This window comes from Homo sapiens, chromosome 4 (assembly GCF_000001405.40).
Source record: "Homo sapiens chromosome 4, GRCh38.p14 Primary Assembly".
Taxonomy (NCBI): Eukaryota; Metazoa; Chordata; class Mammalia; order Primates; family Hominidae; genus Homo; species Homo sapiens.
In genome coordinates, this window is record NC_000004.12 from 124,615,878 (window position 1) to 124,760,056 (window position 144,179).

At 35.9% G+C, this 144,179-nt stretch overlaps 1 protein-coding gene across 4 annotated transcripts, besides 6 other annotated features; it reads right to left on the reverse strand.

Annotated features, from left to right (window-relative positions):
- Window positions 16,057-16,136: a silencer, noted in NCBI's record as "silent region_15668". NCBI's record gives its function as "represses an Ori minimal core promoter by ATAC-STARR-seq in GM12878 lymphoblastoid cells {active_cell/tissue: GM12878}" and the evidence as "EXISTENCE:reporter gene assay evidence [ECO:0000049][PMID:35858748]".
- On the reverse strand, window positions 48,171-96,855 carry ANKRD50 (ankyrin repeat domain containing 50). Of its 4 annotated transcripts, none has more exons than NM_020337.3 (5): window positions 96,581-96,855; window positions 94,123-95,397; window positions 62,799-63,028; window positions 53,107-56,657; window positions 48,171-51,637 (listed from the first exon to the last, which is right to left on the reverse strand). In NM_020337.3, exons 2-4 carry the CDS (start codon window positions 94,632-94,634, stop codon window positions 53,110-53,112), a joined length of 4,290 nt encoding a protein of 1,429 aa, NP_065070.1. In that variant the 5' UTR covers window positions 94,635-95,397; window positions 96,581-96,855; the 3' UTR covers window positions 48,171-51,637; window positions 53,107-53,109. The 4 variants fall into 4 exon arrangements, with proteins under 4 accessions (NP_065070.1, XP_047271948.1, NP_001161354.1 ...); XM_047415992.1 differs by having other exon boundaries at window positions 95,773-96,855; NM_001167882.2 differs by lacking the exon at window positions 94,123-95,397.
- Window positions 96,263-96,828: an enhancer, noted in NCBI's record as "NANOG-H3K27ac-H3K4me1 hESC enhancer chr4:125633295-125633860 (GRCh37/hg19 assembly coordinates)". NCBI's record gives its function as "activates a minimal SCP1, AML or CMV promoter by ChIP-STARR-seq in primed H9 embryonic stem cells {active_cell/tissue: H9 hESC(primed)}" and the evidence as "EXISTENCE:reporter gene assay evidence [ECO:0000049][PMID:30033119]".
- Window positions 96,263-97,394: a biological region, named in NCBI's record as "NANOG-H3K27ac-H3K4me1 hESC enhancers GRCh37_chr4:125633295-125633860 and GRCh37_chr4:125633861-125634426".
- Window positions 96,342-96,581: a silencer, noted in NCBI's record as "silent region_15669". NCBI's record gives its function as "represses an Ori minimal core promoter by ATAC-STARR-seq in GM12878 lymphoblastoid cells {active_cell/tissue: GM12878}" and the evidence as "EXISTENCE:reporter gene assay evidence [ECO:0000049][PMID:35858748]".
- Window positions 96,732-97,111: a silencer, noted in NCBI's record as "silent region_15670". NCBI's record gives its function as "represses an Ori minimal core promoter by ATAC-STARR-seq in GM12878 lymphoblastoid cells {active_cell/tissue: GM12878}" and the evidence as "EXISTENCE:reporter gene assay evidence [ECO:0000049][PMID:35858748]".
- Window positions 96,829-97,394: an enhancer, noted in NCBI's record as "NANOG-H3K27ac-H3K4me1 hESC enhancer chr4:125633861-125634426 (GRCh37/hg19 assembly coordinates)". NCBI's record gives its function as "activates a minimal SCP1, AML or CMV promoter by ChIP-STARR-seq in primed H9 embryonic stem cells {active_cell/tissue: H9 hESC(primed)}" and the evidence as "EXISTENCE:reporter gene assay evidence [ECO:0000049][PMID:30033119]".

The following is a 144,179-nucleotide window of genomic DNA, read 5'->3' on the forward strand; positions in this document are numbered from 1 at the left end:
ACTCTTTATCCAATTTGCCAGTCTGTGCCTTTTAATTGGAGCATTTAGCCCATTTACATTTAAGGTTAGTATTGTTATGTGTGAATCTGATCCTGTCATTATGATGTTAGCTGGTTATTTTGCTTATTAGTTGATGCAGTTTCTTCCTAGCCTTGATGTTCTTTACAATTTGGCGTGTTTTTGCAGTGGCTGGTACCGGTTGTTCCTTTCCATGTTTAGTGTTTCCTTCAGGAGCTCTTTTAGGGCAGGTCTGGTGGTGACAAAATCTCTCAGCATTTGCTTGTCTGTAAAGTATTTTATTTCTCCTTCACTTGTGAAGCTTAGTTTGGCTGGATATGAAATTCTGGGTTGAAAATTATTTTCTTTAAGAATATTGAATATTGGCCCCCACTCTCTTCTGGCTTGTAGAGTTTCTGCCAAGAGATCAGCTGTTAGTCTGATGGACTTCCCTTTGTGGGTAACCCGACCTTTCTCTCTGGCTGCCCTTAACATTTTTTCCTTCATTTCAACTTTGGTGAATCTGACAATTATGTGTCTTGGAGTTGCTCTTCTCAAGGAGTTTCTTTGTGGCATTCTCTGTATTTCCTGTATTTGAATGTTGACCCGCCTTGCTAGATTGGGGAAGTTCTCCTGGTTAATATCCTGCAGAGCGTTTTCCAACTTGGTTCCATTCTCCCCGTCACTTTCAGGTACACCAATTTGATGTAGATTTGGTCTTTTCATATAGTCCCATATTTCTTGGAGGCTTTGTTCATTTCTTTTTATTCTTTTTTCTCTAAACTTCTCTTCTCACTTCATTTCATTCATTTCATCTTCCGTGACTGATACCCTTTCTTCCAGTTGATCGCATCAGTTACTGAGGCTTGTGCATTCGTCACGTAGTTCTCGTGCCGTGGTTTTCAGCTCCATCAGGTCCTTTAAGGACTTCTCTGCATTGATCATTCTAGTTATCCATTCAGCTGGTTTTTTTTCTAAGTTTTTAACTTCTTTGCCATTGGTTTGAACTTCCTCCTTTAGCTCAGAATAGTTTAATCTTCTGAAGCCTTCCTCTCTCAACTTGTCAAAGTCATTCTCCAGCCAGCTTTGTTCCATTGCTGGTGAGGAGCTGTGTTCCTTTGGAGGAGGAGAGGTGCTCTTATTTTTAGAGTTTCTGGTTTTTCTGCTCTGTTTTTTCCCCGTCTTTGTGGTTTTATCTACCTTTGGTCTTTTATGATGGTGACGTACAGATGGGTTTTTGGTGTGGATGTCCTTTCTGTTTGTTAGTTTTCCTTCTAACAGTCAGGACCCTCAGCTGCAGGTCTATTGGAGTTTACTGGAGGTCCACTCCAGACCCTGTTTACCTGGGTGTCAGCAGCGGTGGCTGCAGAACAGCGGATATTGGTGAACCGCAAATGCTGCTGCCTGATTGTTCCTCTGGAAGTTTTGTCTCAGAGGAGTACCCAGCCATGTGAGGTGTCAGTCTGCCCCTACTGGGGGGTGCCTCCCAGTTAGGCTACTCAGGGGTCAGGGACCCACTTGAGGAGGCAGTCTGCCCGTTCTCAGATCTCAAGCTGCGTGCTGGGAGAACCACTACTCTCTCCAAAGCTGTCAGACAGGGACATTTAAGTCTGCAGAGGTTATGCTGTCTTTTGTTTGTCTGTGCCCTGCCCCCAGAGGTGGAGCCTACAGAGGCAGGCAGGTCTCCTTAAGCTGTGGTGGGCTCCACCCAGTTTGAGCTTCCCGCTGCTTTGTTTACCTACTCAAGCCTGAGCAATGGTGCGCACCCATCCCCCAGCCTCGCTGCCACTTGCAGTTTGATCTCAGACTGCTGTGCTAGCAATAAGTGAGGCTCTGTGGGTGTAGGACCCTCCAAGCAAGGTGTGGGATATAATCTTCTGGTGTGCCATTTGTGAAGCCCATTGGAAAAGTGCAGTATTAAGTATTAGAGTGGGAGTGACCCGATTTTCCAGGTGCTTTCTGTCACCCCTTTCTTTGACTAGGAAAGGGAATTCCCTGACACCTTGCACTTCCTGGGTGAGGCGATGCCTCGCCCTGCTTCAGCTCACACACGGTGCACTGCACCAAGTCCTGCACCCACTGTCCAGCACTCCCCTGTGAGATGAACCTGGTACCTCAGTTGGAAATGCAGAAATCACCTGTCTTCTGTGTCACTCATGCTGGGAGCTGTAGACTGGAGCTGTTCCTATTTGGCCATCTTGGCTCCATCCCTGAAAACGAAATTTAAATGGTGTTTCACATCAGTCTATTATATGGTTTGACTGTGTCCACACCCAAATATCAACTTGAATTGTAATTCTCATAATCCCCATGTGTCATGGGAGGGACCCAGTGGGAGGTAATTGAATCATACCCCCATGGCAGTGGTTACCCCCATGCCATTTTTATGATAGTGAGTGAGTTCTCATGAGATCTTATGGTTTTATAAGGGACGTTTCCCCCTTCACTCGGCACTTATCCTTCCTGCTGCCATGTGAAGAAGGACATGTTTGCTTCCCCTTCTGCCATGATTGTAAGTTTCCTGAGGCCTCCACAGCCCTGTGGAACTGTGAGTCAGTTAAATCTCTTTCCTTTAAAAATTACCCAGTCTTTGGCAGTTCTTAATAGCAGCTTGAGAACAGACTAATGCAGTCAAAAAGTGATGCTATTTGACTCTTCTCAACAAATAAGAAGGTAAAAAGAATTAAAAACAATAATGCTTCCTTCTAACCATACTCCACCCATTTCAGTTATATCACCCTTGATCCACACTGCTTCAGTTTGAGGCCCTTGAAGATTGATGGCTGATGAAGCACCTCTTGGCAAATTTACATTCTTTGTGTTCCCTGAAGAGATGGCAGAGAGGATCCCTAGCATGATCCCAGATTTCTCACTTTCTCTGGAGCCTTCACAAGTTATGCCTTGTGTTTCTCTTATTTTTACTGCACATAAGCCCTTCCTTGCAGGATGAGGCTCATATAAGCCCACCTCCAAAAAACACTTCTTAGGAATCTTAAGAAAAAATTAGTATAAGGTGGCTTTGAAGTATTTTCATTCATCTTCTTCACTTTTCCCAGATTCCAAAGGTACATATTATTCCACATTAGATATTGCCATCATCTCTAATTGCTCCACTCCCCAAATCCCTCACTCAAACAGCCCAATCCCAATTCACATCTTCCTCTTCTACTTGCTTGTCCAACCATGTCTACTATGAGCATGAACGTAAATTGAGTCCTCCAGCTTTTTGATCTCACAACCAAATCTTCCATTTCTTGAATCCTACCTCCCTTACCAGGCTTAGCTTTCTGCAATCCCAGCCACAGCCATCCCCTAAACATTTTCTGTGTGTATTGTAATACATTCAATCTTGGCTTAATATATTCTTTCTTCCTAAAATTACATCCTCTCCATCATTTGTATCTGTTGAAATCTACTCTACTTTTTCAACTCTATAACTTGATTTTACGCAATGCTTTTTATTAAAAAAAGTCTTTTCTTCTTATTAGTCTTTCCCTTCCTCAAACTCTAACATCACTTAATTTGAATTTCTTGCTCACCATATTCTATCTTAAATATAATTGCTGTTTTGACGAAATGGTTTGTGAGCTCTTGCAGAACATGGGAAGAATCTTTCTTCTATGTCTTCAACATAGCTAGCTCAGGGTTTCAAAAGTAGCAGTTGCTCTATAAGTTGCAATTAAATTATTTCAGGTTTTTTATTGATAATGCAGAAATCCTTGTCTTATGTATATAAATGACAAATGCAAGGTCATTTAGAACAAAGTTATTTTGTTTATACTTCTCTGTGACCTACCTAAAAGCTGTGTGAATCATCATTATTAGAAACAGAAAGGAGAGAGCTGTATTATTTAACATTATTTTAGTAGCTCACAGCATAAGCTATGTTTAAAATTCTGTTAGTTTCCCATCCTCTGTCAGTTAATATAACCATTGGTACATCACTGTGTAGTAGGCACCATGAAAACAACAGATTTATTTCCTAGTATGTTTATAACATAAATGCGGGTATATTAAATGATTCAATAAAATACCTGGTCTGAGAAGTCACTATATCATAAAGATAAATATTATAGACATCACTGAAATCACAACCTCTTACATGAAGTAGTAATTTTTGTAATATGTGTATGCACCCATCAGTAGAGAGATACCACTGAATGTGACCCAAGGCAATTTCTGGGAACATTTCTTCACTTTCTTATCTAATTTGTTCATTTTCTTTTAATCATCCTTCCTTCTATTTATTTTCTTATTCTTGCACCCCTTATTTCTTTTCCATCCTAAAGCTTGGATTGAGCAGGAATACATATGGGTGACTTCAATTTCCCCTCAGGGTGTTTGGAGAGAGAGGTCACTGGCTCCAGTTTAGAAGGTGCCATTTTCAGAGTCATCATTCATTCTTCTTCTTGGTACCTTCCTGTGAGTTTTCAATAAGTTGTCTCAGCTATTAAACTTTAAACTTAATCAATCAAAAAGTTCAATAAATTGATTGTTCTAGATTACTTCAGCATTCTGATTAACTGCAAAGAAAAGAATTCTTGGCGTTCTCTATGTGTTTCTATTTTTACAATGAAGAACGCATTGGCCTACTTTGTTGCCTTAGGAAGTAGAATATATTGAAAATAACAGATTCTTTTTAATGAGGATTTAACATAGCCTAGGATCAATAATTAGAGGATAGATATAAGCATCATATAATAAAGAGAATAGTGGAATGGAAACATTGTTTTTGAGGCTTGTTTTATTCTTTTCCTATTGAATAGGTACTGACACCAAACTGTGCTTCTAGAAATTTTGGTAGAATTTTGTAAAATAAAATCTTGACATAAGCCTATTTTTTTGTGTGCTCCTTCATTTTTTCAGCTTTTTGAGGAAAAACATAGTTAATTCAATGTTCCAGTCGTATGGATTAAATTTAATCAGAATTTCACCATGCTGAAACAAAAACTCTTGAAACGGTACACATAAACTCAGTCATCTTCTTTCTTTTGAGGCCACAGACTTTAAAGTCAGTGGTTAAATAACCAATCCACGAAAAAAATGACAATTTTCTTTTGCCAACATTATTTTAATTGTAAGTTCCAGTTTCTTCAGCATTTTGTTTGCTGATACATGGCTAGCTTACACAGCACCTTGGTTTGCTGTTCCAAGTAATGTATTGGTTTTTCTTCTTTCCTATAATTAAATTCAAGTAAATTTTTTCCCCAATGTACAACTCATAATTAGCAGTTAAGTGCATGAAATTTTTCATTAGCTTTGTTTCTATATTATTAAAATTTTAATATAAAAAGTTGGGTTAGCATACCCACTTTGTAAAAGTCTAATTTATCAGATGACACTTAATAAAAACTCAAATATTTTTATAAGTAGTTATGTATATCTTTCTCTTTGTCCCTATAAAATAATTTCAGCTTTAGGAACAGGAATTCCAATCCTAGTATTATTTTACATAATTACAACTTACATTTTCCATTTTTTTGCCTTTATTTGCTAAATGTAGACACATTTCTATTTATTTATACAAACAGTGATTACAGCTTTGAGTTTCTCTTTACTTGATCCCACTGTGTATTTCTTCAGTGTAAATATCCCTTACTAAGGAGGAATACTTCCCCCGCTTTGCAAGTAAAACAAATCACTCATCACAAAATGATGTAAAAATATAGTTTAAGTTTTTGTTAGCATATGTGATAAAGTGTCATAAGCCCGCAGTGGCTGAGGCTAATGAGAGAGAATGATGACTTTCTGAATAAAATATATTTTCTCATTTGCTGCTGATTCAGATTGATTATTCATTACCATCATTGAAAGATAGAAAACACACAAGCATAGGCTGATATATATAACCAATCATCTGATATGCTGAATAATTAATCATCTGATATGCTGGTTATCAAATCAAATTGATGCACCTCACCTCTAGAGTTACTGGTTAAAAAGTTTGGAAAATGGTTGAAATTAGTGCCAATTTTGTAACCTTGTTATTCTCCTTATCCCCCACAACTACACCTGTCATATGTAATTCTGAAGCACAGTTACTTGGACCACATCATGTGAAAAAGTGCATTAGAAACCACACTTCTGTATTGAAATCTTCTTCTGCTCTTCTAGTGAAAAATGGTCAACTATCAGCAATTTCCTATGACCCAACCTAGTATTTTCCCCTCTTGTCATATTAACATAAAGCTGGCTTTCCATTGGGTTGCAGAATTCAGTGTTGTTGTGAAATAATATTTTGAAGTTTAGCTAACTGGTCATTTTCTATATTTTATGTTACCCTGCGACCCTTTGACATTAGGGCAATGTCTGAGGACGTTTCTGCCACTATAACAGAATACCACAGACTGGGTAATTTATAAAGAAAAGAAATTTATTTCTCACACTTCTGGAGGCTGGGAAGTCCAAGAGTAGGGGTCTGACGTTTGGCAAGAGTCATCCCATGATAGAAGGGCAGATGGCAAAAGCCAGCACATGAGACAGGGAGAGGAAATCAGGCTGAACTTATCCTTTTATCAAGAGTCCACTCCCATGATAATTAACCATTTCCCACAATAATGCATTAATATATTCACAAAGGCAGATCCCTCATTATCTAATCATTAAAGGTCCCACCTCTAACACTGTTACAATGGCAATTAAATTTCAATATGTACTTTGGAGGAGACATTTAAACCATAGCATTATGCCCCTGACTCCCTCAAATTTATGCCTTCTCATTTACAGAATACTTTTTATCTATACCAATAGCCTCCAAAATCTTAATTAATTTAAGCATCAACTCTAAAGTCCATATTCTTATGTAATTCAAATATGGATGAGACTCAAGGCATAATTCATCTTGAGGCAAATTCCTCCAGCTGTGAGCCTGTGAAATTAAAACAAGTAATTTACTTCCAAACACAATGGTGGAACAGGTATAGGAAAGACATTCTCATTCCAAAATGGAAAAACAGATAAGAATAAAGGGGTAACTGTTCCCAAGAAAGTCTAAAACCCAACAGGAAAAACAGCATTAGGTATTAAAGCTGAAGAATAATCTTTTTTACTTCATCTCTCACATCCTGGGCACAGTGGGGCTAGGGTTGGGTCCCCAAGGTCTCGGGCAGCCCTACCCCTATGGCTTTGCTGGGTTTAGTCCACCCAGCACCTCTCATTGGTTGGAGTCCCCTGCCAGCAACTTCTCCAGGCTAGCATTGTAAGCTGGTATCTTCTATAGTTCTGGGTTCTTACGGGTAGCCCAGCTTCCATGGCCCTACCAGGCACTGCCCTAGTGGTAGCTCTCTGCAGTGGCTCCATCCCTGTGGCAAGTTTCTGCTCAGACCCCCAGGCAATTCCTAACATCCTTTGAAATCTAGATGGAGATAGCCATGTCCCCACAGCTCTTGCATTCTGTATGCCTGCAGAATTAGCACCACACAGATGCTGGCAAGGCTCATCACTTATACCTTCCAGAGCAGTGGATCAAGCCACACCTGAGTCCACTTGAGCCATGGATGGCATAGCCAAAAGACACTGAGTGGAAATGTGGGGAACAGAGACTTAAGGCAGCACTGGGAAGTGAGCCTGTGTAGGGTACCCTGGCCTATCTCCCCAAATCATTGTGCCTTTCTAGTGCTCTGAGCTGCGATGGGAGGGGCAGTCTTGAAGACCTCTGAGATGCCTTTAAGGGTATTTCTCTCATTGTTCTGATGAAGAGGATCTGGCTGTCTTCTATCCATATTAATATCTTTAGCAATGGGGCACTTTGCTGCACCCTTGGTATTCTCTCCCTAATGTACCTTTTTACTGCTTATGTGGCCAGGCTGTGAATTTTCCAAATCTTTTTATTCTACTTCCCTTCTAATGATAAATTCTTCCTTTAAGTCATTCCTTTTATCTCCATATCACTGAATACAGTTGAAGGTATCCAGAAATCAGCCTGAATGCTTTGTTGCTTAGATATTACTTCTGCCATATATCCTAATTCATTGCTCTTGAGTTCTGTATTCCTTAAAGCCCTCAGGCATTGAAGCAGTTCTACTAAGGTCTTTGCCACTTTATAACAAGAATGACCTTTACTCTAGTTTCCAAAACCTTATTCCTCATTTCTGTCTAAGACTTCATCAGCATGACCTTTTCTGTTCATATTTCTACTAACATTCTGGTCACAATCATTTAAGCAATCTCTAAGAAGATTCAGATTTTTTATACAGCTCTCTTCTGAGCCCTCATCAGAATCACCCTTAATGTTCCATTCACAGCAATCTGGCTTTTTTTTTTTTTAGCCTGCTCCTCTAAATTCTTCCAGCTTCTAGCCATTACCCAGTTCCAAAGCCATTCCACATTTTTAGATATTTGTTATAGAAACAAATACCTCCCAATATCAATTTTCTATCTTAGTTTGTTTTCTGCTGCTGTATCAGAATACTACAGACTTGATAATTTACAAAGCAAAGAAATTATCTCTCACAGTTCGTGAGGCTGAGAAGTCCAAGAGCATTATACCAGCATCTGACAAGGACCATCACATGGGGGAAGGGCAGAAAGCAGAAACAAGCATATGAGACAGAAAGAGGAAATCAGGCCATAATCATCTTTTTATTATGAGCCCACTTCCATGATAACTAACCTACTTCTATAATAAGGACATTAATCTATACATGAAGGTGGAACTCTCATAATCTAATCACCTTGTAAAGGTCCCATCACTCAACACTGTTACAATGGCAATTAAATTTCTATACAAATTTTGAAGGGAACATTCAAACCATAGCAGGCAGCTAAATCATGCAGCATCCATTGACTCCTAGAAAAAAAATGTACTCACAGAAACAGAAAACAATCTTTTGAGGATCAAAAGCCCCTATTTCTTATTAGGAAAATGTAGCCCACAAAGAAACTCAAGGCACAGATATTTTATGACTCAAGTGAAATTTTTCTGCTTCTGTCCCCTCCTCCCTTCTCTTCTCTCATCCCAAGATAAAAAGCAACCCCAAAAGATGGGAGAAGACAGTGGGAAGAAAATCTATGAGTAAATAGATATTGTAAGCTATTGGGATGGGGCATCCACACTCTGCTGAGAGAAGTCTTGAAGGAAGATGACAGAAGGACTCTCGATCTGTTGTGGAAAACAAGAATAGAGAGAACACTTGCCTCATTTTTCCTAATAGAGATGAAGAAAGGGAAAGCTCCTCAAGGTAGCAATGGCTTCAAAATAGAACTTTCTTATACCAGGAATAGATAATTCCCCCTTTCCTGAGTAAATAGGAAGAGGTAAAGAGCTGAGCTACATGAAGCTTGCTGTGGTTTGGATGTTTGCCCCTGCGAAATTTCATGCTAAAATTTATTCTCCAGTGTGGCATTGTTGGGATCAGAGGCCTAGTGGGAAGTGTATGGGTCATGAGGGTGAAATCTTCCTGAATAGATTAGTGTCTTCCTTTGGGGTCAAGTGAATTCTCACTCTATCAGTTCTCATAAAAGGTGATTGTTAAAAAAGAGCCTGACACCTCCCCACTTTCTCTCTTGCTTCTTCTCTTGCCTCCTCTCTTGCCATGTGACCTCTGCTTATGCTGACTCTCCTTTGCTTTCCACCATGAGAGGATGCAGTTGAGGCCCTCACCAGAAGCTGAGCAGATGCCACCTCCATGCTTCTTGTACAGCCTGTAGAACCATGAGTAGAATAAACCTCTGTTCTTTATAAATTACTCAGCATCAAGTATTCTTTTACAGCAAAACAAAATAGACTAAGACAAGGCCCCATTGGGTTTCTGTAGTCTCAGGATGGACAAGAATAATAAAGTGATACTTGTGCATGGAAGAAAGGCCCAGGCATTAACTGGGTCATAACATGACCCATGGAGCCTTGCAGTCAAGATTTTAAAATGTCATAACAGCAATCAGCATGGGTCAAAACACAAAGGCCAGAAAAGGCTGCAACACAGAAGGCTGCTGCAGGAGATGAAGAGTGGCCACCCAAGACAGAAGCCATTCTTAACTACTTGGCACTCTGTAAGCTCCTTGAAACAGAGACAATCCCAGAGAAAGGGGAGCGAGTATTTTTGGGGTGGGTAGAGGGACAGTCACCAAGTGAAATTAGAGTTCATGTTAGAAATACCAGTTGGAGAGAAATAAAGAAAAATCTATTTGTTGGACCTTAGAGTTTTGAGGCTAAACTGGAAGAGTTATGACAAAAATAAAAACTATATGCAGCAGAAATACATTTCGAACTGAGAGAGGATTAAATCATTTGACCATCCCTTTCCAAATGCTGCATTAAAAACAATAAGCCATTCTAGGTCTTTCTTTGAGTAAAAAATTTTATTTTACAGCCCATCTTCCAGTTTTAGCCACATTAGAAGCTAGTGAAATAGGTTCCGTCTTTGGCTTTTAAGTACATTTCATCCTTCACTACTTTAGTAAGTACCATAAAGTACTGTCGCTCAAGATTCCTGATTTTTACCCTCCTTTCCTATTCTTATTTTCTGACTTTTCTCAGAGTATTTCGATTAGCCTGTAACTCATTCTTGACTCTCTTTGTCCTGATTTCCTCTTGTGTTATAACCAATAGATAAAATCCATTTCTGCTCACATTTTTACCAGAGCTCTTCTCAAACTTTCATCAACCCCTTTTCCCCCAAACAGCATGCTTATGTATGTTAGAATTGAATCTCATATTTACCTGTTAACATTTTTACTTTAAATTTGTGTCACATTATATTTCCTAAACCATAATTTCCATCCTACACATTTTTCTGTAATGCAACTTTTCCACATACTTATCAAGTGGTAGAGTGTATGTCTGTGTACTTCTTAAATCCTGAACTTATTTTAACTAATAGAATATCATAGAAGTGACACAATTCCAGTTTTGGGGGCAGTCCTTTACTGACATGGTAGCTTCTGATTCTTGCTCTTTAGAAGCTAGCTGCCACAAGAAGTGAGACTATCATTCTGTGATAGTCCTAGCTACATGGGGAAGACATGGAGGACAAAACATCATGAAGACTGACCAAGAGGCCAAGGAGGACTGAGGCTCCAGACATGTGAGCAAAACATTCATCTTGAGCATCTTCCTATGAAATTGTTAGATGGTATGAGAGGCCCTAAGAGAGAACTGCCCCACTGAGTCCAGGCAAACTATAGAACCATAAGAGATGATATGTTATTGTTTTGTAGTCATGTATTTTTACTTAATTACAGAATACAGTATATGTGTGTGTATATCACATTAAATTATAAACCATAAATCATATTTTCTTATATAGCAAATGGTACATATAACAACATGTGTAATGGTGTTGTGGGTATGTTAGATGCTCAATAAATATATGTCAGATGAATTATATTTATATCTTATAGATATCAATTAAATGAGATATGTTTTCCAAATATAAAGTATATTACTTGTCCTTCAAGGGCTAAATCTCTTTGCACTATAGCAAAGCTATTCAAAACTCTCCTCATTTATGAACTTTCTACTACGTTTCTAGTTAGCAGGGTGCCTAAGTGAACTGACCCAGATATTCACTTGGCAGCTTTAATAAATTGTGGTGAATTAGTAAGTAAGCCTTTAAATCATCCTGGTTCTGCCACGATGTGAAGACTCACTCTTTGTAATTTCTCAGAATATTGTAACCAACTTTTATTGAACATATGTCTACTTTGATGACATTTTTAAAATAAAACTATTAATTGGGCATAGGGAACATCAGATCTTCCTCAGTTCTAGGGAGTAAGGTGGTGGGGGATGAAGAATGAAGCATTGGTTACAATAAGCCAGTCACCAGGAAGTGAAATAATTAACACAAAAGTATTTATCTTTCGGTTCTTCCTCTGTGACTAGACTCTTGTGTCCTTTACTACACCTTGCTCTTTATTTCTCATCCTGCTGTCATAGATAATAACTTATAGCAGAACTGGACCCATGATGACCAGTGAAGAGTTTGGGTTCCATTGTTCCTCTTATCTTCTCCATATACCTAGCAAGACACTTCAGAGGTAAAGAAAATAGAACTGGGTTCATCAGAATCAATTTAAAGAGAGGAAAAATAAAAAAAATAAATAAATAAAATAAAAGATTGTCCACACGGTTTTTAACAAGAAATCCATAAACATCCAAGTAAGTGACATTTCTGTCACCAACACACTTGGGTCTGAAAATTTACTTTCCATATACAAACCTACATAATTAAAAAAGAACTAGTTTTACAAATAATCGAATTGCTAGTATATGCTAACAAAAGATCATTCCAGCCTTCCCAGTATTGAGAGGAGAAATAATCAATGAATGTGAGTAAATCAATGAAATTGTAACTGAGCATTTTCAGTTGTATTAGAAGACTAAATAATGAATGGTTTATCTAACATTTATAATATAATATATTGACATATTTTCAATATCTATATCTTTTGATCAAATTGGTTATAATTCCAAAGAAATTTTAAAATACAGATTATTTTATTGACCTAATATTTGTTTTTTTTTTCTTTTTTTCTGAGATGGAGTCTCACTCTGTTGTCCAGGCTGGAGTGCAGTGGTGGGATCTCAACTCAGTGCAACCTCCGCCTCCCAAGTTCAAGCAATTCTCCTGCCTCAGCCTCCCAAGTAGCTGGGATTACAGATGCCCACCACCACACCCAGCTATTTTTAGCATTTTTAGTACAAACAGAGTTTCACCCTGCTGGCCAGGCTAGTCTTGAACTCCTGACCCTGAGTGATCTGCCCACCTCGGCCTCCCAAACTGCTGGGATTACAGGAATGAGACACCATGCCTGGCCATATTTGTATTTTTCTAAAGTATGACATTCAAGATTATCTGCCTGTTTCAAATTAATAATTCCATAATAGAACATGCCAGAAGTAGAAGACATTTGAGCACCAAAAGTTATAATGCTTTGATATATGAAACATTTATTACAGAAATTCAATTATTGTTTGATTCTATGGTTTTATATTTAATAAAAAGACGACTCTGATCTTAACTTCATCTCTAATCTCTTTAGAGATTATATGCACACACATTTTGTTTTTATCATATTTCTTCATACTGCTTTACTTCATGTAAGCCCACTTTTATTAAAGATGTTTAAATACAATCATGAGAGGTTTTGATTTTCAGAAACCAAAGTACAAAAATTCAGTTTAACCAAGTGTGATAAAGTGTTATTTCTGTCTGGAACTTTTTAACAGCCTGGATCTTACAGAAATACACCATAAAAGAAACAATTTCTTCCACTGCATTGAAAGTGCTGCTTCTGTATAGTAGATCACTACCTTAGTGCTAATGTTTTTTAAAAAAGAAATCCTAAATGAATTTCTTTTAAACATTCTGAAATAACTTCTTTTTCTTCTAAGGAGAGACACAGAAGGGTTTTGTTTCTTTTGTTATTGTATTGTTTTATTGTATTAACTAAGTGTCCTAGGAGGAGCATAAAAAGCAGGTGTTGGCTCTACTAAATAAATGCTTGAAAGAACTGGAATTCGAAAAAGTTAAAGGACTTCTCTGATATGTTATCACAGAATAAAAATTAGAGACATGAAGCCAGCTCCCGGTTGTTCTGTACCACACCCAGTATTAAACTTCACCTCTCTAGAAGGATTAGTAGTTGACCACCTCTTAAGATACTAATATTCTGCCATACTATGTTAATAATTCTAACAGAATGTCTTAACTTATCAACCTACAAAATGACACCTACTTAGCTGACATCTCTCATGCCTCGATATAGAGAAATTTGTGCCTCAGTATACATTAAAGGTTGACTGTAACCTCAGTTTTTGAAAACCCAGGATCTTTTGCAGTCTATATTTGTGGCAAGGGCTATATTGCCTGGTTGTACTAAAAACACATAAAAATCAAGAAAATATTCAAAACGTTAAGCAGATAATATTTTTTCTCACATAAAACTATTTTTGCATGTCTTCATAGGTATATAATTGTTCATGCATATACTTATTTTTATCAGGTGTTGCCTAGCAGCAAATAAACCCCTGGGTATCTAAATTAGAGCACAGAAGTAACTGAGCAAGCCTGGGGGATAGTGGAATTTCATTTTCAACATAATTAGCTCTGTAATTGTAAGGCCCAGCTTAGTAGATGTATTTGGAAATGTAATTAATTATGATTGATTTAAACACTGTTTAAAATGCATATTTTTTATGTTCTAAAAGCTGAATTATGTAGGGAAAGATTCAATTTTGAAATTAGTAGTGTTTATAAACACTATAGTTTTTTAAAAGTTAATGTAATAAAGTTAGCTACAATTGCCTAAATGTAATTTTTAGATGAAAACATTATACAGCATAAATTAGTATAAATTACAAGAAATTTAAAAATCTGTTTTATGTCAAATCAACTAATAATAGAAACATTACTACTTAAATAATCAAAATATTTTTAGAACAACACATTCTAATAATATTTATAGTCCAAGGAATATGAAAAAACTATAAATCTATCTCTAGAGCTATTTTTAAAAATTATTTTTATGGTAGTTAAAAACACAGAACATAAAATTTACCATATTAAGGATTTCTAAATATACAGTCCAGTAGTGTTAAGTATATGCACATTGTTGTGCAACTAATCTCAGGAAGCTTTTATCCTGTAGAACCTAAACTCTGTACCCACTAAACAAAAACTCCCCATTCTCTTCTCCCAGTCCCTGTCAAACACCAATTTTACTTTCTATTTCTATGAATCTAACTATTCTAGATACCGCATATAAATGAAATTGTAAAGTTTTTGTCTTTTTGTGACTAGCTTATTTCACTTAGCGTATTGCCCTCAAGGTTCATCCATGTTGTAGCGTGTATCAGAATTTTCTTCTTTTTTAAGTCTGAATAATATTCTCTTGTTTGTATTCACCACATTTTATGTATCCATTCATCCATCAATAGACACTTGATTGATTCCACTTTTAGCTATTGTAAATAGTCCTGATATGAATTTGGGTGTGCAAATATCTCTTTGAGATCCTGCTTTCAATTCTTTTGGATATATATCCAGAAGTAAAATTGTTAATCATATGGTAATTCTAGTTTTAATCTTCTGAGAAACTGCCATACTGTTTTCCATAGCAGCTGTACCGTCTTACATTCCTACCAAAAATGCACAAGGGTTCCAATTTCTCCATATCCTTGCCAACATTTATTTTCTGTTTTTTTCTGATTGTCTTGTTTTGTTTTCTTTTGTTTGGTGGTAGCCGTTCTAATAGGTGTGAGGTGATACTTCATTGTGGTTTTGATTTGCATTTCCCTAATGATTAGCAATGTTGAGCATCTTTTTATGTATTTGTTGGCCAGTTGTATATAATCTTTGGAGAACTGTCGACTCAGATTCTTTGTCTAGAGACAGGTATTTTGACAAAAGGAATGCTAAAAAGGAATCCTAAATGAATTTCTTTTAAAAATCCTGAAATAACTTATTTTTCTTCTAAGGAGATACACAGAAGGGTTTTGTTCGTTTTTTTATGGTATTGTTTTATTGTATTACCTAAGTGTCCTAAGAAGAGCATAAAGAGCAGGTGTTGGCTCTACTAAATGCTTGAAAGAACTGGAGTTCAAAAAAATTAAAAGACTTCTTTGATATATTGTCACAGAATAAAAATTAGAGACATGAAGACAGAATGATAATTAGAGACAAAATATCTGTCTCTAGACAAAGGACCTGAATAGACATTTAGGTCTAAATATATTCACTGAATTTTCTAAACAAAAGACAGAATAAATTCTTTAAAAAAAAAAAGTCAGGGTTCATAAAGTTCCATATCAGAATAGAAGTAATTTGCAAAATAGTACTCAAAAAATTTTGTTTTGCTTTGCCTTTTGTTTGTCTTAAGGCCTAATGGGTTAAAAAGAGAAAAGAAAAAGAATAGTGCATTTTTCTTTCAATTAAATTTGCTGAGAGTAAAGCCTGTCCTAGAGTTGAGGAAATGAGGGAATTCTGACTTCCTCAGCCGGGAATGGCTTACAGAGGTGAGTAGGCAGAAAGTAGTGATACTATAGTCTGGAATACTTTTGAAACTTGGCAGAGGGCCCCACTAACCCTGAGGCTGTGTTTCTTTGAAGACCAGCAGAAGCTGAAGGAAGTCATGAGTCATCACAGTCTCAAGGCTTGAATGGCTCATTGGCCTTAACTCTTTCTGCAGAGTAATCTCTATGTTGCTCTTTATCTCATCAGCCTGATAATTTCCTAGGCTTTTGTCACAGTCACTTGAACAAGATACTGCCTTATCCTTCTCCATTTACCAGAAAAATTAGTCCAAATCCTCCTCTGCCCTCAGTTTCCCTTGCCAAGGTTTCTCAATTCAAGCACAACTAATCATTTATCTCTCCCATTCTAAGGTGTATTGACTTCCTCCAGTTTTGTTTTACCCTTTTCCTGGGAACTGCACCCCTTTTGCATTAGGATGCTGTTCTCCTCTTCCCCTAAGACCTTGAAGTTCTAACAGGAACTGACAATAACACTTTACCTGCCTTGATAGAGTTGACTTATTCAAGGGTGGGCCAATCTAGATACTCCCCTTTGAAGACTGAAAAGACTGAAAATCCCTCTGTAGTGGTAATATTATGAGATTTGAAGACCCTAACCTATGAAAGAAGCTGCTCTTCAATAAAACAATAACCTTACATCTAGAGAGAACAAAAGAGAGACAGTCAGGAGGATGTCCAGTTCCCGGCCTCAGCTGCCCCTCAGGCTAAGCTGCATTCTGTTGTTCTATGGTTAGGCAATCCAGCCTTTCCATAAAGTCCCCTGTCTTGGGAATAATTTGAATGGATTTCTGTCATGTGCAAACGGAAGACTCATTATTAATATATTTATTTCCTTCGGCCATTGAATAACCCTCCTTTTATGCGATCTTAGATCTGGCCTGGTGGGGCCTTTGCTTCTCTTTGGCTGGTTAGCATGACCTTTTGATGAGGCTTTACTGAAACCATCTGAAGCAAATACATTACTGTTGTCCTACAGAAATGCTTCGTAGGAGGCAGGGTTTCAAAGTTATTTCAAGACTGAATAACATTTTTTTCCAGAGATATTTTTAACTAAACTGGACCTGTATCATCCAGCTTAAAATGTTTAATACCTATATGTACTCACATATTCTGATGAAGGATCTACCATATCAACCTGTTCTCTCAGCCAAAAAGCAAGTTTATTTTAGATTCTGTATAAATGGGCCTGTCTCTCCTCTTCTTCCAGGCCCTGCAGAGTTGATTTGAATTTAGAGTCTCCAACAAAAAGAACTTATATTCAGATTAGCTTGGGGCATTAAGGATAAAGATAAGAGAGCAGTCTTAATGTGGTGCTTTCAGCACTATAGGATTGCAGTGGGTTTGGGCACAAGAGCCATTTTGGCTTCATTATTAATTTTAGGGTGAACACATATCTATGAGTGGCAGAACAGAGTACAGCAGAGTTCTGTAAATAAGTAATATACAAAAGTAAACTAGAATGTGGAGTTTGTAATAAATCTACAATCAGGTACTTTCAGGAGCTCATTTTACAGACCATAACCTGACTGCCCAGCCCATGACCTGATTCTGATGTAAGGAGATACTCAAATATTCCGTGAGAAATACAGCTCTGTACATGTTAGAAAACCCTTTGTGTTCTTTGCTCCCATTAAGGATAATCCAAAACAGACTGAGAAAAAAACCAGGGAAACACCTCTAGTCATGAACTAATCATTACTTTACACCTCAGTGTGGTCATACCTGCTTTAGGCAAATATCCATGAGAATTCTAAATGTTTTGATTGCTCAATAACCATTGGCAAAAGCAAGGGGGTCTCTTGAGCCGCCATAGCAGGCCCTCCCAAGTGTGAATTACCAAAACCTGCTTGTTTGCCAGCAGCTGCTATCTTCTGATCTCCAAAGCTACATTTGCTTGGAGCTCAGCCTTTGTTTAGATGAATTAAATTGCTCTAGGCGAAATGCATGTTTCTCCCTTTACTGTACTTTTCTCTCTTACTTCTCTGCAATGTATTTACTTTAAAGAGAAACATATGGACATGAAAAAGCATGTTTGGGGGATTAGAAACAAAGCTTTATGGTTCTAGAAATTAAACTTTCATGTCACTCTTCTATTCATGAATGAGAAATGATACTGGAACCTTCTTTTGGGGGAATACATGTTCTCGAAACACATGTGTCAGTTACCAATGAAAACATATACTGTCCCATAGTAAAGGAGATGCATGGCTATTTTGGAAAAAAAGAGTAGGTTTAAAGATCTTGACTGTTACTATTCCGACTTATTTTCTTCAGGGAACATTGGCCTTTTTCAGGCACATTAAAATTAGGGTTTTGAAAATGTTTGTGGTGCATTGTGTCGTATGAAGAGTGGGCTTGGACCTCAAGCTTAACCTGGAAGAAAATATAGCGGTGACAGGTAAACTGTAGGAATCCAAATGATGAATTGTAGTTCTCCAAAAGGCCAATAAAATACTGAATTATAGAACAAAAATAGAACTCTGGAAACACAAAACCATATTGCCATAGTCCAGTGTCATAGGGAGGCAAATCTGAACAAGATACAGATTATCAAATACCATCATTAATCAATTATATTCACTTTTAATATTTGAATATAATTTTTAAGTTTTCTCTCCTCATTGTAGCCTTCTTGTTTTCTTCTTTGTAAATGTTTGAGATTTCATGTCTCCTGGGTATTGAGAAGATGCTGGAATTTATGACTATTCAAATTTACTTTTGAACATTTTTATTTTATTAAAATCTAGAAATAATTTTCAATCAATTTTCCAGTATTAACAATCACCAGTATTTAAAATCTAGATATAGCATCTCTCATTTTACGCTTGGGAAGATATTTCACATAATCATATGAACGGCTGGAAGAATAGGAATCATTATTTCTCTTTTACAGATGAATAGAACAGTAGCCAGGAAGGAATGTGGAACGAAGAACAGCAAAGTGTAGATTACTTTCTAGGTCTCCTGGGTGCTAACTCAGTGATCTTTCTAATACATCACATGCTATTTTTTAAAAAATGTCTCCAAAGTTTAATTACGAAAGAATGGCCCCTACAGAAACCTATGAAATTAAATTTTTCTTTGTTTTGCTCTTGTACATGTACTGCAAAAATTAACAATGATGCAAAGATAATTTGCCAGGAATAAACCACACATGTAGGTGTGGGAGATTTTCCAGCTTAGCATTTGAATTCTTAGTGAATGGAATTTATGTTTCATACTAATAGAAAGCACAGCACCATTAATCCTCAAGATTCACTGAAAGACAGCTAACTAAACCTTATTTATCTTTGCTAATTGATGGATCCCTGTGAAAAGGTATGAACACAGTTTATTGTTGTGGTTTTAATGAATGAAAACGCCTTCAGTTGTGGATTGGTTTGGTAGTCAGCGTTTTGTTTAGATTGCTTTTTTTTCTGTAAGGATATTGAATTTGTATCAAAGCCTTACTCCAAAATCTGTTTATACATAATAGCTTATCATATTTTCATCTTATATCTTTCCTGATATTCTGATATGATTTGGATTTCTGTCCTTGCCCAAATCTCTTGTTGAATTGTAATCTGCAGTGTTGGAGAAGGGGCCTGGTGGGAGGTGATTAGATCATGGGGGTGGATTTCCCTCTTGCTGTTCTCCTGATAGTGAGTGAGTTCTCATGAGATCTGGTTATCTAAAAGCGTGTAGTACCATGTGAAGACAGCCTGCTTCCCCTTCGCCTTCCGTCATATAATTGTAAGTTTCCTGAGGCCTCCCCAGCTATGCTTCCTGCACAGCCTGCCAAATGATAAGCCAATTAAACCCCTTTTCTTTATAAATTACTCAGACTCAGGTATTTCTTTATAGCCGTGTGAGAACAGACTAATACATTTTCAAAGATAACCAAACCCCGTGGCAACTCTTCCACTCCCCACACATTCAAAACCCTATCAACAACATGCCAGAATCTCATTTTCTGAAACTGTTGAAAAATCCTCCTGGAGGTTTATCTGACTATTTAAGCTCTCTGCCTAAAATGCTCAGAAAACAAGAAGAAACTCAGGTCACCCTGATCATCTGGTCCTTTTTTTTTTTTTTTTTTTTTTACATCCACTGATGTATCTTCAGTTTTGATAACTTTTCCCTATCTCGTAATTAAAAGGCAACAATTAAGACATAAGAATTAAGAGGTCATTTCATTCTAAATCCTCCCTATGGGTAGACCTTTTTCATCAAAATCACATATATTTTAATTTTTTTAATTTTCTGAGGATTGTCACCCTTAAATTTTTCCTATCACAAATCATTCATTATAACTAAATAATTATAAATTTAAGTTGTGCCTATTCTTTTTTATATGTAAGGTACAAAACAACTGTGTAACAGTTTCCTTATTGATTGTATGAATTCACAGGCAATATTGTCACCCTTTATATTTTATTATTTTGTTCCCTACATTTTGCAATCTCAGTTTACTGGACTCATCCATAGATGCCTAAATTGTCACCTGATTCTTCAGCTTTTCCTTCAACTTAGCATTCAATAATGACAAATAAAAAAATCTTGGCTCTGTCTTTTTACTTACTTTGTTGACAATGACTAAGTTATTTAACCTCTCTAAAATTATTTTCTTAATTCATAAAATATAGGTAATAAAACTTATTTTATAAAATGTACATTTTAAATGCAAAATAATTGTATATACTGATCTTAGGACAATGTCTGGAATCTAAACTTCTGGTAAACTGTATCCTCTTCACAGATCCCTAGGCTGAAGAGGACGAGGGCAGAGAGGAGGATCTATAATTTACAAGCTATTTCTCCTTCAAAAAAAAAAAGAAAAAAATAAAATCTCTAAATTGCCTTTACCAAAATTCATAGATTCTCCAGGAAAGGCATTTCTTGCACTCTGGTCAGTTCACAGTGCTGCCTGTCTTTTGACCATCCACTGTGGCTGTGTTTGCAGGGGCTGGCTCTGTTTCTGGCTTTGCCTATTGGCTTCATCCTAAACAGGCTATTTCTTTACAAACACATCCCTTGATTGCTTTACGCCCATGTGTTCTGCCTGCTGTTCTCATTTCCCCAACTCCTGAGCTGATGTTACTATTCTTCAAATTGAGGGCACCCTGAGGATGGAAACCTGCAGGGCAGCAGAATGAATTTAATCCCACTGTTAGATTCCATTCTAAACTACTCAGCAGGCAAAGAGCAACTCCTCACAGAATGTGTTGCTCCTGAGAGTGAAAGGGTAATGAACTGTAAAACCAGATGGCTCAATCCCCCAAAGCTATTACAGGGTTAACTTTCCTCTTGCCTGGGATCAGCAAGGGTACCAACTCCTGCTGATTGTCTCTCCAAATCCCCAGGATAACTAACTCTGTGTCCTAAAAGATGTTTCCTTTTTGGGGAAAAAATATTAAAATGTGTTAAGATGATCAAGAAAAAGTGAAATTCTCAATTTCTTGTTGTAGAAAACTGATAGACACTGTTTAATTTTCCTCCCAGTAATTCTAAGAGTTGATACTTTAAACTGGGAAGGTAGATGAATGTTTTTGCCTGTGGCTTGAAAAGAATACACCCAATTAAAATGGATTTTATTCAAGAGAGAGGCAAAAAAGAATGCTGGTAAGGATGTGGAGAAAAAGGAACTCTCATTCACTCTTGGTGGGAATGTAAATTAGTACAATCATTATGGAGAACAGTATGGAGATCCTCAAACTAAAATTAGAACTACCATATGATACAGCAATCTCATTGCTATGTATATACCCAAAAGAAAGGAAACCAGTATATCAGCACTCCTGCGTTGTTGTAGCACTTTTACAATAGCCAACATTTGGAAGCAACCTAAGTGTCCGCATACAGATGAAAAGATACAGAACATGTGGTACATACACACAATGGAGTACTATTCAGCCATAAAAAAAGCATGAGATCCTGTCATTTGCAACATGGATGGAACTGGAGATCATTATACTAAGTGAAATAAGCCAGGCACAGAAAGACAAACTTTGTGTGTTCTCACTCATTTTGGGGAACTAAAAATTAAAACAATTGAACTCATGCAGATAGACAGCAGAAGAATGGTTATCAGAGGCTGGGAAGGATAGTGAGCGAGGAAGAGAATGAGGATGGTTAATGGGAACAAAAAGTATCATTAGAATGAATAAGATCTGTTATTTGATAGCACAACAGTGACTGCTGTCAACAATAATTTATTGTACATTTTATAATAACTAAGATTATTAAAAAGTAGAATGTTCATAACATAAACAAAGGATAAATGCTTGAGGTGATGGATTTGGTTACATTTTCAACAACATGCTCTGTAAGAAGCTTCATACCAATGTTTCTCTCTTTCTTATGACCTTTCTACCTATAACTTGATTGAAAGAATTCACCATCGGTGCAGGCATATGTCCCACATAAAGGCTAATAGAAACTGCATCTTCATGCACATCAAGGAAAGGCTTTTCCCATTAAAACAAAACAAAACAAAACAAAACAAAAACACTAAAGCTTTGGTCCTTTTTTTTTCTATGCATTCTATTTTTTAAAAAAATACTGTTTAGAGACAATTACAGGGGCCATTTGTGATGTTATTGGTCAACATGGTTCTAAGGACATATTTTTTTTTCTCAGAACTTGGTGAAAAGTGCTTTCATCCAATAAAGGCAAGAGATGATGATGAGAAAGCTGGCTTTGTTCATTTCGTCAATATGCAATTTTTGTCGTCCTTTGGCTCTTTTTCATATTGTAATGCTGTGATGAATCAAACACAGCTACAAATCTTGCAATATTATTTCCATTATAGATTGTCCTCAAGGATAACCATTTCACTTATAACATTAAATTTCAGGATAATTTTTCAGAAATGAATTTGGGGGCCAAATGCCAGCCCTTTGAAGAAGTGTGTAAACGTGTCTCATTTTTTAGTCTTGACTTTCAGCTATAAGTTTCTGACAAAGACTCTCTTTGACCAAACTGTAGTCAGGCTCCTCTGAGCCCTCTTCTCAGCTAGGCTTCAACCTCAGGTTTCCCTGTTTTCCTGGGGTCCAGTTATAGCAAGAATCCTGCTAAGTTAATTCAGAGAGAATCTCTCAACCCTTGATATTTGATCACTCTTAGTATCTATTAATAATCAGATTCCTCATGCCCTACCATCAATACCTGACCATTCTGGCCTGCCTTCAGCAAGAGTCTTGTTAGGTCAGTTTCACCAGAACCCCTGCTGCCCTTCATGTCTCCTTTTAGTAATTTTTTGTCTACCAACGACTCTCCAAACTGCTCTTTTGTTATAAATCTCCCACTAGTTTTTGCTGTATTCAGAATTGAGCCTGATTTCTTTCCAGTATTTTGATAGCTTTTATACCTATTGCAATGGTTCTGTAATAAAGTCTTCCTTACCATCTTGTCAGAACTGTCAGAACAAGGTTTTTTTTTTTTTTTTTTTTTGACAGTTCATTAGTTTTAATAAGTCTCAGTAATTGTACGCTTGGGAATTCTCAAATAAATCACAGATACCTACTGGATGAGCTAACTTGTAGCTTCATTTTTCTAAGGAGAATATTTCAGAATATTTACTAATCTTTGAAGATAAAGTTTATTGCAGATGTTAATCTGACTTTTAATCTGCTTTCATCTTTTTCTTATTTATCTCTGCCTCACCTCTATTACTAACATGATATTATTCAGGAATAAATGTTCTACTTCTAGCCTCTAAATCAAAGCATATAGTTTCATACAATAAAATCAATTCTGACTACTCAGGGAAAAAGATAAGCTTGTCTGTATCAAAAATCTATTTAGAGTTTTGATGAAATAAACTTTTTCCAAAAAATCCATAAGCCACCAATTAGCATCTTATGAAGGAATATGCTATGCATTAAGACTATTTAACTAGTTTGAACATTTAGATGGCCAATTATAGTCTTAGTCACAATATCAGAAAAAAGCAGAATTTGTATGAGTAGAGTTAAATCAGAACTACTCGTAATCATAATAATCAACTCCTCAAATAACTATAAAAGTTATTAATGAATAAATAAGAGACACATTTGACTCAAGTCAGTTAATTTAAAATAGTTTGCCTAATTTAGCAAGCCATGTGGAAATCAAAGAGAAAAAGAAAAGGGCAACTAACATTTATTTAGTGCTTCAACAGGTGTTTCATAATGTTAACTCCTTTAATCTTCACAACCTTGTAGTGAGTATATTATCTTAATTTTAAATAAAGGAAACAAGATGTGAGAGGTTACGTAATTTGCCTAAGGTCAAAGTGCTAGGAAATGGTAAATACCAGATTTGAAATTAAGCCTGACTAAAAAAGTTCACGCCTTCACTAAGTCCTGCAGTTCAGGCAGGAAATAAGTTTTGCATCCTTAGCTAGTCCATGGGATTGCAACCATGGCATGCTAAGGTGACACTGTAATGAGTCACCATGGCATGACTCCAGCCAATGTAAAAATTGGCAGATGGGACCTACTTGCATTCAGAAAAAAATGACTAAAAGGGCCCCTAACGAATAAATAATATTTCAAAATTTGAGCTGAAAAAGAAGTTCAAAGAAACAAATTTGTCAGTTTCATTGACTTATTTTAAATTGAGAATACATTCACTTGGTAAATAAATAGAAGTATCCAGTGAAAAGTCTACCTCCATCTTTGCCATGTGAGCTGAGAGTTTCTATTCCCCTCTTTCCATACATAAACCATGTGATCAGCTTTTTATGTGCCCTTCCAGTGGTTGTTTCATGAAGACATTTTGTCACCTTTCTTATGAAAAAGGAAGCATAAGATACATACTGTTCTACACCAAGTTTTTTTCTCACATAATAGAATATCTTGGAGAGTTTTACTAATCTTTACTAAAGATTGGTACATAAATAGCTACCTCATTCTTTTTTTTTTTTTTACAGTTGCAGAACGTTTCATTAAATAGACAATAATTTATTTAATCAGTCTCTACTAATGGGCATGGTTTTCAAATTTCTTGCCATTATCATTTTTATTTTTGTGCTATACTTTCATTATTGTTGGTCAATTATCTTTTAATTATTCAAATAATGCTTCAATGAATAAAGTTGTATATACATAATTTCAAACAGGTATAGGCATATCTGTAGGTAAACTACCAAAATGGGATTGCTGGGTCAAAGAGTAAATGAATTTATAATTTTCTAATATCATAAGTAAATTGCTTTTCGTAGGGATTGTGGCAGTTTCTACTCCTATCTGCAATGTGTGAGCATGCCTATTTCTCATAGAGTTTATTAAAAAGAGATTTTTTTAAATCAAGTTTTGAGATTTTTGCCATACTAATAGATTAAAAAATGCTATTTTAGTATATTTGTTACACTACATGTTGTACTCAGTTATTGTTTGTATATGTAAGAATGATTGAAAATACGTATTTTTTACTTTACTGCATTATTGAAACCTCTCATTACTTATCAGGTAGTTTTTCAGGTTATTCACTTGGGCTCTTCTAAGTATACAATGACATTGTCTGCACTCAGTAATAACTTAAACTTCTTCATTGCAAACTCCACTGTTTTTTTTGTTGTTGTTGTTTCTAATTACATCAACTACTAATTCAGAATCTATGTAATAAAATTTCATATAACTGTAAAAAAAAAGAGAAAGAGTACATATAAAAACTTGTGAAACACTAGTCTATGATTTTGTTACAGTATTGCTCCAATGTCAGTTTCCAAGTTTTAGTAAATGTATTGCAGTAATGTAACATGTTATCATTGGAAGAATCCGGGTAAAGAATGTACATAGGAACTCTGAACCATTTACGCAAGTAAAATAAAAGGTTTCCTTGCATTTGATAGACTTCTTGCTCTAATTCTGACACGTATTTCTTTATAGAAATTTAGGCTTTTTAGATATTTAGATATGCTTATAGAGGGTAATGGTAGAAAACCCCATAATATTGTTTAGTCTACACACATTCAAATTTATAACATGTCTTATGTGTTGTGGTTATATTTCATACAGCATGGTGATCTTTCTCAACTTGAAAAATTAGATAAAAAATTACTCACAAGTGGAAAATATGCTGCCGTTTCCTGTACTCATCCCTGATGGGAAAACAGAGGCGCCTCTCTTCTCTGTGTGACAGGTTGAAGAAGGAATATTGATCCAGTCTCCTCTGAAATAATGCATCTTCACTGTGGATTCCCTTATAGGGAAGAAAGAATGTTAGTAAAATCGATGTGAAAGTAGAAACATAAAATCTTAGGGGTTGAGGTGGGGATGGAAAATCATTCAACATGGATTAAGAAGATCTGTCATATGAATGAGACTAAGTTTTCTGAGTCATTCTCTTAAAGGAGGAAGTTGAACTAGATGACCCAATGCAGCACTTGTAAGCATCGCTGATTTTCAGAAATGCTGGGAAGCTGCCAAGGTGATTCAGATGACAAGCCAGGTTTGAAAACCCACTGATTCAAGACAAATTTTATGTCTAAGTTATTATTTGAAATAGGATCAGAATATCATCCATTGCAGGGATAACTGTTATTCCCAACAAATAACCAATTGACTGAAAAAGTGAGAGTTCTTAAACCAACCCAAATATGCATTTCAGACCTTAGAAAAATAGTTATTCTTGTTTAAAAATTACTTTTCACCTTGAAGGAAATTTTGTATAACCTTCAAGTCTTCATTATTAAGCACTCCATTGAGAATATATTTGACTTAAGTACATCCTAAATAACAGCTTTAAGTGAAATGAGTCAAACTTTTCTTTCATATGTTATGAGCTACTGTATTTATTTAACATTTGAATAGGATCACCATAAAAAAAGGGGAAATACTTCAGAAAAACGCTGTATCAGACTTTATAAATGATTATACAATTCTTACATAGTTGAGGTTTTATTTTAATTCTCTCTAGCTCTTCATTGCTTAAATTTCAAAAATGACTTAGCAGGTTTTCTTTCTCTTAAAAAATATTTTTACAATTGCTTAGGTAGAATCTTTCGCCTATATGGGGCTAACTGCTGTTAAGTCCCGACTCTCACTTCAACCACTATAACTTCGTGCTTTACCTTCAGACTTTTTATCTTTAATACTAATGTTTACCCTTAACAGACTGATGTATTTTTAAAACAGAAACCAAGAACTGCTTCTTCAACTCTTCCTAAAAGGCACCTTTCATTAAAAATAGGTGTAGGCAGGGCGAATAAGGGACCTTGCCCATACTTGCCTATCTTCTCTCATTAAGGTTCTAGGGTGTCACTCTTGGGTCAGGTCCCACATTTGTACTCTCATCACTGCCCTGTGGGGAGGGCTGAGACAAACAATGACAGAATTTGGCTTCTGTTCTCCAAGGAAGTACCTGTGAGCATAGGCAGAGAAGTTATCTATATCATACATAGTAAGTCTTGATGGGGAAAATATTTTAAAGCCTGATGACCACAGTGTTCGTCCCTCTTAGAAGTCTATGAAAGGCCCTGCTGCTATGCTAGTAATTAACACCAAAGAAGAGCTCGCTCCTTGAAGGCAGCATCATAGATAAATGCTCTCTCACTAAGGCAATGTCAGAGGTTAAGTCCTTAATAACGAGGCAATGGAGTAAAGTTGAACTCTTGGTTGAATCCTAAACTGAGCTCTGCCTGATCTCTACATGCTCCCACACCTTCTTCACAAATAAATGTATGTAATTTTTCAAGTTCCACCACACAGATGGAGGCAAAAAATGTACATGCTGTTCTTGATGTTATAAGCCAGCCTGACCCACACCAGCAACAAATAACAATCAGGGTTTTAGGATAACTCCATTGCTGCACCTGGCTTTCTCTGAGTCTGCAAAAGCCAAATTTCTTAGCTCTGTGACCCTAATATTATCTTTATCCTCTAGTTCTTTTGACCTTTAGTTCTAATGTTTTGGACATTGGCTTTCTCTTCTACTTTTGACTTAAATCAGACATTCATCTGTCAGTATTCCTTTACTCATCTTAACCCACACTCTTACTTTGTTGGGAGACAATTCTCCAGGGGTCTCATGTTTTTGACCATCCTGTGACAACTTCCATTCTCTACTACATTTTCAAAGATATTTGTGTAAGAAGGAAACAACAGACACTGGAGTCTACTTGAGGGTGGAGGGTGGGAGGAGGGAGAGGAACAGAAAAGATAACTATTGGGTACTGGGCCTAATACCTGGGTGATGAAATAATCTGTACAACAAACCCCCGTGACATGTGTTTACCTATGTAACAAACCTTCATATGGACCACCAAACCTAAAAGTAAAAAAAAAAGTAAATATAAAAATATAGGCAGGGCGCGGTGGCTCACGCCTGTAATCCCAGTACTTTGGGAGGTCAAGGCTGGCGGATCACAAGGTCAGGAGATCGAGACCATCCTGGCTAACATGGTGAAACCCTGTCTCTACTAAAAATGCAAAAAAAAAAAAAAATTTAGCCAGGCGTGGTGGCAGGTGTTTGTAGTCCCAGCTACTCGGGAGGTTGAGGCAGGAGAATGGCGTGAACCTGGGAGGCAGAGCTTGCAGTGAGCTGAGATTGCGCCACTGCACTCCAGCCTGGGCAACAGAGTGAGACTCCATCTTAAAAAAAAAAAAAAAAATATATATATATATATATTTATATTATATATATATTTATATATAATATGTATTTATATGTTTATATATATTTATATATTATATGTTTATATATATAAAATAAAAATTAATATATAATATAAACATATAATACTTAAAACCCCAAAGATATTGTGTAGTAAATAGCCTTGCAGGTATAATACCTACTTCCAGCGCAGAGGACAATTTCTTTATTGTCTAAGTTAATAAAGACAATAGCTCTCTCCGGGGCAAAATTTGAGCTAGTCTGTTAGCAGCCCTTTTAGAAGATTGAGGGTTTCTTAGTCTCTGGGTTCCTCAGCGCAGCCTCTGTGGATGCAGCATTCTCCTGTGCCTGCCTCTAAATCATCCGAGTGGGGCTTAGGGTGAAACAAAAACCAATGCAAAGATGGAGCTCATGCTGCCTGCTGTGCTATGAGTAATAAAGTCCTTTGTCTCTAATTCAGAAGTCTTATGTCTTCTGCTGGCATCTATGAGATAGTAGCTGGCTAACTTGTGAGCTTCTAAGTAGAGTAAAATCCCACACCATTTGCAGCACTTGACATGCCTCAGTTCATATAACTAGTATAGCTGGCATTGTTTCTTTGGAGTTTTCCTAGAATTTATTTCCCTTTCCTAATGGTACTCTGGTTCCCTCTCGAGAATTACATGTTCCCCATTGGATACTATCTTCAGGAATTTAATTAGGTGTTCTGCCCTCTCCTAGCTAAGACATGGAGGCATGATGCAGGCTGAACTCATTGGAACTTAAACAAAGACAATGAAAACAATTGACATTGATTCATCCCCAGCAGTGACTCCCTAAACAAGTATTATCTGCTATTTCTGTACATCCTTTTCCTAGAATCTATAGATAACTTGAACTCTGTCTATGTCCAGGTCAGGTTCCTCACATTTCCCATGAATTGTGTGAGATTCAAATATCCCCAAAATACATTTCTTTTGGTTGAAGTTGGCTTTTGTTTCTTTCTGCCAAAGAACTCTAACATAATCAGCCAGCATTCTGGGCAGTCTGCGTCTCACTCCCCACAAGGTCATGTGTGTTTTTGTGTTGTGGCCACCTGCATTTTCATAAAGCATGGTTATGTCCCTCTACTTATGGGGATTAGAAACAAGATACTACTGAACACATAAATAAAAACAGTAAAACACCCTACATTTCTAGATTTTGTCTATCTCTGGTTAGAAACCTATTTCAAAGGATTCATTCATTCATTAAAGACTTACTTCCTGAGCATCTCCTTTATGCCAAGAACTGCAAGATGTTAACAAAAGAGAAATGGCCTCTGCTGTCATTGAGCACACATTCTAATTCTATTCTGTATCACATTTCTACTCTCTGTTTAAAAAAAGAGACTGTTAGAATATAAATTCCTTGTGGGCAGAAATTGGGCTTTTTAAAGTCACTTTCTAACATGGAAATTAGTGGATATTAAGTATTCAATAAGCATTTATTGACTAAATAAATAAATGACATTTCCATTGGAAAGTTGAAATGCATTATTGGTCACAAACAGAATTGTCCAAGACAAACATTAAATGCATTGAACCTAAGATGATGAAACAATAAATAGGTTTCTTCTTGTATTTAAGTGAGGCCAGTCTAATAGTTTTCACAATTAGTATGCATTTGGCAAATAAATTCTCAATGTTCCAGGAACACTAAAAATCATTCTGGATTAATTAAGAATTTAACTGGAAAATAAGCATGACTACAATTAAATAGAAAAAATTAAGTGTGAGAAATGTAAATAAAAAGCATATAAGAAATGTGTGAATAAAGTTTATTTTACAGTTTAATGAATAATAATGTTTTTTTTGCACAAATCAAGAGATATAGTCCAGAACCTTAGAGTAAAATCATAGACTTTATTGATTGTTTATCTGGTTTTTTGTTTGTTTGTTTATTTGTATTTGTAGAAACAGAGTCTCACTATGTTGCCCTTCTGGTCTCAAACTCCTGGCCTCCGGAGATCCCCCAGTCTTGGTCTCCCAAAGTACTGGGGTTACAAGTGTAAGCCACCACATCTGGCTTCACTGATTATTTTTTGTCACTTTATCTTGCTTTCCTTTGTAGGGCCTCTATTTTTGTTCTAAGATTATGCTTTATTTTTCATCCTTGTATAGCTCTTCTTTTGTTTTCCCAATTTTATTTTATATATTTATTTTTGAGACGGAGTCTCGCTCTGTCGCCCAGGCTAGAGTGCATTGGCACAATCTCGGCTCACTGCAATTGTAAGCTCCACCTCCCGGGTTCACGCCATTCTCCCGCCTCAGCCTCCCGAGTAGCTGGGACCACAGGTGCCCACCACCACCCCCGGCTAATTTTTTGTATTTTTTGTACAGACGGGGTTTCACCGTGTTAGCCAGGATGGTCTTGATCTCCTGACCTCATGATCCGCCCGCTTTGGCCTCCCAAAGTGCTGGGATTACAGGTGTAAGCCACCACACCCGGCCTATTTTATTTTTAATGAGCTAGTTTTCCCACTCATCTGTTTTTAATTCAGCTTCTATCATAATTTACATCGAAGGAGTCATTACCAGGTCGCAAATCAAATACCTATTATTATTATTATTGCACCAGTAGCATGTATGGTTAATGCTCAGAGGAAGGGTTGTGATATGAAGTGTGGCTGACAGCCCACACTTGTTCTTTTTGCATACGTGAAACCTCCTTTTTCTCCATGCTTGTTGGATAATTAGAGGACAAACGGACAGGTCTTTTTGACCTCAGTGTCAGCTACTAAGTTCTTCTTAAAAGAATCAACTGAATTCAACTTAATTATCTCCAATAAAAAGAGGTCAGGGCAGAGTATCAGCTAAAAGCAATTAAGTAGTCAACCCACAAATGTTCAAACAAATAAGTGATGAATAATTGGTTGGTTTCCTATTATATTCAATACAAACTGACTGAGTAGAACAGATGGGAAAGCAGGAATAAGAAAATATAAACTATTTTGTACTAAGAGTTGGGATCCTGTTTGAGAATGATTAAGTGAAGAGTATGTTTTAACAAGTGGCCTAAAATAGCAGGATTTAAATGTTTCTCACTACCACACAGCTGTTTCTGAATGAAAAGAAATTGGAATTCAAAGATTAGTAATTGAACACATACTATGTACAAGACAATCCAAAAGATATCAAGATAAGTAACACTCATTTTCTATCTAAATGAAGATTACAGTGGGAGAAAAATGATACAATCTGTTTAGCATAAAACAGAAAAAAAACCATGAAATATAAAAATAAATTACAAGAGTCATTAAAAATAAATAATCTCTGTCTGGGAGAATAGAACAAAGGTCAATGTGGGCAGAGAAATATAGCTGTGAACGAGCATAGAGTGTTCCAGCAATAGTAAACACTTCGATGGGGATGTGAGCAGAGGGTTTGGTGCCTGTGCAGTGGTGGTGAAGTGGCAGAGAAAATGGAGGAAGAAGCAACTAACTGGAAAGGTAGGTGAAAGATAGCCTGTAAGAAGCTCTGTGCCATGCATGAACTGGCATTCTGTTAGAAATGAGAGATCCTAAAAGTTTAGAGGTAGGATTATGCTGTAATAGAGTGATGTTTTGAAAAGATAACTGGTGGCCACATGAAGGAAAAACTGCAGAGCAGATGCGCTAGACTGAAGAGCACAGAAGAGGCTGTGACATGGTCAGAGCTCTGCTGGAATATAGTTTAGCTGCCATCAGCTTGAAGAGTTGGAGAAGGCAGAGCACTAGAGAGGAGTACGGGTTAAGGGGGAGTCCCAGGAGACCAGGAGAGGCTCTAAACAAGGATGGAGGAAATGGGCAGAAGTACAGAATAGGAAGGTGAGAAATGGGGTAGAGTTAGAGCCCATAGGCTCCTAGGCTACAAACCTGTACAGCATGTTGCTGTAAAGAATACCATAGGCAATTGTGACACAATGGCAAGTATTTGTCTATCTAAACATAGAAAATGTACAGTAAAAATACAGTATAAAAGATCAAAAAGCAGACCCCCAATCCCTATATAGGTCATGAATAGATTTTGCAGCAGTGGAAGTTGTTCTGGGTGAGTCAGTGAGTGAGTGGTGAGTGAATGGGAAGGTCTAGGACATTACTGTATACGACTGTAGACTTTATAAACACTGTACACGGAGGCTACACTAAATTTATTTTAAAAATTGGTATTTCTTCAATCATAAATTAACATTACCATACTGTAACTTTTTTTAAAGTTTATTTTTAAATTTTTAAGGGTTTTGACTCTTTTGTAATAACAGCTTAAAACACAAATGTAGAGCTGTAAAAATATTTTCTTTATATCCTTATACTATAAGCTTTTTTCTATTTTTAAATTTTTTTAACTTTTTAGACTTTTTCTGTTACAAACTAAGTCACAAACACACATAACTAACCAAGCCCTACACTGGGTCAGGATCACCAATATCACTACCTTCCACTCCAACATCTTGCCCCACTGTAAGGTCTGTCATCGCCTATGATAATGATGTCTTCTAGAATACCTCCTTTAGGACCTGCTTGAGGCTGTTTTACAGCTAATTTAAAAAAATTAAGTGTAAGGTATATATTAGAAAATAATGATAAAAAGTACAGTGTAGTAAATAACCAGTAATATAGTCATTTACTATCAAATATTATTCACTGTATATAATTGTATGTATTTACTTTTGTATGACTGGCAGTGCAGTAGGTTTATTTACCACAAAGCATCACACAAACATGTGAGCAAATGCTTTGCTCTTAACATTACAATGCCACTAGGTGACAGAAAATTTTCAGCTCCATTAAATGATTTGGGACCACAGTCGTGTATGAAATCCGTAGTTGACTGAAGCGTCATGATGCGGAGTGTGACTGTACCTAGATGTGAGAGGTGAGAGAAGCAAAGCAATTCTGGAATGCATTCCTTACCTAGTTTTGAACAGCATAAATTTGTAAAAGAATGTGGAGGCAGGCATTTTATTGTCAAAAATTGTTTGAAAGAAACACTAGTTTTTGTAAGGTTAAATAGTTAATATTTTTCCTGAAGGACCTCTCAGAGTCTTTAATATGACAACATGCATTATAATTTTCTAAGAGAGAGGAATAACTTGCGGCAATTACTAAGCCTAGTGTAACATAAACGTTTATTTTAGATTTATTGACACAATTTGGAAACAAAGTTCAGTAAATGTTACTTTGGAGTTTTAAGCCTAAGTGCCTGGGAGAGTAAAGTGTACAGTGGAAGCTCTTTTATTGATTCAACTAGGATGTATATTTAGTTTTCTAATCAAAATATTTGGTTGGTTAATTATTTAAAATTTTAGTCACAAAACAAAAATGTGCATCTTTTCACCAATTTCATGAGGAAGAACAAAGCTTTTCTACTAAGAAGAGTTCCCAGATGCAGTTCCTTGTCCTCTTTCATGCTTATGCCTCCCTCATACAGCATCATCTACAATATTAAATTTCAGTTTCTTTAAAGTAGAATGAAACACTGTTAATTCTCAGAGGAGTCCAGGAGATAACTCACGGTTGGATGGGGAAATTGATGGTTTTCAGTTTGGATATACTGAATTTTAGGATTTTTAGAATTGCACGTAGAGATTTTTAGCTGGTATTTGGAAATGCGTAAATTGCCTTTCCCTATGAGAATTAATGGCAATTATAATACTTAGTTTAACTGTATGTATGTGTGTGTATAAGAGTGCCTGTTTTTTCTTTATCTCCCTACAGAAGTATGTTAATAAAGTTAGTCACCAAATCTAATAAAATTACATGGTTTAATTTATTGTAACCACTATCGTCACAATAAACATTACTTTCTTCAGATATAAAGTTTAGATTTAGATAAAAAAATTACACAGATGCGTTGGTTCTTGTCTCCAAGAATCACAGGGAAACCCGAACAAGTACTGCACTAATGCCAACACATACTTCTTGTTGAAAACCACAGTTATGAGGAGTTAGACATGTAGATGTGTCCATAATATTCACAGATTTTAAAATTTTGGCAGTGAGCAGTGGCTCAAACCTAAAATCCCAGCACTTTGGGAGGCTGAAGCAGGAGAATCACTTGAGGTTAGGAGTTCAAGGCCAGCCTGGGCAACAAAGCAGACCCCATCTCTACTAAAAATAAAATAAAATAAAATAAGCCAGGCATTGAGAGGTGATAACGTGCTGGCGGCCGTCGCTCGCTCTGGGCGCCTCCTTGGCCTCCGCGTCCGCTCTGGCTGCGCTTGAGGAGCCCTTCAGCCCGTCACTGCGCTGTGGGGGCCCCTCTCTGGGGCCGGCCGAGGCTGGAGCCAGCTCCCTCTGTTCGCGGAGAGGTGTGGAGGGAGAGACGCGGGCAGGAGCTGGGGCTGCGCCCAGCACTCGTGGGCCGGCATGGGTTCTGGGTGGGCGGAGGCTTCTTGGCCCCGCACAGCCGGCGGGGGCCTGCGGGGCTTGATGGGGGGGGCGACGAGCTCCCTCTGGGCTGCCGGAGTGCCTGGGCTAGGTGCCACAAAGTCCCGCGGCAAGTGCTGGTGAGAGGTGAAGCCGGCGGGGCTTCTGGTGAGAGGTGAAGCCGGCGGGGCTTCTGGTGAGAGGTGAAGCCGGCTGGGCTTCTGGGAGGGGTGGGGACTTGGAGAACTTTTCTGTCTAGCTAAAGGATTGTAAACTGCAGTAATCAGCACTCTGTGTCTAGCTAAAGGTTTGTAAACGCACCAATCAGCACTCTGTTAAAACGGACCAATCAACTCTCTGTAAAATGGACCAATCAGCAGGATGTGGGTGGGACCAGATAAGGGAATAAAAGCAGTCCACCTAGCCAGGAGTGGCAACCCGCTGGGGTCCCCTTCCATGCTGTATTCTTTTGCTCTTCCCAATAAATTTTGCTGCTGCTCACTCTTTGGGTCTGTGCTGCTGTAACACTCACTGCGAAGGTTTGCAGCTTCACTCCTGAAGCCACCGAGACCACAAACCCACCGGGAGGGACGGGAGGAACGGACAACTCTGGCCGCGCCACCTTTATGAACTGTAACACTCACTGCGAAGGTCTGCGGTTTCACTCTTGAGGCCAGTGAGACCACGAGCCCACCAGAAGGAACGAACAATTCCAGACACGCAGCCTTTAAGAGCTGTAACACTCACCGCAAAGGTCTGCAGTTTCACTCCTGAAGTCAGCGAGACCACGAACCCACCAGAAGGAAGAAACTCCGGACACATCTGAACATCTGAAGGAACAAACTCCGGACACACCATCTTTAAGAACTGTAACACTCACCGCGAGGGTCGGCGGCTTCAGTCTTGAAGTCAGCGGGACCAAGAACCCGCCAATCCCGGACGCGCTTACACCACTGCATTCCAGCCTGGGCAACAGAGAGACAACTTGTCTCTAAAAAAATAAATAATAGGAAAAAAAAAGAACATTGTATTCATTAACACACTTCCCTTGGATTATTTTTTAAAATATAATTAAGGTAGGCCACAGCCAGACATAATAAGAATTACAACATGGAAGTAAGTGGCATAGCATGAAATTCCTAATAACAGGGGAGACCCCTAAGTGTGGAGGTGGTTTTGCCCCAGACTAATGTAAGGAAAGAGCTCTGAGCTCTTCTAATAATGCAACGCCCTGCTCCCTGTGTACCCCACAAACCACCCTGTACATGCCTCTTATGAAGAGAAGGATATGCTGGGGTGCTGTGTCCCATTCATGACCTTGATCTTGGGTACATTCGTGTGCTGCTTATTGGCTGATTTAATAACAAAGCTAAGTGAAAGTAATCCTTGTCAGTCTTTTAGCCACAGTTAGACTTTGTGACCTAGTCTAGCTCAGTAGCTTAGGACTTGGAGCATTTTATCTATTTGCACATTAAGTATTTTGGGTAAGCTCACCAATTATCCTTGAAGTTTTTTCTTCCTAAAAAGATAGATGGAATTCCTTAATAACTTGTTTGCTGTTTTACACATGGTACATTGTTAAAAAGCACATTTAAATATGAGCATTTTTATAGTGGTTACAACAATTAAGTTCGTAGTGGTGAGTAAAGATAACTGAATGGGATCTTTAGGAAATTTTTAATTAGGTTGCAGCAAACAAGTTATTAAGGAATTAAGAATTTTAACCTAATACAACAAGAAAGCCTAACACAATATTCCATTTGCCAAAATGGTGTATTCACCAAGCATAAAGCATTTTTGTAGTTAGTAGAATCCTTGGTCTAGAGAATTCTTTGACCTAGCATTTGGGAATTTTATGATACATAAGGACAGAACTACTTTTCTTTTATAGCAAGATAGTATAACATAGGGATTTGTGACATAGGTTCTAAAGCTAGACTGCTGGTTCAATCTTGGCTTTTGGGCTCACTCACTATGTGCACTTGGGCAAATCACTGAAACCTCAGTACAGACCTGGGGTGTCTCATCTGTAAAATGATGAGGATAATAATATTTACCCTATGGGGCTACTATGAAGCTTAAATGAGTAGATAAACTTTCAGACCAAGTTATGAGTAAAAAAAAAATAACTTTAATATGTAAAACATACGAAATTCTCCCAGAAGCAGAAACAAAGGCAATTAAATCCTTTTCTGCTCATTAGAAGTAGTTTATAAGCAGGAGAAAACAGAACCAGGAAAGCAGAAATTCAAGACAGTGTAATCCCACCTGGGGGGGGAGTATGGCCAGGCAATGACACCCTAGCTGTCAGTTAACAAGGCCTCATACCGATGGACAACGCTGTGAATCAGTGAGACAGAAGCAATCAGGCAAGTTATCAAGGAAGATTAGACATTTAGATAAGTAATAGATTCAAAATCAGATGAAAATTACGATGCTTTTGGTGAAAAAATAATTGTAAGATTCATGGGACCCCAAGAGTCAGGTCAGAGTAACCAGGAGAAAAAGTGAAAGAAAAAAGTTCATAAGGTAAATTACTGTCATTCAAGATGCAGTGTGAAACTTATTTCTCAGGGAGATTTTTTTCCTAACCACCAATCTAAAGCAGTAAGATATCATGACAGGTCAGATTATCAAATTAGACACCTAAATCAGAGATCTCACCCAGTATCAAGTTAAAAAAATTCCAAAGATGAAAATAATCAAGAAGGATCAGGAAGCAGCAAGCTAAGAGAGGATCTTAAAACAATTCCCCAGGCCCTTTCTTTCTGCATTGTACACACTCTGGTCCAGGATAACAGGTGAGTTTTTTAAGTGAGGGATGTGGTCATCTAAGTTGCAACTGTATTTTATTGTATACTAATACAAAGTTAGTACTTATTTGACATTTTTCAGGGAGCTATGCACCTTAAATCCAGTAATATCAAGTTTGCTTATCTCAAGCACTCCTCGCTCAGGGACATCCTGCTGAAAGTATTCTATAGAAGACTCTCTAGCTAGAAAATACTACTAGTTTATTTATCTGGTGGTCTATCATTAGCATATGTCCAAGATTAGACTGATCCCCTGTGCCTTCTTTCTTTCCTGCAATGATTCTGCTGCCTAACTCCTTCCTTTCCAAGAAGTTACCATGTGATATAGTTTGGCTCTGTGTCCCCACCCAAATCTCATCTCAAATTGTAATCCCCGTGTGTCAAGGGAGGGAGCTGGTGGGAAATGTTTGAATCATGCACAAGGTTTCTCCCATGCTGTTCTCATAATAGTAAATTCTCACGAGATCTGATGGTTTTATAAAGGGCTCTTTCCCCTTCGCTGTCTTTTGTTCTCTCCTGCTGCCATGTAAAGGTCCTTGCTTCCCCTTTGCCTTCCACCATGATTGTAAGTTTGCTAGGGTTTCCCCAGCCATATGGAACTGTGAGTCAATTAAACCTCTTCCCTTTATAAATTACCCAGTCTCAGGTAGTTCTTTATAGCAATGTGAAAATGGACGAATACACCATGTTTTAGTTTTCTACTTGGCCCACTGCATTTGTGCATTTGTTCATTTTCTATCCCTACTCCCTGCCTACCATCATCACTAAAAGGTAAGTTCTATATAAGTATTGCTGTTTTCTCAGCCCATAACAAAAAATAGGGGCTCAATAATTACTTATCATCTTCATAGAACAGTGGTTAGTTATTTTTGGGGGGGGGGGGGGACAGAGTCTCGCTCTGTAGCCCAGGCTGGGGTGCAGTGGCGCAATCTCGGCTCACTGCAAGCTCTGCCTCTCGGGTTCATGCCATTCTCCTGCCTACCCACCACCATGCCCGGCTAATTTTTTGTATTTTTAGTAGAGACGGCGTTTCACCATGTTAGCCAGGATGGTCTCGATCTCCTGACCTCGTGATCCACCTGCCTCGGCCTCCCAAAGTGCTGGGATTACAGGTGTGAGCCACCGTGCCCAGCAAACAGTGGTTAGTTTTTAAGGATGAATTGAATTTTGGCATGTTAAGAAGGTGAAGATGGCATTCTAAGTCACAATAAACTGTGTACAAAAGATTAAAAGAATAAAAGCATTTGAGTGGACACAATCTGCTGGAATAGCTAAAATTTTACTTTCTCTTAATCATGGTCTTTTGAGATTTGAAGACTCATCCCAAATAGCTATGAGTACCAAGTTTGTTCTTCTGTACCACAATAACTATCCTTTAAAATGTTGATGTTAAACTGAACTTTTGACTATACAATCTTAAGTCCATTTAAGATATTTAACACATTCTTAATTACAACAGTTTTAAAAGTTTAATGGAGCTATATATTATGTATATAGAGACTTTCTACATAGATGATTTGTCATATGTTTATGTAACACACTATTATTTAACAGATGAAAGACCAAATGCCAATTACTGTATGGAAGGTGAAGTTGAATGGATATTGCCTCCCAGATACAATATTAAAGCTAGGGTAATTTTGAAATAAAAAATGTTTACTCCATCCAAATTATCTCTAAATTAAAATATACAACACCATCTTGAAAGGCAATAGAGAATAGAATTTAAGAGCACAGATTCTGGTGATCCTTTTGGCAGTAGATACACTACAAGAGAGTGCAGGTTCTAGAATCAGACTGATTTAATTCAATCTCCACTTCACCATTTGCCTTTTAAAGTTGAATTAGTTCGCTCAACTCTCTATGCCCATTCAACATTCATTCAGGATGAAAAATTCTTCACAAACTAGAAATAGAAATACACTCTACATAATTAAGGGTATCTATAAAAGATCTACAACTAATGATGAAAGACTACTTTCCCCCTAAGTTTGGAAATAAGACAAAAATATCCATTCCCAAAACATATTCACCGTTATACTCAGGGCTCTAGACAATGTAGTAAGGCTATGAAAAGGAGTAAAAGGCATGTAGATTGGAAAAGAAAACATACAAGTGCTTTTATTCACAGATTACATAATCACTTATGCAGAAAATCTCTAAGAAATTACTGCATATCTATACACATATACACAAATTGTATTTCTGTATAATAGCAACAAAAATTGGAAAATAAAGTTAAAAATACCATTTGAAAAAGCATCAGATAAAAACTTGAAATACTTAAGGATAAATTTAAAAAATATGTTCAAGAACTATACACTGAAAACTATAAAACATTGCTGAGAAATAGAGATATATTGTTTTCATGGATCAGAAGACACAACATTCTTAAGAAGTCAAGTCTCCGCAGTTTATCTGTAGATTCAGTGAAATCTCAATCAAGATCCAAGGAGGCTATTTTTTTGTGTGGATATTAACAAAGTGCCTTGACAATTTACATAGAAGTGTAATGAATAGGAAAACCAAAACTGCTTTGAAAAAAAATGTTGAAGGCTCATCTACTTGATATAAAAACTTACTGTAAAAGTAATCAAGATAGTGTGGTATGGACATAAGGATAGATATATAGACCAATGAAACAGAATATTGTCCATAAACAGATTTACATGTATGTGTTCAACTGATTTCCAACAAAAATGCCAAAGTAATTCAATGGGAAAAGGATAGTCTTTTTAATCAAATGATCATTATATCTAAAATATATAATGATATTGTCATATTTCCTAATAAGAAAATAGAATTTTGACCTAATTGAAAAATGGAAAAATGTTCAAACAGACTCTTTATCAAGTGTATAGATGGCAAATAAGCATGTGAAAAGAGGCTCAGCATTATTACAAAGTAGGAAGAAAAACAATTAAAAGTCACAATAAGATTCAATTACATATTCACTAGAATGGTTAAAATTAAAAAAAGACTGAGAAGGAACTTTTGAACCAAACACAGTGGTGTAGACTCATTTCTCCAGCCTCCTCTCCACTAAGAATGACTGTAAACTATTTACATCGGGTAAGATGCAGCCAAAGTAGAACTTTGAGATATGGTAAGAGGAAGGCAAACTAGTTTAGCAGCCTATGACTACAGAAACAACACAGAAGCAGGATGTCTTATGACCCCCACCCAACTGATAGAGGTGACCCATGTCTCGCTTTTACCAACCCCAAACTAGTAAGAGACAGCAGGTGGGCACCACTAGCAAGGGAGATTCATCCCCAGCTCCACTAACAAGAAGCAATCTGAAGAAGAGCTCTCCAAAAACAAAGCAAAGCAAGCAGAAGGAAGAAAATAATGAAAATAATAAATAGTAAAGATAAAAACAGAAATCAATAAAGTTGAAAGTAACAAATGAGGAAGTCAATAAAATAATGCTGTATCAGATATTCTGAAGAGTACTATTATAATCATTAAAAATTTGAATTCACGATTAAAAATCTCCTAAAGAAAATATTGTCAAGCCCAGATGGTTTAGCTGAAGAATGCTACCAATCATTCAAAGAAGAATTAACATCAATTTTATATGATCTCCTGAAGAAAATAGGAGAGGAGGGAACACAGCTCAACTCATTTCATAAGGATGTTAGTATCTTGATACCAAAACCAAAGATAGTACAAACAAAGAAAACTACATAACAATATATCTCATGAACTTAGATGAAATTCCTCAACAAAAGATTAGCAAACCAAGTCTAACAATGTATTAAAAAATGTACATCATGACAAAGTGGGATTCATTCTAGATATACAAAGCACTGGAAAAAACCCAACACCCATTCATAAAAAAACTCTTCAGTAAATTAGAAGGAGAGGGATATTACCTCAACCTGATGAAGAACATCTACGGAAAACCTACAGTCAACATCATACTTAATGGTGAAAGACAAAATATTTTTCCCTTAAAATTGGGCATTTTTAGACAAGAATATCCATCCCCATTGCTCTTATTTAATGTGGCACTGCAACAATTAGCCACTGCAGTGAGGTAAGAAAAAAAGATGAAAGGCATACAGAGAGAAAAGGAATAAATAATATGACTCCTATTTTCAGATGGAATGATTGTCTACACAGAAAATCCCCAAAAATCTAGCAAAAAATAAAATGGAAACATTTAATGTTTAAAATTACAACAAAAATACTAAAAATGACTATGTGAAAATTTAATTAAAACAAATTTAAAATTGCTACAACAAAAGTTAAATATTTAGGTATACATATAACATTACAGGATCCATATATAAAAAATTATAAAATGGTAATAAAAGGAATCAAAGACCTATGGAGATACATATTATATTCCTGGGTTGAGAACACCAACAAAATCTTTACTATGTTAGTTCTCTTTAAGTTGATCTACATGTTTATGCAATTTCTATCGGAATCTCAAAAAAGTTTTGAATAAACTTAGAAAAGCCTATTTTAAAGGCACATGACCTAGAATAGCTGAAACAATCTTGGAAACAAAATGGAAAGGTTCACCCCTGATCCACATTAAAGCTTACTGCATAGCTACTCTATCAAGACAGGGTGGTACTGATAGAGGGATAGACACACAGATCAATGAAACAAAATAGAGAACTCAGAAATAGACCCACAAAAATACGCTCAACTGATTTTTGACAAAGGTGCAAAAACAAATTAGTGAAGGATTGACTTTTCACCAAATTGTGCTAGAGCAATTGAACACCCATCATATTTCACATTTTAGCAAAAATATGAACGCAACCTGAACCTCATACCTTATACAAAAAGTAATTCAAAATGGATCATGGACTTAAATGTAATGTGTAAAAACTGTAAAACATTTGGAAAAAAAAGGGTAAAAATCTTTGGGGTCCTGGACTAGGCAAAGAGTTCTTATATATGACACAAAAAACATAAGCCATTATAGAAAAAATGATAAAATTGAACCACATATTTTTGCTCTGTGAAAGACTAGGTGAAGAAAATAAAAAGACAAGAGACAAAATAAAAAGACGAGAGACAAAATAAAAAGACAAAACAGAAAATATTTGCAAACTATGTATTTGATGAACTAGTATCTATAATATATAAAGAACTTTCAAAACTTAACAGTATAAACAAACCAACAAAACAACCCAATTGCAAAGTGAAAAAGATACAAACATTTCACTGAGGAGCATACATAGATGGCAAATAGACTCATGAAGAAGTGTTCAACACCATTAATCATTAGGAAAATATAAATTAAAACTATAACAAGATATCACTGTACACTTATGAGAATGGCAGAAATAGAATATTATGACAGCACTAAATGCTGGCAAGGATATGAAGAAATTGGAGCACTTATAGATTGCCAGTGAAAATATAAAGTGGTACAGCCACTCATGAAAAGTTCATTTCTTATTTTCTTTTCTTTCTCCCTTCCCTTCCCTTCCCTTCCCTTCCCTTCCCTTCCCTTCCCTTCCCTTCCCTTTCTCCCTCCCCTCCCCTTCCCTTCCTTTCCTTTCCTTCTCTTTCTTTATTTTTTTTTTTGAGACAGAGTCTTCTTCTGTCGCCCAAGCTGGAGTGCAATGATGCAATCTCGGCTTGCTGCAACCTCTGCCTCCCGGGTTCAAGTAATTGTCCTGCCTCAGCCTCCTGAGTAGCTGGGATTACAGGCATGTGCCACCAAGCCTGGCTAATTTTTGTATTTATATTTTTGCCATGTTGGCCAGCGCAGGAGGTGTCAAACTCTTGACCTCAAGTGATCCACCCGCCTTGGCCTCCCAAAGTGCTGGGATTACAGGCGTGAGCCACCGTGCCCAGCCACATTTCTTGTTTTCTTAAATAGTCAGTATCCTGTTCCATTAAAGTAGCTCAATAGGCCAGGTGTAGTGGCTCATGTCTGTAATCCTAGCACTTTGGGAGGCCAAGGAAGATCACTTGAGTGCAAGAGTTCAAGAGCAGCCCAGGCAACATAGCGAGCCCTATCTCTCTTAAAAAAAAAAAGTTCAAAAAAGGAAAAACAGTAAAAGCACAATTGAAAAGTTCATTTCTTATAAAACTAAACATGCAATTATCATGTGACCCAATATTTACACTCTTGAACGTTTGTCCCAGAAAAGTAACTTACATTCACATAAAAACCTACATGCAAATGTTGATAGCAGCTTTATTCATAATAGCTCAAAACTGGAAACAGATCACATGTCCATCAATGGTGACAACCATTGGTTTCATTTAATAGATTTATCTTTTAAGAGATGTCATATAAGTGAAATGATATAATAAATAGGCGATTGTTCCTGGCTTATTTTACTTAGTGTAATGCTTTTGGGATGCATCCATGTTGTAGCATGTATGAGTAGCATGGCTTTTTAATCCTGAGTAGTATTCTGCATTCCCCTGTAAGCTTATACCACAATTTGTTCATCCATTCACAAGTTCATAGCTGTGATACATACATACTGTGGAATACTACTCAGCAACATAAAAATACACCACCATTGATACACAAAACTTGGGTAAATCTCAAGGGAGTTCAGGGTAAAAAAGTCAATCTCAAAAGGTTACATACTCTGTTATTCCACTTATGTAACTTTTTTAAATGATAAAATTATAAAAATAGAGACTAGACTAGTGGTTGCCAGGAGAAAGGAATGAAGGGGTTGGGTAGGAAGGTGGGTGAGGTTATAAAAAGGGCAACAAGAAGGCTCCTTGTAGTTAAGGAAGTGTTTTTATTTCGACTATTGTGTAGAGACAGGAACCTATATATGTGATAACATTTAATAGAACTATGTATTAGTTATACAAACACACACACACTTCAGAAATGAGTACAAGTAAAAATGGGGAAATCTAAATAAGATGAGTGGATATTGTCAATGTTAACATACTGGCTATGATGTTCTGTAGTTTTGCAAGTTGTCACCATGGGAGAAAACTAGATAAAGGGTATATAGGATCTATGGGATCTCTTTGTATTATTTCTTATGATTGCATGTGAATCTATGATCATCTAAATTAAAATTTCAACTAAAAAGACTGACAATATCAAGTGTGTGTGAAAATGTGGAGAAACAAAAAATCTCATCCATTCCTGGTGAGAATGCAAAATGGTACACCCATTTTTGCAAAGGTTTTGTTAGTTTCTTATAAATTTTAACTATACACCTAGCAACCCAGGAATCCCACTCCTAGATATTACTCAAGACAAATGAAATCACATATTGATATAAATATCTAAACGCAAATGCTTACAGAAGCTTCTTTCATATTAGCCAACAACTGGAAACAACTCAAATGCTATGAACTTGTGAATGGATAAACAAATTGTGGTATAAGCTTACAGTGGAATACAGAATACTACTCAGGATTAAAAAGCTATGCTACTCATACATACTAAAAGATGGATGCATTCCAAAAGCATTATGCTAAGTAAAATAAGCCAGGCATAATCAACTATTTATTATATCATTTCACTTATATGACATCTCTAAAAAGATAAAACTATTAAGAAATGAAACCAATGGTTGTCAGAGGCTGGGGATAAGAGGAGAAAATTGATTAGGTTGGCACAAAAAGTAACTGCGGTTTTTTTTACTTTTAATGGAAAGAACTGCAATTACTTTTGCACCAACCTAATAAGAACCGTTACTTAAGGTAAAGAGGATCTAAATCAATGAAGGATATAACAACTTCATTGACTGGCAGAGTAAAGATATTAATAGAAACAAATCAATTCACCCAACACCACATTTATCTGTAGATTCAGTGCAATCCTAATCAAAATTTCAGATTAAAAAATAATTAAGAAGACTATTATAAAGTTTTATGGAAAGCAGAAGGCCAAAAGAAAAAAAAAAGCCAAGGCAATCTTGAGGGAAAAAGTGGGAGAATTTATACTATCAGATATTAAACTTATAAAGGTACAGTGATTAAGTGGATATAATATTGGCTCAAGGAAGGACAAAAAGACCAACGTATATAAGAGTACCTGATTTATAACAAAGTTACCACTAAAATGCAGTGACAGATAACTGCTCAATAAATAATGCTGGATTAACTTGATAATTAAGAAAAGTAAAACTATTTGAACATAAAAGAGTATCATCATGACCTTGGGATAGGCAATTTTTAAACAATAGGACACAAAAAGCATAACTACTAAAAAATACCAGATTAAATAAGAATCTTTGTTTATAAAAATATGTCATTATGAGAGTGAAATGGCAAAGCACAGAATCTAAGAAGACATTTGCATTGCATACGCTATAAAATGACTTAAATCCAAAATATAAAATAATTTCTACAAGCCAAGAAACTCAAGGGGAAAAAATGTGCAAATTTCTCGACAAGATAGGATATCCAAATGGACAGAAATCATATGTAACAGTGGCTGATTCATTAGTCATCTGGGAAATGCAAATTCAAACCTCAATGTAATGCTAGTATAGAACCAAACAGAATTAAGAAAAGAAAGAGGAAAATGAAATACCAAATGTTGGTAAAGATGTAGAGCAATAGAGAGTAAAAATTAATAAAACCACTTGAGAAAACTGCTGGGCACTAGCTATTAAAGCTCATCATACACATACCCTAAAATCCAGTAATTTTGTTCATATTATTAAAAAGAAATGTATGCACACGGATACCAAATATATGTACAAAACTATTAATTGCAGTATTCTTAAGACCCCCAAACTGGAAAGAATCCAAATGTCCATTAGTAGTAAAATGTATTTTAAAAAGTATGGTATATCCACCCAGTGGAATACTGTGCAACAATTCAAAAAGGACAAACAAAACAGTGTAAATGAATTTCACAAACATAATGTTAAGGGAAAGAAACCAGCACAGAAAGGACATATTGTTTGATTCAATTTATGTAAAGTTAAAAAAAAAACAGTTAATACTAATGGTAATGGAAGTCAGAAGAGTGGTTTTCTTTCTTGGGGGTAATGTCTGGAAATGGCAAGGTAGGTTTCTGAGATTAAAGTTACAGCCAACATCTTGATCCAGGTAATAAACAGGTTTGTTCAATTTGTAAAAAATTATACCATAGCAACTTAGGATTTGTGTATTTTCCTAAATATCCATGTTAGAGTTCAATGTAAGTGTACAAATGAAATGGGGGTAACAGATATACCCGTTAAAATGTAACATCAATTCTATCAGGATATACCATTATCAGTGTTCACACATATAGAACAATAATGAGTAAAAAATATAGGCACACAGGGGTCTTCTAAACATTACAAATATATTCTTCTAAGAATACAGCCCTCAGAACTTAGCTAAATTTTGCCAGTGTGGTAATAATGGTGTGAATTTAAGAGTAGAAATGTAAACATGCAGTAAATTTCAAATAATTTTATTTTAAAATTGGCTAATTATAATTTTACTATAACAGCAAGACTGGTAAGCAGAGGCTATATCTTGAAAATAAGATTAGCACAAATATTTGCACAATAAATGAATTTTTCACAGAAATTCTACAACATAATCCTCAGGGTGTATCTCATCACTGCTACATTCAGCCCTTCCTATCTGTGGATTCTGCATCTACAGATTCTCCCAATCACAGATGGAAAATACAATATTGGAGAGATGCAGAATCTGTAAATACAGGAGGCCAACTGTGGGACTTGAGCATACAAAGATTTTAGTACCCACCTGGGTTCCTGGAACCAATCCACCCAGGATACAGTGGGACGACTGTAGTTGTAATCCTTCCAACTGCTAGGGCAAAGGAGTGAAAACATTAATTATCACCAAGTTCTCACAGTGTATTTCCTTGGACCATTAGCTAGAAAACTCCATGTAAGTTTATTTAGCTACCGGTCTGTTTTTAAATTCTTCTATGTATACCATACATTTGTGTTTAAACACATTGTTATATTATTAATTTTTTAGAATAAGATTTATATTAATTCAACAAATTTATAAAAAATATAACTGCAGAACACTACAATTTTCATGAAATTACAGAACAGAAGATACCTTGTTGGCCTTTTTAGAAACCTCTCTTTGGAGTAATAGGATAGTTATTCATTAGTAAACATAGGGAGATTGTTTCCAGGACTCCTCTTGGATACCAAAATCCTCAGACACTCCTGTCCCTTATATGAAATGGCACAACATTTATATATAACCTACGCATATGCTCTGTATACTTTAAATCATCTCTAGATTACTTACAATACCTAATACAATGCCTACACATCACTTCATTCAGGTGGACTCAGGTAGTACTTGGCACATAGCAAATTTGTTTTTCAGAACTTTAGAATTTTCTTTCCGAATATTTTATCTGAGATTGGTTGCATCCAGGGATGTGGAACCCACAAATTCAAAAAGCCATTTGTGTGTATGTATACATACAGCATGTGTATGCTGTGTTCTGGTGGGGAAAGAGGTCATGAAGAAGTGACGCAAGTTTACTGAGTGAAGAAACACACAAATTTTATTTAGAAAATGAATGACCATGTTTGCAATAAACTCCCAAAATATCCGCCATAAGATGGCCATAATATTCTGATGATCAAGGAGCACACATATACAAAAGTTATTGGATTACTGCAATTCTCAGAGGCACAAAACCTGACATGGTGTGATATAGTATATAATCAGTCACGGGGGGGAAAAGAACATTAAGTCTTTAAAAAGGCTTAGGAAGACATAAACAGTAAATCTTTGTTTTTCTACCTTCCTTTGGACAGTGTTATATTTCACTTTCTTCTTTGCAAAATGTTTCCAAATTCATTTGCTCAGGATTTATTTAAGATAATAACTTAAAACAACTAACAGTTGTTTATGCTATATGCATATCATGCATGTTCTACTGGTTCAAGGACAAAATTAAAACAAGATCTTCTCTGTAAAGCAAATATATTTATTATGCACTTTCATATACACAGGGATTTTTTGAGTAATATCATACAAGGGATAAAATAAAACTTTTACAATGTGAAATTCAATGTACATTTTTGGCTATTTACATACCTCAAACCAAGGGAAAAATAAAAAGAAAGCATTTGTTTGCAACTACATTTGCTGAGAAGTGTAAATGGAGGACATTAAGCAAAACAAATATTTGCATAGCCAAAACAATATTGAGAAAAGTATTTACTTCTGTTTTTTAAGTATCAAACTATTTTTGGTGAGAATTCCAGTGAGGGTGGGGGTGAAAACAAAGAACAAAAATTATTGGCTGTACTTTGCAGTACGCACTGATTTCAGGTCATTTTTCCTTCCAAAACCTTTCTTAGAAACATTCAGATTTTTATTTCATTACTGTATTTTTATCACTTTCCTTATTATAAACTCATGATATTTAGGGAATAGACACAGACGGAATGTTATAAAAATGTTATAAGCACATGCCATCATAGTTGTGTAGTGGCAACAGCTGATTTATAAAATTTAAAGATTTTAATTTCAAAAATATCTATTAAGGAGTTTTATATTTGGAGGACAATTTTTACTTTTTAATGGAGCAGAAGCCATTTTCATTTATAGTATTAAATCCCCCACAGAAACAAATAAGCAAGGCAGGGCATCTCCAGCACCCATCCTATCATCCTTATCCTAACTCAAAGTCATTTATGTTCTATTCCAAAACATAATTTATATAAAAACATCCCGAGGAATACTTACTTTTGAAAATCGTATTTTTCCAATAGGTTCTCTTCCTACCAATTGCTTCAAGTGTATATAGTATGGATATGAAAACAGTTAGCTCTTTGAAAAACATAAATCCCTTATGCAATGTCATATCTTCGCCCTTTGGACACAAGGTGCAATTTTGTAAAAACAATAAAATTAAATAAATACAATTTCAATAATTCAAAGTTAATAGAAAAACTGGCAGCTTTCAGGGTTCTCTTTCTAAAGAAAATTACATGTAATAGAAATTAGAGCTTCATCCTCTACAGTAATGTAAATGTACTGTATTTGAGATATGAGTAAAGTTGGTTCTAATAATAGTATGTGTTCATATTTATTAATAGACTCATTAACACTTTTAAGGCTACTTTGCAAGAGTCCCATTAATTTTATTTAATAAATGTCCCATAGGGACAAGAATTCAATACTTGAAACATTCACATTTGAGTTATTAATATTGCCATGTCACCTTAATATCAATTGAACTTATCAACTTATCTCGTAGTCCTCACTATGACTTATAGATGACAGACAAAATGAGTTTTGCTGACTTTAAAAAATAAAAGCAAGAAAAGCCTTACAATAAGATTCAAGTGAAACATTTATCATAATTATACATTTCTATTTCCACGAACAATGTATCACATGTGTCCTTCATATATGAAGATGACATTACTGACCTTTGTTATTAGGACATATTCTAAAGATTTTGTTCTAGAAGTAGCAATGGTTTTGTGCTGAATCTCCAAATTCTCTTTCCTCATTCCTCATCAACAGTACATGAAAAGAACAGAATTTCTGGGTTCTATAAGATTAACAGGCCCATTCTAAGATCAAATCCACAACCTTGGCTTCTAAACTGTTATGACAACTTTTCCAGACATATAAACGACCCATCTAAGCTACAGCTCCACTGATTTAAGAGTAAGGAGACTAAGGCTGTGGGACACATGCTCATTTGAACCAATTTTACCTTCCTTGTCATGAATTTCTCTCTTAACCCTGGCATCCAGCCCTCCTGCATGCAATTGTACAAAGAAGAAAACAGGAAAGAGTATGAGGATAGAAAAGTGCAAATCCATCACTATTAAGTAACAATAAAAAGTACACATGTGCTATGATTGACAGGGGAGTGGTGTCATCTGTGAAGGGCAGCACATTTTATATTCATCCAGAATATTCATCCAACCAAACCATTAAAATTAATCCAATTGATTTTGAGTGGGGCTATTTTGGTCATGCAGCAATTTACAAAATAGAAACCGCTGAGAGAGAAGCCAGCAAAATTAATTTATTTAGCCAGGAGGAAGAGGTCAGTTTAGTCAATGAATTATTCAGGGATCAAAAATCTACCCTTAGATAGACAGGTGCATTTCTCTCTGCACACACATGTGACTGAGGCATGGCTTTGTCCCTGAGAATTTTCATGCCTCAGGAATGATAGTCTGTCTTCTTAGAGGTGGAATGACAAAGTGAATGGAAGATGAAATTGTATCCCAGCGGATGAAATAGGACTTTGTTCTGCCTACAGACTGGTTGGTTGTTTGTTCTGACATGTTTAGCCAGAGATGAGAAGAATTCTACTGGGAAAATCCAGATTTAAACTACTTAAAGCAGCTCCCTAAACTACTATAAAATATTTTTTTTAAACTGCCAAGAAATCATTTTTTCATTTCAATGTGATATTTATATAGAAAATGATTTTTATCCAATGCTGAAGGTGTAGTGAACATAGAACAGTTGCAAGATTTGTTTTATTGAGCAACGTCTTTAAAGATACAAGAAACAGGCCATACACTACAATGCAATGTGACTGAAACAGTATGTTTAAGTTTCTTTTGCCACAAAAAGAAAAAAAAATAAATACAAGGAACACTGCCTTTTCATATATATTTGATTATGGCACATGCACATTTTTTATCACATCTTAACTTAAAATACTCAAATTTTCTTTTCAGCTTTTATCAGGGAACTGCAGTATGTATCTGCATTTTTAAAAAGTGCTTATTCCTGTGTAGTGAATACAAAGCACACAAAATGAAATTTTTTAAGCACAGAGGGTTACATTGAGAAGGCAGCCTTACTATTTAGGCACATTACAGTAATTAAGGTAACTGTACTGCAGAGATCACATTCTTCATTTTTTTTGTTTTTTCAGCAAATCAACAGGCATATGTTTCCATCCAGTAGCTGAAGAACCACTCCATCACAATGTCTTCTGTTTCACAGAATAGGAAACTAATGCAAAAGTTAAAAAAAAATTATTTTCTACATTGTATTATACAGCTACATATCATTTTAAAACTTTATTTAATACATTTACCTCTATATATCTTTATCTATATATTTACCATGCAAAGCACAAAGCAGACTTAACTATTATTTAACTTATAAGCCACTTTTTAAATTCCACAAAATGTTTACCTTAATTCTGGTGTTTCATTTTTAATACGTATTTATATTTTGCCTTTAAAACAGATATCATGAGAGTTGAAAGGGTGCACCATCAGAACTAATTATTTTAAAAACGAATTGCATTTGGGGACTGAATTAAGTACTTTATTCAAATTATTTTTGAATGACATTTGGTCACCCCTAGATTCACATTGAAGGCTGTTTATTATTAGAATATATGAGGAATTTATCTATAATAGTGTTTCACCTATTATATCCCTAAAATATATTTACAAAGACAGAAGCAGCAAAAAGGAAAGAGTATATATAACTTTGTTAGAGGAAGAAAAATCATTAAGCAAAGTGGGATAAATATAGCTGCAGTGTATGCTAGGAAAGACCCCTAATAAAATCTTCAGATTTATCTCCAATACAGGAAATGAGCTTCTGAAAAAGTATCTAAAATATAAAACTTACATACCTATTTTCCCACTAACATCCCCTATATTATTAATGAAGTATCCTTTGTTACAGGAAGGAGAAAAAAAAATTTATTTAACAAATATGACTATTTTATCCAGGTATAAAGTGCCCTAAATACCAATATTGCAAAAACATCCATTTATCATTTTTCACGTCTATGCCTTATGTGTGAAAACATTACTTAGAAGAGTCTCAAGAGATCTGTCATCATAAAAACTACCTTCTACTAAGTTTTTGACTTCTTTCTGAGTGAAAAGGAATGAAATTAATATTTACTATCTACTATGTGCTACAGACATTATTGCATTCAAACCAAAAAGATGAGTTTGAAACAGCCCCTCCCTCTGACACCATCAAAATTCTTTTAAAAGGAGGACATAACTGAATAGGAAAGAATTCTTAATCTGGGATCCATAAGTAGTATATTCATTCATTCATTCATTAGTTCATTCACTTATTCAACAAATTTTTACTGGGAAACTACCATAGGTCCAAGCACTATTCCAAGTACATGAAATACAGTAGTGAACAGATAGAAAACCCTACCCTCACAAAGGTTGTATTTTTAGTTCAGAGGAGAAAAATAATAAAGAAAACATCTGAAGTATTTTAAATAGTAAGTGCTTTGGATAACATAATGCACGCAAGGGGGAAAGGAGTGCTAGAGGCAGGAGAATTCTGATGTAAAGGGGTGATGAGGCAGGTCTGGCCCAGATGACATCTGAGTAGAGATTAACTGAGGGAATTGGCCTTGTGATCAAGGAAAAGAGCATTCCAAGTAGAGGGAACTCTACTTTTGTTTTTTACTCTTTATGTTGACAAAATATTACCTTTTATAATGGTGTTTCCTTTTTATAGTTGAAGCTAGGGTCAGAACCTTCAATCTGAAGCTTCAGAGCTTGTTTAAGGCTTAATTCTGTCTCTGAGGAAGGGTATCCCTCCAACACTTCCTGATGCCCTCTATCTTGCATTGTTCGTGGGACTGAAACCCTACCAAGAAAAACCTGGTTGCTCTGAAGATGATAATTTGGATTTGTCATTATTCCATTTCTCTTCTTCTGTTCCCCACTTTGTTGGTGAATAAGAAACTGCTGTTGAGATCGACCAATTTCCTGCTGAGCTGAAGGTATCATAATTTTGCATTGAGATTCTGCTGGCATTTGTTTAGGTGGTGCAGCAGTCCCGGATTTGGCTATAGGTCCTCTTCTATCAAACTGAGTCATTTCATATTCTAAAACCTTTGGCTGTGAAGAATTACTTTGTTTCGCTTTTTTCCCAGCTGATCCAGACTTGGCAGAATTTTCTGATTTCCCCCCTTTACTTGCTTTAGTTGACTTCAAACTGGGCTTTACTTGACTCCACTCAAATTCACTACTTGGTGAATTATGACTCTGTCCTAAGGACTGTGTTGTGGAAGATGGGGAAACAATTGACTGTCGACTTCTACTGCGTGGCAATGAATGCTGCTGAATTTGTTCTGTAAATGACAAGTTATGAAAGCTATCAATTGGCACTGTTTGAGCCGTTGCTGTAGATGAAGTAGTTCTCAAAGATGAATTTTTTGAGCTTTTCAGGGAATTATTTGACAGTGATGACTTCTGCCGGTCAACTGTAGAATCTGGAGATTCTGAAGGAGAACTAAAAGCATGAGTAGGCCCATTAGGTAAACCACGTAACGAAGGCTGCATATCCCCTCCACCAGTACTACCAGAGCTATTTGATTTAATTGTTAATGACTGCACTTTTGAAGACAATGACTGTAGAGGTTTTTGCTCCATTGTGTGAACAGGAGATGGGGAACAGCCATTCAAACTAGATGCACCATATTTTTCTAATAATTTAATTATCTGAGAATGTCCATTTTTGGCTGCAACACGCATAGCAGTGCGTCCAAATTGATCAGCATGGTTTGGATCAGCACCATGCTCTAATAAGACCTGAACAACATCAATGTGCCCTTCCTGGGCTGCAATACAGAGTGCAGTTGCACCTTGGTTACATGTATGGTCAACTACAGCACCATGCTCAATCAGAAGCTGAACCACTTTTACATGGCCCTGCCAGGCTGCAGACTGCAAAGCAGAGCGCTTTTCATTGTCTGCAGCATTGACGTCAGCATGGTATGCTATCAGGACCTGCACCATTTCCATATGGCCTTGCCAACAAGACACATGAAGTGCTGTCCTTCCTTCAGCATCACTTGCTTCTACGTTTGCACCATTTTCTAAAAAATATTCGGCCATTGTAAGCTGATTTTCTAAGGCCAAGATATAAAGTGTAGGCCGACCATCAGCATCTTTGCAGTTAACATCAGCACCATGGCTAAAAAGCAATTCAACAATGTCCCTGTGCCCTTCTAATGCAGCAACCCGCAGTGCATTTCTTCCATCATAACCTCTTTGATCAATGTTGGATTTGTTTTCCAGTAATATTTGAACACAATCATAATGACCCTCTTGTGAAGCTAATATGAAAGGGATTCGTCCATCATTGTCAATCTCATTTGTTCTAGCACCTTGTTCAATAAGTGCTTCACATATCAATCTGTGCCCTTCAAAAGCTGCCATGTGCAAAGGTGTCCATCCAGCATCATCTCTGTGATTTTCATCTAACCCTCTATCCAGTAGAGTACGTACCACCTCAACATTTCCTTGTGCTGAAGCTATACTGAGGACTGTCCTACCTTCACTATCAATACTATCCACAGCTGCACCCCAAAACAAAAGTGTATTTACAACTGATGCATGACCCATAGACGCTGCTGCTAAGAGGGGTGTACGGCCATTGTTATCTGTGTGATCTACATCTGCTCCCCCTTCTAGAAGCAAGTCAACCACATCAACATGTCCTTCATAGGCAGCTACCAGCAGTGGAGTCATGCCATCTTTATCACAATGATCTACTTCAGCACCTCGATCAATTAAAAGGCTAACAACTGATGCGTGCCCTTTACTTGCAGGCACACAAAGTGCAGCTACAGAGAGTGCAGTCCTGCCATCAACATCCTCATGATTTACTTCTGCTCCATGGTCCAGTAGGTGTTCCACAATCTCTCTATGTCCCATGTATGCTGCTGCTATCAAAGCAGTTCTACCTTCATTATCAGCTTTGTTCACTTCAGCGCCATGTTGTAGCAAATTCAGTACAATATCCTCGTGTCCTCCCCATGCTGCTGCTCTCAAAGCTGTTCGGCTATCAGCATCTGCACAATCCACTTTTACGCCAGCATAAAGTAGTGCAGAAACTACCTCAGTATGGCCACCCCAAGCAGCAGATCTTAATGCTGTCCAACCATCTTGATCAGTATGATTAATATTTGCTCCACACCCAATCAAACAATTAACCACCTTGGTATGTCCCTGTCTAGCCGCTAGAGTGAGTGGTGTATGTCCATGAGCATCTTCTATCTCTAAATCTGCTCCCCTAGAGACAAGTAAATTGACTACATCAAGACTGCCACTATATGCAGCATTAGCCAATAATGTTCTCCCATTTGAATCACACTGATTTACTGAAGCTCCATTATCTAATAATGTCCGAATGGAATCCTCTCTTTCTAAGGCTTGTCGAACTATGCATGATGTGCGATCGTCTTCACTGTTGACATGAGCCCCAGCTTTAACCAACAGCTGTAGCACTTCTTGTTCCTTGGGTATCAAAGTAGAAAGGGAATCTCTGACAGGTGTACCATTCCATATCATCCACAGAGCTAACTCCGCTGTCTCTAATTGTAAGTTTGAGTTAATTAAGTGCAATGCAAATTCTTGTGCTTCCAATGGTGTTAAATTCTTGGCTTGACAGGTATAACTCATAGCCAACATTCTGTGTCCTTCTGCTGCATTACATAAATACTTCTGAGTACAGTGTTTCACATCCAGAAGCCACTCGGCAAAACTATAATGAAACAGTATTTTTGTATTTCCTAGTCCATCAACAAGAAGTTTGGAGAGGATATCTAACTTGCGTTGAAAATCTTCCAAAGTTAACGACATGTTTTTGGTCCATACTGCGTGATATAATTCCGTTATGGTCAAAGGTCGGCAGGCTGCAAGAATCACATTCAAAATAGGCTGAACCTTTGCAAATTGTTTTCTTACAAAAAGTCTTTGGCACAGCCAGAGATATAAACCATTTAGAGTTCCTGGGATGTCACGAATTTCTCTTAACATAATAAAATTTTCTACAACTCCATCTAAAACTCGTTCTAGGTAAAGAAAGCATCCACTGCTTTTAATGTGCAGTTGATTTAACATCTCTGCAGTTTCTTTTGTGAGGTGTTGTCGCAAAGCTTCTTCTTGATCTAAACGATGAAGAATGTACTGCTGAACATCCTTGACGATATATGCCTTCCGAAGGTCATCTAAACTTATTTTTCGAAAACCTAAAGAAGAGATAAAAAAGTAGATGTAATCAGTTGAAAAGGATTATAGAAGTACCATATCTTCAAAGAGAATGTCAACATATAATAAATAAATCAATTAATAAATTAATACTAATAAGCAGATCAATTAATACCTATTAGTATGTAAATCAGTTTTCTTTTCTTTCTGCAAAAACACACTGATGGCAGAAAAATTTCATTTTCCTACCTACAAATTGAACTACTTATTCCTTTAGTAGCTTGGTGCCTCTCTCAACTCCATTGTAATAGATACTAATTAAGAAGCAGACAGTCTTACATAACCATAAAAGTACCCAGTTAACATCATCTGAACTCCCAAGTGATTGGGAAAAAAAGTTGCAGGAGACATAACAAGTAAGGTTTCTTTTTACAAAATCTCTTCCATATAAATAATTTATATATTTTCACCTATACACTTGAATATACACTAGCCTTAATTATGTGACTGAATATTTACATCCAATTAGAATATCCAGTCATTGTCTTTAAACTACATTACTGTACATTTTATCAAACTAAAATAACTAAATCTCAGACCATCAATAAATAGCTTGAACCAATTAAGATCCAACTTTTTGGCTAAATTATGGTCAAAAAACTTCAGCACTGTAAAATAAATAATAAGATTTAAACCAACCTAAAAATATACTAGCTATAGCTATTTTAAACTCATTTTAAGTTCTTTAAAGGAAGCCATAATTTCACTGTCTAAAGGCAGATGACATCATGATATACAGATATGAACTTATTAGACAATTGTGTATTCATCTTACAGAACAAAAAACTGCTAAGTGAATGAACTTACCAAGTCTCTAACATGACCAGATTTGCATTTTGAAGGAATATTCTAACATCTAAAGAAGAACTGGAGCAAGTCAAGACTAAAGGAAAAACGATTTTTAAAGAGGCTGTGATGCACTCTAGATGAAAATCACTATGAGCCTGAACAGCCATGGTGGTGGCAGCAGTTGCAGCAGCAGCAGCAGCAGCAAAAATAACGTGATGGACTTGGGAATTTTTAATAAGAGCTAGATTATACAGTGTTTGGTGAATGTGGAGAAGTAAAGAGAGAAGGACGAGTCAAAGCTGACACTAACTTGTGGCTCTGCCAACAGGACTGAAAAAGAGACCAGTGAAGGACAAATAATAGGTTTGGAGAAAAAGCTGATGAACTCAATTTTGTAATACTAAGCTTTAAGTATGTAGACAAAATGGACAGTTATTGAAAAATTAAAAACAACCTACCAAGAATAAAATATGAATAACAGTTGTACTAATATAGCCCTTTGTATATAGATTTATATAGCCCTAAATCTATATAAAAATAGAATCTAATTTTACATATATATGTATACACACACAATTGATTATTAAATCCTCAACAGAAATAATTTCAAAAGATAAATTTCAATTGTGAAAAAGTCACTGCTCACCTAAGGAGGGTTTAAAACATACCTAGAAATTTACAGCAATCTATATTTACCAATGATGTGAGATGATTTGCCTCCAAATCTTTTTCTGTGTGTCCATTTGCTTTTGACTTTATCAATTCACTTTAAAATTTAAGTTAGATAAGGGAAATACCTAGTACATTGCTAATAAAATAAGTTACTTAAGAAATAATATTATTTTACATTATATAGTGTTTTAAAGTTTCTGAAGCAATGTAATACTTTACATTACTTTAATGTAAGACTTTATATTACACTACTTGATTTACATGAAAGATAATACATTATGAATAAATATCTAAAATTTAAACCTAATTAACTAAGATGTCATGATTGGAACTTGAGATTATTAAGACAGAAACTCCACAGTAACAGGTAGGGTTCTACAGAAAGGAATAAAGGAGAGCTACATTTATTGAGAGTCAACTAAGGTAGTAGTTTAAGTATTCATTATTTATAAAACTTCCTTGTCTGTTAAGCCTGGGAGATAAATATTTCTATTTTAAAAAATGAGGAACCTAAAGCTCAGAAAGGCTAAATAAATTGCTCACAGTAACACAGCTAGAAAGTGATAAATTTTGATTGTTTTGTTTGACTTTGAAGTTTGCTCTTTTCATTAAGATAGGAACAAGAATAGAAAGCTGTGAAAGAAAACTCAAGTGTTTGACAGGGGAATGAAGAGGAGGGAGTAGGGACATAGGATTAATTCTATAAGAAAGTATAGAATTTCATAAAGAAAACTTACAGAGAATTTATAATTTAGAGAATAAATCTCCCCCCAATCTAAATACTTAATAATATGGATTTTAGATAGAAGAAATTACCATGTTCTTTACCAATGATGGTTATAATAGTTATCTGTTCATTAAAACAGAACTAAGAATATCTATTAATCAACAACTTAAATATCTTGAGTTACAGTACTGAAAATAATTACTTTTAAAAATTATAACTTCTGACTAATACACATGTAATCCTCTTATTATGAACACACACAATATATAGCTATCAAAGCACTTTTAAACATAAGATAGGGCTGAAAAATAATCAAAACTTCTAGGGGAATAAAAACATGACTTACTGAAATGATGGACCACCTACCTCCCTATTTCTTTTCTATTCTTACTTGAATAGAAGTATTTTTCTATTCTTTTCTATTCTTACTTGAACTTTTCTATTCTTACTTGAACTTTTCTATTCTTACTTGAAACATTTCTATTATTTTCTATTCTTGCTTGAATTATTTCTCAGGGTACCGCATTACGCAGTACTGGTGAAAACAGAGTGAAAGAGAAGACCTGTGCCAATATTTATAAATTGATGCTTACTGAAATTACTTATTATCATGAAGAACATATGAGGATAAGCAATACGAAAATAAAACCTAAAAATATAACAAGAAGTTTAAGCAAATGCCAGCATATTAATATACAAATAAAATATGTAGGCATTAAAATAGTCATTAAAAAGACAATATGGTGACACTGAAAGGTTTGTCAATGTTAAATTTAAAAAGCAGAAAATCAAATTGATATATAGCATGATCTCAACTAGGAAGGGGAACATATACAGAATTTAACACAACGTGTTAATAATAATTAAGCACTCTTATTAGTATCTGGTGTAATATTTGTGTATGTTGTCATTTAAAATATGTTCTAAATGGAGCCTGTAATACTTTTATAATCAGATAAAATAAACACATAAATAATCTTTTAAAAATCTTGGAGGGTTAATTTTTTGTGCACAAAATGTTTTGAAATAGGCTGCTATTTCTTTCAGTCCCATAACAAGGCCTAACAATGATCAGCCTATGAGAATACCCTAGTTGTAGTCAAAATTGTGCTTAGTGCCAAAGTCATTTTCATTAGATTAATCTGAAGCCATTAATGAAAATGCTACTGGTCAGTATAGTGAATACATCAGAAAAGTTATAAAAACTGTCTTTCCAAAGGCTTAATCCTCAGATATGAGTAGGTGAAGCCAATTTAGACATAGTAAAGATCTTAATGTTACTGGCTATGATGATACACGTGCAATTTTAATTTCAAATGCATACAACTAAAAACACATACATTTCAACTTAAAACGTAAGCAAAGACCAGAAAGATATGTGTAGGACATATAGAAGGATAACTGGAAAATCTAAGGAGAAACTTGAATAAATGCACAGATATGTTATGTTTATGAGTAGAAAGAAAGCATATTTTAAACAGCAAATTCTTTCTTATTTAAATTGCAATTTTATCAAAATCTTAATAATTTTTTGGTTTATATCACTGACAGTTATAATTTAAAATATGCTATTACAACCTAGAGGAGCACAGGTAAAAATATATAATTTAAAATAATAATAATGATGGCAAAGAGGGCTGGGAAGTAATTGCACAAGAAAATTACAAAAATTAAGCCAACATTTTATTTGCATAATAATGCTAACAGATAGTTTAGAAGAGCAGATGAATAGTTTAGAAATAGAGTAATAGTACACAGACATATCTATATGTACACACACCCAAACTTAATGTATGATGAAAAAAAATCACCAAGTAATTGTAAAGGAAGTCAATAAATTGCTGAGAAAATTTATGATTTTACAGATTATTCAAGTTAGAGCTTTATTTCATACCTTTTAGTAAAAAATAGTGTATATGGGCAAAATCATTAAAGGTAAAACTAAGAATACAGAATAGTAAAGGACAATACATTAGAGGTTACAAATAATATACTTCAAAATAATTATTACAATTTTAAAAAGCTGAAGAAAATAGTTGCAAAGAATTGAAAAAATATCAAATACAAGCCCTGAAAATCAGTAAGAAAATAACTTTGACTTCCCAATAAAAACATAAAGGTCAGATAGCAGAATTTCATGGAAAAAAGGCAAATTGATGAAATAAGCATAAGGGAGAAAGGGTTCAACAGTAAACAAGAAGTACAAATAAACATAATAGAGTATTTTTCACATACCACATTGACAAATTAAAGAAAGACATAATTCAATACTGGTGCAAGTAAAAAGAAACCACCCAACACTTTCAGGTAGGAATATAATAATATATATCCTTTTGGAAAGCAATTTGACAATATGTATTAATAACTTTAGCAATATCCTTAAATTTTTACCTCAAAATTCCACATCTACCATGAACAGAGTGGTGGTCACATGTTTATATACAGCCCAACAATTTAATAATTAATATCCCAAAAAAAGAAGTAAATTTAACTGGAGTTCAAAATGTACATACTCTATAATCCAGCAATTACAAGTCTAGATTTATAATGTAAACTTTCAGCACATGTGCACAAGAATACATGAACAAATATGTTCATGAAGCATTTTTTGTAACAGCAAAAAACTGAAAATGATCTAAATGTCCATGAACAGGATAACGGAAAAATAAAAAGAGATTTATTGATGGGAAGGAGTACTATCTACCAATTAAAACCAATGAAATGGATTTATAATGAATATGGCTCAAAAATATTGTTGGCTAAAAAAAGAGAATCAAATAATAATAGCAACGATATATTTCTGAAGCACTTACTATGTATTAGGCATTGTCTTAAGTGCTTCATATGTAATTTGTCATTTAACCTTACAAAAATCCTATAAGAAAAGTAATATTATAATCCCCATTTCATAGATAAGGAAACAGAGGCACACAGAATATAAATTGTGTAAAGTCACATGGCTAGTGAGTGGTAAAAGCTCAGATGGTGTACGGAGTGTTTCATTTATGTAAACTATAAACATACATAATATAAAATATGAGCTGAAAGCATATAAAATAAGTGAATAATACTGGTTTTCTCTAATGAGGAAAAGAAAGGAACGGTGACACAGACCAAAAGGGGCTTCTACTGTACCTATGCCTGACATACTAAATGCTACGTTAAGTGTTAGCTATTGTTATTTAAATTACTAAACTTTTACCAACTATATTTTTATCAATAACAACAAGAAAGAATGCCATATGTGGAAACCAAAAGTGCTGCCTTTAGTAGCAAGGGAATTGAAGAGAGACAACCTGATAGAAGGAATAAAGCCGCTTACAGAAAATTATTTTAACAAACTAACAAGATTTCAACATACTGTAAAATGTATAGAACTACTCAAAAGTTATATGGCTAATTAATCATTAATATCTCTCCAATTACACTATATATCCTGTGATATGTCCTTGTTTTACACTTCTTTTATTTCCCACAAGACAAAGAGTGTGTTAATCTAATAGGAGTAACCACAACTTTATTACGGTAGTAAATAAAGAAAAGTAAAAAAAGTAAGAGAAAGAAAAAAAAAGAAACTCTGACAGTGTGCTTTTATATATTACATAGACTGTAATCTCAAACATCAGAAAAAGGTTTAAATTGATCATGATACAACAACATAACAAATGCAGCCCCAAGATGTATAGCAGCAAATATGGCATGAGATACTCCTGTTACTAAAGCACTTAGGAAAAGAATCTTGAAAAAAAGTATGTTTAAATGATCTTAAAAACATGCTAAGGCTTTTTTATATAAATTTCAAAACGCACAATTGAGAATAGCTGATAGAAGGAGCAAATGCAACACGCAGATGTTCAACTGCATACTTTTTCCTCTAAGAAACTAGTTCATTAATGAAAAGCATTTAAGGATGGCAGTAAGTAATTATGCTTACCAGTAAACATTTTAGTAACAGCCTTACTCTGCTTTCGGGCAGAACAGAGAAGCAATAGCCATGGTGGAAAGAACTCATGGTGACCAGCTAAAAGTGCTGCAACAGTCCCAGATAAGCTGGTAGACGTTTGTTCACCTTCAGTAATGTTACACCCTTCATCAACAGAATCAACAAGCAGGTATAGGCTTTGCTGGGGAGGCTTCATTCCCAGAAGAGGGAGTAGAACACACCTGTAAAACACATACACATGAGCATTTTGAATGTTAAGTGGCTATGATGTTAAGATTTATTATTCAAACATTAGAGTATTAATTATAAATTCTTTAAGAATAAAATAAGGTATTAGAACAAAAAATATTATACAAGTTTCAATTCCTTACTTTAAGTACAACATTGGTCCCAAATAGTTTGTATTTCCAATTACAGCATTTTGAACAATCAAGAGTAGGTGGGTGTGTGGGTGTGTGTAATTCAGCATAATTAACAAAGGCATTCAGAATTGAAGAAAACTATATTTCAATATTCCCTTTCTGATTGTTTTGAGTCAGTGATAAAAAGCGTGATTTCCTTATGACAAAGCTAAAATGTGTTGCAGAGTGGAAAACAAAACAAACTCTGGGGATCACCTTAATAAAAAGCAAAATATCAAGAGTTCTGTAGTAGAAGTATTTTATCACCACTTTTCCCACAAAATTACTGCAGTTTATACAAGCTCGTCTTCCACAAATTTTATTTTAAAAGACTGTACAAAGATGAACTATATTCTAGATCCCATTTGACATATTTTCAAACTTCAAAGTAAGAACAAAGTATTAGGCTTTACTCCATTAATTAATGCATTTCTTATGCGTGTAACTTATATTGCAGTTGAATATAACTTTTTCATAAATACAACACGCTCATTCATTTTCAACAAATATTTACTTGATGTGTGCTGTGGGGTCAATAAGGTGCTGAGCAGATACAACAGTGAAGAGGACATAATCCATCCAGTTATGCACACCAGAAACTTACAAATAATGTGTTCTAAAAGTGTGTTTTCTTAGTCTTTCAATATAATAGCCACCAAGATCTAATTTATCACCATGCAAGAATCAATATTTCTTTTTAAAAAATCTCAAATATCCTGTAACATCATCACTGTAGGCCAACCTACCTCAATTCTTCGTCTCTTTTACCTGGGCTACCCTAACAATCTACATGCCTCCAACAGCTCACCTCCTGTGAGTTTCTACTGCAGCCAGGGTCACTTCAAATGTTATTCCAGCCAGACTAGCCTTCTTTCAATGACTTCATGAGACACAATTACACGTGGGCCTTTTCATTTGCAGTTTCCTCTGCCTGGCATGCACTTCCCGTCTCTCTTCATGTAGTTTATCTTCAATTTTAAGTTGAGAGTAACCTTCTCAAGGTCAAATCCCTATTACATGCTTCCATAACGTCAAATACAGTAGTTCTTTTCCACTCCACTAACAAATTTGCAATTTTATATTTAATTATGTAGTGTCTTTTTAAAATTTTTCTTTAACTGTAAGCATCAAGAGAGACTAAATTGGTTTTACTCATCAGTATACCCCTAGAACCTAGCATAGTGCCCACAGTAGAACCTAAAGACTTGACATTGTTGCAAGCTAGAATGGAAAATGAATTAACTTCAATGCACTGTTCTCAGTGCTATAAGAAAAAGCAGTAAAATTCCTAACAAGATAAAAAGAAATGACCAACTTAAGTGCAGTAGGTAGGGAAGGAAGAGAATGTCAGAATAATATTCATATATTAGGTGCTCAAGATGAACTAAGTTTTGAGGAAACAATCATACTGCTACAGGAGGGTAGAGGGAAGGTGGGGTAATCCTGGCAAGGAACATGCTGAGTTTGGGAAAACCTACTCTATTGTATCTTAAACATATATTTTGTCCATTATGAGCATAAAGATGGCTGATGAAAAATCAGTAACGTAGTCATATAGTACAATATATAGAGAACACAATATACTAGAATAATGTACATAATAAGTACCACTTCAGATATAGCACACAGGAAGCCATCTTAAGTTACTTTTGACAGGGGAAGTGTGGGGGAGAGGTCAGGGAAATTGGGAATTGAGGTTGGTAAGGTAATGAGCCAGGAGAAGGAGTTTAGTCAGGAGAAATAGCTGGGGGTAGGGGAGGACACACAGGAAAGAAAATCTAGTTGAGGCAACAGCACATGCAAAGGCTTAAAGAAGAGAAAGACCAGTGAAGTATGGAAGAAAGAATTATGAGAAGCATGAAAATGAGTAAATGCTGGGTATTATTATAAATTGTGGGCTTTGCTCTAAGGGTATTAAGAAGCCACTGAAATATTTTAAGCAGAAAATTGATATGTTTATACTGGAGTTTAGAAAGGTAACTCTGGTATATGTGAAGGAAAATCTGATATAGGGTAAGTCTAGAAGGAAAGAGTGAGATATGAGGCCAATGCTTAGAACTTAGAAAAAAAAATCTCCATCCAGAACTACCACTATCACCAAGGCCATCACTGCCAACTTTAATTCAGTGCTCTATATGCTTTAAGTACTTCACACATCCATTAACTCATCTGATTCTCACATTAATTCTTTAAGGTGGGTACTATTATAATACTCATTTCCAGGAAAGGTAATCAAGGCACAAGAGGATCAGTCACTTGTTACTTTATAAGTGGTAAGAAAGGGATTCAAGTCCAAGGTCTGGTTCCAGAACCTACACAAGGGGGACAATCCATCCTGGTTTGCCTGGGACATTCCCAGTTTCAAGTACTGTGTCTCAGGACCCAGCCCCGCCTCTTCCCAATCTCCTTCTCCCCTAGTCCTGGGCACATCATAGTGGGGGTCAACCTAGTCTCCACTCTTAGCCACTATGGTCCACTGACTAGCCATAACCAATATGAGAAAGTAAATTATAAATTAGTAGCAGTGGGGATAGCAAAAAGTAGACAGATTTGAAAGAAATTTGGTGAGTAATATTAATAGGATTTAGTGATTATCTCCTTTCTTTTGCCTATTCCAGGATATTTGCTCTTCTTTACCTAGTTTCTTACAGTGGAAATTGAAGTCATTTTCCATACTTTCCTTCTCCTCTAATATAATCCTTTAATGCTGTTAATTTCCCTCTAAGTATTTTCAGTATCATCCACTTAAAAATAATTTCCCTTTGATTTCTTCTTTAAAACATCCATTATTCAGAAGTGAGTTATATAGCTTTCAAATAATTGAGAATGTCCCAGTTATCTATATCTGTATTATCACAGTTTAATAGAATTGTATCAGATAACATGTTTTGTGTAACTTCCATAGCTTCAAATTCATTGTGACTTATTTTACGGCCCAGAGTATATCTATCCTAGCAAATGCTGTGTATGCACTTAAAAAGAATGCACAGGGAGGCCGAGGCGGGTGGATCACGAGGTCAGGAGATCGAGACCATCCTGGCTAACAAGGTGAAACCCCGTCTCTACTAAAAATACAAAAAATTAGCCGGGCGCGGTGGCAGGCGCCTGTAGTCCCAGCTCCTTGGGAGGCTGAGGCAGGAGAATGGCGTGAACCCGGGAAGCAGAGCTTGCAGTGAACCGAGATTGCGCCACTGCAGTCCGCAGTCCGGCCTGGGCGACAGAGCAAGACTCCGTCTCAAAAAAAAAAAAAAAAAAAAAAAAAAAAAGAATGCACATACTGTTGTTGCTGGGCAGACTGTTCTGTAATTGACAATTAGGTTGATTCGGTAACAGTATTGTCCAAGGGTCCTACGTACTTACTGATTTTTGGTTTATTTACTCTATCAGTTGTTAAAAAGGGAGTGTTAAAATATTTGAATATAAGTGTCTACTTCTTAAAATAGTGTTAGTTTTGCTTCCTATATTTTGAAGTTCTGTTTTAAGGGCTACAAATGTTATGACTGTTATGTCCTCTTAAGTAACTGGCCCCTGTATCATTAGGAAATGACTCTATATCTAGTAATAGTCTTTTCTCCAAAATCTACCTTGTCTGATATTAATGTTAGGCACACCACCTTTCTTTTAATTAGGGTTAGCATGGTACATGTTTTTTAATTTTTTTTATATTTAAGCTATTTGCCTCTTTATATGTGAAGTGAAATTTTTATAGGCAACATATAATTAAATCTTGTATTTTTACCCAGTCAAATTCTATCCTTTAATTAAGATATTTATCATTTACACTTAATGTAGTTGTTAATAGGGTACAGTTTAAATCTATCATGTTTTTGTCCACATAATTTTGTAACGTACATGTATGTCAGTAGGATATATTACTAGGAATAGAATTGTTAGATTAAGGGACACCTTTATGTATATTTTGATAGATATTGCCAAAGTGATGCTGTCCTTATAAATTTTATATATATACACACACATACATACATATATACACACACATAATGTATATATATACCCATATATGTAATGTGTGTGTACATATTTATCACACACATATATATGTATATATTTATACACACACAGGCAACAGTTGTGTAACAGTAGGTGTTTTCCTAGCCTCTCCATAATAGTGATTAATGTTATTTACTTTTTCTACAGCTAGGTGAAAAATGGCATCCTCATTATAGTTAAAAAAAACTATACAATACATATATTAATATTATATACTATATAATAGTTGTACATATTTTGGGGGTACGAAATATGTGATATTTTGATACCTACATGCAATCTGTAATGATCAAATCAGGGTAATCGTGGTACCTATCACCTCAAACATTTATATCTTCTGTGTACTAAGAATATTACAATTCTTCTTTTCTAGCTATTTTGAAATGTAATATTGTTAACTAGTATTATTGAATACTAGAACATATCCCTTCTATTTATGTACCCCTTCATGCTTTTAATTTATAATTCCTTACCATAAGGGCAATCATATTCACATGTGCCTAGGAATCATATTTCTTTTTCTTTAAATTGTGTTTTCATACACTTTACCCATTTCCCCAAAGACTGCCAATTTTTCTCTTATTGGCACTCTTTAAGTGTTAAGAAATTGAGATAGTGCCACTCCACTCCAGGCTGGGTGACAGAGTGAGACTCCGTCTCAAAAAAAAAAAAAAAAAATTGTTTGTTGTATGTAATACAATTTTTTTCCACCATTTGTCATTTTTCTTTTGACTTTTTGAAAGGTTTTTTTTGGACATGTACAATTTCTTTTTTTTTTTTTTACTTTTATATAGATAATACATCAGTCTTTTTTTTTTTTTTTCCATTTATAGCTTCTAAGTTTTATGTCACATTTCTAAGGGGATTCCCCAGTTCAGTGACAATAAGAAAAGATTTTTGCTATGTTCCATCTCATTCTGTTGTTTCACCAACTCTTTTCCAAGCACTTATATCTCTGCTTCATGCAACTGTTTAACTTGGGCAATCACTCATTAATTGTTTTCATTTAAGGCAATATATTTGGTCAAAGATTCCTTTTGTTCGATGAAAACATTTTTTATGGTGTTTCTTATGCCCTGTTTTTCACATTCCTTCCCCATTTGTTCTTGAGATATATTTTATGTATCCTGTGATAGCTCTTTTTGAGTAAATTCTTTCTGGATCAGCAATTAAAAGTTGAGTGTATGCAGTGTCTAGGCTGGCAAGAAGTCTCCTTATGCGTCAGAGTTATAGGTATAAACAATTTCTTTGAGCTTTGACTTCTCCCCAGCCAATTAAGATCAAAAGCTATGGGGATGTACACAACCCGTAGAGTTTACTACACCCAATACCTTTTACTACACCCAATACTACACTCAATACCTTCCTCCTGCACATACATGGCTCATCTGTGTGACTCATTCTGCCTTCCCCTCTTCATTCTTTCTATATGCTTATCTGGGTCCAGGAAACTGCTACCATAAGTCTATAACTTATCTCCCTGGGATCAAATGAGAGCTTTTGTCCTCTTGATATTCATCAGCATATGCACTTATTTCAACGAATAATGGTCTGCCAGCTTTGCATCTCAATTTGATATTAACTTTCACATTAGATTGAGGTTTGGGATTATAGGTCTCTCATAGTTTCAAAATACATAGAGCTTTTCATTCACTTTCTTGCCTTGAAGTTATTCCCCAGTACTATTTAAAATGGTCTTAGTCATGTAAAAAGTAGATAGGATTCATTCCTAAGTCCTCCTTTTCGTTTTAGCACATTGTCTTCCTTTCTGTTTTAACACCAAGCTTTTTTCTTTTTCCCCCCCATTCAGGACCTATTTCTAACACTGAGCTTTTTTCTCTACCAAGAAAGCTCCCTCGCCAGGCAGTACTTCTTATCCTTCAGGTTTCAGCACAAGTTTTACTCCTGAAAGAAGCCTTCTCTGACCACCATATCTAAAGCAGCCCTCATCACCATTACTGTTCCTGCAATTGTTTTTTTGTAGCATTTATCACATTCTTAGATTAACTTGTTGTGTTACTTCTGTACTGCTTTTGTTACAAGGCTGAGAGTGAAGCTCCTGCACACCTCCACATCTCCTTGCCCATAATGTAGGCTTCAGGAGGGCAGGAACTATGCCTATCTTGTGCACTGTTAAATTTCCCAGCACTCAAAACCACTCTTAGCACATCACAAACACTCAATAAATTTGCTTCATGAATGAATGATACTTGATGGAAAAAGTTTTGTTACTTTAAAACAAAGGATTAAAAATTTACTAAACTCAGAATTTCCATATTAAGTTCCCTTTCAATTATTTCAAAAGCACCTATTTGGGGATGTCTACATCAAGTGACACACAGATTCACATTTTTCTGTTAGGTTACATTTTATCATTTGTAAAATGAAAATCCCACCAAAGTATGTGTACACAACACATAAATAATTTAGACAGTCTAAAACAGACTTTTCTGTATTTGTGAATATTTATATACATGTATATTATTATTATTCCAAATGAGATAATGTAATGACAGTCGGTTATCACAATCATACAAAGATAACACTGTATTTAAAAGCAACGGTATTGTACAGGGTTTGACTTTGTATGTGTATCTTAACTAAATGTCTTACATTTCTTACCTTCATTAATATTGAGCCAATATTTATTACATTCTTAATTTTTTATTAATTCAATTTAAAATCCTAGAGTTAGTTTTTCCCCCATTTTCACTTGTCTTGAAAATGAGGAATGCCAAGATCATCCTTCTGTAGCTAGCCTTTTGATTGATTTACTTAATTTTTTTAAAAAGTGACAGATAAAATTATATGTATTTACCATGTATAACATGATGTTTTGAAGTAGATATACATTGAGGAAGGCCTAATTCTAACTAATTAACATATGCATTACTTCACATAGTTATCATTTTTGTGGTGACACTCTTGATTTCCTGGCAGAAAGGCAGCTGAAACTGAAATGAAAGACATCCATTGTTCTTTTTCTTTGATACAATGAATTTACTTACTGCCTTTTTCTTAGGAGATTAATAAGCTTTTAAAGCTACTATAAATAAATTATAAGGAATATACTATTAGATAATAGATGAACAGATTGAACATGAAAAAGTGTCTTTAGAATTAAAATTGTTTCTATGAAACATCAGGTTTCAGCTCACTTTCTTCCTCACTTGTTCAGACATAGAGTATTAGGAAGAATGTCCCTCCTAGCCTTTTAACAAAACACCTCAGACAAGCTGGAGGGAGAAAAATTGTGAATTACAGACAGAATGTGGAGCCCCTGGGGCCACTGATAAAGAGCGTTCACACTCGCTTGCTGCCTTTTCTCTACTGACCCCTTAGGGGTTTAAAAACTACAGCAACCACCCTGGCTGGGAAAGGTATGGAATGAAGCTCCGCCCCCAGACTAGGCTCTTCTCCCATATGACCCCTATGGAAAAGCCTTAACAAGGAGTGGGTGGGGAGGAATAGAATAAGCATTACTTGTCCTTGAGGCACAAGTGAAACCCACCGCAGCCTACAGCAACGGGATGGGCAGGATCAGAAGACCTCACCCCAGTCTGAGGGGTATAATATAATCTTAATCAGAAAAACAGAAAATGTCCCCATTCTCTGCCCTCACTGCTGAGAGAGTTGTAGAAGAGAAGAATTTGAGAGCTGAAGGTAGAGAAGATATTGAGAAAATCCACCTGGAAAATCAGCCCATGCCCTAAATACAACATATTATTAGAAGATTTGAGGTCAGAGGTGCACTGAGGGTACCCACAGCAACAACAAATATCAAATTTTGTGACTCCTGACTAGCTTAACTCACCTCTCCTCCACATTAAAGCCTCCTGCAGAAAACAAAAACTAGGCCCATTTCCAGGTAAAGACCATTTACAATTATTTTCCAGTTGTTTGACATACGGTATGTGGCTTCAAAAAATAATTATAAAATACTAAAATAACGGAAATAATTCTGAAAGAGAAAAATAAAGTTGAAGGACTCACACTACCCAATTTTAAGATTTACTATTAAAGCTAGTGCAATCAAGACAGTATGCTATGTATTTGTTAAAGACAGATTAATAAAAATTCTGGAAACAGAGCAGCATAAATATAGGAACATGATTTTTCACAAAGTTGTAGAGGTAATTCAATTGAGAAAGGCAGGTTTTTTGTTTTTTTGTTTTTGTTTTTGTTTTTTTTCCAACAAATGATGCTGAACAAACAATAACAGCTGGATGCCCAAATGCAAAAAAGACGAACTTCAATACATATCTCTCACCCCGTCCCACAAAAATTTACTCAACACAGATCATAAACTTAAGTGTAAAACATAAAACTATAAAACTTTTAGGAGAAAATCTTTGTAATACTGAGTTAGATAAAGAGTTTTTAGACACTTCACCAAAAGCGGGATCCATAGAAGGAAAAAAAAAATTGAAAACTTGACTTTATCAAAATTAGCTATAGCTATTAGATACTGTTAAGATAATGAAAAGAAAAGCTGAAGACTGGGAGAAAATATTCGTAAAGCAAATTTCTGACTAAGGCTCATATTAAGAATACATAAATCACTCTCAAAACACTAAGAAAACAAATTGTTTTTAAATGGGCAGAAGATTAAAATAGACACTTTAGAGAGGAAGAGAGAAGGGCATCAAATAAACATAAAAACGTGCTCAACATCATCAGTCATTAGAGAAGTTCAAATTAAAACCACAGTGTGATACCACTAGACACCTATTAGAATTGTGCAAATAAGTAAAAACCCTGACAACACCAAGTGCTGGTGCAGAGCAATGGCATAGCCATTTCCAACGGTACAACCACTTCAGAAAAGTCTGACAGGTTTCTAAAAAAGTTAAAGATACACCTACTACATGTCCTAGCAATCCCACTTCTAAGTATTTACCAAAATGAACTGAAAATGTATGGCCACATGAAAATCTGTACATAAATGACATAAATGTTTACAGCAGCTTTATTTATAATCCCCCAAATTAGAAACAGTGTACAGGATCTTCTACTAGTGAAGGGATAAACTAACTGTGGCATATCCATACAACAGAGTATCACTCAGTCATAAGAGAAAAAACAAAAAAGGAAAAACAACTACTATTGATCCACACAACAGCATGGGTGAATCCTAAATCAATTTTCTAAGTTAAAGAGCCCAGTTCCAAAAGGCTGCACATACTATTGCATTTACATGACACATGGAAAAAGTAAAACTATTGTAGGAATAAAATTTACATCAGTGGTTGCCATAGGTTGGAGTGGGGGAAGGAGTTTACTAAAAAGGACAGCAAGTAGGAATTGTTGGGGTGATGGAACTGCTCTATATCACAACTAGGTGGATCCATGACTCCATGCATCTATCAAAATTATAAACCTGTACTCTACAAACAGTAAATTTTACTGTATGAAAAATGAAAATAACGCAAAATTATTACTTGTTAACGTTTCTTTGAAACGCAAAAGACATAGCTTGGTACTACCAGGGAGTCAGAATACTCAGAACTCAGGAGACTAACTATGTCCTCCATATGTGCAATATTGAGCAAGTCACTGTTAATGAGTTGTCTTCTTTCCAGTTGGTATTCTGAGGTTCTTCTGAACAGACCAATGCTCTTAGATCAGATCATTAACACTGAAGTCAGCGAAGCCCATCTAAACCTACTAGAATGCTGAATCAAACTATAGGATTCTGTTTTCCAGGATCTGACCAACAATTGGCGCCTTATCAATTTCTCTAACCTCATCAGCCCTGCACTTGGTTCTTTAAACAGATCCTCCCTTTGGCCTTAGAACTTTCATATATGCTGGAATTTCCACCACTCCTCACTTCAAGGTTTTTATTATCCTTTAGAGATCAGCTCAAATATCACTAATTCAGAGAGGTCTTCCCTGACTACATTTCTCACCCGACAACCCAAAGTAGGTAAAATTCTCTATGTATACACTCCTATAACATCCATGAAAGCCCTTATAACAAATGTAATTAATCAAGTAACTAAGGAATTGGCAGTTTAGCATCCACTTTCAAAAACTTTGGGAGAGAAGGAACCACCTACATATTATTCACCACCGTATTTCCAGCAGCTAGCACAGAACTTCACACAAAGTGGATGATTTATAAATATTTATGGAATGAATGAATGAATGGGTTTATTTCATTATTGATATACAGAACAGTGCTTATTCATTCCAGTGTCACGTCTTTAAGATTAAACAAAAACAACAGTTCACTGTTGGCTTGCACTCAGCTCCTAGGTGCTTGTGATGGTTCATTTTATGTGCCAACTTGACTGGGTGACAGGGTGCCCAGACATTTGGTCAAATATTAATGCAGGTATGTCTGTGAGGGTGTTTCTGGATGAAACTGACATTTGAATGGGTAGACTGAGTAAAGCAGATTGTCCTTCCTAATGTGGGTGGTGGCCTTCATCCAATCAAAGATTGAATACAACAAAAGGCTAACCCTTCCACCTGACTGCACGAGGTGGGACAGCAGTCCTTTTCTGCCTTTGGACCTGAAAAATCAGCTCTTCTTGGGTCTTCAGACTGCTGACTTTCATACTGGAATTTACACCATTAGCTCTCCTGATTCTCAGGCCTCTGGGCTCCACTGACATGAAACTAGTGGCTCTCCTGGGTTTGCAGCTTGTTGACTACAGGTCTTAGGATTTCTTAGCCCCAAAATTGTGTGAGCCAATTCCTTACAATAAATCTCTTTTAATACATATATGGCTCTGTTTGTCTAGAGAATCATAATACAGGGCTTACTGCAAAAATTTCCCTTCATATAGGTTACTTTATTAAATTTACTCTTACATAATTTGTTTTTTAAAATGTGTATTCTATATCTTATACTTGTATCCACAAAACATTTATATCTTCCCACCCACTTTTGCAGTATTAGTCTATTCTTACCATACTCCAAAGTACTAGATAAAAGGCTGTATGATTTTTTTTGGTTTGGGCTCAAGAAAGAAGCAAATTAAGCTGCTACCAAAGGAAATGCTAGAGTTACACAAAAACAAACAAAAAATTCATGTGTCATTAAGAGAGGAGTACCTCTCAAATGCAGGGACATTTGGAATATGCCAAAATGTGGCAAAAACTGTTACTGTCACTCAGGAGTAACAATGAATACTCAACATCTTTCTTTGACTTCTGCAAGACTAGAGAAATATCCATATGTCATCTCTGAAATCCCAGCTTCCAGAAAAATGGCAACACACAATTACCTCATTTCCTATACTCTTGATAACTGATCTTTTCTTAAGATTAAGCTGCATTATATAAATTACCAGCTAACCTTTGAGGAGAGGGAGCAAATCTTCTGAGAAAAGTCTTTTTTAATATTTGTAACAGATTTATTTTCATGTAAGAGCATTTCCCCAAAAATGTACATTTCCAGCTAATAAGCTAGAAAAAATAGATATTGGTAATTAAAACTAGGACAATACAATAAACAGTACAATAAAATAATCAGTTATTTAAAATAAATAGCATTACCTTTACAAATTAAAGTGTTACCTTAAAAATTTTTAAAAAGACCATGCATGGTTTACTACAATTAACTGCTGTAGGCTTTAACATCTCCCCACTCTTGGGATGCTGTTAAATAATTCTCACAATTTTTGATAAAAATTATACTACTAGAACACTCTACTGTAAGTTTGGGGTGAACAGTACAATTATATTTCTTTAAGGCCACTGACTTGTGTGAGAGATGGCAAGACCAAGTATAGAAAGAAGTAAGGAAGAACGAATCAATTGTGGCTCATGTACCCCAAACAAATTTGTGAGTATTTTTCAGAGATACATTGTCTGACTCACTTATACTTTCTATTAAATAGTATAGGCATACATTAACTCAATAAATATAATGTATTCTCTTTGTTATGGCCTTAAGAGTAAATGGTAGAGGAATATCAGGAGGAACAATCAAATAGGACTGAGAGAGAAAGGAAGAAAGGACAAGGATAGAAAGAAATAGAGGAAGAGGCTCTATGGTTTGAATTGTAAATGGAGTGGCAATTCCCCACTTTCACTTACGATTCAAAATATTATGTTATTCTGCACTTGTTTGTTATCCATTGGCTTTAAAAAGGAGAACAGGCCGGGCGTGGTGGCTCACGCCTGTAATCCCAGCACTTTGGGAGGCCGAGGCGGGTGGATCATGAGGTCAGGAGATCGAGACCATCCTGGCTAACAAGGTGAAACCCCGTCTCTACTAAAAATACAAAAAATTAGCCGGGCGCGGTGGCGGGCGCCTGTAGTCCCAGCTACTCGGGAGGCTGAGGCAGGAGAATGGCGTGAACCCGGGAAGCGGAGCTTGCAGTGAGCCGAGATTGCGCCACTGCAGTCCGCAGTCCGGCCTGGGCGACAGAGCGAGACTCCGTCTCAAAAAAAAAAAAAAAAAAAAAAAAAAGGAGAACAGTACTTAACATTTCTAACTCTCTGAAGATACTAAAGTTCAATAAATTATTTTTTTGGGTTATGATCAGCGTAACATTAGTAAAACAAAGTTTGTAGCAAGGATTTCCCATTTCTGCTCTAAACAGTACACTTAAAACATTCTGATGTCTCATGTAATTCTCTCCCCCTGGCCCTTTTTGAGTCTCCTACAAACAGTGCAATATGAATGAAAAATACACTTTTCTCTAGGAAAAACTGTGTGCCTCTAGTGAAAGGTCCTAAAATTAGAGCAGAAGAGAAAACTAATGCAACAGCAATCCAAAATTACTGATCACTGATTTCTACTTGAAAGCAGTACACAAGTTGAGCATTCCTATTCCAAAAATCTGAAATACAAATCCAAAATGCTCCAAAGTCTGAAACTTTTTGAGCACTGACATGATAACACAAGTGGAAAATTCCACACCTGACGTCATGGGACAAGCCGAAGTCAAAATGCAGGCACACCACACACAGTTTATTTGTGTTCCCAAGGGAAAAATAAAAAATTACCTTCAGGCTATATGTATAAAGTATAGATGACACATAAATGAATTTCATGTTTAGACTTAGGTCCCATCCCCAAGATTTCTCATTATGTATATGAGAATATTCCAAAATCAAACAAAATATATATCCAAAATCTGAAACATTCTGATCCCATATATTTTGGATAACGTATACTCAACTTGTATTAATTCAGGCTGCTCTGCATTTGGAAGTGGATAATGAACTAAAACTCTCAAGTACTAAACACTCAATATATAGACACTGAAATATATGGTTGGAAAGTGACTTAACTGGTAAATATTTTAAAGCAATTTGGCTTTCTGGAGGGAGGTAATGGTTGGGGGGATATAATGCATTTGTCTTTTAAATTAAATACATATGTAATGTATGTTAATTAATTTTCTTCTTCAGGAAGTCAAGCTAAATATAAAAAAATCATCCTGCTATGTTTAAATGTTTGAGTCCCTCCCAAAATTCACTTTAAAATCCTAACCCCCAATGTGATGGTATAAGAGGCAGGGCCTGTAGGAGGCAACTAAGTCATGAGGGCAGAAACTTCATGAATGGTATTAATGTTCTATAAGAGACCCCAGAGAGCTAGCTCATCCCTTTTATACCATGCGATGACAAAATACAGCAAGAAGGTGCCATCTATGAACAAAGAAACAGGACCTGACCAGACTTCAAACCTGCCCATATCTTGAGCTTGGACTTTCCAGCATCCAGAACCAAAAGAAAAATGCTGTTGCTTATAAGCTACCTAGTCTATTGCATTTTGTTTTAGCAGCCTGTATGGACTAAGACACAAACTGACATTTATGCCTAGAGTATGTAGAAGCACGATCTCTATGGATTTACCCATTTATCCCTCACCCAAATCCTGTAAATTAGATAATATTATCACTTCCATTTCACAGATGAAGAAACAAAGGTTTTGAGGGTAAGCAGCTTGCTAAGTGAGACAAGTAGTAAATGGCAGAAGAAGAAATAGAATTCTCTTCATTTTGAAGTCCCTCTTCTTAATTATTGTGTTAAATTGCTTCTGAAAATATCAAAGAGTATAAGATAAGAGCATGAGGTCCAATATTAAACAAGGAAGTTCTTAAAACCTGGCTAAACCAGGCAAGTGATGTTAACTTTTTAGCAATTAAATTAGCTGAAAATATTTTTGTGGAAGAAATAATATTGTAACTTTTAAGGTCTTGTAACTGAATATGCTACTTTTCAAATTTCACTTTCCTGAGGGTATTAAACAGTCCTGTTTGTTTGCTACAAATTCTTTACTAAAAATCACTTATCTCAATACTGAAATTCCAGAAAAATCAATAGATGGCAGGTGCTTGAAATGATTTTTCTGAAATTATTATATAATTAATATCAAGGGTCTAATTACCTATAGCTCCTGAATTCACTAAATCTGGATCTGTAGTTAATTACCTGCGATGTATCAGAATACTTTTTATGTATATCTGAAGCCTGCTCTCACAAGTTTTATTTTATTCAGTTACCCCTTATACTACGCTAAATGCAGAATTATGATTTTTAAACAAAAATATCCTCCAATTTAATGGTTTTCAATTGTCCGTATCTGTATATTTTTCCTACATTTATTACCAGTTACCTTGATATTTACGGGATTTAAAAAATTAAATTATACATAACATTAGCAGTTTATCCATTCTGATTCTGAAGCCTGAAATCTCATTACTACCTAGAAGGTAAACTCTAAATGTACGTTTTGATGATAATTTCAATAAATAGTAATGAGATTTGTTTTGATGCTAAATTTCACCTAGAAACTGAACTTTCTAAAATAGTTGGGGAGTATATGCTGACACATCTGCCTATCACTTTATTAACCAAATGATTAAAGTCTTGCAAAAAGCCAGGTATTAACAATATGTTTTTATATAAGATGAGAAGTAGAAAAAATAATGCACTAACAATTCTTACCCAATATATCTTGTCTTATTTTGGGAAAACAAACCTAGACCTTCTTTTCTTAGGAGCAAAATTACCCATCCAATAAAGTAAAGCAAGTGGAACAGGAAAAAACAACAACAACCAAAAAACAGGCAATACAATTAATACTTCCAATCGGGGAACAAATATTATCTATGCATTTACTAGGATAAAAAACTAGTAAGTAAAATTGATAATTAAAATTAGTCCAGGAGTTTGGCCCAAATGTAGAATACAATTTGTCTCTGAATTTTGGACTAAGGTGTAGTGATTTCACGCTTTTATGAACTGTCTCCCCTTTGTTAAAACATAGCAGGGACATATGGAATTGAAAATAAAAAGAAAAATATAGCCAGTCAGGAATAAGGTAAACATTTCAAAGTATCAGAAATGAAAAAGAAGCATAACAAGATAAAATCTCTAGCTTGCCAAGAAAGTATGCAAGGCAACCTAGAGATTTGCTGATGGAAGTAAAGGGAATACAAGTTCTCCCACTTCTAGCAACAGGACTCAGGCTCACTGTTTGGAACTAGGAGCTGGAGCTAGGGCATGTCTTATTAATAATGAAAGAAAGATGAAACAAAAAGCACTGCTGACTACCACCCAAGGCTATGGCTTTTAAGAAGCAGCAGGGAGCACATAAAGTTAGTCTCAATGGAGACAGGAACTGAACCTAAAAAGATCATGGGTCAGTGACTGAATTTACAAAATCGTTAGTATCAGCTTGGAGTAGGAACTTCATATCTCAATTTTTAGCCCTCATTCAAGATCATACTGGGGATGGGGAATGGTGGAGGCAATCAATAACAATTAGAGCAGGAAGAACAAAGATGTAGAAATGGTAATAGAGAAGAAATCCAAAAAAGAGAGTGAAAAAAATTACAAAACTTACAATGCCGAGAAAGAGAGCAACAAAATCAATGATCAGAATATGAATTCATATCCAAATTAATTTATAAAACTGCCAAAAAATTAAAAGAAAATGTATAGGTATAAAGTTAATTTTTTTAAAAAGAAATTATTTAACAAAGGTACATATCCAATAAAATTGGAAAGAGCCAGAGAAATCTTGTTTATAGAAACTTCTACTGCCAGATAAAATGTAGTAGGTGGCAGCAGCCCAAAACTTCCATTGCAAGAACTAGAAAAAAAATGAATACATTACAAAATTTACATTTTTCAAGATATGAGAGGGCTTGTTGAAGCAAGAAGATAAGATGAATTAGAATTTCAGAGGATAGGAGCTCTTCCAAAGTGAGCAAAAGAATGACCTGCTAATTTCTTCCCAGGGGTTATTTGCTAATTTGGGAGGCCTATACTGATTTTAGTTACAGACTAAGAATCAGGTTTGGCTCACCCTCAGGGACTCTACCAGGAGAACCAAACCGGCAAAGCTTTCAAGGGGTCAGTTATATTCCTCTAAGCAAAGTGCAAACATGTGGTGTCCTGAACACGAGGCTGAATTTCCTCAACGCACGTTTACTTAAATTCCGGGCCATGCTTAAAAAGCTGGGCAACTTGGCCAACTGCATCTAAAAGCCAACATGAAATCTCTCGTAGTATCTTGGAAACAAAATTCTGCTAAAGGGATGGTGCTTACTTTAAGCACGTAACTCAGGAGATTTGCAAGAATTTGAAGGTATAAGGGGCAGGAAGCTAAAGAGCTAAACATAATTTCTTATGTTGGGGGAAAGAACTGAATTACCAAGGGTCTTTCAGAGCTGAAAAGACTCTTCTGAGTCTCCAACCAAAAGCTTAAGAGAACCACATAAAAATAATATAAATAAACCAAGGGTCTTAGTAATATTATAAAAAAGTACCAGCTCCACTTAATGCCTGACTGCATCAGCCCCTCACCCTATCTGTCCAAGGTTTTCCTGTTGTTGTTACTTTGTTTTAATTAGCCTTTTCTGATAAAAGACATCACCTGGAAATCTACAATCATTTAACACACTATCAGATATAAAATAAAAAATTATTAAACAGAAAAAAGTCAGGATTATAGATTGACAATCTAGAGAAAAAAGAGATAATAGATGCAGACGAATAATGCAAATATTTTTGCTAGTATAAACTAAAATAACCATGACTAATATGTTAAAGAAAGTAGAGTAGATGGATAAAAATAGATAAAGAATTATAATTTTAAAATGTAACCTATAAAAATAATGAAATAAAATTCCATTCTAGAACCAAAAAAAATATAATATTTGACATTAGGAACCCTGAATGTATTCAACACCACTCTCATTAGAACAGAAGACAGGATTAGAAATTCAAAACAAGTTGATAGAAAATACCCAAAATGAAGGACAGAGAAAAGACAGAGAAAACAGAAAAAATGAAAAAGATGTGTGGAACACAGTTAAAAGGTACAACATACATACAATTGTGGTCCCCAAAGAAAAAGAATGAAGAGGCACTATACTATCTGAAGAAGTAATAGATTAAGGCTTTTCCAAGCTTATGAAAAGCATCAATCCACAGATTTAAGAAACTCAATAAATATAAAATAGAAAAAATACCAAGAAACCACATTTTGGCATGTCATGCCAGAAATCCATAGACAGAAACCCTTAAAAGGAGCCAGAGAAAAAAGGCATTATCTCCAAAGGAGCAAAAATAACACTTCAAGAAGCTTTTCAACAAAAACTAAAATTAAAAAGGTTTGAAAAAAATGAAAAACAATGCCATTAAGTTTTTTTGTCTTGGAGAATATAGTTATTGTTTTATCAAAATGTTATTTATATTAACATGTAATGAATTATTAAACATGAATATATACATTTAAAATTTATCAGTTTAAATTTCAAATATAGCAAACACATTGATAGATATAACTGACATAAAAATTATTTGAGGATCTAATGATTTTTCACACCCCACATCCAATATGTCATATCAATCTTGAAACATAAATTAGAGTACACTTTTCACTTGTACTGATACTTCACCAAATCAAATCCAAGCACCACTGTCTCTCACTTCAATTACTGCACTGGTACTTACAGGTTTCCTTAGAAGGATAAAGTTGCTATTTATTAAAAAAGAGAAGACTAAGGGAGCAGCAACATGTGGGATGGAAGTGAGAAGTCTAATTTTGAACATGTTCAACATTAGAAATCTAAGCAAAGAAGTTGAGTAAGCAGTTAGATTTATAGGTCTAGATTCAGGGAAGAGGTCATGGCTGCATAAATAATATTGGGTCCACTGAGATACAGTTGATAATTAAGGCCATTAATGAGCTTCATGTAAGAAGCAAATGTAAACAAAGAAAAGCCAAGATTTTAACCCTGATGTATTTCAAAATCAAAGGTTGGTGCTATGGTTGAGTGTTCCTGCCAAAACTCATGTTGGAAGCTTAATTCTCAGTATAGCAATGTTGGGAGGTGGTCAATTTAAGAGGTGAATAGGTTATTAAGGTAGATTAATATGTTTCTCTTTAGATTAGATCTCCAGGGAATTGATTAGTTCCCAAGAAAGCAGGTAAGTTATAAAGAGTGAGGTTGCCTCTAGTGTGAGGTCTCTTTGCATGTGCCGGCTTCCCCTTCCACTTCTCTGCCATGCTGTCACATAGCCCAAGGCCCTCATCAGAAGCCAAGCAGATACCAGCACCATGCTCTTGGATTTCCCAGCAACCAGAATTATGAGCCAAACAAACCTCTTTTCTTTAAAACTTATCCAGCCTCAGGTATTCTGTTATAGGAACACTAAATAGACTAATACGGGTGGTGAGAGATGAAGAAAAAGTTGCTGGTATAAGAGGAGAGAACCAAGTGAGAAAGTGAAGAAAGTGTTGCTAGAAGTGGGGTGGGGTGGAGGATGGGCAGCAGGAGATGAGTTATGTCAGGTATTTCTGCTGCGTTGAAGATTGAGAATTGAATTTAGCAACATGGAGGTCTTGGAATACTTGTAGAGTGGAAAATACAGCTTGATTATACTCTAATAGGACCATGAATGCATGAAACAAACAATAGTAAATATAGACAGAATTTTTTGAAGCATTTGCTGTAAAAGGGAACAGTGAAGTTGAGTAGTAGTTGAAGAATGATATAGGCTGGGGGAGTGTTTTAAAAAGGGTACTAGTACAAGATATTTGAATAATGATGGGAAAGGGTAAAGTGCTTAAATATGTCATTGAGTAGGTGAGGTGGGGTGGGATCTGGTAAATAAGTGAATGGAAAAGGAGCACAGATGGTTTAACCATAGTTAGAGTATAGATCCATACTCTACATCCATAGTTAATGTAAGGCAGACTATGTAGATATAAATGCAGGAGGGTTAGTACAGATCTTCCAGTAAATGTGTAGATGTTCTCTTCTAAATATACATACGTGTGTGTGTATATATATGTTATTTATTTTTATTTATTACATATATATACTATTTCATTTTATTTACTTTTTATTATATAGGAAGCCAAGTTAACAGCTAAGAGTAAGGGTTGGGAGGTGGGCAGGGAGATATTAGAGGTTGAGAAGAGAGAAGTGTGAAATGGTCAAGTAGGTGAGCAAGGGAATGGATAGTTAGTGTTTCTCAGAGTGTGGTATGGGGACCCTGGAAGACTCTGAGAACTTTCCAAGGGGTCTGTGAGGTCAAAATTATTTTGAAAGAAATATTAATACAATATTTGCTTATTTCACTCTCATTTTCTTCTGAAGATATGGTGGAGCTTCCAGGGGCTACACGATGTGAGGTATTGTAAGAGACTGAATGCACAAACCATCCAATTGGGATTTTTGTTAGGATTGTATTGAATCTATAGGTTATTTTGTGGGAATTGGCCTGTTTACAATATTGAATCCTCTAATCCATAAAAATGATATACTCCTCCATTTACTTAATTTTTTTCAATTTTTCTTAATGTTTTGGTTTCCAGTGTACAGACTGAACACATCTGTGATTAGATTTATCACCAAGTATTCAGCTTGTTTTGTGTTATTGTAAAAAACAATTGTCTGTAAATGAATTAAAAGAAGTTTGAAAACTGTTGCTATAGAATAAAAAATGTACAAAACTAGAGTTTGTAACAATTACGTGTGTATACCTATATATCTCCCCTTATGGTCAAACTACATTTACTTTTATAAAAAGTAAATTCACAAGAAGGGTCATCTATGGAGTGTGTGTGAGTAGAGTAGATCTGAATTAGAAAGGATACCCAGGGACTTTAAGTGTGGATTGTTTGTTCTTTAAAACAAGACAGAAAATTCAGATTTAGAAGCAGATATGATAAAAAAAAAAAAAAATTGGGTAGGTACATGTATGTTTGCTTTCCTGTTTACTTTCCCGTATCACTGAAATGCTTCAGGGGATGAAAACAATCTATTATTTCCCCAACAAATTGCTTTCTTATAAGGATTTCTTATCCTCTGGGGCCATTAATTTTTCCCTTTGAATTCCTGTGACTTTGTGACCTGTGTCACTCTAAGCAGCAATTTAACCAACATATCAATTGAGATTGAATTCAAGTTTTTTCTCCTTTCCAAATAAATATTAATTTTAAGTGACAGTCTCAGAAAGAATGACAGCTATTCCACAGATCAAACTATGGATTTATGGAAAAGAGGCAAAAGGTGACCTCATATGACTCTCATCAAATAACATAAATCTAATGCTATTCAAAAGATTTTCTATTTGATAAAAATTAATTTCAATGTAAATTTCAAAAGATACAAATACAATAACCAAAATAGGGTTTAAAAGAAATCCTTTTCATCTATAACTATATAATCTACATATATAAATTGTTCTACAAAAAAAAAAAACCATGGACTACTTAAAAACTGAACATGGCTAAAGCAATAAAAATTACCAGTGTGAAGAAGATTATAATGTTTTAAATTAAAATATAAATATTCATTAATTCAAGAAATAATTACTAAGTTCCTACTGTATTATAAGCCCTGGATACAAAGAGGACAAGAAAAGCAAATACTCTGTTATGCCAATAGATGAGCAGAAAGTCAAAAGAAACAAATGCACAAAATAGTTCCAGATCATTACAGATACTGAAAATTAAGAATAAGGACAGCTAAATGGGGTGATGTGATTTAAGACAATGACTGGCTAGGGGACTTCTAAAGATTCAGTGAATAAGGAAAGCTCTCTGAGGAGGCAATGTTAAAGATGGTACCTAAATGAAAATAGGGCAAATAGCCATACAAAAATGTGCTGGCTGGAACATGGCTTATTTCAGAACATAATAAGGGCAATGTCGATGAAGAGCAATGTGCAAGAATAAAGTAGTACAGGATAAGGTCAAAGGCTAGGCAAGGGTAGACCATGTAGAGCTTAGGTTTTATTCTAAACATAGTAAGAAGCCACTGGAAGGTTTTAAGCAGGAAAGTAACATGATCTGATAATTTTGCTTTGTGAAAATAAGAGAAACAATAACAACAAGAAGAGCAGTTAGGACTCTAGTGCAGTAATAGTCCAGCAATAGAAAATGGGAGTAGTAGTGATAGAGATAGAGAGAAGTGGAGGTATTTGTTTTATCTTGGAGACAGAACCAAAGTAACTGGTGGATTGAATGTAGATGACGAATGAAACTGAGTTATCAATGGTGACTCCTACATTTCTGATAAAAATTAATGACTTCCCATTTTAAATATTTAACTTCTGTATCGTTAGCTATTTTCACAATAGTGGTATATCATAAACACCCCAAAACTCTGTGACTTAAAGTAACAAGCATTTTAGCTTTCTTCTGCATCTCTGCTCTTGGTGATTTACTGTAGGGTTGCAGGTTGGGTCCCATCTGCTCCATAGCTCTCTCATGTTCCTTGGATCAGCAGGCTAGCAAGATCTTGTCCTTCTCATTGTGGTGGCAGAAGCACAAGACAAGCTCAACTTTAAGCTTCTGTTTGGGTCATGTCTGTTAATCCACTGGCCAAAGCAAACCTTAATGGCTGAGCCAGAATTAAAAGATAGAGAAATACACTTTTTTGTGTGTGTTTGAGATGGAGTTTTGCTCTTGTTGCCCAGGCTGGGGTGCAATGCCGTGATCTCAGCTCACTGCAACCTTCGCTTCCCGGTTCAAGCAATTCTCCTGCCTCAGCCTCCCGAGTAGGTAGGATTACAGGCATGTACCACCATGCTCGACTAATTTTATACTGTTAGTAGAGACAGGGTTTCTCCATGTTGGTCAGGCTGGTCTCGAACTCCTGACCTCAGGTGATCTGCCCGCCTCGGCCTCCCAAAGTGCTGGGATTACAGGCGTGAGCCACCACGCCCCACCAAGAAGTACACTTTTCCTCTAGTGAAACGACCTGCAATCTCTTATGACAAACACCACTAGTAGATGGAGGTACAAAGAATAGAGACAAAAATAGAGACAAATGAAAGAACCATAAAAGGCTACCAGTTTCTGGAAAGCTCCAAATCATTCCTCAAGATAACCACGAGGAATATGTAATTCTTCTTAATACTTAGCTTTATTAAGCAATTACATAAACATTTTCAAATTCTATTTTATCATTAAAGACTATACTTAGCTAAAATGTGTATAGTAGAAAGAAAATGGCATTAGAAATATTTCGAGATTAGGTTAGCATAATAGATACAGGTTTGAAATTTAAAACAATGAAAATTATACGGTCAAAGACACTAGTAAAACAACTAGAGGGTAAAGACAGGCAACCAACTGGAACACACTTCAAAGTGATTTGTTCATTTGTTTGTTTATAGAGATGGGGTCTCACTGTGTTGCCAGGCTGGTCTCAAACTCCTAGGTTCAAGTGATCCTTCCACCTCAGCCTCCCACACGTGTGAGCAACCACACCCAGCCAAAGAGATTTTTAAAAACAAAAAAAAAAAGTATCTAGTTACCTTATTTCATAAAAATCAAACCATTTTACTTCACAAAATTAAAATTAAAAAAGGCAAAATTTCTAAAAACGAGACCTAAAAGCAAACTGCAAAAAAATCAAACCCTCAACATGTATCAAACAAAAGCTTCATATGTCTACTGTTCATATAAAGGTTTTATTAAATGCTAAGAAAAAGAATGTTCTCACTTGTCCATATTCCCTAGAAGCTTTAATATGTCTCATAGACTTAAAAATAATTCTTGAAAGAATGAATGAGCATAATGCGCTCTGTGAGGTTATAGAAACACATGTTAGATGAGGCATAACCAAATTATTAAAAGTTTCCAAAGCTAAGCAGAGAAATTTGAATTTGTTATGTGGGTTATCACAGGCTCAGAGGAATGTCCTAAAGAAAACACTGTTTTACTATGGTTAATTAGGCAACTGTGAGAAAAATGAATGAAGTAAGTAAATCAACTGGAATGGGTGAATAAAAATTGTAGATTAGGGTAAATGAATTCAAGGACTATCCCAAGAAAAATATTAAATATTTTAGACCAGAATATTATGACAGAAGACAGTCAAAGAAAACTCTAGAATCCAGCCTAGGACAGTGCTTCTCAAAGTACTCTAATGCACACAGGATTCACTTAGGGATCTCTTTAAAGGGCAGATTCTGATTCCCTAGACCTGAGAGTCTGCATTTCTAACAAGCTCCCAGGTGATGCTAATATTGATGATCCTAAGATCACATGGTTTAGTAGAAAACGGCCTATGAACTAAGAATAATTATAGAACCTAGATAAGGAGTCAGTTTTCCCAGACTTGTAGATAATAATCAAGCTTCCTATTATATGCTTTATCATCCTGTTTCTTCCTTCTTAGCACTTATCAAAGGTGTGTTCTAAACATGTATTCTTGTGACTATTTGTTCAATGTATTTTACCTCACTTAACTTAGTGTTCTGCTTGGCTCAATACTTTAGCCCTAATACTTAGTACACATCTAACACATAGTTGACACTGAATACTTGATTAAGAAATAAATGAATCATCAATGAATAGAAATGCTTCAAGAGAAGTTAGTTTAAACATAGGTTAGTGAGGGACTACCAAGTGAAAGGATACATATTGATCAGAATGATAAGGCTGTTGATGCAGATTTGATTGCTAATAAGATAGCAATCAAATCTGCGTCAACAGCTTTATCTATGCATTGGTAGCCATGTAAGTAAATAAAATAATTGAAGGCATATGTGTAAAGAGAGAAGATCTAAGCTTGTGGGGCAAACACCCAGAGAGGACCCAGAGGAAGGTCCACCAAAGAATGGAGTCAGTGCGAGATTCTGAAAGAAAAAAGTACAAATACTGAAAAAAAATACCTAAAATACATCATTTAAAGCCTAAAGGCAAATTGAGCAGTACGTTCACAGGCAATCATGCATAAACATCTTTCTGTAAATGTGTAGAGATGAACGTTAGATTTCAGCAAGCTAGGAAGAAACTGATGGGGAAGAGGAAGGGAAACTGATACGGAAGAGGAAGCAGCGCTTGCACATACGAACTCTAGACAGTATGAGAGCAAATTCTGGGAGTGATAAAAAATGCAGCATTTTTTTCAGAGGAATAGAAAACATATTTGTCCTTGAAAATGACTATAGGAGCCAAGCTGGCACATGTAAATACATGAACTGGTCCTGCTATAGAATAATAGAGCATGGTGAAGGCTGAACCAAATTAGAGCATGCAGGGCTTATATAAAGACAGCAGCTGACTCAAGTCTGTAAGATTACTGCCTCAAAGGAATGAGAACCAAGTACTGTCAAAATTTCCAGGTTTTTTTTTTTTTCAAGAAAAAGCAAAAATCTGGATATGTATATGAAATTTGCTGCATTGGGGTAAAAACATCCCATACTCAACTTGTAGAGCACCACTTCACTCTCTCTGGTCTAAAAGGAATCTGAGTTATCAAACAATAAATTGGACTGCAGAACAGAACTAAGAATGTGGCTAACTTCAAAGTTCTAAGTATGCAAACAGGAGCAATATGTTATGTCATTAGAGCAGAAGTGATTAGAGGTTGAGGACTGGTTCAGCAAATGATAAAGAGTACCAGGAACCAAAGGAAGCAGCACTTAGATTGAAATATAAAAGGAACAGACAAGCTAGGGTAAAAAGAAAAGATTTTCAGAAGGGAAAGTGGGAAGATTTGAATAAACAGAAGTTTGTATCTTAAAGTAGAAAGGACATAGTTAAAAGTTGGAAACAATAGACCATTCAGTGAAAGGTGATGATCTTTAGACTAAAAGACAAACATGTAAAGTTTTGATTATGAAATTATATTGATTCACTTATTTTATTTAAAACTTGAATAGTAATGGGACTTTAGAATAATCTTTTAATTTGACAATACTTAAGAATAGATAATGACAGTTATTTTAAATAGCACTAGTTATACAAGATTGATTACGAATGTAATATATTTTGCCTTGAAAACATACAAGTGAGGGTAAGAAGGAGGCACACATTCCAACCCCCTTCTGTTCTTCGCCTCTTTGTTGAGTGCCAAAAATCCTTGGAGCCAGTTGAGACAGGAGATAGATATCTGGCCACTTAAAACTATCTGGACTAATGCCATATTAATACATGGTAAAGAACAGACAGCAGGTTAACAAATTAATAATCACTATACCAGTCTGGTCTGCATTTAAAACTGACCTAAATCACATAACATTTCAATTTCCTTTCTTATTCAAGAGCTTCAGCCTTCTTTCAATTAGGTTCACACATATTCTAGATAGGCAAGTAGCATTATGCACTCATTCAAAAGACAGTCATTTAACAATTATTATATGCAAAGTGCTATATACAAAGCACCATGGTAAATATAAAAAATTCATCAGTCATGAATAACGTTATGAAGAAGCATATGCCTAATAGGGAAGATAACAAAAGATATATACATAAATAACTACAACACGGCTGGGCGCAGTGGCTCACGCCTGTAATCCCAGCACTCTGGGAGGCCGAGGTGGGTGGATCACGAGGTCAGGAAATCAAGACCATCTTGGCTAACATGGTGAAACCCTGCCTCTACTAAAAATACAAAACATTGGCTGGGTGTGGTGGTGGGTGCCTATAGTTCCAGCTACTTGGGAGGCTGAGGCAGGAGAATGGCGTGAACCCGAGAGGCGGAGCTTGTAGTGAGCCAAGATCACGCCACTGCACTCCAGCCTGGGTAACAGAGCAAGACTCCATCTCAAAAAAACAAACAAACAAACAAACAAAAAAACTGCAACGCAAGCTACAAACCTAAACAGATATAAGTGAAGATCCATAAATGCTCCTGGAGGAGATAAGATTAGAAGGATTATTCAAACATTCAATGATTCCCATTTGACACACAAAACAAATGTCAGTATTTGGTCTCCCAGTTTGCACTCTTTTTCAAACAAGGCATACTGCCTTTCACCATTAGCACAAATTTTCTATTAAACTCTCAAAACTTAGAGTTATTCATCTTTAATTCTTTATTGCAATTTTACTCCATTTACACTTAACCCGTGTTACCCCTGAAGATATTTAATTTTTCCTATTAACATTACACAGAACAAAATATTTCTACCCAACATAGGAAAACTGACATCACATATCTGGTCCTGCAGACTGTTAACAAGAAATAAAAGTGAGGTAATGACATACACTAAGAACAAAAATTTGTATTTCCCAACACCATATCCTTTTAAATCTCCAAAACGATTTCTGTTCAAAGTCCAGAAAGGTGTTTCTGGTTGATTGAAACAGCTATCTTCTAAACCAGCCACAAAACCTAATGCTACCACCCTCCACCCCTCACTAACTTAGTTGCTTGAGTTTTTTGTCAAAAATAATTGGAATTTGTTTTATAATTATAGGACTACTAGGAGTCCACCTCTAACACTAACTCTAGAAAAGACACAGTCAATGTAAAATATACAAAGTTTTGCACTAAAGGCCTAAAGTGGGAGGCAGAATTAAAGAAATCAGCCTTTGGCTCTCAAAGTAAGTAAAAATATAAACATCAACTTAGTTTCAGAAATGAGGAAATAAAATATTGTAAAGAAATTAACAATAGCATTGTACTTTAACCAGATACGAAAAATAAAAATGAAAAAAAGATAGCAATGTGTCTTCATATCATTCCCTTTAGCAGATCACAAAATTCTATTAATGTTTAAATGTTCATGTGTTTCATGAACACTGTAACAAGTATTTACTCTGATGGTTATTTCTCTCTATATGAATAAGATAAATATTAATGTTAGAATTTGAGTTCCATGAAGGCAGAATTCTGTCTGTTCTATTCCCTGATTTATCTCCAGCTGAACTCTACCTAACACACAGAAGGTTCTTAATAAATAACGCAAATGAACTATGCTTCAAACGGAGAACACTCTCATTATTTGTCATACAAATAAATGAATGTCAGAAGAAATTTCGTGACAACTATATCTAAAAAACTATAGAATATACTATACCATGTCAGAAGGGAAGAAAGTGGCAATGTTTCACTAGATTAAGATGAAGTTCCTTTCACTCTTCCTTAATTATTATGAACTAGTAATTAACAAATTACGATTTAGCCATATAATTTCATGTATCACGTATTCTATCTACTATCATTAGGCACAAAAAAAATTAAAGAAAGCTAAGAAGCAAACTGAAGAAAAGATAAGTGGATTTAAAAAGCATCAAGTAAATCACTTCTCTGCAATTTCCCCAGCTTTGTGAATCTGTGAATAACTGAGATTTTTTCATTATCAACTTTCTATAACTATTAAAATTGTTTCACACATGAATACGGATGCTCCTTAACCTATGATAGGATTACACCCTGATAAATCCATTATATGTTGAAAATATCTTAAGTCAAAAATGCATCTGATAACTCTCAACCTACCAAACATCATCGCTTAGCCTACCCTACCTTAAGCATGCTCAGAATACTTACATTAGTCTACACTTGAGCAAAAGTATCTAACACAAAGTTTATTTTATAATGAAGTGTTGAATATATCATGTAATTTATTGAATACTATATTGAAAGTAAAAAACAGAACAGTTGTATGGGTACTCAAAGTAAGGTTTCTACTAAATACATATTGCTTTCTCACCATCCTAAAGTCAAAGAATCTTAAGTTGAACTATTATAAATTGGGAAAAGTCTGTATATGAAACCATCAATATTAGCAGAAATTTAAAGGTTAAAAAGTAATAATGCAAAAACTGGTTTTGGATTTAGTTTTTGTCAAAAGCGAAAAATAAATATTTTCCTGCTGTTTGCTTACATTTATATTTAATCTCCTGTCATGTTATAATTAGCTACTTCCATTTCCATTTCCCTCAAAATATTGTAACTCTTTGGAAACAATGGTTTTCAGCCCCATTTTCCACCTGTTGAATTATATCTATCCATGCCTAAATAAAATACGTTCCTATTAAAATTCTCTAAAGGACTTATTTAAGAAATCTGTCAATCAATAATAGAACCTACAATAAAATCTTGAATTATTTGTCCAAAAGTAGAAGCCTAGATAATGTAATATCACATACCAAACAAAAATACATCTTTTTAACTTTGAATTGTGCTCTCAGGTTTGCAAGTGAATATAGCTGTATTATAGCTTCACAGTTGTAATGGAAATGTGTCTCTATGAATGATCAAAAAGAGTGTTTCAATACCATAGTTCCCTAATTAATATCATGATCAATTACTTTAACGATGAAGAAAGAAAGTGACTCAGGTTTTTGAAAAGTCCAGTAAGAAATCAGTGAAGAGCACCAAAATGGTCCAAGTAGAAAGACTAAAGCCTTCTCTTTTATTAAAGTGTAAACTGGGAATGCAAAGTGATTGGCTCCTTCTGTCAATCAGAAAAGCAGGGCTGGTATGGTTTTTACACACAGCTCTAATTGCTTCTTCTTCCTCTTCAATTAGCTAATAACTGAGAATCACACAGGAAAAAGAAAAAATAAAAGAAACAATTGAATAAAAGAATTATTTTTCAGGAAAATCTATGATACCATAGAGAAAGCTATGCTTAGGATCAGAATATATCAAAAATACAGTAATCAGACATGATTTTTAAACATTCAACATTCAGGTATCAGAAATTTACATATGAATTTCAATAAATTATAAATTACATACCTTGGTTACATCAGATTAAGTTCACCTCAGACTAAGCTCTTTGAAAGTTATTGGTAGGTGTCAATAAACCTAAATAGCTTATGAAATTACTTATCACAAAGAAATGAAAATTCTGCTCTGCCACTAGTATCTTCAGAAAAAGCAGTAAGAAGAAAAGAGTTGCTTATGTACAGTTTTAATTCTATTAAAAGGTATAGTTTTATATTAAAGACTACATTATTTATTCTGTACAGTGATTCCATATTGAACACTCTCCATCAAACCTTGCATCTCACATGCCACAGGCATCAACTAACAGATTTCCTCATTAATTTAAGAATGATACAACAGTTTTAACGCTGACTTTGATGGCTAACAACAAAAGATAATAGATTTGCCTTTAGTTTTATTGGACTAAATTTACATATTAAAGAGTCTACAAGAATATCACACCTCTCAAAGATACATCCCTTTGGCTGACTTTAATAAATTCCTCCCATATTTGAATTCTGTACCATCCCTAACTCTCATTCTAGAATACCACTCCCTCTATCACTATATGGGTAATCTGAAAACCACACTCAAACCACACTGTGACACAACTCCTGTTCTCCAGCTTTGCCATACATAACCTTCTAAACCCCTCCTCTTCCCATCAAGTCCCCCAGAGAATTTCTAAGATTACTAACACATACACACACACACACACACACACACACACATACACACACACACATTTAAAATCTCAGCCCTGCCATTTACTAGTCTGTAACCTTGAACAATTTATTTAGCCTCTCTGTACCTTAGTTTCCTCATCTATAAAATGGGAGTAGTAACTACCTCACAGGATTATTATGAGGATTAAATGATCTAATATTTGTAAAGCACTTAGAATAATGACTGACACTTACTGTTTACTGTAATTACTATTAAATATTTTCAATATTACTTTCAAAATGTATAGATTTCACCCCATTAGATTTGAGGATATCATAAAAACAAACATCACTCTTTTTAGAGTGATTCAAATCTCTCCTAGAAACACACTCAAGCAGAAGAGAGCCACACACACACACACACACAAACCTCCAGTGCACAGTATACCAGAATCTTTGGAGAACAAACTTTTGCCCGCTAAGAATGTTATTGTAGAGAAAAAGCTTATGGCAAAATGGGTAATTCAAGCAGAAGTGAAGCACAAACTAACAATTTGCCTGCTACTTTTACAATGAGCAGAGGCATGATATGCAAAAAAAAATGTTTTCAAGGAATTATATTTTCTTGAACAGATTTGAATCTGAAACCACTCTGGAAAGCAACTTGCTCACTTCCTGGACCAATCCATTTACCATGGAAAAAAAGCTTTGCTGAAGTTAGGAAAAAACACTTTCTTTGTACCACTCACTAAAAGTAAAAGTAGTAAGATGATCCCAAATGTTCGCTATTTTATAAATTCACATACTTCTAAATACCAGTTTTTCAATTAGTTAGTTAATAGGAGAATAAATCCCAAAACTCATCAGCAAATTTTCTTCAGATTCTCAGTGGCCAATAATCTCCTTTAAAGAAAACCTTTCTTACTTAAAAAAATACTACTACTATAAGGAAAAAAATAAAAAGATACTAGATGCTATACTGATAATTACTCTAAGTTCAGTTCACCCTCTGAAAATGTAACCTATTTCCAGACAGCTAAATGTGCTTCTCTACCATAAGAACAAATTTCCCTTACCATTTATAGGCAATGTAAGTAACATTATGTTATTAAGTAAAATTAAGATACACTTTTAATCCATTTTAATCCATATGCTGTGCAATACCAAAACCTAAATTTTACTTCCTTTGATATTCAAAGTAAACAGGTATACTCATAACTTCAGATTAAGGCCAAATGTACAGCACCAGTAAAAGTAACCCACAAAGTTAAAACAAAAAACTACAACTAAAAATTAATTTAATTTCAGCATAGAAATCTGAACACCATGACATTTTTATTGTTACCTTTTAAATGCTTCGGCTGGGTTTCTCTCGCACTCCCCAGGCTGTAAGAGGCTTTGGACTGCTGGATCCCTTAGCTTGTCCTCATATCCTTGGAGTAGTCCACTGCGGCAGATCTGGGCTACTAGACCTCTAATAAACCCTCCAACACACAAAGTATCAGAGTCCTGGGCTTTGCAGAAATGAAAGGCCAAAGCTTGGCGATGTAAACCTCTCTGCAAACTTGCAGGTGAACTTGGCCATAAGAGTTCAGTACATAGGGCCGTCTTGCCACTGCCAGGCCCTCCTACCAACAACACACCCCAGGCAGCTCCCTTTCCAGAGACACCACTAGCATTATTCCCAGAATTCATTACAAGTGATGGTGCATTGACAGCACTATTGCAGCAGTTACTTTTCTCCTGGAGGCAATGCTGAAGCTTGTGGAAAACCCACTCCCTACAGTAAAACTGCTTCCCTTGCAGTAAACTGGTTTGAGCCATTTTGCAGACTTTCTCTTCCCAAGGATTAGTCATAACGGGTTTTTTATCTTCATTTGCTAGAGTCTGGATACATCAACACAGGTCTTTCCATCCATTATGACATAACTTGTATATTAAGTTGACTCTGAAGACAGAGTAACTAGTTACAGTAAAATTCAACAGCCACAGAGTTCCTCTGTCAACAGAACGTGCATGACTTTATTTGGTTCCTTATTCTTGATCAGCAGTCTATGTATTAGTTGTTGAACTGAGGGAGAAACGCCTGATTCCACAGCTCAGCAACACTTTTCCTAAATTTTAATGAGTCACATAACTCCATGGTTATAACTGGAGTTTATGTGATTGTGGATGTTTCAAGAACAGAGATGAGACAATACATGTGGAAAACTAAAGAAAAAACCCAATCTTTCAATTTGTACAAAATGCTTCTCCAGATTCCAAGTGTTAATTCTGCATCTGACAATTAGATTCTGAAAAGAGGTCCACTGCATTAAATGGCATCAGAGAGATTACATTTATACGGTATGAGGTACAGTATGTAAGTAGCTCTGTATTTCTCGTTGAAGGATGATCACTCAAGAGTACTAGATCGTGCCAGTTTCAGGCATCTGGGCAACTGCCAGGAACTGTTTCAGATTATAGTCTCTTATGTGGCAGAAATGACAACCACTGTTAACACCTTCTTAATTCAAAGCATTCATAATATGCATTTTTCAAGACAGCAGATTCTTAATGAACCTGTTCACAGGTTTCTTGGTTTTAAGACGTCCGGGTAATCAACAATTTCCACAAGTAACTAAAATAAAACAAACAAAAATACCTCAGTGCAAAATATCATATGTTAAAAACTTATTAAGGACAATAAAGGTTGCAGTGTACCAGTTAACGTAATCTCAAAAATCCACGTACTTCACCTTTGGCACTTTCAAAAAGTTGGACAAAAACCACTGAAATAATCACATTCTCCCTTCTGCATTTTTCTTCCTCATTGTTATGCTTCCCAAACAGCCACATTTTAATCAAGTTACCCAAGATTTTTGCAACTTCACCATAGCAAAGGAGGGGGGGAGAAACTTTACGCACATACAGTAACACCCTTAACTCCAGGCAAAACGCTCATTCACAGTAGACTGGTAGAACAGCGCCAGCTAAGGAAGCTCTATTAACTTACACAGTCCAGTCAGTCAAGGACTGTCTACTCCTCCAGCCACACTTCTTTGTTGATAATGTGCAAAAATCTAGGGGAAGATTACCAGGGTTGCAGCTGGATGGGAAACGGTTTAAAAAAAAAAAACAAAAACGATGGGGGATGACTGTTCTTATAAGAATGATAAAGCAAACACAAGTAAAATGTGAATCCTTCCTTCCTCTGGGCCAAGGATGGAGGTCAGGGATAAAATCTACCAGTCTGGCCGGAGAAAAGGCTGCTAGAGAGAAATTCCTTCCAAGACAGGAAAGGGATAAAGAGTAGAGTGCTTCGGTGCTGGTGGGTGTCTGCCCACAGGTCCGGCCTCCAGTTTCAGCTGACAGACAAAAGGAACTCCGGGATTCCCAGCGCCGGGCACCACCTTGGGTTGGAACCGCCCAGAGGAGCCACAGGGGAGCCACCTCAGAGAGGCCACGAGCGAAGGTGCAGCCTCCACACCGAGGTCTGCCCTTCCAGAGGCTGGGAGCGCCTCTGCACCCCGCCCCGCACCGAGATTGGGGTGTGTCTTTTGAAGGGGGAGGGGGTGACTGAGGTCCTTGCCAATCCCAGACGAGGGGTCGCCTCCCGGTCGGCTTCCGCCTCTGCGCTCCCGCCCCATGCCCCGCTCCCGCTCCCACCCGGCCGACGGCGGTGCGAGGGAAGAGGGCAAATCTGGGGCTCGAGGCCGGAGAGGGTGGGTGGTTGGGTCAGGTCCAAGCCACGGCCTCGGCCTCCCAGCTTCCAACCCGAGGGAGGGGCCTCGCTTCCACCGCCGCCGCCGCCCCCCGGTTACCTCGGCCCCAGCCGCCGCCGTGGCCGCCGCTGCCGCTGTTAGGGACTCTCAGTCTCAGACACTTGCTTCGCTGAGAAGTCGCTGCCAGCAGCGCTCCCAAGACTCCACTCCAACTGCAGCCGCCTCCTCCGCCGGGCCCGGGGCACGCTCCCAGCTCCGGATCCTCCTCTTGGCCCCCGGCGGCTGCCAGTTCCAGCTTTCCCAGCAGAATCGGTCGTGCTCGCCCCAGCCCCCACCGGCCAACCGCCGCCGCCGCCGCCGTCAGGGCAGTAACTGTCTCAGGCAGCCCCCGGCCGGCCGGCTCCGCCCCGCCCGCCCAGCCCAGACCCCGCCCCCGCCCCCGCCCCCGCCCCGCCGCTCGGCCTTTCTTTGCCCGCCGGCTCCGCCTCCGCGTCCTTCCCCTCCCCCACCGCGCTCTCCCGCAGCATCCCGTGCCTGGGCGTGTGCGGCCGCCTGGGACCCGCTGCCGGCGCGGCGGGGAGACCTGTCTCGGGGCGGCGTGGGGGCCCCGCCTTTCTCAGGGGAGGCGGAGAACGGGGCGGGGGCTGCGTTCTCACGTCTCCGAGCTCACGCGAGTCGTTGCCCCCACCCTCCCCGTCACCACTGGGCCCTGATCCTTCCTTTGTCTTCCAGGCCGGAGGGACTCGCCGGCTGTTGGTGCCGTATCTGCTCCTGGGAGGGGCAGTTGGGTAGGGGGAGATTGCCTCTTGCCTCTCTCTGCTCAACCCTTTTGCCTCTCCCTTAACCCCGTTGCTTCCAAAGCCACTTCGGGCCCCGTTCTACCCCTCAGTCGTCCGGTCTCCTTTCAGTCCATTAAATTCCAGGGATGCTTTTACTTTGGCTGGGACGAAGAGAAGGAAGGAAAAGACTGGGAAGAATGTTGCGAAAATAGAAATAGTGGGGGTATACAGCGACATTCCTACCAGCCTCATGAAAAGGACGTGGCCTCCATCAGATGGAGGTTGACAGCAGGCTTGACTGGGTCTCAGGCCCCTGCTCCTCAGGGCCACTTGATCACCCGCAGCGTCCACTAGGGGGGAAGGTCTTGGTCATGTGGCGTCAGGAAATGCCCTAGAGGGCCTGCTCACAGGGGCCTGTTGGACTAAGCATGTCAGTTGTTTGCACTTACTGGACCTGAGTTGCTTAGATTCCAAATTTCTCCCGGGAAAATAAGTATACCGTCAACTGATGGAATAGGAAATGTAGCATTTTTTATTTTAATTGTTTATGCTAAAATCCAGAGTGCTCTATTTCCCATTCCTCATTAACTTGCATGTGGTTATTTGCCAAAATATTAAGCCAGTCTCCCATCTAGTTTTAGAAATTTCATAGTATAGCTATCACAATAAGAAAGATGGATAAACAAATAGATCGTGTTTGTGCTTACTCTTTCATATTGTTTATTCGTGCCAATTGAGGTTTACTGATCTTAGTATTTAATTTTAATTCATGTACCCTGAATTTTGGGCTTCTTTCCTAAAACACAAGCAAAAGAGGCAGAGTATAAATTCTCCAGAATTAGGGGGATGAAAATTGATTTTTAAAAAGCTACAATTTTTATTTATTTTTGCCTAAGCTGTTTTAATTCCCACTTAGCTTGTTTGCCACGCAGCTTTATAGTCATTGAACAGGTTGACTCCTTCAGTTTCATGGTTGTAAAATTTTATGTTTAGAGGAAAATTTAAATGAGAAATAATGTATATCACATTATCATTTCTATTAAGCCGTTTGCTAACACAATAATTAAAATAATTTCTGCCCAGTAGAGAAGTTACCGAAACTTTTTGTTTAGTGGGCCTCATTTATGATAACTAAGCAGTATCATGGAATGCTGTTTTAAATAACATCAGCTGTAACTAAGCTGTAATTAATCTTCAGACCTATTTAGAATTTTGTTTTTTGCTTTAAAATTTATTTCACATTTTATTTTTATTGCTTTTTGCTTTTTTTAATAGAAAACCCTTAACAGTGACGTATATGTATATATACACACATATATAATTTTATGAAACTTCTTTTTATCAATTACCTAAATGTTAAACGTGGCATAAGCAGAATACTTACTCTTGGTACATATTCACATACTTTAATCAGTTTCTTAGTTGTATTTTCTCCAATACCAGATACTCGCATTTTTCCAAAGAATGCAATTTTTTTCAATGTGGCCTTTCTTATTTTTAATTTGTTCATAAAATTTCCTGAAATCATCACAGTTTCACATAAATTTGAAATTACTGACAGCTTTAACGAATGCTTCTCTGAAGACTATAATGTTTTAAATGGAAAATTAAGTGGTGAGATACGTATTAAGCTCAAAACACACTCTGCTAAATAAAATATATTCTCCATTCTAATTTCTCTATATTGAAATGTACAAATTTTTCAGTTCAAATCTTTTCCTAGCTGTTGTATTTTTTTAAACCTCACTCAGTTATATTGTGCAACAAGTGTTTTTACAAAACAAAGCTCATTATATAAGTCTTGAAAATGTACGTTTATTTTGATGGTATCAATCAAGTTTAAATACTACAAAATTATGTCATCTCAATTTTAATCCATTTAGATACAAAATATAGTTTCATCCAATTAAAAGCAACAGCTCCATCAAAAGATTCCACAAGTTGAGATATTCCAAAGCACAATTCTAAGTTTCAAAAATTACGTCTTTTATAATGTCTGTGTTTTCATCATCGAGTACATTCAGTTCCTTGTTTGGTAGAGGTAAATTTGAATTTCTTTATATTTGCAAGTTCTGTAATAATTATAGCAATACCTGAAAGCTACAAAATTTGAAATCTATGACTTTAGAGTTCTAATGATTTTACATGAAAGGCTGTGAAAATTTAGAGGACTCATTTTAGTCCTCTAAATTAACTTGTGTAAGTCACTCAGGTTTATTTACAAAGTGATGTTTTATGCTTGGCAGTCTTTCAGGTTATGCCACAAATTTAAAGAACTCTGCATTATACAAAAAGAGTTCAGCCTACTTGCTATACTCTACTACAGGATAAGTCAGTCTCTATTTCACATATTTCAGATATACCTCACATGTAATTTTCTCCATTTACTACTGATTCTCAGAAGTGGCTTCTTGCACGTGGAAGGCAGCTGCAGCAAGCCAGGGCACACTGAACTGCTATGCCACGTGTCTAGCAGGATCAGCAGCCTTGAGAGTTTCTCTGGTTACTACCAAGCCCAGGATTTGGTATATATTATATGTATATGTATATGTATATGTATATGTATATGTATATGTATATGTATATGTATATGTATATGTATGTATATGTGTATGTGTGTATATGTATATGTTTATGTATCAACCACCCATATCAAGCTATATTTTATTTTTTCAACTAGCAGTCTGCATACTGTCCTTCAAAGGATAGTTACTTTGAATCTGGAAAAGAGTTATTACTGGCAGCCTTTCAGATTTCCCCACAAATTTAAAGAACTCTGTTTATTTCATCTCATATACTATTTGAGGAGACCATGGCAGAAGCTGGAAATAACGAAGGTCCACCAAACCATTATTGTAATGCTACTATTAATAACATTGTTATGTTTACATAAATACACATTTTGTTAGTATGTTCACTGGACTTGATGTGGACCTAGACTATAGAAAAACTTTGATTGACATGGGAGGCATAATGATAGGAACGTCCAGCTGTGGCTACCCTCTTAAATACCCTTTTAAAAGAATGCTTATTTAAGCCTTACATTTTAAAAGTAATTGTTGCCAGCTGTATTCATTCCTGTTCTTGAAAACAAGCCTAAAAATAGCTGTTGCTTATAAAATGTGTAAGATATAGGCCTTTTCTTCAAAGAGTTAAACAAATCCCCAAATAAGATTTATTTTGCACAATTACCAGTGAAGGGAAATAAAGACTCATTGGCTATGGTTATTAGGTGGCTAGTTACAACGCTTCACCTTTACCCTTCACTTTTTCCCATGCTCCTAGATAGAGCAAAAGCTCTTAGTAGACCCCAAAATTACACCAACAGTACACATGACAGCATGGATCTGAAATTCATATTCTCTTTCACCTCAAATATGCAGCAAGAAATTTAAAGAAGCAAATTAGGATTATCTAACATGTCCCTCTATTGGATTCCCAGAACCACTTTTTCCTACCTTTTCTTCTATGAGTCTATATGTAGTTTAAATGACCTCCCTACACCAACCACGAAGTCACCTTTTCATCAAATCTCACCCTTTCATCAAATCTCAGATGCCAATAAATACCCTCCATGAAGTATTCTTTGAACTATATTTTAAATATCCAAGAACTGATGAAACTGGCTTAGTAATAACTCATATCCCCGAGTCCTGTGTCAGTCATATGGTCACACGCAATAATAGCAATAATTACATGTAATTATATTAATTTGAAAATAATTCAGTGTCATATGTGAAGGTAAACTTTCTCAATTATGTCCCCTATGCATCCTTTGACTGGATTTTGGTGAATCATTAGATAAATTAATCACTTGCCTTGCTGCAGATAATTTATTCCTTTGACAGATTCCCAAGTAAATGAGAGATACTATTTCACTTATTGTCCTCAGACTCTCTGTTTTGTAGAACCACATAGTATTTTTTCTTTGTCCAAGTGTCTGTTACTTGCTAAACTAGTATGCCTTGGCATTGGTAACGTCGGGAAGATAGATTGTATTAGTTTGGAAGTTTAATATTACGTACTAGAAAGCATAAAAATAAATTAAACAAAGAGTCTGTGGGAGTAACACATCTTATAACATCCTAAGGCCACAGAGGCTCTTGTAAATACCACACTTCCTGTCCTACATACATTTCCAGGGAACTGTAGTGATGATGTGGGCAGGGACAGCTGCGTACCATAGTTGAGCCAAGAAGCCTATGGCTTGGTGGTTACTACTCAGAAAGTTTTTTGTTTTTTCTAAGTTAGGTGGTAAAAGGCCACCAAAAGGTAATTCAAAATATCCTGACTAGTCAGTGTATCTTACCTAGGTGCCTATATTTCTTGTTAGTGCTCTCCAGTCAGCTTAATATATGATCATTCCTTTGGAATGTTAATATATATTTCTATTTTCATTTAATACTGATTAAATCCCTTCTGTTTTTGAAAAGTATTCTGTCAGAAAGATGTAACTGGAATCACAAGTCTAGACTAAATTGGTTGAGGAACACTGTATGCCAAGTGGTTTTTGTTTTGTTTTGAGACAGGGTCTTGCTCTGTCACCCAGGCTGAAGTTTAGTGGCACAATCTCGGTTTACTGCTACCTCCCACCTCAGCCTCCAGAGTAGCTGGGACCACAGGCATGTGCCACCAAGCCTGGCTAATCTTCATATTTTTAGTAGAGACTGGGTTTTGCCATGTTGCCTAGGCTGGTCTTGAACTCCTGGACTCAAGGGATCCACTGCCTCAGTCTCCCAAAGTGCTGAGATTACAGGCATGAGCCAGTGCACCAAGCCCCAAGTGTTTTAACTGTGAAGCACAGGGCCCTGTCAGAGATTATTGCTGTTCTACAAACATACTGAAAATACCAACCTACAGTTATTTTCTACGTACATGTGTAGATTTCCACACTCTTGGAAAAGGAAGCCATGATTTTATGCCTTTTTTCCAACTCGCTGTGTGTGGTAGCTAGACTCCAAAGATACCCCCAGTGAGCCATGCCTCCTGGAATTCATGTCCTTAAGCCGTCAACTTCATATTGTATCTGGTCTTGCATTAACCATTGGAATGTGGCAGAAGTAACAGTGTGCCAGTTCCAGGTCTAATTTTGAAGAGGACTAGTAGCTTCTGCATCCTACTTTGGAATGCTCACTTGTAGGAATCACCATTAACAAAATTTGGCTACCCTGCTGAAGAGGCTATGCAGAGGGACCACACAAGGAAGCCACGGGGAGAGGCCCTGAGATCACATGGAGAGATGGAGAGGCCCAGCCTAGCATCCCAGTGGGCAGGGTGATGGAGGGGGACTCTTCTGATGACTCTAGCCCCAGGCAACATCTAGCCAACTTCTGCAAATGATATAGCTCTGGAGAAATGAATCAATATGCCCTTGTTTATACCATCCTGGTTTTATGTGATACATAGATTATCCATTTGCAAAATAATTAGAGAAACAAGATAAAGGTTAAATGAATTTTTAAGTCTTATAGACTGAATGAGAATACATGCTTATTTCCAAGTGTCTTTTCTCTCTATTACATACTCCTTATCTCATTAGAAACCTTTCATCAACAAGGAAGCCTCTGATTCTAGCCTATTAGACAGCCATTTATTATTTCCAAACATACAAAAAGCATCTGGCTCCAGCATAATGCTTCATAATACATGAGAGTCAGAAGCTCCCCTCTCAATTCATCTGCAAAGTTTTATATAAAAATGGAATGGTGGCCGGGCGCAGTGGCTCACGTCTGTAATCCCAGCACTTTGGGAGGCCGAGGCGGGCGGATCATGAGGTCAGGAGATCGAGACCATCCTGGCTAACACGGTGAAACCCCGTCTCTACTGAAAATACAAAAAAAATTAGCCGAGCGTGGTGGCAGGCGCCTGTAGTCCCAGTTACAGGCGCTGGGTGGCTGAGGCAGAAGAATGGCATGAACCTGGGAGGTGGAGCTTGCAGTGAGTGGAGATTGCACCACTGCACTCCAGCCTGGGCAACAGAGTGAGACTCCGTCTCAAAAAAAAAAAAAAAAAAAAAAGGGAATGGTATGCTGGGGAGGGGAGGGGAGGATAACGCAATCTAAATCAGAAGCACATTATCTCAGTAATGCTATGTAAGTTCTGAATGCCTAGAGTTTGTAACTGATTCAAAATTTAAAAAGGAGGAAAAACATTGTTTCTCCAGCATTTACCTTAAGGAAAAGCTTTTGTTTAATTTCTTTTTTTTTCATGGAGGATTGTATATTTGCTCATTATTGTCTATATATTTATATTCTATATTTGGATATTATTAAGAAAATTGTACCCAGCTAAAATGTAAATAATTCAGGTGAACAAACGCATTAATATTTTACTCAAGAGTCCATGTTTATTGCTACAGTATTTAAACATGGAGATAAAGTGGTTTAATAGAACTCAGGGATCATAATTTTATGTGAGAGTCCCACCAAATTTATTGTTACAATCTCAAAAAGCTAATAAGAAAAGTAAATTATTTGCAGCCAAATCAAGTGGATTAAGACCCCAAGGAGGTGGGAAGCAAAGAAATCAACCTCACACTTAGAGACATACACTTTAAAAGAGAGAGGGACTCTTTTTTTCTAAGAGACCTCATGGAAGAAAGAAAAGGGTATATGATCTGGAGATGTTTGAGAGAGAGAATACATCTGAGAAACAGCTTGTCTGTAAGGTGGAACCATCATTTGAGCATTAAAGGTTTTATGGTTTAAGACAGTGTAGTCTTGGTCAGGGACACCACGTGTAGCTAGCTGCACAGCTTCAGGCGACACCATTCAAATGGACTATGATGTGGTTCCCATGGACTAGAGTACATCCAGGTTGTGAATGCAGTTAAAGAGCATGTTTCAGTATTTGTACAAAAGCCAAATTTAATGAGTTGATACGTAAAAGTTTATTTCTCTTGTCTAATAAAAAGCCCATAATTTATATGGTAGCTCTAAGATGCCATCAGGAACTGCCCTTCTTTCTCTTCTGCCATCTTGAGTAACTTTCATCTTCATTTTCACTTCAGTCTTTGGTAAGATAGCCAACTTCTTCCATGTTGCCTAGGGCTTTCTCTGTTTTAAAATGAAAGGTCACATGTCTAGGAAAACTCCGCAGTCCCTGGTTTTACCAGGAGGGTTGGTCACCCTACAAGGTCTCAAAATGGCATTCTACCACCAGCTCCTCTTATCCATTAGAAACAGAAGATGAGGGAAGAAGTAGTGAATAAGTGGTAACTGGCACCTATATCAGGAAAATAAAACTTTTTGAATAATTGTCAGCACATTTGTACTTACATCTAATTTACCAGAACTACACAAGGTAGGTAGGGAAGTAGAATATATTAGCTAGACACATTGCTGCTCTAAAAAAAAATCAGAGTTCTATTAATATTGGAAAGAATTAGATAAATTATATTAGGAAGAAATTAGAAGTGTCTGCATAACTTTGAGGCTTTCTATAGTATTCTCAGTATCTCTGGAACACAGTGCAAACAATAAAGGCAAACTGGGGCTGGGGATTGTCAAAAAAAGAACACCAGAAGGCCAAGGAAACATTATTTAGGGATATGCATATCATTATTGAAATGATTCATTATGCAATACATACTGGAGAGAAATCAGATAAAACTAGGAATAGTGTTACCTATTGAGAAAATGGTAGAAGGGTTAAGAATTTAGAATAAAATATCAAGATTTCTTTTAGCTCCTGGGGAAAATACCTATATGAGATTTATTTCACTTCATTGGAAACAGATTGCCTTCAACTTAATATTTACCAAGTAGTTCTCTTTTGTTCATCTTAACATCCTAAACTTTAAGGAGGAAACTTTATGTAAAACTTATATTAAAATGATATTTCTGTTACACTGATAACAAATGAACAAAGAAATTAACAATGAAAAGGAAAATCAAATAGAAAAAGAGGTAGTGATTTGATAACTGAAGGATTTTTTAAAATTTATTTCAGTGAATATGTGTGTGGAAAGTTTAGCTAAGCATCTCAATGTCCCATGACAGTTTGAATAGATTATGAATCAAAAAGGAAAGCCCTTCATCTGCAAGTCATAAGTGACAACTGAATTGAAAACATCACCTTGTACTTAAATTAGACCACACTTGAATTAGTATTATATGTGTTTATTCTGACTGGGAATAAATAGTGCAGTAAGAATCCCTATGAAAGACATAATGTTTATATGTGAATGTTCCAATTTCTCCTAGTTATAGTTAATGGGATTAAAATACAATTTAATCCAATCCAGTGATATTTAAATAAATATACTTTAGAGAATTAGTAAAATATAATAGGTCTGGAATTATTCAAATTTTTCTTTGTGTCTACAAATAAATGAGAATGAAGTGACAGACTTAATAGACTAAGATTGTGAACATGCTGATAGTAGGAATTTTCAAATGTCATGGTGAAATATAAAACAACCTTTTGGAAAGAAATAACATAAATTTGATTTTAAGGTGTGGACCTCATTTTGATTAAATACTATTAAATATTAATTATTATTATTATTATTTGAGAAGGAGTCTCACTCTGTCGCCCAGGCTGGAGTGCAGTAGTGTGATCTTTGCTCACTGCAACTTCCACCTCCTGGGTTCAAGAAATTCTCCCACCTCAGCCTCCTGAGAGCTGGGATTACAGGCACGCACCATCATGCCTGGCTAATTTTTTCTGTATTTTTAGTAGAGATGGGGTTTCACTATGTTGGCCAGGCCGCTCTCAAAGTCCTAACCTCAGGTGATCTGCCCACCTCAGCCTCCCAAAGTGCTGGGATTACAGGCGTGAGCCACCACACCCAGCCTAAATATTAATTATTTCTTTCAATACTATTATACTAAGGATCTGATACAGGGTGAAAAAAAACATATAGAGTAGATGATATAGATATATCGTAATTATTTTTGAGTCAGGACATGGTGAACATAAAATGATTAATTTCTCAGAGAAAGAATCCTCCCTTATAACATTTAAAAGTGCAAATTGGAGATTCTATATATTTATATAAAGATGGTTGATATGTTTTGGATATTTGTCCCACCCAAATCTCATGTAATACCCAGTATTGGAGGTGGGGCCTAGTAGGAGGTGTCTGAGTCATGAGGGTGAATTCCTCATGACTTGTTTGTGCCCCATGGCTTGCTTGTGCTATTTTTGCTACAGTGAGTGAGTTCTCATGAGATCTGGTTGTTTAAGAGTATATGGCACCTCCCCCAACCCTCAGTCTTCCTCTTGCTCTCACCATGTGCACTTTCCACCCATGGCTTCTTCTCAACATGGTGCTTTCAGAGTTCCCTGAGAGTTTAGGAAGGATGCATAAATCCTCTTGAGAACTAGATTCTGGAACTCAGTGTTACTTCTGCCAGAGAAATTCACAAGGACAGCCTAGATTTAAGAGGTGGGGGAATAGATTTCACCTCTTTATGGGATAAGGTACAAAACATTATGATCATACTTGTAAAGTAACAGAAATGGAAACCCTTAATAATTTGATAAACAATATAAAAGCTTCACCAGAAAAAGCAAAAAGCACACATACACAAATTCTATGTTAATTTTAAAGGAATGATGCCCTTCTATGTCATAGGACCCCAGATCTTAAAACTTTGATTTAACCAGCTGAAATAACTCAGAAACAGAAAATAAAGTATGGCATGTTCTCACTTATAAGTGGGAACTAAACAATGGGTATGCATGAACATACAGAGGGAAGTAATAGACACTGGAGATTCCAAAAGGGAAAAGCATCGGAGACGGATGAGGTCTGAAAAATTAGCTACTAAGTGTAATGTTCACTGTTTCAGTGGTGGGTATACTAGAAGCCCAGTGCCCCCACTACACAATATATGCATGTAACAAAAACTGCACGTGTAACCCCTTGATCTATAAAAATTAAAAAAAAAGTCCTGCTGGTCGGTGCTCAGAAGGAAGTGAGGAATATATTATTGGAAACTGGAGGAAGGGAGATCCTTGCTATATAGTAGCAGAAAGCTTGGAAAAAATTGCTAAATGTAGACAGCAGACCTTATAAATGATGAACTTGGATATTGGGTTGAGGAGATTTCTAAGCAAAGTGTTGAAGGTGAAGCCTGGTTTCTTCTTTCTGCTTATAGTAAAATGTGAGAAGGCAGATAAACTGAGGAAAGTACTTTTCAATTCAAAGGAACCATACTTGATGATTTGGGAAATTCTCAGCCTATATGGATGGCAAAAGATGCAAAAATTAAGAGATTGCTTCTGAAAGTATGCCACAGAGAGAAACTCAGGATGTGACTGTACAACTTTTTGCCGCAACCTCAGAAAAATCAAAAGGGCAGAGTGTTAAATACAAGAGATTAAAGGTATTTATCATAGCTCTTCTCAATCAAACCAGAGAGCCTCTAGGAAGCTTATTGGCATCGTCCCTCAGCCATGTCAGCAGAAGCCAAAAATAGAGAACGAATTATCTCAGAAAAATCTGTGGATGACTTTTTGTCTAATGGAATGAACTGTGAAATCTACGAAAAGCCCACAAAGTAATTGGGAATATTTTATGAGAAGAACTCACAGCTGAGACTGAAAGGGACAGAGACAATATGAAGAAGAAGAAGACTCTCTTAACCCTGAATTTATCCAGGCAGGAAGAAGGGGCTATTAAAACTACTCATCAGCAACACATGCTACCTTTTATGAAAAAGAAAGGATGACTCAAAGCCAAGATCCAGAGGACACAGTGGAAATCTACAGAAGATATTCCCAGGCCTTGAAACCTAATGGAGTTTTCTCAGCTGGATTTAAAACTGCTTCAATTTTCCTCATTTTGGGAGCAGAATGTTTTTAACTGTGTTTTCTATTGCCATGTAACACATGATCAAAAATGCAGTGGCTGAGCAGAGGTACCTGAGACAGGCTCCAGTGTTCTCTTGTATCCAGTGTGGTATGAGTGAAAATCATGTGTTTGTTATATGCTTTGGAAGGTCTCACACATACGTGAGATCTAGTCATCTAGATTATGGTTTAAGTAGGATTAAGGAAGGAAAAGCAGTAACTTACATGGACCAACAACCAGAGAACCAATGAGAATATGGACATTTTTAGCAGAAACCAGTGTGACTATATGATAACAACCATTAATCAGACCATCCTCTTTCCATTTCCTGCTGTTTCTTACTCTACTATATTTGGGCACAGAGGAATCCCTTGGAACATAGATCTAATTTCAAGGATCAGTGGGAAGATAGACTCTGAATTGAGGAAACCCGGCATTGACTGAGGAAACCCAAAATTTTTTCTGAGGTTATCCTAAATTGACTGAGATTCTGAGATTAAGTTTCTAATATTCAGCAAAAGGGGAGCCAAAATAAAAAAAAGTTTGAATTACGGAAAAAGTATAATCACATTTCATGCACATTGAGTTGAAGACTAAATTTTTTTTACATGTTGAACTTCCAATGTGGGTCGTATAACATTTTATTTACTTTATTTGTTGGCAGTTCTGTCTTCTTCATGTAGATTGTAAACATTTGAAAGGTGGTAAATTGGTCTTACTCGTTTTGGTATTACCAATGACTGCGTGCTACTTGCTCACAAAGGTGCCCAAGTACATGTTGAATAATAAATACTTACCATCTTTGATTATTGTATCTTTGATACAACATCCTTGTGATTCTTTTATGAATAAAAAAGGTATTTCTGAGTGGTCACTATAATGGTTTAAAAATATAAACTTTTTCTCGTTTAAAATTCATTTATTTCTTCTTTTTTGATTGTATTGGTAATACGAAGAAAAGGAAAGTAAAAGAATAAATAGGAAAAAGTAATTATATGTTTTACTGACATGGAAATTGGATTCTAATCTTCAGTACCCATATATACACATTTAAAGTAAACAGTGAGTCACTGTTTTTGTGAGTGTACTATTAGCCTTTGAGAGTTAATTAATAGAGATGTAAGCTAACATTAGCTAAATGAAAAAGAAAAAAGATAATGATAAACATATTTAGATCATTTCATGCAATAAGAATGAGTTAACAGAAAGGTCCAAGGGATCTTGTTCTAATTCTATTATGTATACTTTAATATTTCTATAGGGTATATTTAAAAATTCAAATGCCAAACAGTATAAGATAAGAAAGAGCAATTATATATAGGTGCTTGATTATGAAATTGCCCTAAAACAATTCCTTTATCATTTATGTAGATTTGGGGGCAAGAGATATTAGTTATAATTGAGAGGTATTTAGCAATGTGTGCTTGCATGTGTGTGCATGCTTGTACCCATATATATCCACATAAATATTAAATCTCTTAAACTTTAAATTGAGAAATATGAATTTATAAAACCTGAAATCAACCAGCATCCAACAACATACCTGTAATTGTCTACCTCAATATTATTAAACTTTGTGAGAGAATACAATATTAATTAAAAACACACTCCCAGACTTGACGTATATATACTGGATTTGGAAAAAGAAAACAATACTGATAAAATAACTGAAGAATATTTATAGAATATGCCACAAAGTGAAGTCAGCCTCTACATTTTAGACCCTGTTCTGTGATTTGCAAGTTGACATCAAGCCAAATATGTTACCACCTGTTGCATTCAATTTAACTTTATAAGTTCAACATGATCATAGACGATATTATACTAACAAGAAACAGCTGACTATATATTTTTTAACTATTTAAAATACAATAATCAGGAACTATTTTACTTTAACACTGAGTGGTATATTTTCTAAGACCTCCCGCTTAGATGGCTTCTTTTGACTGGACAAAGGGTGGGCAGCTGACTCAAGTCAGAGGATTTATTGATTGATCGGGCAGCCTATAGGGTGAAGAGGCCTGAAAAGTTCTGCAAAAACTGGGATGAATTGGACCAATAACATTGTACACTATGGAGCAGATATTAGTATCCACAGAGAAAATTAGGCAGGTAACAGCAGGAGCTAGAAATGAAAGGATGCAGATACCATGAATTCCTGGATCATAATGGGTCATGTTAAAGCAGAAGTTATGAGAACACAGAAATTATCAATAAGCAGGACAGCTAAGGTAATAAAAAATAAGAAAATTATAAAATCAGTTTGTAAGAGAAACCAAAAAATAAAGACTCCAAAAAGGAGGCACAGGAATGAAACTAGTGGGATCATGTTCATTGAAGAATCATGAATTTTTGCTTCTGATGTCCCTAGTGCTGCCTTGAATCTAGTTCCAACCCCACACGTCCTGATTCTACTCGGGATCTTACTCAGCTATTTCTGTATGTCTCATCTCTCTCATTGAGCCTTATGTTAAATCTCTGTTACTTGAGATTGTTTAAATGACTTTGTTCCTTGCAGCCAAAAGAGCCTGATCAAACATTATGTTTTAGGTGCTTGGGATACAAAGAATCTCTGTACCTACAGAGTTTAGTCACCTGAAATAAGGAAAACATTATAAATAGATGATTCAGAATATATATGATAAATACTGAATCATTATTCCCGCAATGGATATCATATTTTTTTCTGATTTTCATAATCCCACAAACATATAAATTCAGGCCTAAACTCTTCTTTGACTTTTGTTTCTTTTTTGCAAAAGTTGTTGGACAACACCATTTGAATGACCAGTGAAATTCATCCATGGCTTATCTCATTATTTTCAACAAAAAAACTTTCTGTCCTTCTAATTTTAGTTAATGTCACTAGGATACATCCAGTAATATTGGTTTGACACCATCGTGTCTTTTTTTATTTCATTTCTGTCAATTCTAACAATCTAACAAGACCCATAAATTGGTCTTCCTCTTTTCTCTTTCCTATACTAGCTAGAGTCCCTTAAATGGTTTCTTTGTAAACCAGCTTCAAAATTAGTGTTAGTAAGAACAGCTCTGATAGGTCATTCATCCCCCCTTCTCAGAAACTCTCAGTAGATTCTTATTGCTACTAAGTCAAATCCTGATTCTCTGACCTCTTTCAAGATCAAATTTGGTTTCCAGTACTAATACTCATCATTACTCTATATATAATTTCCACTTTGGTGAAACTGGGTAAGCACTAGATGTTTCTATGTGGTTCGCCTTCCCTGCATGTGCCCATTCTCTTCCCTCTATTAGCATGTCCTTCCCACATTTTTTTTCTTTTTTTTTTTTTTAACCTATCAAAGTTCTGTTTCTTCTTTCTATCTTTCAGGTATAATTTAAATCCCATTTTTTAAAAAGTGTATTTTCTTAAACTTGTCACCAAATAAATTCTTTCTTACTGAATTCTCATAGCAATTGGTTTGGACATCTCTAATGATAAATACTGATTATTTATGTAACTTATTTCCACTCTCATACTCAATAAACTTTTTAAAAGCAGGGACCATACATATTCATTATTGTATTATCCACCCCTATCCGTTACGCTGCTTCGGCATTGCTATTACTCAGGGACTGTTGTTGAATAAATAAATGTACTATGACTAACGCAGGGAACCACAGAACTACTTTTATAAAAAGCAACCTCATTTAATATAGCCACAACATGATATTTTCATTTTAATTCAAATGAACATATCTTTCCATCCCACACAAATCTGTTCCTCCTCCTGGTTCCCTCTTACTGTTTGGCTACATTATCTACTTGGTTGCCCAAGTCAAAAACCTAGGATTCACTATACACATTTTTTTTCTCTTCGTAATAAACTATATATTTTTCCTACTAAATATATTTTATATCTGTCCTTACTTCACTTTCTCATCATTACTATTTAGTTAAGATTTTCATTATCTCTCTTTTCTGGTACTCCTGCTTCAGTTTCAACCATCTTCTACACTATTGCAGAGCAATCTATCTTCCATGCTACTGCCAAAATGATCTTTTGAATACAAAGAAGTATGAACATCATTCTTCTTTGTTAAATTTTTTTCTCATTGACTGCCCTTAATCTATGTTAGAGCTAATATCTTGCATATGGCCTTTTGTGATGTGTCACCTAACTAGCAGTCCAAGTTATCTCTTGATCTTTTTCCCATATACACTATATGCATAATAAATTACTTGTGTACATTATACTTTCATACTTTTAAAGCATTCTGTGTAGGGACAAGGATTATTTTCTTTAAACACTTATACCCTCAGAATTCAGTGGAGTGCATTTCACCATCATTTAAAAGGCACATGGTAAATTCTTTTGAAATAATGAATTAATAAATATAAATTATAGGAAAGGGAATTCTTATATTTCTTAAATCTTAAATCATTCTATATTTCATTGTCAGTAATTATCAATCTTTTAAGGAGTAAAAGAAACATTAAGCATTATCTTTGTTCATTGCAAAGGAATGGCCATAAATAAAACTTATGACTTGAGGCAGCAATAACGTAGCCAGAATTTTTATTTCCTTTAGTATTAAAAAGTAAAATGAGTAACCAACACTATAAATAGAATGCTAGATTATGCTTGAATTTACTATTTCACAAAATTTAAAAACACATACAACATTCTGTATTTTAGAAATGTGACAACATAAAACATGTTTATGGAATTTTTCGATGATGAGGATAATTGAACTGGCTTTTTCAGAAATTATTATTATCACTACTTTGGTCATCCTACTGCCCTTAAAACCTATATTATGTTAAAGAGAAAGGATGAAGAATTGTCTCTCCTTGGGAAGATACACAAATTCTTATGTCTTTGGCAAAAAATATATCACAATAATAAGAAATATTATACTTCAATAAAAAGTAAATATATTTTATACCACAACAGTTGGCATAAAATTGGGCAGTATTCTCTCTGTGGGACTCACCTTATAGATGAGAAACAATAAAGTAATTTTAGAGGATTAACAAGCTCCATAAATCTTACTCTTCTCAAGTTAGCAGCTTTATTTCTCTAGCTGAATTTAACTTCATTTTACATTCTATTTTATAGATGTAAGTCAGAGTTTTAAATATAATTAATATAAATTAACATTTAAAGATATATTAATGTATTAATTATCCAGAGCTAAGACAGGTTATTTGGTATCCCAGTATTTTTCCTACACCAAAACTGTGTCAAGAACACTACAATAAAAAATGAACAATAGAATTTTTAATGAAAGAAAGTACCTTGGATCCTAATATGTGAAAAGAAAGGCTACAATATAGTACACTGTAAAATATTCACTTTATCCTGAAATGATCATAAAATAATATGCTCAATTGATTCAGATGTTTGTTTTATAGCTTTACAAATCAAATTTCATCATTTATTAATACGAAAATCTAATTATTGGGCTTTTACTGCTAAATATTATTATAGATCCTAAAAGTACATTGTTTTAGTCAATTCTCATAACTCTGTAAAGTATAAACTATTTTCAGTACTTTACCAAAGAGAAAACTGAGACATGGATTGGTTAAGAGACTTTCCCATAGCCATGCAAGGTGGTAGTAGATTTAAAACCAAACTTTCTGAATCCAATCTAGGTGTTTTATTGCTCAGTTATACTAGCCTATATATGATTTTTGTTTACATCAACATTGGAAGGTGCTCAAGAGGAGACATATATAATAACCTGGTAGTGATTGTGTAGAGAGGAGTATACATTAGCTTGGATGTAGGATTAAATACAGTTTAAGAGTGGTACTATCTTTATCAGTGCATGAGGCTATCTCTACCTTCATTGTCACCATCTTCTCAACTGAACAACTACTCTAACTGCTTACCTGCTCTCCCTTATTTCACCTTGTACTCCCTCCACTCTATTCTCTGCACCTTAGTTAGAGAGATTTTCCCAAATCTGTGTAACTTTTCCGTTAAAAATCTGAAATGGACAATAATACTTAGAATGATTTACATTCCCAGCATAGGCTAGCTCCTGTCTGTCATTCCATCCTCCCCCTGCACTACTGTCGTTCTTTGAGCCATACTTTCAGGGCCATAGCCATAGGCCATATAAGGTAGCCAAAAAGTAACCCCAGAGGTTCCATTCATGCAGTCTACAAAGGAGTTGTTTATGGTGCACTACGATCCCTTCTGTCAAAGGACCTATTCAAAACTTATTTTCTTTGCATGGATGACTTTCTCCTGCACTCCTGCTCATCCCTCATATCTCAGTTCTTTGCTCATCTTCCAAGGTCAAACTTCTCTGAGGCAGAAGTTTAGAACATGTTCTTTTCCTCTAGAATGTAATTATAGAGTCAATAATTTAATTTTATATATATATATATATATATTTTTTTTTTTTTTTTTTTAGAGACGGAGTCTCGCTCTGTCCCTCTGTCGCCAGGCTGGTGTGCAGTGGCACGATCTCGGCTCACTGCAACCTCAGCCTCCCGGGTTGAAGTGATTCTCCTGCCGCAACCTCCCCAGTAGCTAGGATTACAGGCACGTGACACCATGCCTGGCTAATTTTTTGTATTTCTAGTACAGACGGGGTTTCACTGTGTTAGCTAGGATGGTCTTGATCTCCTGACCTCAGGTGATCCACCCACCTTGGCCTCCCAAAGTTCTGGGATTACAGGCGTGAGCCACTGCGCCCCATCTTAATTATATGATTAACATAATTCTATGTTGGACTCTTGAAGACATGTTCCCATTTGCCATCATTTTATCCACTATACCTAGCAGTACAGCACATAGTAGGTGCTCAATAAATATCTTGACTAAATGAAAGTATTACATGAACTTCTGTTCCCTCCTCTATAAGTTACAGAGAACATTTCAAAGTATCCTTTGAAGAGGACTATAACACAAAATGTAGTAAAAGAGATAAATTGGCTAGAATAACACATATCTTAAATATATAGTATTTTAAAAAATGAAACTAGATTTTCTAAAATGTCTCAAAATTATTTTCATCTAATACCATCATTTAAAATTTTTACTTAAAAAGTATAAAAACAATGTTTTCAGAAGATTTGGAAAGAGTGATAATAGCATTCAAAACCACTAAACATTACTATAGAAACCCTTGTCTAACAAATTTGATAATCCATGTTGATAAAAATAAGATATTTTTGATAAAAAAAGTAATGTTTTTCCCTAAACTACCTTCTCATTTAAACCCTAACCCAGGGGAAAAATTCAAATGATTAAACTACCTATAAAATACAGACATTGACTAGTCACAATTGATGCTGGCATGTCCATAAAGAAGGGAAACTGAAAATAATTGCTTCAAATATACCCACATGTGTTCATTGATTATCAGTCCTTCCTGTATTTCATATCTCCTTGGTCAAAATATGACATCTTGAAATAGTTTTTTGACATCTGTATTCTTTAATTAATACACTCAGTGAACATTAATTAGGTGAGGTATTGTGCTAGTGTTACAATGGTAAACAAAACCAGGTATAATTTTTGTCTTTCTGGAGTTTGTAGTACTCAGGCACAGTGGGTACATTGGCACTTCTATGACTCCCTGAGTAGGCGTGGTATTCTAGAGGCCACCCCAACTATTCTTTCTACCTGCCCATCCAGGAAAGATTCTATTTAGAGATCAAGGTGCGCTCTCTCTCTCTCTCTGTGTGTGTGTGTGTGTGTGTGTGTGTGTGTGTGTGTGTCTTGCTGGTTCTCACTTTCTCATGCTGTCTTACACTTACTACCACTTCTACCGTAATCACTTTCCCAATGGACTGCTAAATATGTACACCCTAAAACACACATTCAGAGTAAGGATAGGGGGCCCCAGTTCAATCTGAGGTGAAGTTATGTTCTCCTCTTAAGGCTTTCCTAAACAATCACAAATAGGTTGTCATATTATGCTTTTATGGATTAATACAATTAGTTTTCATTTGAATATTCTTGTGAGTATACTGCATGTGTCAGAACTTGAAGAGGGAATGAGATGAGAGACATGCCAAATCTTTAAAGATTTTAGGATATATTCCCAGGAGTAGAATTCCTGGGTCAAAGAGTTTGCCTCTTTTGGAGCCACACTTTTGAATCCGTCTCTGTATTCCCATTTCTTCTACTCTATTATTCCTCCATTTATTTCAATTTGAGTTTCTCCCTTACTGAAATAGCTCTCATTAAGATTATCAATGACTTTTTAATTGCAAATTTAACAGTTGATATTCAAGTGTAAAATGAGATAAAATGACTCACTCTCAGTGATAGAAATTCAAAGTTTTTATACTACTACTCATGACACTTCAAAATTATGCCCCAAACTATTTTTTGCTTAAAATATTTTTCACTCTTATTAGTTTATTACTTCATGCTCCTTCCTTATAAATTAATGAGCTAGTTTTATACTTCACAGAAAAACTACAAGCCATTAGATAGACATCACTCAATTCTCTTTGTACTCTTCCCTGCACCACCACTTCCTCTACAAATTCATGTACCAGTGCGTCCGGGTTTATCTTCATCCCACTATACAATGGAAGTGGTGTAAAGCCAGTTCTTCCACAGTCTTTTCTAGAACTTTACTACATTATTTACAAACTTTCAGCCACGTAACTCCAACATTTCTCTCTCCAGTACATTCCAGCCTGTCAGAAATAAGAGGTGGCTAAGATACACTGAAGCTCTTTTAAAGTCCTCCTAGATAGTAGGTATGGGGAAGGCATAGGGTGGGGAGACCTTTGGTTTACCAATATAGTGAGCACATGTAGGTTGAGCCTCTCCTATCATCTGATATTGTCCTTGGGTTCTACTTGAGATTAATTCAAACACCAATCAAATCAAGGTTGAGGATCCCTCTCTGATATGGTTTGGCTCTGTTTCCCCACCCAAATCTCATCTCAAATTGTAATCCCCACACTTCCAGGGAGGGACCTGGTGGGAGGTGATTGGATCATGTGGGCAGTTTCCCCCATGCTGTTCTTGTGATAGTGAATGAGTTCTCATGAGATCTGATGGTTTAAAAGCATGGCAATTTCCCTTTTGCGCTCTCTCTCTCTCTCTCTCTCTCTCTCTGTGGCTCTCTCTCTCTCCTGCCTCGCTTCTCCTTCACCTTCTGCCATAATTCTAAGTTTCCTGAGGCTTCCCAAGCCATGGGGAACTGTGAGTCAACTAAATCGCTTTTATTTATAAATTACCCGGTCCTGGATATTTCTTTATAGCAGTGTAAAAATGGTCTAATACACTGCCATAGAAAAGATATGATAGTTTAGTTTTTCTGGGGAAGTAACTTAGAATTCTAAACTTCCAAGGCAGAGATGTCAGAACAATTGCTCTCTACTTATTTGTAAAAGCCTGTCAATTCTTACTTTACTTGTATGTGTGTCAGCTTCTCTCTGCTAAGGAAGAAGAAACCTTAATAATCATCAAAGGTATCTTCAAAATCTGCAGTGTAAGAGATACCAGTAATGGAACTCATCTATAACTATAATTTTATATGGTGATTCTAACAAGGTCCTTACCGTGGTTTTAAAAACATGTTCAAATAAACTGGTTTTGAAAGAAATCACAATAAATCACCTATTTTAAGGAACCTATCCATGTGAATACATATTGTAAAAAGAAATTCATTTATTTCACAAAGACATGACTTATAGAAATTTGTTCTATCATTTTTCATAATTAATATTATTCAGGGAGTAATGGTTTTAGCAGGAACAAAGAGCCAATGCTTTTGTCTGTCTTTGGTGATATTTAATACTGAATTTCTGATTACTAGTTTGTAAATTCCAGTGCACAAAGTTTCCATCCTGCTAGACTGTACAGGAGACAGTGATGCATAATAAGTCAGCACTGGATTCCTCAGGGCAGAGACCTCTTGGACATATCACTGTGTTAATTGCTCTGAGCCTGTAATCCCAGCACTTTGGCAGGCCAAGGCGGGAGGATCACAAGGTCAGGAGATCGAGGGCTTCCTGGCTAACACAGTTAAACTCCATCTCTACTAAAAATACAAAAAATTAGCCGGGTGTGGTGGCGGACACCTGTAGTCCCAGCTACTCAGGAGGCTGAAGCAGGAGAATCGCTTGAACCTGGGAAGCCTAGGTTGCAGGGAGCCAAGATCGCGCCAGTGCACTCCAGCTTGAGCAACAAAGTGAGACTCCATCTCAAAAAAAAAAAAGATTTTTTATGAATCTTTATAAAAACTCCCATCTAGCTAATGGGATGGTGGACTCAGTGAACTGTGTTGACTCAGAAGAAATTAAAATCTAGTAATTCTAATGGATTGAACAAAGCCAGGACACACAGCTTGTAACAACTCTTTCAGTGCCCATTTCTTATGGCGCTAAGCTTTGTTGTGACAGTTTTGCACAGAGCACATGCAAAAAAAAAATGCCATTACATATTTTATTAAGAAATGTGTGTTGGTACTGTGTAAAAAGAAGAAAAGAACCTCTCAATACTTTATAAGAACATAAAGCAATAACCCAGATGTACTTTCTTTTTTAAGCTCACCATGTGGCAGAAATGGCAAAATATGCTTGGTGAGCGACTGGAGTTCTCAGTATTATAAATGATTATCATTTTACAGTTCCCTTTAATGTGGCAGATGCATTTTATTAAAATCAGTGGATTAGAAAATAAAACAATGACAGTTACTCTTCAAGGGGAAGGCTCTGGATAAGAAAATTTTATAAAAGCCCAGTTTGCTTTCAGCTACAACCACGTTTTAGAAATAGAAAGTTTGTGGCTAAATCCATGTGGCCTTTTATTGTCTTTGACTTCCGTGGAAGTTTTCTGCCTTGCCTTGCCTTTTTTTTTTTTTTTTTTTTTTTTATTGACATGGAGTCTCTCTCTGTCACCCAGGCTGGAGTGCAGTGGCATGATCTTGGCTCACTGCAACCTCCACCTCCTGGGTTGAAGGAATTCTTGTGCCTCAGCCTCCTGAGTAGCTGGGATTACAGGCATCCACCACCAAGCCTGGCTAATTTTTGTACTTTTAGTAGAGACGGGGCTTCACCATGTTGGCCTGGCTGGTCCCAAACTGCTGACCTCAAGTGATCTGCCTGCCTTGGTTTCCCAAAGTGTTGGGATTACAGGCATGAGCCACTGCGTCTGACCCCGACTTTACTTTTCCTTCAGGAAAATAAAGATTAAACATTTTTATTCTTTTTGTGTTTGAATTCCTTTTTTTCCATATAGTCAATATTCTTGTTTCCTAAAGAAGGAAACAAGTTGAATGTGGTCCACACACTATACACACAACTGAAATTTAAAAGCACATTTAAAATGATATCATCCATCAACTCTTAGTAAAGCTACTCAGAGATAGACATGATGTGGTCTCCTTTGGTCCTCATGCCTGATATCGTTTGGCTCTGTGTCCTCCCCACCCAAAACTCATCTCCAATTGTAATCCCCATGTGTCCAGGGAGGGACCTGGCGGGAGGTGATTAAATCATGGGGGTGGTTTCCCACATGCTGTTCTTGTGATAGTGAGTGAGTTCTCATGAGATCTGATGGTTTAAAAGTGTGTGGTGGTTCCCTGCTCATGCCCTCTCTCTCTCCTTTGCATCCCCTTCACCTTTTGCCATGATTTTAAGTTTCCTGAGACCGCCCTAGCCATGGGAAACTGTGAGTCAGTTAAATCTTTTTTTAAAATTTAAATTTTTTTTTTTTATTTTATAAATTGCCCAGTCTTAGGTAGTTCTTTATGGGAATACAATGCCTGTCCTTCCTCTTGTCCCAAGCAACTTCCTAGTGCTCTCTGATGTCCACACTCTTATCTTCCTATTCTAGGCCAGACATAACTTTCAGCTAGTATTGTGACCTATTTGATTTATAATTAAGCTCTTCAAGGCCTGAATGTCAACAGGGAGAATAACATTTAAATAACTAAATATATTGGTGCTAATGTACTAAGAATCAAGGACCATATAACATCGCTGGGGTTACTACACTATAACTCTGTCTATCTAGTAAAATATGTTCATTTGAGTAGTGTCTTTTTGGACAAAAGGTGGAAAGTGAGATACATATTTATTGTGAGGTTTTGTGCTATCAATTTTGAAATTCTCTGTTTAAAAACATCAATATTAGCAGTCCAATATAAGGACTTTCCAGCCATCTAGGTTGTTGGGTGAGCGAAGGAGGACCAGGAAAGATAGTGGTGAAATTCCTTTGGAGCAGATGGAAACTATCAAAGAACACAATGTGAATTACTATCTATTTTGCCAAGAGAATGGTTAGTTTACTCCTTTACTTTGAAGCTTACTAGTGATTGCTTCAAATGCTGATGTACAGTCATTATTCTTTGTTGTAAATTGTCCACAGGTTATTCAATATAGGTTTGCATTTTATTTATTTTAAGATATCAATCACATCTTAAAATTATTATGAATACAGTTTCTGGTTTTAATATTTTATTTTTTATAGGAGATATGCCACTGAAGCCTCTTTTTACGCTTATATTTAGCTGTTTTAAACACATAGTAGACAAAAAGTAGAAGAGGCTGAAATTGTGGTTTGTGTTTTCTTACTTTTCCCCTAGTTCTTACTTCACTGCATGCACTTTTTATGTTTTCTGAGCAGTTTCTTAACATAGAGATACTTTATGCTGTAGAATAGTGATTGTATTAATTGTACCTGATTTTAGAATTTTATTGGAAATATTTTGATTATGTCACTGTTAAAGACCTTTTATTCTCTAGATTAGAAAGAACGAACTCAAAGTTCTTTGTGCTTCACATCAAGAAAAAAGTTTAAATAGGGTTACTAAATTGGGTTACATGAATGATGCAATATGTTTGGAAAAGGCAAACAAAATCACAGTTTTTCATTGATTTCTTCTTTCAATTTCTAGGGTACAACAATGCAAATTTGACAGAGCAAATATTTTTTCTCCCTTCCTTTACTCCATTTTCATTTGCAAATAACATGGAACTTAAAATTATTATTTGAAATTATTCTCATTTTACAATAAATGGGGCCATAAATGCATTGTAAATAAAACTCTGAATTAGGTGGATTCTATTAAATTTCACAGGATATAACTTTATGGGATTTTTATTTGAACTCACAAGAAGTGTAAGTACCAGATGGATTTAACATGAAGCTGATGAAATTTCTTGAGGCTCCACCCTCATGACCTAATTACCTTACCAAGGCTCCATCTCTTAATACAATCATATTGGGGGTTAGAATATCAACATATTAATTTTGAGAGGACACAAACATTAGTCCATTGTATTGGAACATGCTCATTAACTCATTTTTCTTTTTGCACAAGACATTCTTTGTGACTCCCTCTCCACTGTCTCCTGTTTTTTTTTTTTTATTTTAAAGTTCTATCATTTTGAATGATAGTGAACAAAAGATGCCATAATGTAGTTAATACAATGTGGGAAAGCCTGTCTCCTTTGCACCTTAGATATATAGCTTAGTAAGTAAAACATTTTATTTAACAAAAACTATTAAGTGCTTTACATTCCATAAAAATTTAATAACTTAGAACAATTATGAAAAGAGGGGACTACTGAACAACTTGAACTAGAATATGGAATAAAACATTTTTTATTTGAAAAAGTATGAATTTGAACAAGATAAAGAATATTTATTTTGCATTGTTGTCTGGTTATGTGAAGAGCTTCAGGAAATAAAAAATCTTGAATTGTTTCTCATAGGATAACATTAATAAGGTAATTGTGGGTAGTGCATCAAAAAATGGACACAAGCAATTCCAGCACATGAGCCTATCTGCTGTAGAAAGAGCAAAGATTTCTCTCGAAGCTCTTGGAACACTAGTAGACATCTTCAATACATGTTTTGGCAAACTAATTTATGAAAACAACAACGTATGACTTGGCTCTTATATGCATGAATCAGAGTTTCAGGATCTTGAGGCTAACCATTGTCAACATAATGAAAAGATTTTGTAAATTCTAATAGTAATACCAAACAATAATATGGTGCTAGGCACTACTCTAAATACTGCACATGTATTCACCCATTTAACCCTCATTTGACAGATGCAGAAAAAGGCACCAAAAGTTAATTTTCCAAAATCACACCAGTCCCAAGAGGCAGAGCCAGGAGAGAGATTGAGGCAGCCTCGCTCCAGAGTTTATGCTCTCAACACTATGTTTCTCTCCTCAAAAAGGATTATCATAAGTGTGATAACCCATTGGGCTGGGCTTACTCGCATACACTGTCTACATATGAGAGATAATTTTAATTAAATATATCAAATCAATTTTATACTAGCTGAACTCTTCTCCTTCTGCCCCCATAGCCAATTAACCAGTTTATGAGATTTGACTATGATATAATTTAGTAGTTATTAATAATTATGTCCATTTTTCATAAGTCTATGCAAACTTTAATGGCAGTGGAAAAGGTCTTCTTACTCTTTTGGCATTCAAAACTTTTGCACCGTGCTTAGAATTAGTAAATGTTCAACAGAATGCTAGCTGAATAGGGAATGAATGATAAAATGCAAAGCATAATGTTAGTGTTTTAGGGGACCCAATAACTGGAACCCCTCTTCCTCACTCAAGATCTGAAGTAATAACAAAAACACAAAAGATGCAACATTTGGAAGGTAAAATTTCACCTTTGGTATTTCAAGCTAATATTGGAGAATGTAACTTATGTCTGCTAACAGATATAACATTTGGCAGCACTTAACCTCTTGTATTAATTCTCTATCACTCTATATAAATGATCTCAAGATTTAGCTTCAAACAACAATAAACATTCATTATATAATATCACACAATGTCTCCTGATGAGGAATTCAGGAGTCGATGGCTCTAGCTCAGCGTCTCCAATGAGGTTGTTGTCAAAATGTTGGCCTGGGCTGTAGTCTGAAGCTTGATTGAAGCCAGAAGATCTGCCTTGCAAATGGCTTAATTACATCACTTACAAGTTGATGCGGGCTATTGGCAGTATCCTCAGTCCCTTTCCATAGGACTGTTTGAGTGTCTTCATAACATTAGCAGCTGGCTTCTCCCAGAACGAGCAAGGCAAAAGTCACAATTTCTCTTATGGTTTTGCCTCAGAAAGTCACACACTGTCATTTCTCCATTATTCTATTGGTTTTACAAGTTAGCCAGATTCAGAGTGGTTGGTGTCTACACAAACAAGAGATAGCCAGAGGAATGAATCATTGGTGGCCTGTTGGATGCTGGCTACCAAGTCTCTTGTCACTGTCAGTGACTGGGGTTGGCCTCCTCCATCAGAAGCTGAACCTGCCAGTGGAGGAGCATTGTAAAGGAAATGCATGGCTTCCCACTGAGTTCACTACCAGAAAAGAGAAGAACAAAGGGCTGAGCTATGTGGGTCAAGTTTCTTCCTCCAAACTCAACCATCAGAGTATTGGTCTCAATTCCCCTGGAGCAGAGAGAGTAAGAATGGCAAGAGATGAGGAGTGTTATAATGGAATTAAACATTAAAAGTGGAATATAATAGTTACAGCACTAACACACAATACAAATTTATGACTGGAAATCCTTTGAACTGGGACCTTAATTCATTGAATTCTAGTGAAGAGGATAATAATAATTACCCATATCTATAGAGTTATTTGCAGTTAAAAAGCTCTTTAATGTTCATTCCTTTATTGAATTCTAACAATGTATTATTATCCCCGTTTTGTAGATGAATAAAAAAGAGGCCCCGAATTTAAGTAATAGATTTAGTTTATATGTGGCAGCACCACAGATAAAATTCAGGTCAGCTTTTGCCATTTTATCTGGATGTCTCAGATTCCTTGAAACAGATGTTTTTGTCAGCATAGGTAAAGTAGGATGGTTGTAATATGTATGAAAAAAATACTATTGACTTGATTGGTGGAACTGAATAGAAGGGGACTATAGAGGTTTAAAATATATTACTTTGAAATTTTAGAATAGAACGGTGGGATCTGTGGGAAAATGGCCACTATAATGTTTTGTTTAGCCAATACTGGACTTACAAAAAGCTGCAAATTTGTCTTCAGCTGCTTCCTAGATTGTTTCACTCTTCTGCGGCTAAACAGTTAAAGAAAATAAAAGAGGACTGGGTGTGGTGGCTCATGCCTGTAATCCCAACACTTTGGGAGGCCGAGGCTGGTAGATCACTAGGTCAGGAGTTCGAGACCAGCCTGGCCAATATAGTGAAACCCCGTCTCTACTAAAAAATACACAAATTAGCTGAGCATGGTGGTGCACACCTGTAATCCCAGCTACTGAGGAGACTGAGGCAGGAGAATCGCTTGAACCCGGGAGGTGGAGGTTGTGGTGAGCTGAGATCGTGCCATTGCACTTCAGCCCTGGCAACAGAGTATGACTTTGTCTCAAAAAAAAAGGAAAAGAAAATAGCTTTTTTTCTTGAGATATTAATCAGTACAGTTAATTTTTTGTGCTCCTTACTTTGTAAGACTTATTTTTTTAACGAATTTTTGTCCTTCAACTAAAGATGAATTTTGTCAGCTATTGTTTCCTTGTCCATACCTCTTACTGTCAGAACATCTCCCTCATGCAAAAGATTTAGGGTGGAAATTAATAAGAATGGCATTATAAAATAATCTCCCAAAGGTACTGCTGTGAATTATCAATTAACACTGTTTGGTGCTTTCATATTTTAAAAGGTTTAAATGGGGAGGTTTAATGTATGTGTAAAGATGTGTGCAGAGTAAAAGTCCTGAAGCTACTGAAAAGAATACTATCAATCACAGATGGATTTCAGAAATTTCTGAGTGAGGATGCAGATCATGACCACATTACTTTGTTTATTCAGATTCAACCAGGGTGTGGCATGCCAGGGGCTGGATATTCAGTGATGACCAAGGCAGACAGGTCTCTCATCCCTAGGCATATAATTGAATTAGGAGGAAGCCATCAAATAAGTAAACAGGTTACTATGCGATAAAAAATTGCAGTAGGTACCATAAAAGAATAGATTTGAGAGAATATAATGAGCCTGCTTTAGATTGGAAGGTCAGAGAAATCCTTATCTAAAGAGAAGAGTTTTAAGGCTAGATCTGAAGAATGAATAAGAACCAGCTGTGAACACTTCAGACTGAAGTTACAGAGATAAAAAAGATTTTCCTTCCCTGGAATTGACTCTATATCTGTGAATGTATGGCTAGATAGAATAACATGTTTGTTATCTCTGTTCCAAAAGCCTTTCCAGTTCTTACCATGACATCACTACATTATTCCTGTTTTAGTAATATTGTTACATTGAGGAATTATGTAGGAGTTTAAGTAAGCACAAAATAAAAATATAAATCTATCAGAAAGATCTGAAAAAATGCATTGTTTCCAACATATTTTCTAGGTTGAAAATTGGACGACTTCCCACAGAATTTGTATTTGAATTAATTGTTCAAATGTATTAACCTTGCTCAGTGGAGTTATTTTCAAAATGTCTTTAGCTTGATCTTAGATAGCAATTTAAATCTTATAAGTCCTTTTATTTTCATTCATACAAGACCTAAAAGCAAGTCTCTATGTATATACATCCTTAATTAAAAGAAATTCTTATGGTTATTTTGTTATTTAAACAATATGCTAAGCTTCACATCTGATACTTTTAATTCAAATATGCTGGTAACAACAAAAATAAACCTTAGCTCACTTTGTTCACAGCATCTATATCAGGTTTTAATTTTTCTGACTTCTGTATAAGCTTTTTCAGAGATTAGCTATTGCCTTCTCTATCTCAGCATTTCCTAGCCCTAGCATGGTACTTGACAGCTGGTGAGTGTTTCATAAGTGTTTATTGATGCATCCTTGTTGACTTAAAAAGGTAAAGGGTGTGTGATTGTCTTTTTAAAATAAAATATAACATATTGGTGCTAGAAAGGTGACCTTTAAGTTGCTATGCCAAATAATTGAACAGTGAATAAGCCTTGGTGCCATGGTTGTTAAAGTTTGGGTGAGTTTTCCCTTAGATGAAATTTGAAAAAAATGTTTTAAATTTATGATACTATACTTTGTTGGTATGCCATGGTATTTTTGCTTCAAAGAGATTGGGTAATGGTTTCAGTAAAGAAGACAGGCAGGGAAGTGAGGGGCATGGGAGTTTGCCCACCTGGTCCTGTAGCACTATAATCCATGGAACACGTTTGGGAGATTGTTGGAATGGGAATTGTTTTAATGAGGAAAGTGAAGAGAGCCACATACGATCTGGATTTCATGGAGTAGAATCTGTCTTCCTTTTCAAAGAGTAAGCTTTACTTTTTACATACATAATGATAATAGGTCCGTATAATTTCAGTGAAAACTTTAAAAATCATGTGTATTTTGGAACCATTACACAAAACAGATTTAGACCATTAACTGTTTAGTTAGACTGCTAATGTTAGAATCTCAGCTTCGGCATTGACAAGCTATGTGGTCTTGGACTAGTTAGCTACCCTCTCTGGGCCCAATTTCTTCATTTGCAAAGTGGACATAATACTAGTGCCTGCATAAAAGGGTTGTTTGTCCTGAGGATCCAAGTACTTTTTACATTTAAAATGCTAAGAGCTGTACCTTGCACATAGTTAGCTCTATAAAAAGTATTTGTTCAATAAATCATAATGAATATTCATATTAAAATTCAGGAATGTTACCATAAATTATGGATAAGGGAACTGAAGAATCTTCATCAAGTGCTCCAATTCAATGACTGGAGTTCATGGGAGAATAGCTCAAATTCAAAGCTTCTAATTCCAAGACTGTCGGCCATATGTGTGCCTGCTTTTTTCCAATTAAGCCACACAGGATTAGAAATTCTCTGTTACACAGGGCTGGAGTGTAAGAAGAATTATATATAGATCTATAAAGATAAAATCAAAGATCTCTGAGAAGACCCAATATGTGTATAACAGAAGGGATAGCCCCAGACTGTGATGAGTTGCCTTACTGTGAACCACTGTGAGCCACATAGAAATGCATATGACCTTTTTTTCTAATAAGGAAAAAGGCATTAGGAAAATTGTAGAAATAAACATAAAATTTTGTGTATCATTGAAATAAAAAATGATGAACAATTTGCCACTTAAAATTCTTTTTGTAATGAACAAGATATAAATCAACAACAAATGGATTAAATTACTTCTTAGAAAATACTTCAAAGAATATTTCTTGAACGTATAAATTAATGAAGACTTTGAAAAGGTCAGAACAAAGCAAACGAAGAATTCCTTGGGCAATTCATTGGGCAATCTTGATATATGTGAATTAACAGGCTGTGCTGACAAGTTCTGTGTCATGATTTTTAACCCCTGCATCATGAAGTTTGGAGAACTAGAGCAAGCATTTAGAACCCGCTGAGAAGATGGATTTGCTGAGGCTGAACATGCTGAGAAGCTCATCTGACTGACTGAAAGAATAGTTTATTAAAAGACCTCTGATTCTCATTAGTGATATTGTGAAAAGTCTAATGTCACATTACCTATCACAGAGGTATCTTAGAATTAGCAAGATACAAAAAGGACCTGGATATATTGACCCCTATTCCTACCAAAAGAATGAAGTATGTAACATTTTTATAATAATTTTTAACACTTGAGGCATAAAGACATTGCCTTCTGTTATGTGGAAATGACCATGGAGTTAGAATTGGAATTGGGTCATATCTATTTTACCTTAGCCAATTTCTTGTTTAATTAATTTAGGTAATATTATCTCTCTTTTTCACTTTCAGACTTGCTTTCTTGAAATCTTCATTCTTCAAATATGTTTTCAGCACCTTTGGATTTTAATGGCCTCTACCATCTTACAGGCTATTACATAATAGATGGACAAATAAGAGACATAATTCAGTTTCAGTGTTAAGGAGTTGTTTCTGTTTCAGTAAAGATGTTTTACACATTATTAGACTGGAAAAATTAGAAAGCTGAATAATGCCAACTGATGGCAGAGATGTGAGGATATGGGAAGCTTTAGTCACTCTGGAGGACAGTCTGGCACTTTTTGGATAAATTAATTATAAAATGGATGATGACTCAGCAGTTCCATGCCTGGGTCCATATACCAAAGAGGTGCTTACAAATTCATGATGGGGCATCTAGGAGCACTGTCATTGCAGAATTGCGTATGTGCATATGTGTATGAGATGAGCGTGTATGCGTGTATGTGCATACGTGTGGATGTGTGTGCAAGTGTGTATATGTGAGTGTGAGCATGTGGGAGCATGCACGTGTGTGTGTGTGTGATGGCAGGTTCTTCTAGGCAATCCAGACATGTAGTATTGAGGGAGTAAATGCACGCTGTGAATTATGTACAGGAATTAAGTGTAAGAGATTACATGGATTCACAGCAACCTGGATGTATATTATATACATAATATTTTGTTAAACTAAGAAATGAAAAAATCAAAACCAATACATTTGCATAAACTTAAAAATACTGACATTTGAGGTATATATTTTATAAAACTACACAAATAAAATTATACTCACTAAACAGAATGAGTGATTGCTTATAATGGAAGTGGAGATGGGAGTGTGTGAGGAGCTAAAAGGTAATAAATAAATACCTAAAATCAGAGAAGGGTTTTGTTTGGACCAATGATGGTAATGGGGCATGAACTGAGAAGTGCAGTATAATTACTTCAACTGTCTGCTCCCGACATCCAAGAAAAAAAGTATTATAACAAAGGGAAAGTTTTCCAGAAATGCTGTAGAAGCACTTGGAGTAAGCACATGCACAGAGAAAGAAAGAAAGAAAGAAAGAAGGAAAGAAAGAAAGAAAGAAAGAAAGAAAGAAAAAGAAAGAAAGAAAGAAAGAAAGAAAGAGAGCGAGGGAGGGAGGGAGGGAGGACACAGAGGGAGAAAGAAGAAAGAAAGAAAGAGAAAGAGAGAGAGGAAAAGAGAAAAAGAATAAAATAACTGTCATGTAGGAGCATCCCAGAGGAAATGAGATTTGAAATGTGTTTTGTGCTGTTGAGTAAGAGTTGGCCAGGCCAGGTGGTAGAGAGGGAAAGTTAACTAGAAAGAGAAATACTCAAGTATATTCTGAACAATAGGAGTTGCAAATTCAATGGCATGAACTCAAGAATGTGTGCCTTCTACTTGGAATCAAACATAGTTCAATATGACAAGAGTATGTACTTCAAAGTGAAGATATGGTAAGATGAAGGGACAGAAAGGCAGACAGGACCGAGATCATGCAGGGCCTCATATTCTGTGCTTCCATGTTTGAATGGGATTCTGAAGACTATAGGAAGGATTTCCAACTAGAGTGTGATTTTGTATTTTTACCATTCTGTCTCTAATTTTGGACATAGTTATATTTAATGCCAGTTCAAGTTTTATTTTTTCTGAGAAGTCTTTCCTTAGTTCAATTCCTAAATGAATTGGATATAATCTCTTCTTATAAATCTCTGTAGCATCTAATACTCTTTTTTTAATAGCAGTTAGTGTACTCACAATTATGTGTCCTCTTCTTATCTGCCTTTTGTCACTTAGAAAAATAGACCATACATTGATAGATTACAGAAAATACCAAATCATCCGTTGTTCAGTATGGCTCAGATGGGAAATGCTTTAAACTCGGGAGAGAACATTTTACTTAAGTATGATGGTTCAGATTTAGGCAACACATGACACAGGACATATAGCGGGGTTTTCTTCAAATATGTTACCAAAGAAGGCAATCACAGTGCGGATCAGAGGGGCAGAGAGTAAAACTGAAGGAGGATATTATCCTCAAAAAGTGACTTTTGATTCAGAGAGATACTTCCAGCCTTCCGAGAGTTATCTTAGGGCTAGTAACCATAGTCACCATCGCTTGAATTTTTATTTTATCATAATAGTTCAAATAATGTGGGTCATAAAAACGTATCAACTACCAAATAAGGTTGTCAGCTACAACTTCAAAAAAAAAGTTTGAATTTAGTTCTGGATAGATGATACAACCCTTCAAAAATATGGAATGTACATTCCAGGTATATACCACATTGTTGAGTTATTTGAAATATAAGGTTAATACTTGTGATTAAAGTATTAAAGGAAAGCTTTCCTTCTTTGTTTGAATTTCACTGGTTAGTTACATATTATAAAAATCCCTAAATCTGTAACTGTAAAGCATATTTCTGCTGAAGGCTTTTATAAATAAAATTAATGTTTGGTAAGTCAATTTCTCAGTTGAATCTTTCCCTGCCAGCTCAACCACAGAATTAGAAATAAACATGAATTTCATCTCAAAGTTTTCCAAAAGATTTTTGTTAGTGCAGTAGTGATTCCCAAATGATTTGGCAACAGGCCAATGACAATGTTTATTAGTTATCTCCCCATGTCCCCAAATTCCCACTGCCTCTTCCTGCCCCACCTCTTTCTCCTCTAAACCTCCTTATCAGCTAGGAATTATCGTAAGTTTTCAGTGACTTTCTGTTTAATATATTTGTAAATAAGCTTTGGGGTAGTTATAATGATGTAAACTTCTTCAAAAATCTGTATTTGGTCATATATTCCTAGCAATGATATGTTTCTGTGCAAGTATTTGAGGGAGTCCAGCCCCTCTTCCCTATATTCTATTTCAGTACAAAGGCAGCGTGCCAGATTTAGTCCTAGCAAAGTGGAGGGCTGCCCAAGCGTTTGCTTCATTTGAAACATTCTGGTAGTCAAATGTTTACACAGAGTCCCCAAATCCTCTGTCTTGAATCCATCATATTATTTCCAACTTACTGTCTATTTATGAAAACTTCTAGTTTGGATGCTGGTTTCCAAGGGGGAAGCAGTGAAAGTGTCACTATTGGTCACTGTTAAAACAAGATTAGCCAATACACTGGAATTTGTAGAAACAGAAGAAATCTTACCCATTCTAAAGCATTCTTGTTTCTTCACAAATTTATCTCCGAAATATCCTGAAACGCACTGCTTTTTAAAATTAGTTCTTGGAATGTTATTGTGAAAGTTTCCTGAAGTTGCGGCTGATAAGCCTTACTTGGAACTATGTTAAATAATATTAAAAGAAAGACAAATTCGCCATTTAGAAATCTACAACAGAGATGTTAAAATAATTAAAAACTTACATGAATGTAAAGAATCACACTTTAATTAATAACCTATTGATTCAAATGTAATTATCAATACTAGGAAGCCAATGTTCAAAGGCATTCCATAGACAGGGATTTATTACATGGAAGAAAGTACCCTGTGTTTTATATATATAACATATTCTGTCATACTGTGGGTAAGTAGAATAGACAATTTGTAAGCATGTTATGTGCCAACTAAAGATATATAGATTAACTGCAAGTGTCTGTTGAGATTTTTGAGCTGATTTAAGCAGTGTTGCTACATGAGAGATTTATAGACTAAGGAAAATTCTACTCGGAGGACAGAAGATTATGCCTAACTGCATTATACTTATTTTAGTTACACACACATTGTAAAACAGCAGTGAGAATACCAGCATATATGTGCACACATTAAATTACATGTTGTTCATATTATAGTTCATTGTGGTGTTGTTTCCTTTAGTTGCCAACAAGGTTTGCTAATCAAGTAGTTTACAGATCGCTACTAAGTAAGAACAAAGTGTCACTAAGAGATACTGTCTCTCTAATGAAAAGCCATTTGTCTGCACACAGGAAATAATAACCAGGGTTTTATAATTGTATACTTTCTTTGAAAATGCTATTCAAACATGCTGATGGACTTAATGAATTTGCAAGTTATTTTTTAAAATTGCACTTAGGTTTATAAGATAAACTCAGCATCTCTTTATCTTGAGTGATCTTCTAAGTGCAATCATTTGATCCTCTTTCACTCATGCTTTTTTAATAATCCTACAGTACTTTGCATATGTTTTCACTGCAGTATATTAGACTTCATAATTTTTTAAAAAATAAATCTGCCCCTAAATTGGATAACTGAGCTGTTACAGGAAACTATAAACTCTATAAACTCACCTCTTTATTTTCAATTTAGCCAAGGATCTGGTACTGTAGAATCTGATACACATTTCATAAATGTTTAATATAGATTCCCTTGCAGAGTACAACTACTTCCTTCTGCACATATAGTGAGAAAAACTTCATTAATTGCTTCACTGATTTAGATTCGATATTCTCTCAACCATTAATTTGTCTGAAAGAGGGTAAATACATAAGGGAAATACTGATACCAGTTTGACCTGCTTTTTCTTGAACTTTCTAATAAATTTCACTTTCAAAGTTTAGACAGAGCAGGTCCTTGAAGGAATAGTTTTGCGGTCATTGAGTATTAGACCAAAGAAATATTACATTTTCTGTAGAACTTGCTTCACTGATGACCTTAAGACAGCATGTAATTATTCTTGGTTTCTTCAATAAGCATGAAGCTCACAATCCGTATAGCCTGCTGTTCTTTAGGCATTTTAACAGACATTTTCATAAATAAGTTTCGTTTTTTTTTTTTTTTTTTTTTTTTTGCTTTCTAAAAAGAATAACTTGGCACTTTTAAAAATAACATTTTCAGTGCCTTCCCTTGAAGATTTTTTTAGGGGCCCAGAAATGCGGATTTTTACAAGCCCCATAAGGGATTCTTATTTTAGTCAAGTTTAATAAATCCAAGACAAATTAGTTTAAAACTCCATCTCTCTCTCTCTCTCTTTCTCTCTCTCTCTCTCTCTGTCTCTCTCTCTCTCTCAATTTAAAACTCTCTCTCTCTCTCTCTCTCTCTCTCTCGTGTTTTAAAGTGGAACTACTTAGTGGGTAATTGGCATCTACTTGTGGGGAAGAGAGGGAGGGAAGGAGGATGGGGAGACCGAGAGAGAGATTTTCAGAATACCCAGTATTAAGGGGGGCAAAAGAAAACACTTAAGCATGAGCACAGTGGGTGATCTGCTGTAGTGTGGTGTAACATTTTTGCAGGATGTGTATATAAAATGTATATAAAAATTAGACCTCTTAAAATGGTACATATATTTTGACCCTTCAATTTCTCTTGTATACATTTATTCTCAGGTAGTTGTTGTGAAATTACGTTAAGATTTATCTGTAAGGAGGCACCCTGGCATGCTTTTTTAAAAAAAATTAGTGAAACATTGAAAACAAAGTAAATGTCAAAGAATTTGACCGAAGGAAATATAATTCCAGGTTTCTCTTTCCTGATCCAGGAATAGGGTATGCTCTATACCCTCTTAGCACTGTGCTCTTCTTAGTACTCAGCACACTTGTTAATATTCCTTTGTTAATACTGAGAAGTCATTACATATAAAGCCTATAATGACAGAGACTGGGTCATTATATCTGCAATACTTAGAATAGAATTTGGGAATTACGCAACTCTAAAACAATATCTGCTGAATATATGAACAAATGAATGAAGAGGAACTAGGCTGCCAAAAAACACTATAGAAAGATATTTATTATCTCAAAAGTTAATAATGTTTTCAGTTGTTTAAAAACAATTATAAAAAATTATTTACATTATGTTTCTGCCTTAGAAAAAAATATATATACATAAAAATTCAGAAGTTTAATTACCAAAGGATAACACTGATTACATCATACGCTTGTACTTACTGTTAATTTTTGTGACTTTTCCCCAAAATTTTGTTTATCTATAATTTTTAAAGTGTCTCTAAAAGAATGTATTGTCTTTGTAATAAAAAAAATTATAACATTTTAATACTGCTGCCTGAAATGAATAATTTAAAGAAAGTCATGCCAGGCCCCAGGACTTGGAAGACTTGAGGCAAGTAACAGGGGTTTGAAATTTGATAAGAGTGGGCAGGGCTAGAGGGTGGGAAAGAAGAATGCCATGTGGAAAATATTTGTACAATAGGATAGCCAAGTAAGAAATGGACTTGACAACTGGATACGAGAGGACACAATTTCAGCTTCCTACTCTGAGCTACGTAGTGTGTAAGAGAATATATTTTTGATTCATTTGATTAAAGTAATTTCTTTAAAGTTGTAATAACACAGAAACATACACATTTACACTGACCTGTGAATGTGTATATTGGAGCTTCCTATCAATTTTCCTTTAAGATGTTCCATCAAGGATATGTGATCATAAAAGATTTGAGTGTTACGTTAAGTTCCTACAGAAGCAGAGCCCGAATCAAAGGTTTTTGTGTTGTGATTTATTAAGGATGTGATCCTGGGGAGTGGGAGTATGAGATAACGGAGGGAATCAGGAAAGGGAAGGCAGCCAATAAAGGGATATATAGAGTTGACATCACTATGGACAACTGGTGCCCAATGTCATAGGATGTACTGCAGAGACTTAGGAAGTATAGCTCAAAAATAAACGTCCACCCGTTGGTTCCTTCTCCCACTGGCAAACAGTTGTTGACATGTGCATTAATTCTCTTACACTCTAGACTTGTACATCCACGAGTGAGCACCCAGTTCATACCAAGGTGTCCAAGAAGCTCTAGTCAGAAAGCAAGAGGCATGTGTTGTAGTCTTGGGGTTGCTGTTTGAAGCTCGTGGAAGTTTGTGTGGAACTGGTTGCTGCAGAAGGGCCCGTAATAAAAGTTGAGGCTATAAAGATTTGATGTGGCCTACAAGGTTCCTAATTTGCAAGGGCCTAGCCACATGAACTGAAATTACTCAATAATTCTAGGCTTCTGCTTCCATACCACCACCCATCACACATCCATATATTTAGCTGGGCTGCTTAGACACATAGTCATGCAAAACAATTAGGGGCACAATTAGCACAAAAGAAGCTTTTGAGTGAATTATAAAAGTTGGTCCTGGCCGGGCGCGGTGGCTCACGCCTGTAATCCCAGCACTTTGGGAGGCCGAGGCGGGTGGATCATGAGGTCAGGAGATCGAGACCATCCTGGCTAACAAGGTGAAACCCCGTCTCTACTAAAAATACAAAAAATTAGCTGGGCGCGGTGGCGGGCGCCTGTAGTCCCAGCTACTCGGGAGGCTGAGGCAGGAGAATGGCGTGAACCCGGGAAGCGGAGCTTGCAGTGAGCCGAGATTGCGCCACTGCAGTCCGCAGTCCGACCTGGGCGACAGAGCGAGACTCCGTCTCAAAAAAAAAAAAAAAAAAAAAAGTTGGTCCTGCCCAGTGGATGAATTATAGAAAGGTGTCTTTTTACATGGAACCAACCCAAATGCCCATCAATGATTGATTGAATAAAGAAAATGTGATACATATACACCATGGAATACTAGGCAGCCATAAAAAGAATGAGATTATGTCCTTCGCAGGGACATGGATTAAGCTGGAAGCCATCATCCTCAGCAAACTAACACAGGAAATCACATGTTCTCACTCATAAGTGGGAATTGAACAATGAGAACACCTGGACACAGGGAGGGGAGCAACACACACTGGGTCCAGTCGGGGGGTGAGGGGCAAGGGGAGGGAGAGCATTAAGACAAATAGCTAATGCATGTGGGGCTTAAATCCTAGATGATGGGTTGATAGGTGCAGCAAACCACCATGGCACATGTATACCTATGTAACGAACCTACATGTTCTGCCACTTGTATCCCGGAATTTAAAGTATTAAAAAAAAAAAAAGAGGTGTCTTTTTTCTTAGGCACCTTAGTCGCATTCCAGGCAGTAAGTTTGTGTACTGCTCAACCAAATGCAGAAGCCCTCTAAAAACACAATTAATATATTTTAAAAAATAGAGTATTAAACTAATCAAATGATGTGAAAGGAAAAATATCTAGATTGAAATTTCTATTTCCTATTTATGAGTGCATAAATTACATAGATTCAAATCCTATTAATGTGAATTATAGTTTTGGGAATTTTTTTTCTTGTACGCTTTTATTTATTTATTTAGAGAGGGAGTTTTGCTATTGTCGCCCAGGCTGGAGTGCAATGGCACGATCTCGGCTGACTGCAACCTCCGCTTTCTGGTTCCAAGTGATTCTCCTGCCTCAGCCTCCCAAGTAGCTGGGACTGCAGGCATGTGCCACTATGCCTGGCTAATTTTTTTTTTTGTATTTTTAGTGGAGGCGGGGGTTTCACCATTTTAGCCAGGCTAGCCTCGAACTTCTAACATCTGACCTCAGCTTCCCGGAATGCTGGGATTACAGGCATGAGCCACCCACCACACCTGGCCTCTTGCAGCTTTTAAATTATGTTGTTTTAAAATTTGTTTGTATCCATTAGTCTATTTCTTTCACCAGATTATAATGAACTAATCAAAGTCATCTTACTCTTTGAATTTAAGTTATGAAATGTGAGTTTCTGTCTTAAACTTAGTGTCACCCAGGTACTTCTGGTTCAATTTCAGAGAAAACTTTCTAGAAGAGGATAGAGCCATGTTTTAATTAATTGGGTACAAGCAGCCTCTACATTCTTAAAAGGTTTGATTTTGTGTGTGTGGGTGTGTGCATATCTGTATTCAGAAACATATGTTATCAATGGTTTCATCAAAATATATGCCTATATATTTTGAAAATTCATTATTTTGAATGTTGAACTCAGTTAGAAAGCATATTAATAAATAAGCCAGAATATTTGGGACTCAACTTAAAGGTTCATATCATCATTTGAAAATATGATTCTCTTTTCAGTATGTATACACATACATATATATTTACACACATATCAATATATAGTTATACATATATAAACACAAAATATACACACATATATAGATACAGATAAAATAGGTATATACACACTATATATAAATATATATCATATTCTAAAATTATGAATTTTGAAATATATATCATATTTTGAAATATATATCATATTCTAAATTATGAAAAGAGAATATGATTCTCTTTTCAGTAGCTGTCACTGTAGGCAAAAATGCCCATTATTCTGCTAAATATCTAAGTGATGCTTGCTACTATTAACTGAATGTATATACTAGCATCAAAATTTTAAAATATCCCTTTACTTACTTATCTCCTCTCTTTCTTTCTCTCTCTCTACAAATACACATACGTATATATACATACACATATTGATATATAGTTATACATATATAAACATGCAATATACATACATATAAATTGATGTAGATACAGTAATAGATATATACACTATATATATAAATATAGCTATACACATACACATATATGTATTTAAGTAGTTATCTACTAGCACACACTTTAGACAAGCATTAACTCCACTAATGACTTCATGGAAGATTTGACTTTATTGTTTGAGTGTTAACATTAGTGATCCCTCTAGATATTACCATCTCTATGCATTACCTATGGTCAGGGCCCAATTAAAACTCAGATATCAGCTGCTGATACAATACAGCTACATAAGTATATAGTGGGATTAACAGGAAGAGTTCTCCAAGTTCATCATATGTGAGAAAAAATAAGTAATTTAATTCCAGGGGCTATTAAATCACTGTGTGTCTGTGTGCACATGTGTGTGCATGTGTGTTTGTTCATTCTAGGTATTACTACTAGATAGGATTATCTTAAGAGTATTGGAAAGTAATCTTTCCAATCTTGAAATATTTAATATATAATATAGTTATAGTATGTAAGTATGTAACAAATAATATAAATATTATATTATATAGGACAATTTAATATATGATATATTTATATTATATAAACATTTAATATACAAAATAAATATTATATAATAGATTAAAAATCATATTATATATTAAATATTAACATTATACAAAATATTAAATATATTGAATATTAAATATTGAATACAAATATATAAAATATAAATATTTTATTATATGTTTATATATCTATATTATAATATATAAATAATATTATTTATAAATCATTAAAATATATAAAACTCACAAATATACTAAACCATACACCCATATATTTTATATATATATATATATATATATATATATAAAAGAGTTTCTTAATTTTTAAAAATATTTACTAGCAGTTTCCATTTACTTCTTGGCAATAGAAACTTAATTGGCCTGGATATTTTAAGTTAAAATTTTGTGAGATAATATTCCTGTGCATCCTTATCTATGAAGGGGTTGGACTGATACAGGTCAAGACGTCTTTCAGCTCTACTCTTTTTCATGTTTATTTGGTTCAAATACACACCTAAATTTGGGAATAGTAAGGAATAAGGAAACATATTTCAATCACTCTCTTCTGCTCCATTTCCCTCTGACATCATGCCCTTGCTCTGCTACTACTACTAGTAATAGCAATTATCAACTGAGTGCTCAATGTGTGCAAGCTTTGACTAAGCCCTTGCTTTCATCAACTCATTTGCTAGCCCAGTGACCCTCTGAGATCCTTTAGTGCTATTACAAACCTAAGTAAACTGAAGCACAGTTAGGCAACCCTCGAAGTTTGCACAGCTGTGTTAGAGCAGGGCTAGAGGTTGGCATTGCCTTCTGGAGCTCCTGCTCTTAACTATTCACTGGTGGGCCCTTTGCCAGTGGGCTGCAGAGGCAAGTGGGCTATTGCTTTGGGCAGCCAGATAAGGAGCTGCTGCCCCTCCTTCCATCTTAGGCAATTTCAGTCTGAGGTCCCTAACTTTGCCACACTACCACACGTGGCTACCTGTTGACAAAAGCAAATGTAACAAGAGGTTAAAAAGCCAAGGCGAGGCCTCTGAGACTGTTCCTGCTGTCATAGTTATGAACCCAGTTGCTCCGGGGCTATGGATTGGCCTATAGGTAATCCTGTACCCAAGGAGGGAAAGACACAAATGGGCACAGGAGCCACATATTTACAATTTTTCTCCAGGTTTCTGCTCCACTGCTTTTGAGACTTATTAGTAGGTTTTAAAATGAAGTTAGAGGTTTGCAACTAGCATTAAAAAATAGAATAGAATTAAAAATTCTAGAGTTCATCATGAACAGTGGAGATAGTACTATTTCTTGAAATGAGTGTTTCAGTTGTGTATTTACCAGGTCATCATTTTATAAAAAGATATTCTCACTGAATAATCAATAATTCTCATTGAATAGTTTGGAAAGTATCTATGTTAAAATGAAAGGGGGAAAATGTGTGAGTATCAAGCTTAGTATGTTTGTTTTGCAATGAGTGATCAGCAATGTTCTATTTACATACCATGATACTTTAAATATGAATAATAATGCCCTCTCCAGATTTAAATTCTTGCTCAAGTGATGTCATTTCAACAATCTTGGTCAAAAGAAAGCAAAACATCATTATTCTCCTACCAAGTGGACTTGGAAGATCTAAAAATCCCACTCTCCTTCTAAACCATTTTGTCTTAAAGAAAGATTCTTTATTGTTCAGGCATTTTTCTCTTTTAATTTTAGTTTTGTTGAGTTGTTTTTCTGTGAACCTGAGTAATTTTCTTAACAGTTCCCAAGCTCAGCTTCCTAATCTATAAAAAGGAGTCAACAGCAATCACCTTCCCCCCTCCACCTCTGTCACCCAGCTCCCTGCCTCCGTCATCTTTGTACTGTACTGCTGCACTGGCCTTCTAATGGCATCTTTGCTTCCACACTTAGCTCCTTTCAGTCCAGTTTCACTCAGGGGACAGAGTAATATTTTAAAACATTAATCGGGCCAGGTGTGGTGGTTCATGCCTGTAATCCCAGCACTTTGGGAGGCCGAGGCGGGTGGATCACAAGGTCAAGAGATCGAAACCATCCCGGCCACCATGGTGAAACCTCATCTATACTAAAAATACAAAATTAACTGGGTATGCTGGTGTGCTAGTCTCAGCTACTCGGGAGGCTGTGGCAGGAGAATCACTTGAACCCAGGAGGCAGAGGTTGCAGTGAGCCAAGATCACAGCACTGCACTCCAGCCTGGGCGACAGAGAGAGAATCCTTCTCAAAATAAATAAATAAATAAAATAAAATAAATTGGATCACAACAGTTTCCTTAAAACTTTCCAATGAATCTATTCATGTATGATTTACTTTCAGCTATGTCTGCCATCATCTCCTAACCCTCTGGCCTTGGCTCACTCGATCCTAATAATGACTGCTGGACTCTTCATGTTCTTTATATGCGCTGAGCTCATTGTCGTTCAGGGCACGTATTCTTCTCTCTACCTGTACCATTTTTTTTTTCTCAGACACACATACAGTTCACTCCCTCACATCATTTATTAAAATATTGCTACCTTTAAATACACCACCTCTTTCTTATCTCTATAACCTGCTTTAGATTTATTTACAGCACTAATCATTAGATAGCATTATGTCACATATTTATGGGTGTATTGGCTTACTGTCTGACCTACCTCACTAGAATATACGTTTCATGAAGGCTGGGACTTTTTCTGGTTTACTGGTATGTGCATGGCCCCCAAATCATCTCTGGCACATTTTAAGTGCCAAATAAATAATTGGTGAATAAATAAATAAGAGAATTTAAACCCCTTACAATCTTGACATGTGGATTAAATAAAATAATTTATGAAAAGTATAATAACAATTGGCACAAAATTATCACTCAGTAAATGACAGCTGTTTTTATTGTTGAAGCTAAATTTTCTTTTCCCATGAAGTATGTAGAGTTATCATCAGGATAAAACATATAAGACATTTTTTTTCCTTTATCAGTGAGAATGCTGTGATAATTAATTTCATATGTCAACTTGTCTGAGCCATGATGCCCAGATATTTGATCGAATACTATTCTGAGTGCTTATCTGATGTTGTTTTGGATGAGATTTACATTTTCATTGGTGGGACTTTGAATAAAGAAGATTGACCTCCATAATGTGTGTGGGCCTTATCCAGTTGAAAGCCTGTAAGTAAAAGGCTGACCTTCTGCTATCAAGAGGGAATTCTTCCCCAAATGACCTTCAGAGTGCATCTGTAATATCAGTTCTTTCTGTTTCTCCAGCAGATTGCTTTTCAACTCAAACTTCACTCTTTCCTGAGTCTCCAGCCTGCCAGACTCCCACATCAGATTTGGGACTTGTCAAGTCCCCGTAATCATATGAATCAATTTCTTAAAATAAATGTCTTGTACTCATACACACACACTCTATTTGTTCTGTTTCTCTGTAGAACATTGACAAATACAGTTTCTTTCAGCTGCAAACATGTTCTACCAGCTAGACTCTATTATGTCTATTGTCACAAAAAGCTAAAACATTGGGGATTTATTTTTTCACATCAATGTGTTTGCTTATAAGCAGTTTGGTACTGGCAGAACTGTGGCTTTGCATCTCTCCTCGTCTTTGGTCTTCCCTTTAAAGACACAGTATGGTGGCTGCACTTTCAAACAATTGGATTATCATGTAGTCACATCAAAGAAAGGAAAGAACAAATGATGGATCTCCTCTAATGGTTTTCCCATTTATCAAGGAGGAAAATCTTTTCCTGAAGCCTCCCACATTACTTCTCATGTGTCTTTCTGACTTGAATGGATTTACTTTTCCATACCTTATTGCAAGGGAAGCTGGGAAAATGTTATGATAGAAAAAAGGAATGATGGGGAAATAGCTGTTGTTAGACAACTATGTCATAGGCCATGTGTCATAAGAAAATATGGAAACAATATAATGGAAATACGATAGGATTCTAAATGAGTCACACCTGGTACATAAGATTTCTGTTGCTGCATAGCAAATTGCCACAAATTCAGTGGCTTTAAATAACAGACATTTATTATCTCACAGTTACTGTGGGTCAGAAATCTGAGCACAGCTTAGCTAGGTCCATGAATCAGGGTGTTAGGAAGCTAAAATCAAGCTGTGGACCAGGATGACAATCTCATTTTGAGCTCCAGGTCCTCTTCTAACTCCCTTGTTGCTGGCAGATTTCTGTTTTTTGTGGTTGTAGGATTGAAGTTCTCTGTCATATGGCCCTCTCTACACGTGCATTTTGCTCTTTCAGACAAAAAAGAGAGCACCTGCTGCTGCTGCTTCTGCTCTTACTTCTAGACGGGTGTTTAAAGGCCTTTCATGATTAGGTCAGCTCTATCCAAGATTCCCTGTGATTAATTTAAAGTCAACTGATTTAGGGATCCTAATTGTATCTGCCCAACTTCTTCATCTTTTCCATAGGACATAATCACAGCAGTGATGTCCTACAACTGATAACCACATTCTAGTGGTGAAATTCCAGTTACAGGTCCTTCTCACATGAAAGGGGAGGGAATTGTACAAGCATGTGGATCATTGGGGATCATCTTAGAATTTTCCCTATCATACCTGGATTCTTGTTTTTATCTGTATAGCCTTTATCTAGTTGCTTAACTTCTGTGAGGCTCACCTTTTCCATATAAAAATAATGGGGTCAATTAAATTTAAAGGATTGCTTAAGTGTTAACTGCTGTAAGTATTCAAATATTTGGAAATACCAAGCTCTGTAGTTGGCTCATAGAATGCAAATACTACACTCCTGTCTAATCATCTATAGAGCTGTTAAATAAGGTGAACTAAGTAAAATGCTTAGACAGTATCTGGCACATAGAAATAATAAAATAAATGTCAAATTCCTCTTCATTTTTACATGATTTTTTTTTTTTTTGACACAGTCTCACTCCATCACCCAGGCTGGAGTGCAGTGGTGCAATCTCAGCTGACTGCAACCTTCACCCCCTGGGTTCAAGTGAAACTCCCACCTCAGCCTCCCTAGCAGCTGGGATTACAAGCTCACGCTATCACACCTGGACAATTTTCGTATTTTTAGTAGAGACAGGGTTTCACCACGTTGGCCAGGCTAGTCCAGAACTCCCGACCTCAAATGATCCTCCTGCTTTGGACTACCAAAGTGCTGGTATTACAGGCATGAGGTACCATGTGCAGCCTACATAATGCTACTTTACAAGATAGTGCTTTAAAAAAAAAAAAAAGGCAAACATCATAAAAAGATTTATAATGTTTCTGACAGTTATTTAATTTTTAATGAGTTTTTATAATTTCAGTTAAATCCTAAAAATAATTGAAAAATCTGATCTTCTGACACTATTTAAGTTGAAAATAATTTTATTGACATAAGATTTCTTTAAAAACTATAAAATTATATAAATTTTTATAAAATGCCCTTTATACTGTAGCATTGTTGAATGTTTTCAATACCTAAAGATAATGTGATACACAATTTGGAAGGAAAATATTATTATAAATACTATTTCAATTTTTAAAGTTTCATTTAAAATGTCGCTTGCTTCTGAAAAAGAATTTGAAGCAGCTTACAAGAATAAATAGCAAAACATTTTCTTTAAAAAAATTTAAAAATGGAAAGTCAGAGACCATCTATTTAGATAAATGAAGACATAAATGCTCCCAGAAATGTGTTACTGGAGGAGAACACAAAATTTAGCTCGTATTTCTTAGCAGTTAAAGCAAAAAGGAAATAGTAGTAAGTAAAGTCATTAATATTCTCATGAGAAGAAATACGTATGTACCTTTATACTCTTTCAGTGCAGAAAACCAATTATTTTTCCACCTTAGCATCCCTTTGGCCTAGCCTAGTGTCTTTGACATTAGGCACTAAATACATGGTTCTTGAACTGAATTGACCCGTCACCAAAACTAGCTTTCATCTGAATATTAATAGAGAATGTTATCACGTGGCTACTGACATAAGGGACACTGGTTAATATTATGAGCAAGATATTCCAATGTATGTTTGAGAAGATGCAAAAATGTTCTTCATATAGTAGCTTCTCATGGCTGGTATATAGAATTTAATTTTGATAAAGTTATTTCCTTAAGGAGCTAAGCATAGTCTTTAGAAATCCTTAACTTTTAATAATTTATTTACTATTAGACTTTGCTAAAGCATTTAAATGTTTTAGATATGGCCTTTGCATTCCAAGAAATCACAACACAACCAATGTGGGATTGACTTCTCTGACAAGCCCTGAAATGTTAGCACTCTGAAGAGGTTACACTAAAAGATCAAGTGATGTTTGAATCTGTTATTTTGTTAATCAAGACTAACATATATTTTACTCAGGAAAAAACAGCCATCCACATTCTGCACCAGTGTGCCTCCAAATGGGTCCAAGATTGTCTGCAAAAAGAGGAAATTGCCTAAATTCTTGAGTTCTTGATTTAGATCCCAAAGTCTGTTGCATAGAGAATAAAAGAAAAGCTGGCCTAGATAATTTAAGATCTTGTGTGGTGAATTGGCAATTTTAATAATTAAAGATCCCAGTGCTATGGTTGGATATGGTTTGTCCCTACCAAAATTCATCTTGAAATTTGATCCTTGATGTGGCAATGTTGAAAGGTAGGACCTAGTGGGAGGTGTTTGCGTTATGAGAGTGATTCTCTCATGAATGGCTTGGTGCTGTTCTCATGGTACTGAGTTCTTTCTCTT

What these genes read in the sequence shown, in the direction of transcription:
- ANKRD50 (NM_020337.3), bottom strand. Translation starts at nt 94,634, where the DNA reads ATGACTAATCCTTGGGAAGAGAAAGTCTGCAAAATGGCTCAAACCAGT. An exon ending in CCAGCCGAAGCATTTAAAAG is followed by an intron (nt 63,029 to 94,122) that starts GTAACAATAAAA and finishes TGTGTTTTACAG; the next exon opens with GTGTGTTCTACTCCCTCTTC. An exon ending in TGTTACTAAAATGTTTACTG is followed by an intron (nt 56,658 to 62,798) that starts GTAAGCATAATT and finishes TCTCTTCTTTAG; the next exon opens with GTTTTCGAAAAATAAGTTTA.